The sequence below is a fragment of the Larus michahellis genome, chromosome Z (genome assembly GCF_964199755.1).
Source record: "Larus michahellis chromosome Z, bLarMic1.1, whole genome shotgun sequence".
Taxonomy (NCBI): domain Eukaryota; kingdom Metazoa; phylum Chordata; class Aves; order Charadriiformes; family Laridae; genus Larus; species Larus michahellis.
In genome coordinates this window covers 67,007,605-67,151,783 of record NC_133930.1, presented here as the reverse complement: position 1 = coordinate 67,151,783, position 144,179 = coordinate 67,007,605, and the positions used below count along the sequence as shown (strand labels likewise).

The 144,179-nt window shown below is 37.2% G+C and overlaps 1 protein-coding gene across 8 annotated transcripts; it reads left to right on the top strand.

Moving 5' to 3' along the window:
- Window positions 1–26,922: 26,922 nt before the first annotated feature.
- On the top strand, window positions 26,923–110,071 carry CSNK1G3 (casein kinase 1 gamma 3). Of its 8 annotated transcripts, none has more exons than XM_074570052.1 (15): window positions 26,943–27,120; window positions 48,646–49,061; window positions 52,814–52,854; window positions 59,320–59,389; window positions 73,689–73,837; window positions 75,132–75,366; window positions 84,347–84,432; window positions 84,561–84,645; window positions 89,233–89,381; window positions 90,407–90,502; window positions 91,166–91,255; window positions 99,876–99,982; window positions 100,352–100,375; window positions 104,939–105,031; window positions 106,310–106,442. In XM_074570052.1, the coding sequence occupies exons 2-14, from the start codon at window positions 48,884–48,886 to the stop codon at window positions 104,994–104,996; spliced, it is 1,368 nt and encodes a 455-aa protein (XP_074426153.1). In that variant the 5' UTR covers window positions 26,943–27,120; window positions 48,646–48,883; the 3' UTR covers window positions 104,997–105,031; window positions 106,310–106,442. The 8 variants fall into 8 exon arrangements, with proteins under 8 accessions (XP_074426155.1, XP_074426152.1, XP_074426153.1 ...); XM_074570050.1 differs by having other exon boundaries at window positions 91,166–91,261; XM_074570051.1 differs by lacking the exon at window positions 104,939–105,031 and having other exon boundaries at window positions 26,925–27,120; window positions 91,166–91,261; window positions 106,310–110,071.
- The last annotated feature ends 34,108 nt before the right edge of the window (window positions 110,072–144,179 follow it).

Genomic DNA, 144,179 nt, shown 5'->3' with positions numbered 1-144,179 from the left:
ATAACAGTTCTTCATAATTATTAGCCAGTTTTCCTTGGCATAGCTATTTTTTCAATCCCAGATTCACTTCCCTTTGATATTGTATGTAAATTTTGCTTCCATATATGAAGTTATGCCTCATTTTACAAGGTAACTTCCTCTGCCTTCATTACTTTATTCTCCTAAATAAATATTTTAAGATTTATTTCTGTTGACTTCAAAAGACTTGTACTTGTTGCATTTCTGACTAAATTTACAAATAAGAAGACTGAGTTATTCCTGCTAAAATTACATCTGTTTATCTATATTTTCCGTACATGCTCCTACATGACTTTCATCATTCTACTAGCCAAGCCAAATGAAGGTATTGAATATTTCAACCAGCATGCCTTAGATGTTTGGCCCTTTCCTTCCTGTTTTGGGATTATTTTTAATAATATATACTTATATGAAAAATGCCAGGGGGATGAGCGTTCAAATAAGGTGAGAAGAGGATGAAACTGGTAAGTATTCTATCTCACTTGGAGATTCACCCCAATAAAAGCAATCAGTCCTTTCTCATCAAGTGTGAATTCTATTAGTTTGCTCAAATTGGGACCATTGTATTTCCCACTACAGTTCAGATAAGCAGCTGTAGTATGGCATTACCAATGTTTGAAAACCTGTTGTGATAGCTTCAGAGATTCCCCCTTGTCACCTCTAACAGGCTAGAATAGCATCAGCGTATACATAGCTGAGAAATGGTCATATGCAATTCAAACAGGGATGCATTATCCTCTCCATCTGGCATCTTGTTTCATGGTAGCTTAGTCCTGAAGACCTTTCTGCTTGGAAGCTAGTATTGTTTCCTTCAGCATTTGTGTTGGAGGAGGTTCTGTAAATATCATCACAATTTAAAAAATGACTGGTGCTTTTAACTTCATGTTGTTTCCAGCATTTTCAGCTCAAAATGCACCATATTTGTTCCTGGGTTAATTAATGAATAACCTTAGGGTAGCTATGAATTGACTTAGGATCATTTATTTACTTCTTATTTAACCTGTCTTGCATCTTTTTAACATTTCCAGACTGTTCATGTACAGAGTGGGGTAAATAGCTGTATCCCTTTGTAGTAGGGATTTAAATTGCATGTAAGTGTAACGTGTAACTTGAATTACTCTTCTAGTGATTATTTGGTTACACTTTGGAATACTTGGAAGTATTCTGAGAAGTTTTGTTTACATTAAAACAGAACTTCAATAAGAGCGTACTTAATATAGAGTTTGAATATGAGAAAAGGATATAAAATACTGTCTTTAAGGCAAAATTTAGAATTGGAATCACTGGTCCTCAGTGATGGTATGTTCAGGAAGAGCAGGAACATCATTTAAACAGAGGAAATCTAAATTTAAGAAGATGGGCAGCTGGAGGTGCTTTTTAAAGATTAAATTAGAAGATAACTAACCTTTATTCTTCTGGAAAAGGGAAAACTGAATGGTGAAATATATTTCTTCAGAATAGGTAGGAAAAGATTATTTATTCTCCACTGAGCAGTAGTACACATAACCAAATGGTGTAGATGTCACTGGACAGTTTATTGTACTGCTTAATTCACATAAACTGTATCAGTGAATAGTGCTATCAACGAAAACTAGAATATTGTTAGAAGAATTGGATCTGAAAAGAAAATGGACAGTTAAATATATGAGAAATGAATTAAAAATATCCAGCGGATATTCACAAATTAGGTACAAAAGCTTTGTTCCTGTCTCAAGTCTAGGACTATGTAGAGCTCTATGATGAAAAATTAGAGCATGCTGAAGAATATCAGAATATATTCTGGATCTCCCTTAAGTGTGCCTGTGCTGTGACTCTTCCAGGACTGTTCAAGTAATTTACCAGATTGTTCCTGTTTCTTTCCAGTATCAGGTCAGATTCTGTGTGAAAATGTCTGTGATAGGAATTCCTAAGACTAATGATGGCTAATGGCTAACGGCTTCTAAAATTTAAAAAATGCCATCAGTGGATACATTGCTGATGATCTTGTGTCATGTGGTCTTCTGTTATTTGGCTGCTCACTGTTCGCCTTGTAACTGCTGCCAAATCCTAATTATTTGGAAGGAGGAAAACTTTCAGTCAATGTTTCAAGGGGAAAAAAAAAAAGACTCAGTAAAAGTAAGCATATTTCATGGGCTCTGTTTTTTACTGCTCTGGTATTCTTACAGATGTTTACATTTTTCAAAGTTCTAAAGTACTTGTGTAGAAATAAGACATCTTGAAGGTTACACTGTGACTGAAATTTAAACTGAAATAATTTCAGCAAATGGCATTTCCTCATGATTAATGGTGAAAGGAATCTCTTATATCATCAGCTTCTCCTCATCACTCATTCATTCCCAGGAAACTCCTTGCACCTTGAGAGCACTAATACGTTAAATACAAAGTTAAACTAAGGGCCTAATTCAGAATGCATGTGAGTCAATGAGAAGCTTCCTTTGAAGGGATAGCTTTCATGGGTTTTGGATCTTGTCCCAAGTGACCAGGAACGTAGTCTTACATCTCTGCAAGCAGAAAGGTCATCCACACAGTTCAGGTCATATTTGAACAGCAAACACAGTAGATTTTTGTCATTTAACCAAAGAAAATGGTATACTTTTGGCTTGCATAACCCAGCAGGTCAATGAAAAACTAAGAACCCTGATCTCCTGAATCTTAATTCTTTTATCTATATACTAGGCCTTGCTGCTCTTAAGATAAATCAAGACATTATCTTTCTTTTTCAGAGAGACCATTTGTCAAAATCATCAAAATAATTCTTCAGTCTGTGGTCAGTGACAGTAAAAATGCTAAAATGAGATACTTTTTAGAGCATTTTAAGAAAAAGTCAGTTGGGTCAGGTATTCTAGTTGGGGTTGCAACCAGATCCACTGTTGGTAATGAGATGTACACGTCTAGTTAATTTATTTAAGCTTGATAGATTAAGAACAGGCAGAAGATTTGATGAAAAACAAAAGAAGATCACAGAACCACAGAATCACAGAATGGTTTGGGTTGGAAGGGACCTTAAAGATCATCTAGTTCCAACCCCCCTGCCATGGGCAGGGACACCTCCCACTAGACCAGGTTGCTCAAAGCCTCAGCCAGCCTGGCCTTCAACACTTGCAGGGATGGGGCATCCACAGCTTCCCTGGGCAACCTGTTCCACTGCCTCACCACCCTCGCAGTAAAGAATTTCTTCCGGATATCCAATCTAAATCTACCCTCTCTCAACTTGAGGCCATTACGCCATGTCCTATCGTAACGCTCCCTGACAGAGAGTCCCTCCCCATCCTTCCTGTAGGCCCCCTTCAGGTACTGGAAGGGCGCAATAAGGTCTCCCCGGAGCCTTCTCTTCTCCAGGCTGAACAACCCCAACTGTCTCAGCCTGTCCTCATAGGAGAGATGCTCCAGCCCTCTGATCATCTTAGTGGCCCTCCTCTGGACTTGCTCCAACATGTTCGTGTCCTTCTTGTGCTGAGGACTCCAAAGATGGATGCAGTACTCCAGGTGGAGTCTCACCAGAGCCGTCATAGAAGGACGCCAAATTTGTCAGGCGCGATTTGCCTTTCGTGAAGCCATGTTGGCTGTCACCAATCACATCCTTATTTTCCATGTGTCTTAGCAGAGTTTCTAGGAGGATCTGCTCCATGATCTTGCCAGGCACAGAGGTGAGACTGACTGGCCTGTAGTTGGTGGACTCAGAGATGACTTGGAGTTTGGATCAGCTTGTCTGTGCTAAGGTTACGCACTAAGTATTCTTAAGACATTAGTGAAGAAAAGAAAAAGGAAAAGAATTATGTCAGTGCAATAACTTTCCCAATTCTGATGTCACAAGCAGCAGTGTAAATTTCATTATACGGAGGCAAGCGGAACATTCAGAGTAGGCGTAACAGTTAACAAACTGGTGGGGAAATGTAATTGTCTTAATAAACTACTTATAACAAGAAGCACTAGTGCTGTTCTGCCCTGAGGGAATGACATTAATCAAAGACTGCTGGCACTGGACTGCTTTCCAACTTGGGGATTATATTTCTTCCCCTAAATACCTGAATTCTAAGATGCTATCTGTGCAGACGCACAGCATAATATTCTTGACAAATTCACTAATATACTGGGGCACTCAGGTACATCGAAAAAATCCAAATGAATGTCAGATACATGTTGGTGATTATGACACTAAAGTCAAGTGATGCATGCAAGTCACATTCTAGGATCTGCTTTTAAATATCTGTATATATGTATAATAAGTCCTTACAAAGGATTAAATTAGAAACTATATATATAATAAATACATATAAATATACTATATATAGAGTATACTATATACCACATATACATATGTATAGTATATTATATATTATATATATACTATATATATTTATTATATATAATATAATGAACAGAATATGGAGAATATGTGTATAACATCTATTTAACAAGAAATAACAGGTATGAATGTTCTGTCTCCGAGGACCAGAATACTGAAAGTGTGCTAAAACTGATCCTTAAGGCAGGGATGACTTCATTGTAGTGTTCTGTGTAGATTGTAGGAAGCAGCACACAGAAAAAGACAGTCTAAGTCCCAGGGAGTTTACAGTCTAGCAAACAGTAATCTGTACTTTCATTTTCATGCATTTGCTCACACAAACTATCTCTGCAACTGGTAACTCTGTGCCAGTGTGAGTTGCATCTGGTCTTGGATGGACCAGATGAACAGAGAGTTGAGAGACAGGATATTTAATCCTATTACGGAGTTGGATGGCTCTGTAATAGAAGATTGAATGACTTACGTATGAATTTAATCCCCTTTTCCACATACTTTTGTGATGTTCTATCCAGAACATCATAATGTCTCTGAAAAGTTACTTTTTGAGCTAATTATAATGTATTGTGATGTTCATTAGCTACTAAACAGCATATACTCTGTCATATACAATGTTTACCTTTTTTTTTTTTTTGTAATTGTCAGGCAGGTTGGAAGGTAACTGCTTTATATTTCTAAATCACCAAAATGATGTAAAAAAATTGCAGCTATCATATAAATGAATAGTCTCATTCCTCCTCTCTCACAAAGTTTATGTAAGTTACTATTTGAGTGAAAAGTACTTACGAGACAGTTAAATATAAGATATAGCGTCACAGAATATCCTGAGTTGGAAGGGACCCATGAGGATCATTGAGCCCAACTCCTGACAGGGCAACCAAAAGGTAAACCATCTGCTTCTTGAACACCAGCAGGCTTGGGGCCATGACCACTTCCCTGGGGAGCTTGTTCCAGTGCTTGACCACCCTCTCAGTGAAGAACTTTTTGACCTTCCCCTGATATCAAACCATTCCCTTGTGTCCAATCACCAGACATCAGAGGAAAGAGATCATCCCTCTCTGCTCCCTTAGTACCTGTACCAAAAGGTTGTCTTCAACATGCTTCAGGAATTTCCCAGACCTCTTTCTGTCTGCTGTATGACAGTCTCAGTTAACATCTGTGAAGTTGAGGTTACCCATAAGGACAAGGGCGACAGATCTGGAGATTTCCCTTAATTCCCTTAATTCCTTCTAGAATACATTGGTGTCACCATCCTGTCTGGGTGATCTATAGTAGACTCCCACAACATCTGCTTTATTAGCTTTTCCCCTACTCCTTACCCAGAGGTTCTCAACCATGTCACCCCCAGCTGCAAGCACTGTACAGTCCAACCCCTCCTTTACACACAGCGCTACCCTTCCACCTCACCAGCCTGTCTCTCCTGAACAGCCTGTAACCGTCCATCACAGCATTCTGGTCACAGGACTCCTCCCACCAAGTCTCACTTAGGCCAGTGTTGTTGTAGCCCTGGGACTGAGCCAAAGATTCCAGTTCCCCATTTATTCCTTACACTGTGGGCTGTAGTGAACAAACATTTGAAATGTGCTCCGCTGTCTTTGGTGCATTGTGGAGCAGAGTGAAAGCCCTCACTAGCGCACTGTCACTCAAACCCCATCATGCTGTCCCAGAGATTATCGCTAGCAACCCTGTCCTGCCTTGCACCTCTGCAGAGTCACCTTCCCGAGCAATGGCCACGGCCTGGGCTTCTGCGGGAGAGGACAGCCAGATCCTCTGGCACGTGGAGGGCTGCTACACCTCAATGAGACACTTCAGGTAACAGACTACAGCATGTGCTACTGCATTGAAGCTTCATGCTGTGGACAGAGCTGAGACCTTGGTCCTTGGAATGAAAATCCAGCTTGAGAAGGCAGGTCAGCCCCTTTGCCGACTGACACCTTGCATTGAGCTGCAAAGATGGGGTTGGGCTTGTGGGACCTCCCCCATGCCCCCATTTCACAAAAAAACCATCTTGAGTGCTCCAGTATGGAGAAGTTGTGGGGAGGCCTCCTCCTTCTTTCCCTCTCTACTCCCCTGCAAGCTGTGAGTAGCACAGGAGGGGAGTGTCTCAAGGCAGAGCTGGGAGCGTGGAGCAGAAAGGGGGCAAGTACATGATGTGGAGCAGGGTCTACCCCACCCCTGGTGCACCATTCAAGTGCCTGTGGAGACCTGGATGGGAAGAAACATGGCACGTGGAGCACCAGGTGCTGGAGGCAGCTCTTGGCGCATCCCTGGGGCTGAGCATGAGTGGACAAGAGGCAGTGGCTGAACATGCCTTGCACTCTGGCTGCTGAGGCACCTTGACCAGGCTGGGCTTGGGCAACCAACCAACCTCTCGGCTCTGCTGACAGCACAGCTGCAGGACAAGGATCCCACCTGAGACCAGCACACATGTGACACAAACGCAGATCAAGGAGAAAACTGCACTTTTATTGCATCCAGGGACCGCTGAAAGGCAGCAGCTCCTGAAAGATGCAGGATACCCATGGCGTCTTCATCCTGCAAGAACAGCAGGCAAGCACTTATACAAAATGGACCAGAGAAGCCCTGCCAAGGGGCCGTGCTCAATGTGGCCAATTAAGGCAAAGAATCCCTAGGGACCTGTGCTCATCTGCCCCAGGGCAAAATATTCCTCCCTCACCCCAGCCCCAGGGCACCAGAGGTGTCTTCATGCTGCAAGAGCAGCAGGCTGGAACTTACCCAAAACAGCCCAGGGAGCCCTGGCAAGGGGCTCTGCTCAGTGCTAGAGGGGAAGTAAAAACACAACCCTGGGGAGCAGTGTCAATCTGTCCTGGGGGAAAAGAAATCCCTCCTGACCGCAGACCCAGGGCACCAGTGCTGTCTTGGTGCTGCAAGCGCAGCCCACAGTCACTTACCCAAAATGGCCCAGAGGAGCTCTGGCAAGGGGCCATGCTCAATGCTGCAGGGGAAGGTGAAAAACCCCCGGGGGCCAGTGCAAATCTGCCCCAGGGAGAAAAATTCCTTCGTCACCCCAGAGCTGGCAATCCCTCCCCAGGGCTCGTCTGAGCAGAGTATTTAATCCAAGGATTTGCCATGACTATGAGTCCTTGCAGTCATCTGCTGCAAATTACCGACAAGGATGTTTTGTGGGACTGTGTTGAAGTCCTTACAGAAGTGAAGGCAGATGACATCAGTTGCTCTTCCCTTACCCACCAGTGCAGTCACTCCATCATAGAAGGCCACTAGATTAGTCAAGCATGATTTGCTCTTGGTGAAGCTATGTTGGCTGTCTCTAATCAGCTCCCAATCAATCATCCTTGATGTAGGTTCCAGGAAGATCTGTTCCATCTTCCCCAGGTCAAGCCTGTTTTGCGAATTGTTAATTTGTAAGTGGTCTCCCTATCTTTATCTCGATCCATGAACATTTCTGTCTTACTTTTTCCCCCCTGTCCTGGTGAGGAGGGTGAGAGAGAGAGCAGCTGGGTGGACATCTGTCAGTCAACCAAGTTTAAACCACCACATCACCATGTTACAGAAGAATAAAGATTTTACTCATGACTTGAGAATTAAGAAATGGACGAATAGCTCTTTATTTTTGCAACTTTTTAGCATAATTGAAGCGTAGAAAATTAAAGTACAAGAAACGTATATTGGGCCGTAATTTCAATTTGGTAATTCAGTGTCTGTGAGATAAAACTACAGAAACCCAGTTCTTATTTCTGTTAATGGCATCAGTACAGACTCTGGTGGTTTAAGCTACAGCTGTTTCCATTTCAGCTCCAGATTTAAGGCTGAACCTTCTGGAACACAGCTTGCATCCTATATGGACATGTTGTCAGAAATGGCACATTTAGTGCATCTTACTTTCTGGGTATGTAATTTAAAAAATATTATTCACGTTTTTTTCACTAGTATTCCAAACCCATTGATTTCAGTTGGAATTGTTCAACTACCCACAAGACAGAAAGTTCTGAAAATATGTGCCTGAATTAGGTAATTACTGACATTGTACAGGCTATTGCGCATAAATTTATTAGAAAATATCATAAATATTATTTTTCACTTTTTCGGTATTGCAGGTTTTCCTAATGCCCCCTTGGATTTTTCTTTTTCATATTTTGTATCAAGCTGTCTTACACAATGATATTGCTGGAAGGATCTCTTCCCAGTAATTTTAAAAGAACGTTTCTAAAATTCTGGTCCAACTTTAGTTAAATTTGTAGGAATTGTTTCAGGCCAACTGTGTTCTACTCAGAACAAGATTGTTCTGTAATTATTTTACACATATTTAAAAACCATTCTGGGTTTTTAAAACATCTGTGAATTATGAATCCATTATTAACTTTTCCTGGATGTTTAATGAGAAAATAATAGTTCAGGTTTAATGGAATCGACAATTTTGGAAAAACAAGCATGATTTCAAGGGAAAACTGCTAAAACATTGTCAGTCAGTTCTCAAGAAATAAATTTTCTAAAGCAGTAGAACCATGACTTCTGTTGTTATTCTTTTATTTGTTGCAAGTGCCATAAAGCAAGAAAGTGCTGGCTGTCTTCAGGTCTGCTTGAAACTGGAAATGAAGACAAACTTATACTTAAAAATACACCGTATGGCTTGTGTGTATGATAGTTTTTTTCAATAGGCCTTACATAAATTATTGCATCTGGCACTACATTACAATGGAACAGACAATTTGCATTAAAGAACCTTCACCAAGTGCTGTCACACTAGTAGATGAGTTGTGAAAACAAGAAGCAATTCAAGAACACACAGGAACTGTGCAAAACAGTTTGGGATGTGAAATGAATACCTTCCTGATTTGCACTGCAGACAGAATTTTAGTTAGCCATAAAGTTTGCAATGCAAATGACACAATAAGTAGTATATTATATTTTTTATATTAATTTAAGAAAAACTATTTCTCATAAATGTTTGGAAAAAAAGTTTTTGTTTTTCAGCAAAACAGCATTTTTCTAGAAACTCCCTGTTAGCTCTACAGATTTTATGAAGGGTTGCCAAATGCTATTAGTGACTATTAATGGATTTATTTGATTTTATATGTTATTCTAAGAACATAATAAAACATAATATCCAAAAACTTTTATACTATCACCCATGTTAGGTGTTGCATTATATAACTGATACAGTTGATATAACTGATATATAATTGATTCAGAGGGAACAGAATACCACATAATGAATAACCATTAATATATTATCTTGTATTTGCGTTTTTCTGACATGTTTAAAAAAATCTGGCAAGATGATCCTGCTTGAGGCTGAAAACAGTTCTATGTGGGCCACTGGAGGCTGTGCACGATGTGGGTTGTCAGCATTACAACTTAAACTCGGGGAGAAGATAGTCTTGCCTCATCCATTGAGCTTTTTTATAATTCTACATGGAGTGCTCCAAAGATATAAATCCCTATATGCATAGTATTTTCACCACCATCCCCAAAAGTTTTCCACATCTTCCCTCACCAGTAAGGTAGAATCAAAGGTTTTCACTCCATTGAGGGACATGGAATGAAATCCTCCATGAGATACCTGCTGAGGGATATTAGTCGTTTAGCGTAAATAAGTAGGTTTTAGTTAGAATAAATTACTGAGGATTATAATATAGTTTGATTTATGCTGTGTCCTTAGCTTTACTTAGCATGAATAACTAGATTTGCTGAAACCTGTAGGCTGCAGTAGAGTTATTTTTCTTTGTAATTTTCCTAGCAGCTGGTACAGTGGTGTGCTTAGTCTTTAAGTATGGGAAAGATGTTGATATCACACTGATGTTTTGGTAGTGTTTTTCACAAATCTGGGACTCCAGTTCTCCAGCAAGTGCAGGTGCACAAGGAGTGTAAACCAGAAGATAAGGAGGCTCCAAGCCTTGGCTGAAACTGCAAATCAACAAGATAAGAGCCTGCCTGGCTGGACACAGAAAAATAATCCAAGAAGGTGTTAGAAGATCCCAGACCAAAAATCACCATTGGAATGGTGGTGGACACATGGACAGTGCTTGAAGAGCATGTGAGGGGTGGGTGTATAGATCATAAGGGTATAATTGCCCAGGGATTTCTTTGTTCAGTGTCCCTCTCTTTGGAGGCACCCAGCCTGGGCTGTTCTTGCTGCTGTACCTTTCAATTAAATTAATTATTTTATAAAATCTGATGCCTGAAGCTCTGCTGCGGGAAACCTAGGGTTGAGCCTGAAAAAGGAGGGAGTGCGCACCTGAGAGCAAGTGCGTGTGTGATACGCAGTGAATGGTGTGTGAATGCTCAGGCAGTGGCTTCTCCTTTAACAACACCCAAGGAGGAAAACTGATCTTGTTCCTGACCTTGCCTTTGGAGCTCAACACATTTGTGTTCAATGAAGCCAGTCTACAAGGACACAGAAACCAGAAGCATGACTCTGTTGCCCTTTGACATCTCTCAAAGATTCGTTCTTACATGGGTGCAGATTAGAAGAAGAGTGGAAGTGCAACAGAATATACAGCAATGAAACGACTGTCTTCTTTTTAAAAAGCTAAATCACTTCTGCAATTTTGTGCAGTGTGTAAAAATGAAATGCGGAAAAGGCCAAATTATTTGCTGCATTGCAGAATCAGCTCTTTATCAAGTATTAGCACAGTGGTCCAAAGCTGTCTGCAAATTAGCTTGTACACTGGATGCAAACATATGTTCCTTTTATGCCACTGGAAAGTTCTCCAGCCTGACAGTGCTAACCATATTTAAATTGGTTATCAAAAAGAACCGCAGACAGGACACAATGTGGGCACATTATTTTTTTTTCCTACTCTTGTTAAAAAAAAGATCTTCTTTGATTTTTCATGGGGGTGGAGTATATTTTGGAAAAAATCATAGCTGTCCCTCATGAGCTAGCAGCTATAAAGCCTACTTAGGTAAATGTGCCATGTTTAGTCTTGTGCTTTGAGTCTTCCTGGAGATATGCTCAGTAGTGTTCTCTGTGAAAAACTTTTTGGTTGTCCTTAGGACTTCTGACAATGGATTACCATACTTCTCAGAGGGAAACAAAGGAGCTTATCTTTACTTTTTTGCATTGTTTTTAATATTATATCTGGTATTAGTTATTAGAATTTCATCATCCACTCAGTCTTGAAGTAATCTTTCAGGAAACTGAAACAAAAGAATATAAACACATAGCTCTCTATTTTCAGTGATATTCATGCAGTTGTAAAATGTGCATCTACAGTATCATGTCTCTTAATGTCTGTCAGTTATGTTATTTCCCATGTAATTAATATAAAACTGAAACAGATTTTTAGTGAAAGATTAGTTTTTGCAAATGTGATATCACTTCTGGACTTGTCAACTACATCTGAGGTGCGTATACACACAAGAGATGGTGTGTGTGGATGTTCAGTTGATTAATCCTATTGATAGTTTAGGATTTCATAAGGGGTTTGGATGTAGCTGTGTTCACATTCGGGCTGGAGGATGAGATGGAATATAAACAAATATTTCAACATAATTTTTAAATGGGGTTGTAAGAGTTGTACCTCCTAAGTACCAGAAAAAAACCCAAGCAACTTTCATAACATACCTTATGGCCTGCACTTAGCTTGAAACACATTGTTAAATTTGTTACGGGGGTGAGTGCTTTCCTCCACTCATCAGAATGCTACTTTTCTTCTCTAGAAACTTATTTATAGGAATCGCGATAGTTAACAGTTGTTGAATCCAGTGGCCAATCTTCACCTGATCTTTCATTTCAGTAAACTACAATTACTGTTCTCTAGACTACTAGTAGCACTCAGCTGGGTGAAAAAAAGATATATTTTAGGGATGATTAGGTTTAAATCAACTAATTTAATGCTACTTTGTTATACCATGCCCATTTAAGGCAATATTAGTAATTAAAAAAAACCTAATAAATAAATTCACACTACATGTGAGCCATTCTGAGATCTTTTTGGAACATATTCTCTAACGCATAAAGTCATGCTGAACCATACTCCAAATGGCTTCTTCTAAATAGATTTCTAATGAGAAAAATAAAATCCAGGTGAACTGTTTAGATGAAATGCCAAATCTAAAAACATGGAATGTTTCTCTAGGTATAATACAATTTATCCAAAGTTTGCATTCTCTGCCAATGTATTTCTACAAACTACAGAGATGTTGATTCAGTTACTTTTTTCACAGCATTTGTGTGTGAGGCTTCCTTCTTTTACCATTGTTAGAAAGCAAATAATCATTACTATTGGAACTACATGAGATGGAAGTGTAAAATGTGGCCATTGTAATTACTATTCATGATAAAATGGCCATGAATATTAGCTATTTAAATATTTACAGTGTTAAACAGCATCTAATATAGCATGAGAATTCACACTCAGAGCTACCATAGTTATTTTTTACTGGTACTAATTCCTAGATGCTCCAAAGAAAGATCAAGGCTCCTTTGTACAAAATGTCAACACACATTAAAGGAAAAAAATGTCTCTTGGTCTCTTCTTCACTACCAAGGTAAATCAGTTATCAACTGTCTGTCAGGCATAGCACCCTTCTGATAAGAATCCTCGCTCAAATGTAAGCATAGGATAAGTGTTGGAGACTACTCAATGCAAATGACAGTGTTTAATTTTATGTTACTGTAGAATATTATATTACTGAATATCCGACATGGTGCATATTTTTACCACTTGAATTTACACTTGAAAACCGAAGAACTTTTTCTTGCTGGTGCATTCTAATGCTTTTAAAGTGATCTAGCCTGGATTCTTCTCTTCTTCTCTTGCTTTCATAGCAGTATCAGAGAAATGTTTTAAAGTCTTAAATCCTTTGCTTAAATTGGGCAGTGTCCAAAGACTAAGCAAGATATAATTTATTTTGGAATATTTTGCTTTTTTTTCCTACCTCTTTAGTACACTGCTGACATAAGAGATTTTAGTGTTTCCACTGCCTTCAATCTAAATGCTATTAGGTTTTAAGAGTGATGCGTAAAAATCAATAATATTCACTTACAGTTCCAGATAAGCAAAATTTAGTAGTGCCTGTATTTTTTCTTTTTCATCCTCTTAAAAAAAAATTAGAATTGGGATTATACTGGAATGCAACCAGAGTAACTAAATTGCAAAGGACACTCTTCCCAAGACATAGATTTTTAGCAATATATAGAGTTGTAAGAAAATGACTTCCATATCGTTCCACATCCAGGGTGAATAAATTCACAAGTTAATACCTTCTGCTGTATGTTAATATTTCCAAGCTCCAAACATCTCTCAGCAGAAAATCAAGAAGGCCTCAGTGTCTGAAAATAAGTATTTATCTAAGAATTCAATGTATTTATTTCAAATTCTAGAAGATTCCATCAGTTGCTAATTCAGAAAGCAATTTTTATGATGTTCTGGTGCTTGTCCTTTTCTTGGATAAGATTTTAAGGGTAAAATGTTAAGTGAATGATGTAGCAGTGTAAATTAAGGTAACATCTATTACATTAAATTACTACCTCTAAATTACATTAAAATAACATCTAAAAATAACATCTAAAGTAACCTTAAAATAAATTTAAAAAAGCATTTAAAAACATATTCTAAAGTAATTGAAAACTTTACCAGTATTGCTGAAATTAGTGTTAAATCATAGAAGCAGATCTCTTTCCAGAGGTTCTTTTTTTTTTTTTAATTGACAGTTTTAGATTTATAGCAATCCACTGAAAATACTGAAATGGTACTAAAAATATTTTTTAAAAAAGCAGATTGATTTGTTTTTTCCTAGTATAATCATCCAAAGTATATGATTAAAACTGTCATACTGGTGCTGTGTATTATCAAGAAAAGCATGGATCATTATAGAGTATCAGCAGCATGTACTTTTGCTCTATCTGTTTTAAAATGTGAATGACTCTTACATTAAGGATGGATCTCTTGAATAGAATAATTTACCTTTTACTTGCATGTAACCAGGACTCTAAATAGGAATTTCTGGGACTGGAGGGCACAATTCCCATTGGCACTGGGGGGTGGTGGACTCCACCTGAGGCATTATGCAAGATCATGTGAATGCCTCAGAATCAAAGGCTGAAGCGTATGTTAGTGAGAAGCATGCTTTCACAACGACATATAAACTGGAGAATGCTGACTTATGAGATGATACTAAAACTGAAAAAGCACTAATGTAAAAACGTTTCATTTCACTGGATGCCTGCATATTTAAATCTGGTTTATTTGCAGTGGACTTTCACTGGTGTGTATTCTGGGCATAATTTGACAAGTTTTTGTGATTTCTTAACACTAACAAATTTCTGGCTTAGTTTTATATTATTAAGTGATTTTTTAACATGCTAAAACCTATAACCCTCATCCTGCTGAGCCTGAAAAATGTAAGCAGTTCTACTGAAGTCAACAGGATAATTCATGTGGAAAAAAGCTATTCATATGCTTGAGAGTGTTCACCTTTTAATTTTTTTGCATGAGTTCTTCTCAATTGTGAGAGTGCATATAACTTTACAATTGTCTCACAGACATTCCACATGGTAGAGAAATGTTATGTCCTCCAGATCTCAAAACGTGATATACTAAGAGAGGAAGTTATACCTGATGACTATTTCATATTTTCATTCCATGTCAAAACAAAATAATCACATATATACCTGGAGAAAAAGAATTTTACATTAATAAAAAGAATTAATTTTCAAGTGAAAGGCAGATTAAATTATTAGAGAAGTGAGTGAACATAATTATTTTTTCAGAATTTCCCTGGAGGTTAACCCTACACACACCATTTGTTTTTTTAATGTAATACTGCACAGAAGTAAAAAGAAGTTGACTGGCAGGACTTTGTCTTGTCTTTTCCTTCTGTTCTTGGATTGCTGCATTTACACTTACACATGTGCTTCTACTACTTACTCTTTTGGGACATTTTTGACTGTATGTGCATTTGTAATTAGGCCTTTACAACCGTATCTTTTGGGTGCGTACATCTAAATATAACATTACTCTAATAAATTAATTAAATTTCCATACATTCCAATGCTTGGTGGCATTTAAACTTTCAACAGTTTCTCCATTGACTTTAAAAGGGTTTTAGAATAGGACATTAATTAACTTTTTTCAGGTCAAGCTACTTTAATATTAAACTTACTCAGTTCCATCTTCCTGCTTTTTACTATAGGAGTTCAGCTGCAACAGTTGATAATATACTTTTTCTAAACGTAACTTACACGTCTGCCATTTTCTAATAGAGCTGGGAAGCAACATAACAATATAAATATCATCCCCATAAAGAAAATGAAGCTTTTTCTTGACAGTCCTATTTTTTCAATAGTATAGAATTTATAGATTGACATAGTACTAAAGGCAAGAGTGATTTTTGGCCTATACTCCCAATTACACTGCCATTGGAAAACTTTTTGGAAAAGATTAGACAAGCATTTACTTGATTTAACATAGGTACAGTCTTCAAACAGAGAGTTGGAAATTATGATCTCTAAGGGCCTCAGAGCATTATTTTTTATTTTAACTGTGTCTAGTTGACAGATGCCTACAATATATGTATTGACAATTTAAAAGTGATTCTTTCAAGATTTAATTAGTTTATTATTTCAAGAAATTACGTGAGTATAGGTCACAAGAATAAGCAACAAATGTATCAGAAGTGAAAAAGCAGTGTTAGACAAAGTTTGATAAAATGACGGTATATTTTTCTAAAAAGGCTACAAAGCTGAGGCATGGAAATGATTCCTATGAATAGTAGTATTTTTCAGATGGAGAATAGAAGAATGTTCACTTCTTTTATCCTTTGGCTGAATGTTAAAAATACACTGGGTGAGCAACACTATTTAATTTTGCAATATTGTGTGCGGACACAAAACAATATTTCCCCTGGCTGTAATTGCCAAGCTTTTTTTTTTTTTTGTCACAATAATCTAAATGACTGAGAAAGTATTCTACTAAGAGTTGCTATAAAAAATTCTACAGTGAGCTGCCTAAGAATGCATAACATAATAACAGAACAGCAAGAACAAGAAAAGACTTATAAGTTCTACAAATCCTTATGGTTCCACAATTGAGAATTCACTCTGTGTAAATAGAATTTTTGTAGAGTATACGGAAGTTTACATAATTTGAATAATAATAGCAGAAATAAAGCTATAAGGATAAATGTAAAATATACATTTATCAATATACAATGTATCATATACCATAAGCAGTGCTACAGCCTATGGCTTGATAGGAACGAAAAATAAAATTTATATAGATTCCAAATTATATCTCTACATGGCTCTAGTCCATGAAATTACTGTAATGGAAATAGAAGTAGAAAATTACAGTAGAAATATAACTCAGCACATTTAAATTGATATAGATGAAAAATACAGCATTATTAACAGGTAGTTATAAATGTTACTGAAACAACAACTGGAAGGAAACTTGTGAAATTATTTCTGCAGGGTTTATGTTAGGAATAAACAGCCGTAAAGTAGATCAGATGATAAAACTTGGAGGATGTCACACCACAGCAGAGAACTACACAAATGCATACTGCAAAGATCAGAAAATATTAAAAAAGAAGGATGTTATCTCTGACAACATTTCAAGGCTCAGGGTGGTCCTTTAAACTCATTCCACTCTTTTTCTTTTGACATCTGTTTTCAGCTACAGATATGTCCTGATAGAATCCAAGCCTTTTTTTTTCATTATTTTGATTCTGGTGTATGGAAGGACTGTTCAGGCATGAGTATAGTTTGTTATGTTTAATTCAGGAGTGTACAGTATTTAGTCTAGCTTGTGTGGTTATATTCATACAGATCCTTACACTTTCTCTTTTTTTCCTTCTGGCATTTTTTATTATGATTCTACATCTGATCATGCTGCCAGAGCTTTTACTAACTACACTCAGATAAGCCATGCTTTTCTCACAACAAAAGTATGTTGTGAGACCCCTTAAAGCATTTCCTTCCTGCCCTCTCTCCTCCCAGCAGAAAGTATTTCCTATATTTTCTTTGTCCTAACATTTATTTTCATTATTCCTCAAGTTCAACAACTTGAAAAACCTTAGAGAGCCACATCCTGCTAGATAGCTTCTACGTTCCACTGTCCATGAAGTGGTCATTTATACTCTTGTTTGCAACTTCAGGTATGTAGCGGAACTGGGATTAAATGCCTTTACACAGTGTGGATTCTACTAAAACTACACCACATGATATTCTTTTGCTGCATGGAAAACCAAAGATATGGACTTACGGCTAGTTTGAGTGGAAAAAAATTAATTTCAATGCAGTGTTGTGAAAAAAGTAAATTGCTTACTCTTTGAAAATAGTAAATTTTTTTGAGTTGGATGCACAGAGATGAATTTTCAGTGGTACGTTGGCTTCCTGTACCAAACTTAATATGAAGCAATTTCTAATTTTCTTAAGATAAATGTCTTGTCATTCACTTTTTCATCTTATACTGCCACTTCGCTTTTAACAAACAAAAGATAACTACAAACCCAAGATTGATCTATATTTTAAATGTATCTTAGAAATGTGTACCAATCTGATTTTTCACATTATCTAATGATAAAACTTCATGGGCAACACTGTACCTTGTAAGACGAAATCACATAGCAGTTGAAATGCCAGATGAACTTCAAGACAGACAAATGTAAAGTGACGGACATGGGGAAAAACAATCTTAGCTTCATATATAAAATGGCGGGCTGATCATTACTGTGCAGGAGCTGGACCTCGGTTTATGAAACGTCTGTGCAAAACTTCAGCTTAATGCTTTATAAAAGCCAAAAAAGAGAATCGTATGTTAGCAAATCTTTGAAAAGCAATATGAAATAAAACAGGGAGATCATTATGATTCCCTGATCTCAGAAAAGACATATTGGAACTACAACAGATTCAGAGAAAGTCAACAAGGATGACCAAAAGCATGGAACAGCTTCTTTACAAGGAACAACAGCATAATGTAGGATTTCTCAGTCTGAAAAAAAAAGAGGCAGTTTAGTAAGGGTTATGGCAGAGGTTGCAACATCACTGGCAGCATAAATGCAGCAGGACTTCTAACAAAAGAACCAAGGCCAGGAGAAGCCAAGTTCAAAATGAGTCAAATTCTTCCGACAGCAGCTAAGTTTTCTGTGAATCTTCAGGATGTTTTAGTCAATCCATCACACATTGTCTCTGCTGCTCCTTCTTCCTCAGGGGGAGGACTCCTCACACTCTTCCCCTGCTCCAGTGAGGGATCCCTCTCACAGGAGATAGTCCTCCACAAAATTCTCCAGTGTGGTCCTTCCCACAGGCTGCAGTTCTTCACGAACTGCTCCAGCACGGGTCCCGTCCATGGGGTACAGTCCTTCAGGAACAGACTGCTCCAGTGTGGGTCCCTCATGGGGTTACAAGTCCTGCCCACAAACCCACTACGCTATAGCATGGGCTTCTCTCTCTACGGGGCCATAGGCTCTGCCAGGAGCCTGCTCCAGCGCAGGCTTCCCACAGGGTAACAGCCTCCTTTGGGCATCCACCTACTCTGTTGTGGGGTCCTCCACAGCCTGCAGGTGGACATCTGCTCCACCATGGACCTCCATGGGCTGCAGGGGGACAGCCCGCCTCACCATGGTCTTCACCAGGGGTTGCAGGGGAATCTCTGCTCCAGAGCCTGGAGCACCTCCTCCCCCTCCTTCTTCCTTCTTCAGTGACCTTGCTGTCTGCAGAGTTGTTTCTCTCACATATTCTCACTCCCCTCTCCAGCTGCAATTGCACAGTTTTTATCCCCCTTCTTAAATATGTTCTCACAGAGGTGCTACCACCGTTGCTGATGGGCTCAGTCTTAACAAGAGATGGGTCTATCTTGGAGCCAGCCGGCATTGGCTCAATCGGACAAGGGGACAGCTTCTAGCAGCTTCTCACAGAAGCCACTGCTGTAGCCCCCAGGCTACCAAAACCTGGCCACGCACACAAATACAATAGATAAACAGAAAAAGCAAAGGAATTTCCTGACCTGAAAGTAATGAGCTACTAGGAAAGTACATGGGGGCAGTCTCATACATGATTGCTATGTTCTTACTAATCCCTGGGCATTGATAGTTCCGGTCTTTTGAACAAATTACGAGGTAGCTGTGGAACGCTGGTTGCACTCGTTTTCATGTAAAGGTCAAGGGCCTGTTTCCAAAGATACTGCAGGCTTGCAGTCTTGCTGGTTCCAGTGGAAATCCCTCAGTATATCTTTAAGTCAGTCTGGTGTTATCTTTTTATTAGTGTTTCTTCAGATTGCTATGAATACAAAGCAGATGCAATGTATTTTATCAAAGTAATTTTCCTAGCAGAATGGGGAATTTACAAGTGAATTTTTTTTAAGATGAAAATGAGAAGCATGTGATGATACCTCTGGGCAGTGATACAGCTTTGTCTTCAGAAAGCAAAGGAGAGAAAATTAAGAAATATATAAGCTAGTCTTTTCAGGGATCCAATACCTGCTTCAAGCCAGTTACATTCCAATGCCTCATTTGCTCATATAGGAATATACATCAGGATATATTTTACCTTTGCCATCTTTAGAGACAGAATATAACTAAGGGTAAAATTTGATCCTTAGAACTGGAAATTTGCTTATGTGATTTTGGATTAACAAAAAATTCTCTCTTTAATTTAATTGACTAAAGTAATACCTAAATTCCTCGGACACACACCCCCCATCCCACCCCCCCCCAAAAAAAAATAATTAATAGAATGTTGTATAATTTATGTACAGCAACCTATTTGTAAAAAAACCCTCACATTGTATGTATCTCTGTACCATTCCCACACAGTCCAGTTTTTTCATATAGCCGCTGCTAGAATTTCTAGAACACAAATACAAGGATTTTCACAGAAAAGCAATTCATAGAAATGTCCTTGATCTTGTCATAGTAATCACCATCCCCTGAGCTTAGCATTTTACTGACTATATTATTACTTTTCATTAATAAAGGAGACAAGTTCTGTGGAAATAGCCACGTGTTCAGCACATCATTAGTAAGTTTCAGGAGAAATTATATAATAGCAGTAACACAGAGCACATAAGGAGCCCTTAAAAACAGAGCTTTATTGAATTAATGAAAAGGCAATGATGTTAAGGAACCCAAGCAGTTAGTACCTTATCCTTTATGCTCCATCTGACGGTATAAATGGTTTCTATTTCTGGATGGAGCAGGACATCTTATTTTGCCCTCCAAATCCATATGAATCCAATTTCCAGAAATTTAATACTCATACCTTAAAAAGATACATAGGGCTTCTTTAGGGTTAATGCTCAAATAAAACAAGAATTCAAAGCTTTCTAATTCATAATTAGTGGAAGAAACTCTTTAGAAATCAATAGCATAGATAGAAACATATATAAAGCCAAGAGAATCTCCTTTTGAATGCAAATTAGCAGCAAAGTTATTTTTCTAGGGCCAAGTTCTGCCTTGATTTCTTATCTGTGAAATATAGTTCATTGATCTCAACTTTCAGAGAAAATACAAAATACAGTGATCAATTCAGTGCAATATTTATATCTGGAAAACCAAACAAAAGCAATACAAATCTGAATATGAATTTTACTACTGTAAAACTAGTTATTTCCAACAGGAAAGCAAAATTAGGTGATGATGGATATGATTTGCTTCTCTTTAACATTTAATGAGAAATATGCATTCCCAACCATTTTCATAATAGCCAGAATAATGGGACACAAATCTTCAGTGAATTCTCGAGCTTCTACTATACAAAACCCACATGGTCTAGGTAGCACAGCCACAATTCTGCTATGTAGCTCTGTATCTGATCAATTCCTCAATTTCAGATTTTTTTTTGTGTCAATGGGCAGAATGCTATTGATTGGGTGGACAACTAGAAAGTCAAAAAGGGGAAAATGGAAAGCCTGTAGAATCTGTTCTGCTTGTTTAGTAGAGTGACAGACTCGAGCACCTCCATAATTTTCCAGTAATCAAACAACCAGTTTTATAGAAAGGGCAAAATGGAAATGCAGTCTCACTCTGTAGCTGGAAAATGGCTCCTAGAATGTAAATAAGGAACACAAATGTCATAGGTTTTGGTATGTAAGGGTAAAGGGCAGAAGGAACCTGAATAGTGAAAATCAGAGTATACACAGAATTAATGGCAGATACAGATTCCAAAAGATTCCTAAGGAAAGGTGGCACACAGGAGGCTTTTGTGTTGCAATGGAGGGAGCCCTTGATGTGTGCAAAAAGTATGTCTTACAGAGATTACAGAGTATGTGATCTCCTAATAAGTAATAAGATATTCTTGATAATGTTATGACATTGAAAGAAAAATAATTTGCTTTGGCAAAGAGCTGCAGTGATTCAGCTAGCTAATTAATGAGTGCCCTCATCTGAGTACAGTCCTGCTCCCCCACATGCTTTCCACTGAAATGATTTCCTACTATATTTGGTGACCTTTGACCATGCTCAATACAATAGCACACAAATTAACTTGGTGGTATTATGAAACAATCTGTCTCATCTCTCAGACTGAGACAGTTTCATGAGAAGCAGACAGAATACAGACAGTGGTGGGATTTCCTTTGGAAAACACTGAAGGCCATGATCTAACATGTGAGAAATAGCAACAGCTCTAAGAGATGATGAGAAGAAGGCAGAAGTGTCTACAGAAAAAAAACCCCCAAACTTTATTCTGCATTTTTACCAGCTGCTTCTAATAAACCTTCCCTTTTTCACTTTGTTGTTAACATAGCCCATTCTGGAAATGATTAGGGGGCAGAGTGAGTGAGTCAGTTACCAAGGAACAGCAGTTAGAACAATGGTTGGAAAATTTAAATTTTGCATTGCAGAAGAGTTGCATTGTTAGTACTCTGTGTGTGCTAAGAATTGGTGCTTTGTGACTAATTCACTAGTGATTTTCTAAGGTAGAATTCAAACAATTCATAAACTAGAGAACAGGATTTGGGGGCAGAGTATTGGGGGTAAGAAGGGTAAAAATGTAGTTTCAGGCAAAGGATTATTCATCGTTCTTCTTTGAGGGAAAAGATTAGGAAGAACTACAAATACTGGTGAAGCCAGATTGTGAATCATTTAGCAGCTGGCATAAAAACCAAGTACAATTTGTAGTGTAGTTTCTGATATATTAGCAAATGCGGCATTTTAAAAACCCTGGAACTTGACTAATTGCTGTTATGAAAGGAAGTGGAAACATTGTGGAATAGCTTGAAACATAAATAGTTTATTTGTACTCCCTGGCTGTTACGTTAAGAGAGGAAAATAAACACAAAGGTGCAGTGCCTGAAAAATATTGAAGATGTTTATCTCATAGCGGTATTTCTTTTTTTTTTTTTCTAAAACATATTGGAAACAGAAAATGAGGTAAAGAGAATATAAGGAAGTTTATACTACTGCAAAAAAAGTTACTCTAAAAAAATCCTCTTTATATTAATAAAAGAAAGCTCCATTTGTAAAAGTCTGTATCACCGTTAAATTAAGTTAATTATACTTGGAATCACAGAATGAAAATAAAGAAGTAGCTAACACAAGGATCTAGTGTTATTTTCAACAGTTACTGGGAAGCTTAACTATGAAAATGCTTATGGGGCAGAAAACCTATTCAAATACCTCTTAAAAATTTTACAGAAATCTTTCTATCCATTTTTCTTTGACTATCACTTTCACCTAAATGAAAAAATGTTACTTCTGTTCAACTACTTGGATAAATGACACAGTGATTACCATTGGTTGAAGCAGGTCTATGATTAAATGCTTAAACCAAACAAAATCCTCTCTGTACATGAAACAGCCTCTCATAAACAATCAGATCACATATCACTATCTCAAACTTGAGAATTCTAGCATTTTGCCGAAGTGCCTATGTTTCTGTACCGTATCACATGCTTCTCATGTGTGTGCCTTTTCAGTCCTTTCACTTGATGTGACTCACAATTTTTTCAATTCTTCAGTTTAACGGGCTAGCTCCTCAGTTGTACTAAAATAGATTTTGATGCTGTTGAGGCATGGCACCAATGAAGATCTACATGTCCTCTTTCTGCTTTTTTGGTGCAACTCTGATTCATACCACCTTTTAAAAGCTCACTGTTGTCCGTCAGTTTGGAAGGGATCAGCCTAAGCACAGCACTTTTTCACTTCTCTCCCTCATGTTAAGTGTACTCCCCCCAAGATTATAGAGAGTTCTTCTGAAGAAAAACTGAGGACAGCAAGCTGCTGAGAAGTCAGCTTAACCAACAACTTCTGGATTATGGAGAGAAAGTAGTATAACATTGGTATGGGGGTCAGATGACATAAACAGCTGAAGCTTGGTTTTGCTTTTTTCTTTAAAGTAATGACATTCTGCCAACTGCTTAATGTTGTACGATGTATAGAATGATGTGTTACAGCGTTTCTCAAACTGGGCATGCTTTTTGCCACCATCATTAGCAATGACAGCACTACAACAGCAATTATATGAGTTCCTGCTTCTTTGCTGGGCCACACTTATGCACAGCAGAAGGCAAGCCCCACCTTTATCTCACATGGTGTTAACACGTCTAGGTTCCTTGCTTTGCTCTCTACATTCAGAAGAGGACTATAAAAGCCTCCTTGTGGTCCTGAAATTTTGGAACTAACAAGTGTACCTCAACCCCAAACTGCAATGCATACTGCTAAGTCCAGCCAGGTAAGGCTTTCTCCTTCGCAAACAGTGAGTGCTGCCAAACTATATGAACTTTAGAACAAATGAAAAGTACCCAGCGTTGTTTGTTTTCTCTGTTTGCAGGCACACATGTACAGCAGCCAGGAACAGATTCCACCCACTGCCACTCCGAGTGGGGCTAAAAGTTTACTAAGTGCTGGCTCATGACTCTGTAGTTTACTATGTTTCAGTAATTTATCACACTCTGAGAAGTCTTAGCCTAGAACAAAAAACTTAAGCTAAAGGTTAGTCAGATGATCCATAAGAAAGAATTAATTTACTGCAGCAGCTTATATTATTGCCTGTTTAGCTCTATTTTTAGGTGTTGAGATCTTCTTAGGCACATGGATTAAGTTACAGAATCCTGAATGGCAGAAATTTGAAAGGACTGTGATCAAGATACCACAGGGAGAGCAATCATTCTAAATGAGCTTGACTGCCTCAAGGAGTAAGACTGTGCAAAAAAGAGCAATATTTAGAACTAAATATGAGTTTAAAACACTGGATGGAAGGAAGAATCATATGATTATTTCTTCCAGATGTGTGAAAAGAACAAAGATCTTAACAAAGTGGAAGAGCTGCTGTTAAGGGAAATCTGAACTGTAATACTTAAAAGCCAGAAGTTATGCCTGTGGTGTTTTTTAATGCAATTACTTGTATCTAGTAATTAAGTATTTTAGCGTGTCATGGAGGAATAAGTTCATCAAAAAACCACTATATAAATGGAATTGTGTAGGCTTCTGGAAACAGCTGTTGAAATCTCAGTGCAAAACAATGAATATTGAAATCAAAGTTGAAATTTCAGATGGAATAAAATATCTTGTCAACTTTATGATAAAGTACTTTGTTTGTAAAAATAAAAAGCTTTGGACAGTTAAGAGGCATGGTATCTTGGTATCTCACAAGCTCAGTTGTTTTGCTTTATGTTCAGGAATTTTCAAAGGATTATATGAAGGCAATAATGCTCAGTGTAGGATTAAACAGTGGAAGTACTTCTTCCTTCACTTGGAATAGTGTTCACGCACAAACATTGCAAGGTACATCACATTGTAAAGTTGAAGCCACAGCATTCCTTTCCTGTTTTATATACTTGACAGTCTGTGTTGTTCTTAACGATTAAGAGTAGAAACACATTTTAGATGTAGCAATTATCCACATTCTTCACCATTGCAGCCTAACAGACTGTAATTCTAACCACCCCAAAGAGATGCACTTTTTGTTTAAAATTCTGGGACGTGGAAGACATCTTTTCCTTTTGCACTCTGCAATACTAATTGGAACGAAGTATATGCTCACTCCTCTTTGATAAAACCATCTATTACAGAAAGGAAACTTTTAACGTAAAAGAGCACAAACCTCTCTGTGTTGTTCCAAGACTGCATCCTGTATGATGCTAGAGAAGACCAGGTGAATTGCTGGAAGAAAGATGTTCTGAAGGTGAATCCCCGCTCCCTGTGGTAAACGAAGAGTTACACATTTCTGCAGATGAATGACAATGACGTTAGTGAGGTCTGCCTTTTATATACTGGCATACCACAAAATACATAGCATGAACACAGGACAATTATCAATGGGCTTAAATTACAAGATCACAGTTAGACATGAGCAAAGTCTTTCTTAAGGGGAGTAACAGCACAGATTGCCTGTGGAGGTTTTTTGGCAAAGGTAATTAAATGTCTACTGAGACTAGGAAATGTACAGTTGGGGAAAAGACTGAGCAAAGGACTTTTTAAAGTCTCTTGCAGCTATATTGATTTTAATTTTTTATTCTGAAAGGATATCTAGAAGGTTCTGGAAAGAGGCAAACTTTCCCAAAAAAATTATTTGGGCAAGCAAGATCTGTCAGAAGCTCCAACGCTTTTCCTTTGCATCCACTCTCCTCTGTATAAGGAGACTGTGTAAAACAAGCTGTTAATAAACTTTTAAAGCTATTTTTATGTTCTCAAATGAAAAAAAATACCCTTTTACTTAAAACCTTAGACCCTCAGTGGCCTAAATGCTCCTATCCCCTGATCAGAGAAAAAGAAAAGTGTCTAAGATCTTCTCTTTTGCCGAAGTGTTGGCACAAAGTCTATTATATAGGATTTTTAAGCCTATCTTTTAACTTTTACACGGTATTTCCTGCAGCCATCAAGCGGGAGCGGGGTTCTCATTTCCCTGCTTCCCTCATGGGATACACATGGAATGGCTGAGGCCGGAGTGAAGCTAGCAATGTGTAACCTCACCCACCTGTTAACTACAGTGACAAAAAGGTGGGGTTATTCTTATCAAACCCGGGGACTACAAGACGGGCAACAGCACTTTGGAGGAACTACCAAATGTGAGCAGCCCGACATCGAAGGATATTAGCGTCCTGGGGCCCGGCGCCCAGGAGCGTATTAAGGATAGCTGTATTTCCAGGCAACTGTGATCTGCAACTGACTCAGCCGCGCCCGGGCACAGGGCGAAGCCAGCCGTTCCCATTTCAAGCAGCTACCTTTGCCCCTGCTAGAGAGGGCGGCAAAGCGCATCAGCTCACCGAGGCTTAAGGCGAGAGGCTGAAGCGGCGCGGCTCAGCTCGCCGCCACCTCATTTGAACCGGATCTCTTAAGTTTTGAGGGGAAGCATCTGCGAGGGATCAGTAGTCAGGAGCCTCCCTGACTGGAGGGTCGCTGCCCGAAGCCCACCAAGCGCCATTCCCCGGCCGAACACCCTTCGGGCGCTGCGGCCGCCCGGCCCGGGGCGACCGCTACCCACCCCTCAGCGCTGAGAAGGGACCGAGCGGCAACGGCACCCACCGCCAGCCCCGCCCTCCCCCTCGCGCTGCCGCGCCCAGCCGCTCCCTCATTGGCTACCTGCTCTGCCCACCAGCGAGCCCCACCCCCTCCCGAGGCTTCCCGTCTTCCGAGTGGTCGGCGGGCCCTGTCAATCTCTGTCGCGAAGGGCGCCTTCGGCCCCAACGCTTCCCCCTCTTCTCTCCCCGAGGCCCCGCCCACGCGCCCCCGCCGCATCCGGGCGGTGGCACGGCCCGGCCCGGCCCCCCACCACGGGGCTGCTGCCGGGTGCGGTGGGAAGGGGTGGGCGCTCGGGTGCCACCGCCGCTTTTCCGCCGTCTCGTAACACCTCTCCGGCGGCAGGGGCAGGGAGTCGTGCGCAGAAGTGAAGAGCTTGCCGCCGGCCACATTCAGCCCCTTTGCGGAGCCCGGTAGGTAGCTGTCCCTGGGCCGAGGGGCGTCGGTTGTGGCAGCCGAGGCCTTTCACCGTCTCCTTCCCTCGGTAGCCGCGGGGTGTGGGGGGCCTGCGCGCCCCTCGGCGGGGTGAGCCGGGCGTGCGGGCCGCGGCGAAACCGGGGCTGGCGGTGGGAAGGCCCCTGGCTTTCCTGTAGCTCCTCTCCCGGGTGGCAAAAGCCGCCGCTGCGAGCCCTACGGCTGTTCTCGCCTTCCGAAGAAGCGTTGCTGGCCGGCTTGTCGGGTTCCCTGGCTAATGGCCGGTTTCGGTGGTGCCGGCGGCGGCGGGTCCGGCGAGCGTTGAGCTGTTTTAGCAGGAACAAGTAAGTTCGTTTTCCTGTTGTGAGAAGCAGGTTGCTGGAGTGCGTTTGTACTGGCTTCGTTAGCAGATTATCGGCAAACTGAGCTGCCGGTGCTTTCTTTTTTTTAAGTTATTTACAAATACACTCTGTATGTTCATGTGGTTTTAAGTTTGATTCATTAAAGCCACTATGTGTGATATTTCAGGTGATCTGCTGTGAAACTTTTAAAGAGCTTATTTTGAGGCTTCCCTGGTGATTTTGCTGGCAAACCCTTAATGGGTGTTAAAGTGATGTGCTGTGGGCAAAAGAAGTTGGAATATAATCGAAGATTTTTTTTCGTGCATTTTGTATGTACGATTTTTTGTAAGTACATACACAGTTAGAAATATATACTGTCCAAAATTATCCTTTATTTTGCATGCTTTTAAGCTAATGAAATGAATCCTTGTGTCTTGCTACTGTACTTTTGAATCAAATGAATGTATTTGTTTATAAAATGTAAATGCATTTCAGAAGCTAGACTACCAGTTCTGCTATAGTGGTACATCATGTTTTCTGCAGGATTTTTTTCCTGTGTGATGAAGATAAAGATCTTCAAGGTTAGTTAGGAGATTCAACCTGTTTGTTTGGAAGATTTACAGGCCCTGTCTTAATAACCTCTCAGAAGTTTTTCTTCCCTAAAAAAGAAAAACGTCACTGAACCTGGAAAAAGATTTTTTTTTTTTTTTGTTCCTCATCCAGTTTATTTGTGTACCACTAATGAGATTGAATTTACTTCCTGTGGTAATTTTTCACTTTTTAATAGCCTCATAACTACATTAAATATATTTTAAAGCAGATACATTGTATCAAAACTTAGTGTCCCAGCTGCATCCGCAAAGTGTGTCCCATGAAAATAGGATTATTTATGCTGCATTAGTGACTATGCTAAGTTGTTCTGTGTTTAAAACTATCAGTTACATGTATTTGTAACATCTTTAATTTTGTCTTGAAATTTTGTTCTAATAAAATATTAGGAAGTCTCCTGGTGTTTAAGATTAATTTTTTTTAGTTATGCTTTGAAAAAACAGGAGTCAAATGTGAGGAATAGGGAAGTGGCAGTGGTTACTTTTCTCCAGCATCTTGTAATTACGAAAAACTTTCTAAAGAACAGGGTATTGATCAGTTGTATTAACTATCTCTACCTATCTTTTCTTAGTAAGTCACACCAGCCAAGCAGTTTTTTCTCAGTCTGTTGTTAACAAAACATATAGCTGCTTCTTGTTCGTTAGGTTTTTCTTTTTACTTTTAACTGATTGTTTTGGAATGGCACACACAAACCACAGGAGGAACAATGCTGTAAAGGAGTTTGGGGTGCTGCTTCTTCATGGTTGAAGTTCACTGATTCAACTGGAAACTAATTGCAAGAGTTTTCAGGCAATGCTGCATACCTCACCCACAGTTGTGTGGTCAAAAGAGCTGACACAGTGCTTAGGGGAAGACTGGGACGATGCTTTTCATCAGCGGACAGTGGTTAGATGATCTTAAACTGGTCATGATACCCAGGCTTTATTTAGCAATGAAAGTGGGATGGTATATTCCCAAGTAGCAACTAACGTATCCTGGAAGAGTAGGCAGAAGTGTAATGTTGTTTGCTTTGCCTCTGTGTCTTTAACATTCTTTCAAAAGTGTCTTGAGACTTCTGTATAGTTGTTTTCTCTGATCTATTAAAAGGTAAAAAAGGAGCTCTTATCTAATTGTCATATAATTTCTGGCAATCGTTAATTTGAATTTTTTTTAATTTTTTTTTTTTTGCTATGCATGGATTTTAACGCTTCCTCAGTGCTGCTGCAGAACCAATGCAGTGAAATCAAGCCTGCTGCTGCTGAGCTTGTTTTTCTGAGGGTAGTTCTGAGTGGCCTCGTAGATGTTGTCACTGGGATTACAGGGAATTCTAGGGGCTTGTGGGCTACAGCTGAAATAGTTCAGTGAAGAAAAATGTATGTGTTTAAGCTAAATAGTTGGGTAAATAAAAGCACACTAGTAAGAAAGTAGTTAAAAACTAGACTGATGATCACAGATAAAGACACTGACTGGAACACGTATCCTTCCCTGTGACCTTAGGTAAGTCACTTACAATTTAATGTCTCTTCTTCAGCCTAGGAAGAATGTAGAAGAGACATTACATGCCAATCTGTGCTGTAGAATTGGTTTGGATTTTGGTCACTTAGCTTTCTGAAAGCAGTATTTTCAAAGGAAGTTATGAAACTCTTAGTAGTAAAGTACTATCTGTGTTCTAAAAATATAGATGAATTTATATTAATCAGATTTAGCTCACCCATTATATTTAGTTTTAGTGTTCAATACATGGTATGTTCCTTACTCTCAGGCGCTCTCCTTCCTTCTTCAGCCTCCACCTTAGGTTTCCTGCAGCAGAGCCTCAGGCATCAGATTTTATAAAAATAATTAATTTAATTGAGAGGTCCAGCAACAGGGTCAGCCCGGGCTGGGTGCCTCCAGAGAGGGACCTCGAACAAAGAAATCCCTGGGCAATGACACCCTTGCATTCTCTACACCTGCCCCTCGGGTGCTCTTCACGCATCTTGTAGTCCATTGCTAACTTTTGGTCTGGGGTCTTCTAACACCTTCTTGGACCTTCTGTGCCCAGACAGGCCATTGACTGCTCTTATCTTGTTGATGTGCAGTCTCTGCTGAGGGTTTGTCACCTCCTTATCTCCTGGCTTACTCTTCCTGCACCTGCGCTCCCTGGCAGAGTATGGGGAACAGAAAAGCTCCAGACTTAGGGAAAAGACTACCAAAACATCAGTGTGTTATCCACATTTTCCTCGTACTGAAAGACTAAGCACAGCACTGTACCAGCTGCTAGGAAAATTACTGAGAAAATTAACTCTATTGCGGCCTAAAGGCTTCAGCAAATCTGGCTACTCAGCTAAGTAAAGCTAAGCACACAGCATAAATCATACCCTATTATAGCCCTAAGTAATTTATTCTAATTAAAACTTACTTAAGATAAACAACTAGTATCTCTCAACAGTTTCTAAGAGAAGGTGCAGAGAATATTTGTAAATAGTAAATATGCAATGCTTTCAGAATATTACAAATGTGTTTACCAATGCATTCTCCTAGGATGTTTATTGAACTGCATTATCCTTCATCTTTTGCATAGAGCATTTTTGTTCAAACATATTTCACTGTAGTTACCCTCATCCACTTTTCTGTCTCGTGTTTATTCCTTTATTTGGAGTTTTTGGGTATAGCTACTTGTAAAAGCTCAGCATATGTTTTAGGAAAGCTTTTTAACACAGGATAGATAATATCCACTTTTGGCTGTTAAAGGAAGGTGTTTTATACAAAATAAGTGTACCCTGTAGGTATGGAAAGATGACAAATTTTTTGTGCTATATGTGTGTCTAGTGTCCTATTGCTGCCTTGTGCAGTGGATTTAGGAACGGGAGGAGACATATTAATAGGTCAGAACTGTCTTTGCAAAATGTTTACTCTGATAACTGTAGGTTACAGAAGTCCATGACAGACACACAGGTAAGATTTGCATGCTCCAAGTAGGTTTATTACTTAATCTGACTTTGTGTAGAACATCACTAATGTAATTACAATGGTGTTTTCCTATGCTTTATGATCTTCCCTGTAAGCTTACTAGCCTGTCTAACTTTTAATGTACCAAGACTTTTTAAATAAGTTTCACTTAGCTAAAATCTGTTAGTAATTTAATGTAATTTTCCTAGAAAGGATTTTTTTTTTTCCAGATTATATGGGTGTAATTGCCTGTGTGGGAATTTATACTCTTCACCAGCCACATGTTTAAATTATGTTATTTTTGATCAAGACAGGATGTGGACTATAAGAACCAAGGGTAATGTTCTCTTCGGTAGTACAAGAATACAGACATGTTTTATGACAAGCAGGGCCTAGATTCCAGTCTAAAGTGTGTGGTTTGTCACACTTTCTTGTCGTTTCTGTTTATTCATTGAGGAATTCTTGGGGTGGTGTGCTCTTTATTCAGTAAACCATGTACAGTAACAGAAAGTACATGGAACAGTTTCAAACAGAAGCATAGTTAATGGTGATGTTTGGGTGGCAGTTAGCCTGTGGAGGTCATTGAGAACAAGCATGCTGTCTCTTAAGAGACACGCTAAACCTACTGTGAAACAGCAGTCATTGAGATGATGTTGCAGGCTGTTGGGAGGGTTGCCCTCTCTACTACCAGGTATTTTTTCCTCTGCCCCGTTCCTGTCTGTGCGATTTTGTACCTCCACTCTTGCTCTACATCTGTTTCTTGTATCCTCCACTGAGTTGATTCAAATTCTGTCAGTAGCCAGTTACTGCTGAGTGTGTGAACTTTCTATTGGGTTAGCAAGTCTAATGGCTTGGTAGAGGAGTTTGAGTGCTGAGGCTGGCCGGAAGTAGGCAACAGAAGCCGCAGGTGCTTGTGACCAGATGCAGCAGTAGAGGAGAGCCGTCATGCTGACCTTTATATTGTCTAATTGCATTTTTGAGAACAAAAATTCAGATTTCCGGGGACACCTTATAGTGGCCTTCCAGTACCTGAAGGGGGCCTGTAAGAAAGCTGGGGAGGGGCTGTTTGCAAGGGCATGTAGGGATAGGACAAGGGGCAATGGTTTTAAACTAGAGCAGGGTAGGTTTAGATTAATATTAGGAAGAAGTTCTTTACAATAAGGGTGGTGAGACACTGGGACAGGTCGCCCAGAGAGGTGGTGGAGGCCCCAACCCTGGAGACATTCAAGGCCAGGGGTGATGAGGCTCTGACAAGCCTGATCTAGTTAAAGATGTCCCTGCTTACTGCAGGGGGGTTGGACTAGACGACCTTTAAAGGTCCCTTCCAACCCAACACATTCTATGATTCTGTGGTTTAGATTGGCTGTATTGGAGCCTTAAAACTGTTCTTTTTCATTCAGTTTGTGTTTGGCCTTGAGGTGTTAATTACCTAGTAAACGTTCATCTGTTATGCTTGGAAGGCTGCATGGGCTGGACTGTATTTTTGTAGAAAAATGCTGTTGTGCTTCAGAAGTACAGGCTCCTTGGCGGATTACCTTTGTGATGCTGGAACTTGTGATTTAGTCCAGGGTAGGGCACACCTTTGTAGCCTACAAGAAAGTGCTATTTGAAAATTGTATTCTTATGTATAGAAAAACGTCTTGACTGTCTTTCTGTATTTAGGGCACTAAACATTTTCCAATTTAGCTTGTTATATTTGGACTTAAATGAAGCAGTTTGCTGTATGTAAAGACATGAAGCAGCTGTATGTAAAGATATGAAAGACTCTTCATGTTTCAACAGCTTTTTAATGTAAAGATATAAAGCAATCTTATAAAGGTGTTCAGTGTTGCTTTACAGGAGTTCTAGTTAAAATGAAGTACATAATTAATGTCAGATATTGATACTTATGATGTCAGTTTAAATGTAGATAATGTCCATATAAATACAGATATCTTAAAGTCTGCAGTAATCTTGGGGAGATGAAGTAATATTGTAGGGATTGCAGTACGGGACATGATTGCTCTAAGAGTAATGGTAGACATGTTTTACTGTAACCTCAACCACTAGTATTTTTCACTTGTGCCTTGCAAACACTGGTTTCTGAAAAGAAGTTCAGTATAAAACATTATTCCTTTCTCTTTCTGTGGAAGATTGCCTCAAACAATTGCTACTTATTAGTTTCTTACGGTATTCCAGAAGCAGGTTGCTCAATGTATCAGGTCATGAAAGTTTTTACTTCTGTTTGTCGCTTGCTGCCAGTAGGCTGAGGTATCTCTAAATCTGGAGAGATAACAAATGATGAAACTTGAATTTACAGGTAACAGCAAACAGGCAGTGTTTTACTAACCGACAACAGGAAGGCAGGACTCTTAAGCCTTTGCCAGACTGAGAGATAAATGTCTTTGCCCTCCAGAAATGCTTTTTCAATGTTTGCTTTTAATTTTCTGACTTTGAGCTCTAAGTAAAATCTGTTGATTGTACTTGGAATTTTCTTCTGAAAAAAAAGTCTATTTTTTAAGGAAATAAGGTATTTTTGATCTGCAGTTCTCTCATCTGCTGTCTGTAGAGATGTGGAACTTGTTGGTCAGTTTTAACAACCAAGCTTAGATTTTTTTTTTTATGCCTCTGAAGATACGTTCCTATAAGCTTCATAAAAACTAATTTAGATAGAGCAGGTATTTGTTAACTATCCCCAGTGACGGAAGGACGTTATCTGTTCCATGTGGTAGTAGCTTGCGAGCTGTTCAGCTTGCAGCTTGTAGTACTGGGCAAGCAACAGAACATCTCTCCTTCCCTGAGTAAGAAGTGAAGCTAAGAGTTTTATTGTGGAAGAAACTAGGGGCTTTGCAAAAAAGAGAGCTCAAGATGTAACAGAGAGAGGCCTGGGAATACTGTGGAAATGTTGAAGAGACCCAAGAAGCTGAAGTTACTGCAATGAGGCCGTGTGGGCACTGAACATTAATCTGTAGAGAGCTAAGGTTAGCTAATATTGCTGCTTTTGAGGAACAATTTGCTTAGTCTGGATCTATCGTGGTTTCCCTAAGTAGTAAATTAAGATTTTACTACACAGTGCCTGCATCAAGATACTGACACTTTCCCATTTTAGTGCATGAGAATTTTGTTTCAAATTAAAATTGATGTAGTTAGTTAATTGCCACGAGACTTTGGCAAAACTGATGTCAATAGTGTGCAGGTTATTTTGTTCTCAGAACTCTTCATTTACTCCAGATGATCTCATATTTAGTATTGTTTGGTTTTGTATAAAACTGCGGGAGACTTTTCCACTGAGTTTCATAGGAAGATGTTGGTTTAAGTATGTTTTATATTACATGACTTACGATGAATTTAAGCTCTTAAGTATGGCTAATTTTTTTCTTTAAACTCCTGTCACTACATGTTATGTGTTCAATACGAAGGCACCAAGCATAATTCTAATTGGTGTGGTGTCTGAGGCCTTTTTATCTATAATATCTTATCCCATATTAAACTTATAAAACAAGAAAAAAACTTCATAGAAGCCTTTTTTTTGGTAATATTACGCTGTAGTTTAGTTTTAGTAAAGATGTAGGTAGACATTGCAGTGAAAGCTGTGCATGTGAAAGGGGAGTTGCAAGTGTGTCTGATAGTAAAGTACTTGGAATTCATTGCTGTAGAATTTAGGGAGACTATTGAAATAGCAGAGTCATTTGATCGCCATGTAGTTTGTTATTGTCAGAAAACAGATTGACAGATTCACAGTTGCAAAACTTACTCTGCAGGCATTTTCCTGTACTGTGGGTTATACCTTTCCTTATGTGCAGAGTTGTCAGTCAGGAACATCTATGGTTAACATCTGTTGTAATGTTGTATATTTTTCAGTGGCAAAAACATTGTCAAATTAAGTCTGAAGTCTTTGCTGATAATTTCTGCCTCAAACAGAAATAGAAGTAGTTTGGATTAAACCACTTGGCTGATTTGGAAAGTAAGCGTAGGGAAAGACTTACCAATATGGGGGGAGGGGGAAAAAAAAACAACAAACAAACAGAAAAAAACCCAAGAAAAACTCGCACCAACTAACCAACTTACTGATAAGTTCTGGTACTGTTAAGTTAAAGTGTGTACCAGAGTTTTGATGGGGTGGTTTATCAGTCTATTCATTGTTACTTAGTTAAGTTTTGCTGAGGTCTAAGGATTTTGGAAACACTGTTTTTAGTAGTCCAACAGAGCAGACAGTTTGGAAGAAACTCTACAAAAACTAAGTGCTGCTGGGCACTGGGATTTAATACAAAGTGACTCTCCAGCTTGTGATTTATGCATTTTCTTTGCTTCTACCCAGGAAGAAAGAGGAAACATGTGACTTCTACAGTAAGTGGGTAACTATGGCTGTGACTTGGGCTTTGCTTGAGCTGTGGGACAAACCCGTATTTCCCACTTCTCACACTGGTGCATGTATCCGTACTGGCCACATATGGAAGAGCACACTTTGAGCTGCAGTTCAGTTGTAGTTGGACTAAAGTAGAAGGAAAGGGGTGAAGTTATAGGGGGGGAAAAAACCCCAAGTGATTCAGGAAGAGTTGAGAGGGCAAGTGAATTTCAGTAAGGTCAGAATGAGAAAAGGCAGAGCTACTAAAACATGTTCTCAGTAGTTCTGTATTGTCAAAACCTGTGAAACTTAAGTACGTGCCTCTGGGAGTTAGGCCAAATAAAAAGGAACACTCTTCAATACTACTGGTAATAGACGTCTGTCTTATGGGATCAAATCATGATCAGTCAGGCATAAGCATGTGATGTCTTATTTTCTAGGCTTGTTTTTCAGGAGTGTAGCATAAGTAGTTAATGTCTGATGTGACTGCAGTTGCAAGTTGAAAAATTCCAGAGTTTAAATGATTTAACTTTAATTTGGCTCCCTTCTAAGTTCTTATAGTAGTATATGATGATGTAATTAAAGATAAGGGTAAGGAGGAATTGGTCTCAGTGAATTAACAGACTTTTCATTTTGAAAACTGTTATTCACAATTGCTGCGAAATGCTAAAGCACACTATGTACTTTATCCTATCAAAATTTTAACCTGAAAACAGAATTAGTGTCTTTTTGACTCTTAGAAAATGTGGTTTGTTTTTTTTTTTCACATGGCACTGGAGTGCTTCACCATTGTCCTTAATTTTGCCTGCAGACATAGTTACAGTGTTAGATGAAATGTAATGCTATCCTTGCTTTGTTTTCTAACTTTTATCAATGAATACATACTTTAGATGTATTCAACTTTGCAGTTTCTTTAGCCTAGCTTTAAGGTAATCTATACCTTTCAATTCTGCTATAACAGTTGAGTGCTGATGGTACAATGCTTGATGTAGAAAATTGAAACATCCATTATGTAGTATTAACTAGCTCAGCATTAGCTTTCCATCAGCTGTGGAATATATAGCCTATTTAAGTGCGTGAGGGGGTGGTGTTGGAAAAGTGAAAACCCAAATTACTGGAATGCTGCGTAACCATCAGTTACCTCCTTTCTCTGCTCCTTAGTAAATAAGCTTTAATACTGTCACTATTAGTTTTTTTTATTATTCCTATTAATTATTCTTATTATTCCTAATATCACTCCTTTCTGAATACTGACTTTCAACTGTTATTTTAAAATGATCATAATATGATCCTGCAAGATGAAAGCATACACAAAAATTTTAACTGAGTATATGCATTTATTTGCATGGAATCCAAAGGTGAAGCTGGTGGGATTTTGTAGTGAAAGCCCATAATGAAGTGTGACTTGTGGAATATGGCCAAACTTTTCTTCTAGGTCAGTGAAAAAATATAAATGTTTATGCACTGAACAGAATAGGAGCCTTCAGTTGATGTTCATTTCAAGTTTACAGAGCTGAAGAGATTACTTAGGGATCTTAATTGTTATGTAGCTAGTCCAGTCAGTCATTTGGGGAAAAATTATACTGAGTTAGGATGACCCTGAGTGCTATTGCAGAAGTCTTCTGATGTGACAGTAGTTTGACCAGAACTGGCAGTTGGGTGGTGGAGAAGGCTGCATTATTGTTGGTTAGGTAGTAGTCTTTCAAGTGACAAAATTAAATGTACAGATCAGGTACTAAAGTCTGGATATTGATAGTCTTCAGGTTTCTTCATGTGACTTTAAACCTTGGTACAAGAAAAGTTACAGTAATTTAACTGGAATGGACTTTTTAAACAAGCTTCAATAAAGATAAGGTATATTTTAGGTTAGTTTTTGTACAGAGGAAGATTTAATTAAGTATGTTAATAAATACAGTTGGCTTTCTGTTAGATTTTGTGTATTAAAGAAGGATTATACTTGGCCATACACAGTTTGTTGATGAACTTTCCCTCGGGAAATAGCTATATACATGCAAATTTAAAAAACTCATTCTAGAGTCTTGAGCTGATTATGTTCATTGAAAATAGTGTGTGGCAGTTGATTGTCTAAGAGGGAAATGTAATTTTGGATTTTTTTATATATACAACTTGACAGGAAAACTTGACTTTTTAGAAGGCTTGGTTGTGTAAATTTTTATTCCTGAGAAAACCACTCAGAGTCACCTTGATATTTTCAATTGGGCTGCTTATTTGAGTGAATCTTGTTCATATGTGTTTGTGGACTGAGACTGTGGGTATGTAGACTTACATTCAGTTACATAAAACTTTATGTTGTATGGGGAGAATCTTACAAAGCTGTAAAAGGAAACAGATATTTGTCAAAAATTCGTCACATTTCAGGAATGCTGATAATCTCACTTGCATTCCAAAATTCCTAAATTCTATTCTTGTTTTGCAAAGCAAAGCTGTTCAGTTAATCTAGAATGGGTTTTAGAAGGCAGAAGCAGTAAGAGTAGATGCTGCCTGAACAGTGCAGTTGTCTGAGGTGGTCATAGACAGTGAACAGAAGAATCTGTGGAAAACTTAGACTTTTAAGTAAAAAAGACGAAAGTGGTAAGGTAGAAGGTACTTGAGATACAAACACCATATTGTTTGAAGTGCTGGTAATGCAAACAAAATTTAAGTGCAGTTGTGATATGTTAATCGCCTTAGAATGCTGAAGAGCACAAATAAAAATAAAAATGTTTTGAGGCCATGTATAGTGAGAAACACATGGCACAGCTGAGCTCCTGCATGATCTGTTATAAAGAGATTTCATTTGCCTTTGAAATTACTATGTTTGCTTTCTTAAGTAAATATCTATATTTTCAGGCGCGAAGAGTTTGATCTGCATGTGATCAACAAGTAGTAGTTGCTTTGCTCATTTTCCTTCCTTGCTGCTGAAACTCTAAGAATGATTTCCAACTTATTAATATATTGCATGCTTCTTCATTCTGGAATCAATGTAGCAAATGTGGGCTCTGGCCTTCAGAATTTTGAAAGGCAAGCTGGCTGGGAAAGAATGTGAGCAGTGGTTTTTGATGGCCCAAATGTGGATGCTGCTGAACATCCGATTCAGGTGCATCTTCACTTCTTGTGTGTTCTGTATATTTCTCATCTTATTCATGTAGAGACACCAGTCCTCTTAAGTGAAACTGAAAATGTTCATCCTGGTTTCTTGTATTAGTTCACATCTGCTGTAAAGTCTTACTGTTTTTTGGAGGGGAGAATGGTGTTGCTTCAGAGGATCTGCATATTCCTTTTACACTTCTTCCAAGGTACTTGTTTATCTGGCTAAAGTCAGAAGAGTAAGTACTTAAGAAATGAGAGAACAAAACATTCTTAGGTGAATCAACTAACATGTGAAAGTATGGTGAATCTTGAGGTGTGCTAGAAGTGGGAGAAAGGAAAGAGGAGATAATGCCAAGCTGTATTTTGTATTTCATGTTAAATGATTTAAACTAGAAAATTAGGCTTCATTAGACTTGCAAAAGTTTGAAATTCCCCATGTATATCAAATAGATTATATTGTTGTGAAGAAAATGAGATACTGATGAATGAGTTTTCACTACGTTGAGGTTATGTTTAGAGAACTCCTAAGAAATGTGACATGATACAGTAATGAGGAATTTCAGTATAGGATACTGGTAGCTGGAGAGAGAAACTGTCAGGAGAAATAGGTTTGGAAATGTTTTTTGTTTTTCAAAGCTCATGTCATGAGTATGTAGCCTTTGTGGAAGTTCTAAGTATGGAATATTTCAGCACTCTCATTTTGACTTTAGTTTTGACTGAGATGCTAATGATTTTGCCTTTTTTTCTGCTTCTGAAATTTGGAAAATCATGAGATAATATACTTAAGTCAAAATCGCATTTGTTATGTTTATCTGAGTTATGCAATAAACCTTCTAACATCTGTTTTTATTTTGGAGTTTGTATTTTTATTGTGAAAGTATTTTTCTTTTCAGACTCAAATTAGCAAGAAAAGGAAACAACTATCAAAGTGGTGTGATACCAATATTATAAGCATCTATTTGTATGAAAAATAAAGCAATAGGCAAATTTATTTGTAATATAATTTGTTGGAATAGCCACTCTACTTTTTGGGGTCACATGAAGATCATGTGAAGGTTTGAATTTCTCTCATTGGACTGAATTGAAAACAATTAAATATTTAATGATTAAAAAGTGGATTTATTTTTTAAGTAAACTATGAATCTTACTAAATAGTATATAAATTTAGAGATATTTTACAATTCAAATTCTATTCCAAGAGTTTTTCGAGGCTAGAAACTACTGTCATAAACTTTCAAGGGCTTTTTGATTGTGAACCTTTTTGCTGTGTATTTGAAATTTTGTGAGTGTACTCTGAGTGTACTCTGTTTACTGTACAAAACTCCATGTTTATATACGTGGAGACATGTATATAAAAATGAATGAAAATGGTACATTCATCTTAGAGGTATGCTAGGAAGAATAGCTTAAGCTTTCCATGAGGCATACAAACAATACCAGAAATAGTTGATTAGGTATTTGAATTGTGTATTGATTACCTCACAACAAAGCTGTCATTCTGAGCTTGATTTCAGATTTGTAGTATATATTGCAGTTTTTCTACTGTTAAATAGTTCTAAAGGAGTTTTGCTGAATAAAATTCCATGTTACTCTATCCGTGGTCCAGATGTGTTTGTATCACTCAAACAAATATTGGAAAGTGAATGTGGCTGTTCTCCATCTGAAATAAGGGCTACTTAGGTGAATTATTCCATAAAAACTGTGTGTAATGTTAGAGGAAGGCTCTTGGAAGTCTGTGGCAGAGGCGCTAGAAACTTTCTGCACTCTTCTCGAAGTTGTGAGGAGAAGCTTTGCTGCTAGAATAATGTCAGTGCCAAAAAACACAAGACCTTGGGAGTAGAAGTATGTGAATGAAGAAGCTTGAGTGGTGAGAAGAGCTGAAGGTGTATGAAAATGGTAGGAGCCTGGGTGAACTTTTAAATGCTTTGTGCTTAAACTGAAGGTGTTTTTTTTGTCTTTCATTTTCTTTCATGGAATCCTGTGTTTTCCTCCCTAGCTCTTGTAGTACTGTATGCTTTTTCTAAAACTAGAGAAAAATGTTAGTATGCTGATACTAGCAGTGATATAGGATCTTGTAATTAAACTCTGAAAGGCAATGTGTAGGGTACTTAAGGGAGCAGTTATGATTGCATGTTTCATTAAACTTTGTCACTTCTGACAGTGGAATGTTTTATTTAGCAGCGTTAATGTTCTCTTAATGAGTTTATTTAAGAGTAAGTCTGGAACATGGGAAAGGAAAGAAGTGGCTAGTAAGTTTTTATTTTAAAGGGGACTTGCTATGACATACACCTTGGAATATGTAAATTTGCATGAATTACAGTGCTGCTGCAGGCTTAGCCATTTGAGAGATTTATCAATAAAGAAGGTGCTTAAATTAGTTAGTTTTTTTTACTCGGCCTTATATAAGGTCCTAGAAAGTCTTTGTTGCTGCAGAGTAGGGTTCTTGTTATATGGCATAGTCTTTGGTAGTATTAATTGGAACATTTTCGACTGAGATTTAGAGAGATGTGTAGATATATATCTCTGTAATCTAGGGATATCTAAAATGTTTTTTAGGTGTCACTTCTTATATGCCAATCCCTGGTTTAGAATTTGAATTTTAGCAGCCTGACACTTTCTGGCAATAATTTGACGGACCCTGTGCAAGACATTAGAAATACTTGTGTGATAATAAAACTCAATGGTGCTTTAAAATTGCCAGCCCAACTGGGGCTTTGAGATTTTTTGTACCAGTAGATGTGAAGGAAATTGTTTTTGAGTGGGTATGTATGATCTCTGGTAGTGGTGTAAAGTAAACAGCTGGCAGTTCTTTCCAGGGCACTTGAAAGAGGAAAACTGTTATATGAATATGATTAGAAGATTTGATCAGATTTTTGTGGCCTTGTGTAATTATCCTTTTTTTCTTATAGCTGGTGTTGCACTGCTCTATTAGGTTTTGAAAACTGAATCAAGGAGGAAAAGATAAGAGGATTTAAAGGAAAATGTCTCCAGTGTAGTTTAGGTAAAGATTGTTTTGGTTCACAGATTTTCTGTAGCAGCATATGGTTGCTTAATATATAATGTGTTCTTTTGGGTGATTTGTGAACTTGGAACAGTAGCAGCAATGTTGAGTATACTGAGTGTACGATGGAACAGAAGACAGAATAGAGCCTGAATGTTTTTCTAACTCACCCATTTATTCACCATGTATATAATATTAATGTTTTTCTTCAGAGCCCTAAACAGTTTTCTTTAGAAGTTTAGGCAAATATTCTTTTAAGTATAAATCATTCGGAGATCATAATCTATTTGTTAGAGGAAGAAAAATACTGAAGTTTTCCCCACAATGAATTCATTTGTAAGTGAGACTTGCTTAATTTCAATCTCTATATGTCTAGTTCTGTATGCATTCTTAGAGAGTATTCAGTGTTCTGTGTTCTTTAGGATGATACAACTGCACAACTCAAATTTAAATAAGAAATAGTTTGATTATAGTGGTAAATTAAAAGGATCGTTTTTGTTCACACACCTGTATAGTTCCATTAAAACTCATTCGGTTGCTCTCTGTGTAGAATTTCATGCAGCAGAGAGAGTGCAAAGCAAGTATTTCAAACAAGCTGGATTTTCTGAGTTGGAATCTCCTTATCCATTAAGTAAGAAAGTGTTGTGTGCAAATCATCCATGTGTAAAACATTCTGTAGAGTAAAAATGTCCCTTCAAGGAAATAGATGTCTGTCTGTCCTCTTCAAATATCACAAAATTGCTCATCTAAACTTTATAGACAGTAGAGGTCTTTAAGGAATGTTCTCTTTGGTTCCTGCCTTGGCTTTGTTAAGTATTTAATTCAGAAAGAACATTACTGAAGTTGTGAGGTCAAGTCCACAAAAGTTTGCAAGTGATAATGCATGTAGGTGAATTATAGCACATTCATTAATGGAGCAGAGAACGGAGCAAACCCTCCTGAGCTCGGAGAAACTACTGTAGTTCCAGAGTTAGCAGTTTAGCCAGACCAATGCATTAGTGAATGTAAACTAATAAGTTTTGCCTTTGACTTCTTACCTCAAATGTGATAAAGCCAGTACTGGCAGAAATAGTCAGTTCTCTGTGGACCCAACAAATGCAGTTTTCCTCCCATGCTTCTTCATTGCAAATTGGGGTTTTGTTTTGGGGTGGTGTTACGATAGTCTTGTGACTAAGTTTGTATTTATTTGGTTAATTTGGCTGTGTTCAGTATTTGTCATGTGTTGACACGGACCAGTAGTGTGGCTGTCTTTTGCCATCAGTTTTAATTTATGTTTCTAAAACTGAGCCTGAGCTGCTTTTTCCTCTTCTGCAGATGTTAGGTGTATGACTGCTGTCAGTCAAATGAAAAGTGTATCCAGCTGTTATCTTCACTATTCTTGCTTGTCTTCACCATCCTCTCTTTGCTATTCAGGCAGTCTCTCTACAGCGCCTGGGAATGTCTATTAAATCCCATCAATTAAATAAAACCTCTATTAGTTGATGTTAGTTATGCATCACAGTTACTCTGACTGCTTCCTTACAGGTCTTCCAGTCTCGTTTCATCTTTTAGCCTCAATCTATATGGATTGTATATCTTATTTCTAATTAAGATCTAGTTACCTTTGCTGCTATAGCTTCCTTTGCTTTCTCTTCCTCTTCATACTTCAACATAAGTAATCATTTCACTCTTATGACATTGCTTGGTTAACTTGTCTTTGGTGGTGTGTTTGCCATTATACTGATATTTAATCATATATTTTTTGAGTAAGAACGCTTGTTTAAATCCTGACAGTATTCCCCGGTGCCTGGATGAAGCTTATGGGTCAAGGGTGCTCACTTACTTAGGCAGAGATGAAAAATGAAAATTAAATAGAAAATCAAGATGTGAAATGAAGGTGAGGAGAGCACTTTTTTTCAGGCAGTTTGCATGTGAGGAACATATAGCCCATGGAACTATCACACAGCAAGACAAGGATTATGCAAATAAACTAGAATGATTACACTACATGTGATATTTTTTCACTTAAGGTGATGCATACTGTTGACTCTGACTTCAGACCCCTACAAATTATGTTGAGTCTTTGAAACGAATCTGTTGGATCTTCCTTAACAGTCTGGGAAAACTAATAGAATTCCTGTAACTTGTAATTTACTTTCATGCTGTATCAGAAGTTTTTGCATGCCCAAGTAATTACAAATCATACATCTATCTATCCATCTATCTATATCTTTGCCTTTTAGTGCTTTTCCTCTAGAATGTGAGCATTATGGTAAAGAAAAGATACTGCCATCACCAGTATAGCTGTGTCATAGTGAAGTGCAGTATAAATAAAAAAAAAAACCAACAAACTACCATGAATGCCTTTTGTATTTCTAAGGTAAATACTTTCTAAAATGTTGTACAGGAATTTCAATATGAAGAAAGTCTAAGTGCTCTCCTTATTTCAAATTAGCTGTGGATTATTTTCTTAAGAAATGTTGTAAGAGAACCCTTGTGTCCTGGAGAGACTGTGTCAGGAATGCTTGTGTGTCTTCCTTCTGACATATAGCGTGTGAAAAATGTACAGGGCTTCTAATGTCTGTTTAGTATGAATCTGATAAAAGGTGCTAATTTCAGTATATATAAAAAGGCATACCCAAAATATAACTGGAATATTTCTTGGCTCAACAGCAGAAGAGGGAAGGGCATAAGTTACCATATAGATTCGTCCATGTAATAGATGCGTTTTTGGAAACTGAAATTTAAGTTGTTAATAATGTATTCGATTTCATGTATTGTTGCCTTAAACTTCAGTAAAACACTCAATAAAATGTTACTTAAAAATTATGAGGAAATATTTTTTCTTGAAGGAATTAATAATCAGTTTATTTACTATTTACTCTAAAGTATTTTATTGGGTTTTATTAGTTTTTTCCTGCTTTGTGGTTTGCCCCCAAAATGCTAGTACCATTTACAAAGCTAATCTACTTGATAAATAGTGACGCTTGTACTCAAGCTTATCTTTATCCCTTGAGTCCATTGTAACTTAGCTTTTCTTTTACTGCATTCTGAGTTTTTAAAATGACATATGGCTAACAGCTTGCGGTGGGTCTGTGTGCAGGCACAAAAGTTTTGGAAGTAGTGGTTTCTTAAATGAAAAAGCCTGTGGTAGGCTATTTCTTCTGGAAGCACTTTTTACTGTAAAAAAAAAAAAGCAGTTACTCACCTACAGTGTTTGGAATTTCACGAACTTGAAAGACTTGAGCGTTGCTTTTGTAAATGCACTGGGTGTCTGTGCCCTGGTGCTGCCGGGGCGGGCTGCAGGGGCCTCTGAGGAGAGGCCAGGGCTGCCCTGTGCCAGACACACTGCAGGGCACAGCTGAAGATAATGGCACCTCCAGGAAAATGTATTTAAGAAATAGTAAAAGAAGCTGCACAGCAGCTGTGAGAGAGGAGAGAGAGAATATGTGAGAGAAACAGCCCTGCAGCCACCAAGGTCAGTGAAGAAGAAGGTGGAGGCGGTGCTCCAGGCGCTGGAGCAGAGATTCCCCTGCAGCCCATGGAGGAGACCATGGTGATGCAGGTGGATATGTCCTGAAGGATGCTGCAGCCTGTGGAGGGGAGCCCAGGGCAGAGCAGGTTTTCTGGCAGGACCTGTGCCCCATGGGGGACCCATGCTGGAGCAGGTTGTTTCCAAAGGACTGTGCCCTGTGGTGAGGACCCGATGCTGGAGTGGGGCAGCAGCGTGAGGAGGCAGGAGCAGCAGAGAAGAGCAGTTATGGACTGACCACAGTCCTATTTCCCTGTCCCCCTGCGTCATTTGTGAAGGAGGTGGAGGAGTGGTGAGTGAAGTTGAGCCTGGGAGGAAAAGGAGTTTTTAGCTTTATCTCTGTTTCTCACCGTGTTAGTCTGTTTTAATTGGCGATAAATTAATCTTGCTCAGGTCAAGTCTGTTTTGCCTGCGAGCGTAATTGGTGAGTGATCTCCCTGTCTTGATCTTGACCCATGAGCTTTTTCATCTTATTTTCTTCCCACTGTCCTTTTGAGAAGGGGGAGTGAGGGAGCGGCTGGGTGGGTATTTCACAGAAGATTAAAAGAAAAGCAAAAAGATTTATCATAAATTAGCTCAGTTTTTGCAACTAATTAAAACTTAAATTTCCGTAGCTGGTTTCAGAGTGAATACTGCAATTGAAAAACACAGGCAATAGTTTCTTGGACAGGATTCTATTCCAAATTGGCTGTTTCAATTAATAAATTAACTTATAAACTGCTTAAAAGAGCATTCAATTTGGTATTTGTTTAGGTGTGCAGTGTTATATATAAGGACATTTTCAGTGTCTGAGGCTGTGTGTAATCACTAAAAAGTTCTCTTGAAGACTGTAGTATTAGTATAAACTAACTTCAGAACGTCTGTTGCCATTACTGCCTAATAAACTAGTATCTAAAATATTAGACTGTTAGATTGTAGCAAAAGATATTTGTGTGTGCAGGCAGGGTATTTTTAAAATGAAGATTCTAAAGGTATTGCAAGTTTTCATCTCTAGTAACCTAGTACTGTTCAGAGGTAGGCTTGGTTATTATTTGGACTTCCTAAATTTAAGATCTTCCTATGATTATGGATGGATTAAAAAAAGTGTATTGTGCAAATTAACTTCTCACTGGCAAAGCTTCAGTGTCTTGTTAACTACTAGGCTTCATCTGGACAAGCATCCACCCAGAGCTGCTAATATGCTTTGCATAAATACTAAATAATCTGTCCTTGAGCTCCCAACTTGGTTTCTCTGGTACTGTTTTATTTATACATGAACTGAAACAGTGTAAGATTGGAAGCTTTTCTGGTGATGATGGACCTTCTTTGGCTCACAACTGATTTCTTAGAGATCACCATTGTCTTAGTGCTGCTACTGAATTTCTGGTGCCCTTTGTCTTCATGTTGCCTGCTTGTTATTCCATATTCCTGATGCATCACAACTTGCTTCTCATCACCCTCAGAACCCAGCCTGTTACAGCTGAGTTTTCTGCTCGGTTAGCTGTGCTCAGGTGATAGTTAAGTACAAAGGCAAAATGGAGAAATCTGAAATAAATGACAAAACTTGAACTGTTTGGTCCTTCTAAAATGAAGTTGTGAATACAATTTTAAACTCATTTGACATGTGGTTAGATATTGCATTTGTGTCAACAGGTAAGCTATGGAAAACTTCTAAGCTAAGAATCCTATTAACTCTGAAATCGGATTTGGATTTCTTCAGGTTTGCCTGCATACCCAGTCCCTTCTGTAGTCCTAGTGCTCTGTTGTGGAGGCCATTCGTATCACTGGTATGAACTATTAGTGCCTTTCACTGTGCTAAGGTATGTCTTTCAGCATGTGGTAGTATGAAATTTTTAGTATGTGGAAAATAGTGCCAGGAAATTTGGCCTGCTACTAAGATTACCAAAGCATTGTGTTAGTAACTGCCTATGCTTTTTTACTCTTTGCTGATGGCAGTAATATGCTGTGCTTAGGTGCATTGCTTCTGTTCGCCGTGAAGCCTGTGTATTAGCAATGAAATTTCTAGGATTGTTTATCTTATTATTTCTCACTGGAGAACCAGTACAATATGGAACATAAGTCTTTTTTCTTTGGTACTTAAAATATTTGTGCATTCTGCTGCATCAAGTGTGCTGACCTTCTTTCTACGTATTAAATGGTGCCCTTGAAGTCCTACCTCAACACACTCCATTTCGAGTTTTCTTCTTTCTTCCCTAGCTTTTGTAGCTCAGTGGGTGAGGCAAAATTACTTGTTGCTTCCCCTTGACTCTGAGATCCGTGGTTTGGAAAGTGACTTTAGGGTGTCTAGTGGTGGTGCTTGAACCTGCAAGATTATGTTGTAGCCAAGTATGCTTATATTTTTCTCTCAAATGTCTCTGCTATACCATACCTCACCACTGCATTCATTACTCACTGCTGAAGTCCTTTTCTCTTGAATTAAGGAAGTTTACTTGGACTGGAACCTGCATTTGTGTTTTTTGATTGTTCTCAGAACAAGTCTTTTATTTCCCCCTTTCATAGTAAGGTGATCGTGTTTCTTTGCTAAACAAATTTCCGTGTGCTTCATTGTTCAGGTGATAGGTTAGTCAGCTGTTGATTAGTGATTTTTGGATATTGTCTAGTTATGACCGTCCTATGAATATCCATTATTCGGCAGATGTAATTACTTGAGTTGTTGTTCATATTCTTTGGTATCTTTTCTCTACTAGCTCTTTGATTTTTTTAAAATGTTGTAATAAGCTATGATGTAAGCAATAATTTTACTTTGTGAGAAATGGGTTTAAGAAATGAAAGTGTCTTCAGTTCAAAGTGTTTAAAATAAGCTCCTGATGACTATCTTTAGAATAGTCTGTAGCACATGAAATTGTTATTTTTTCAGAGGATGTTTTCTTGTGTGGCAGTATATTCCCAAGATTGAAGCAAATGTAGCAAAATAATTTTGAACAGATATTTAACTCATCCTGAAATATTGGCTACGTAGTAGCTAACTATCTTCTAAATTTTGGGTTTGTAAACCACTGTTGTCAAATAGAAAACAATATCCCCTGTTCTTGTGGGCAAGATGAAAATGAAAGCTTTCTTTATTGCAGTAGTAAGCTAACATTATGTTTTTGCTGAAGTCTGTGTTGTCATTAGTGTCTAGGCAATGATGCTAAATGGTGGACATGGGGAGTAAGGAAGCAAATTTATGACATAATTAAATGGGGCAGGGGAGAACAAGTAAATATATTTTCAGACTCTAGGAGTTACTGAGAGAACCAAAGTGTCCTTGCCATGAGTTTATAAACTGTCCATCTCAGAAATTACAACTCAGAAAAGATAGTGGAATCATTTTAAATTTTAATATCTTTCTGTAACTTCAATAACTGTTCAGCTTGAGTATTTCCTTAAACAACAGATACTACTGGGGTGAAAAAACACAGAAATAAAGGCTTTCTTTTGCATAGGTGGCATAAGATGCAATGAGAGTCTAAATGTCAATTTTAAGTATGTCTGTTTTATAGGGTGGTTTTGTGTTGGTCTTTTTTCTGAAAATATTTGTTGCATTAAGACTTGATATCTTTTAACTCACTTCAGTCACACCAGTATCTCTTGCTATTATGTGCTAGAGTCAGAGGCTTTAACCTTACAGAGGTGCTTTTCATAGATGATCTGTAAAGTAAATATAATTAGTTATAGCTTAATTGTATGACTAGTTGAAGGGAGAGGTAATTTTGTACAAGAATCTTACTGTATCGAATAACTTTGTTTTTTCTTTAACAGAATTCCTGTAAATACTAGTAAATGTTGCTGGTTTTGTGCATTCTGGAGATAATTTCTACTGTGGATACTACCAAGGCTTTGCAAATGGGATGAACACGCTGCTGTTGACTGCTTACTGACAGTAACCAGCTGGACACTTCACTGGTGATGCTTTCATTCTCACATTTTGACATTGGAGTTTGCTTATACTGATTTTTAAAAAGAGGAAGAAATCAAAGTGGAGTACCGTAAACTTGACATGGATAATAAAAAGAAAGACAAGGACAAGCCAGATGAAAGAATGTCACGGCCTAGTGGCAGGTCAGGCCGTAATCCACGTGGAACTGGTACTTCAAATTCTGGAGTGTTAATGGTTGGACCTAACTTCAGAGTTGGCAAAAAAATCGGATGCGGTAACTTTGGAGAACTACGGTTAGGTAAGATCCTTGTTTCTTTTTTTCAGTTTACATTATTTAAGACCATTGTATGCAGTCTAGGCATTAAAATGTTTACATGAACACATCATACAGTTCTCCAAACTACTTTCAGGCTTCAGATAGTTTAAACTTGCCTTGTGCATCTCCTGTGGCTTGACCCTGGCCAGTGCAAGCTCTATCACATATTAAGAATCTCTGTAGCAGGAGACTTTTGTGACTAAAAATGTTCTGTAATTGTGTGCAGTGCTATCCTAAATTCAGTCAGTCATCTCTTCCAAGATACTGGAAATTATTTCATGGTCATTGTGTTTTCCTACCTTTAATGGCTTCCTGAAGCCAATATTATTCAGTTGGATTTAGGGCTAAGTGCATGTGAAACACGTCCTCCTCCTGTAGGTCTAATTTATAGTACTGTGGTCTTGGAGATCTCTTGGAGACAATGTGGCAGGCTGTACAGTGGTTTTTTTGTGGGTTTTTTTTTTATAGCAGCAAACTCTTGGATTCCTTGGCTTTATTTGCATCATGAGCAGTGTTGCGAGGCTAAACAGTGAGCTGCTGTTAGAGAGTGAGAATCAATCTGTAGAGAGAACCTGGGAGATGGGTAATTCCATCACTTAGTTCCCTGCTGAACAGATGGATGAAAATCAGTGAGAAAGGGATAGATGGAGAAGGACTTGTGGAATTTTAAAGAATTTGTGTAGCAAAACTGTAAATACTACCATTTGTTAAAATAGACACTAAATGATGGGTGTGTCCTTTTGGAAGACTATGTATTTAGTTTGAGGGACTTAATTTTCCATGATGACAGCATGATTAGCCAGGGTTTTCAAGATCTGGGAATTCTGTGTGTGTTAACAACTATAACTTGACACTTGACAGCAAGAATTTATTCCAGTATTCCGGGAAGGCTTGAGTTAATGCACTGTGTCAAGGTTTGAAGGGAGGTGGGTTCAAAAGTAGGGTATTTGATAGTAGGGTGGGCTATGTAGGTGTTATGTTTCCGTTGATCTTCTGCCTCTGCTAGAACTACTACTCATTGTCCTTCAGACAATTTTTTAAATATAGTGCTTGCTATAAAATTTATCATGTTTATTTATGCATGTTTGTAACATGCAAGAAATATAACACGTTTAATATAGTGCTTCTGCGGGCCTTATATCTAGTCTGAGTCAGAATGTAAATAGTTAAACAGGATTGGTGTATTTTGATCTTTATAGTGTTATATCTGTGCCTCTGCAGTTTGCAACTCAAGCTGAGACTCTGTCTTCACCTTGTCCTCAACTTTTCTAAACTGGCTTTGAATGATAATTTTTCTTTTAAATCTCTCCATGAACTTATTCAAAGCAGTGTAATTAATGTTACATTTACTATTGAAGGCAACAGTAAACTAATAAATTTTTTTCCTGTCTGTTATCTTGGAGGGGTCACAATGTATAGAGTCGATTATCTATTTCAGATCAGTACCAGATTAGCTCATTTGTTAGCAGCAGATACAGAGTGAAATCATTTACTTCATTCTAAATACAGTATTAAAGTAGTTAAGACCTAAAGTCTGATAGTACTGAAATAAAATAGGACAAGCGAGTAAAATAAAAGGAAGAAGATAATAGTGTAGTGTACTGTCTTGTCATCTACCAGGACAAGTGCAGGCTTTCTGTTTAATGTCTACTTTTTTGCATACATAGTAGATATTTTAAATCCTTATTTATTGTTATTTGTGGGGTAAGATGTCTTAAATGTAAGTCACTGAAAGCAGGAGTTGAGACTGGTGTTACAGATTGTGATTTAAATTTGTTATTTTTACATTACTACATTGGCAAGTAACTTAAAGTAGGCATCCCTCCTACAAAAATGCACACAAGCACTTAATTTGTTTTATGCACTTCGGCAAACTGGAGTGTATTTTGAGCATGTGTCTTAGAGTTGAATCTTAAAGACTTAAAGGAGGAATAAACTTGTTAAAAAGCAGTGAAGTTATGCTTCAGGAGATAAAAATTCAATTATAAATCAGTAGCCATTGTAGTTCTTCCACCTGAGGTGAAAGAAGTGGCCAGACTTGTGTATTGGCTTGTGGATCAAATGGTAAATTGGCTGAATGTAGCAAATAAATGTCTGATGTGCAACCGTTAACTTGCAGAAGACTAAATTGTTTTGAATTTTGAGCTGTTAATCTTAAGGCTCTTCCGAGTTAAGATAAACTGATGGGGTACTGAAAGAAAGTTTGTTGCTGCTGCTGTGTGTGATTTTGCATTGTGCAAAACCTGTTGTTCCGTGCTTAGAGACAGATCAACAGTGATGTCAAATCTGCTGTCTTCCATATTTTAGAGACAATTGTGTTGAATTGCCACATGGGAAGTTCTGATATTTCTTCAGAATGTCCCTTCTGATGTTTCCTTGGAATGATAAACCTGTCGTTACTGGACAAGTTCCATCTGCCTACTGGAACCCGATATCCAGTCACTTAACTGTAACTAGATTTGTTGGCTACCCCAGTAGCTGATTTATATATCTAATACACTGAATGAGCAGGGTCCCTGCAAGAGTTTCTTTTAATGTCTTCTAGATTGTAACAGAATGCAAAAATACAGAAGCAATTTCAAACAAAGTACACTTTTTGTCAAAAACATAACTCAAATGATTATAAGATAAGAAATAAGTATTAAGATACCTGGATTTCCACTTCAGTCCCTGGATAGGTCTTGGAATTATCCATTATTTTGGTGGTCAGATCAGAGCATGCTGCCCATACTGATTCTGTGTTTATTATTGTACAGCCGTCAAGTAACTTGCTTTTTGTAGTTGATCCCTTATAAGGCACATTATTTTAATACATTTTTTTTTAGCTTTGTAAGAGTACTCTATTTTTAAAAATAAGTAAGGATTAGAGCTGAGATCATAGTCTTTGACTTTAAATATAACTGTCTTTGCAGAGAACCTTGATCCATGTCTTTTCCGTGTTTGATTTCTTTAACAAAACTGAGCTAAACATGTGAAATTCAGACCTGAGCAATATTACAGAGAAAAAAAAGTAGGTTGTCATTAGAAATAATACACACATAACTCATTTGAAGACTGTAGAGGAACAAAAAGTATCAGAAGTGAGAAGTTTTTCCTTTATCTGTTATTTTTTAATTTTACACCTGTAAAGCTTGTTTAATATTTTAGTCATGGCGTGCAATTTGAAGTAATGCTTGTTGAAATATGCTTATCCAGTTACAGAGCCACTTTTAAAGCATTAGATGCATTTTCCAAATGGTATAAGTGTTTAACTCAGTAATATTCTTGCCTTGTTTGTCCTAACTTTAAGCATAGTAAATTACAGAACTGAGGGAAAAAAATAGTCCTAGTTAATTCTAGCTTTAATTAGTGCCTGGTGTTCCAAAACCATATAACAATTTTAAAATAAATTTTAGGTAGTTTTCATCAATAAATATGAAAATATAGAATATCACATTCCACTTACAGTAATTTACCAATTTTCAAGCAAAATAAAAGAATAAAAATTTGCAAACTTGATAAAACAGATGAAACACTCTCAATGAAACTGCCACTTCTAACACTATTCAAGAATAAAGTTGTCTTTGAAGTATGGTATCAGGCTAATAAAGCCATGGGTTTTTTTAAGTCACTACCAGAACACCTAGCACCTTAGATCAAAAATGTTTCAAAGACTTTCTTGAGGTGTAAATGGCATTTTACTTGAACAGGAAAGCCAATGTCTTACATTCTTGTTTTTTTTTTCTTTTTTCAAGGAAAAAATTTATACACAAATGAATATATGGCAATTAAGCTGGTAAGTTAACCTATTTATTTATTTATTTTTACGGATTTGGGATGAGACATTTCCTTTCATATGTAATGGTTTGATTTCCTTAATTGAAATCCTTAATGGTCTTGTATATTTTTCAACTGACTGGATGAAAGCAGTTAGTGATAGATGTAATTACATGCTTTGGCCATATTGAGTAAAACCAGTGTTAATTGTCAGTGTTCTCAGAGCTAAATCTATCTTTGTTTGTAAAATTTATGATAATTGACTGCTACTGCCAGGATATGCTCAGCAGTCTTCCTAGTAGATTCCTTTTTTTTGTGCAACAAGTAGAGGAACACCAAATTTATTGTGAATCTGACACTGACAATCTGGTTTGGTAGACCTGTATTCAATGGTGTGTAAAATATTTCCTTCACTTAGAAACATGGTAAATTTGTGTAGTTTGTTAATATGTCATTGTTCTGCTCTTTCTGAATCTTTCATCAGAACTACTCAATTTACTTCATGTTTTGCTTCTGGATACTTTTAACTTATTGGTAAATGACTGTTTTCTTAACCAAAGTATTTCAAGATGAAAATCAGTTGTTTATGTTTTGTTGTTGAAGGGATTTTAGAACTACCATTAACTTCTTTTTGCTGCAGTTGGACGGAAGTTTTTTCATAGCATAGTATGGTGAATTTCTAGTTCCATAATGTAAAAGGTCAACTATGGAAACAGAAATACATGGCTTTAGATGGGGAGTGTAAAAAGCAAATATAGGTAATAAACTCCTGTAAAATATTTTCATGACTGTCCTTGCTTAGAAAAATATTTACTTCAGGAGTAGCTGCAGATTTAAAAACAGACAGGTTATGGTTTGGAACAGCAACATCGGATGAAGTTTTTGGGGTTGTTGTGTGCACGTTACACCAGATTTAAGTTCATTTTGTTTTAAAATATCTTGAATTTATTCTGGATGTCTGGTCAAACTTGAAAATGGTCTGAATTCCTCTAGTAAAAGGCTCTTTATTGGAAAGTGCATTCAGAAATAGTTTGCAAGATAGTGACTTTTTTTTTTCTAAGGACTAATTACTTGATGATGTAGAGCAAGAGAACTTTTTAATCTGATCAGTGGGTTTTGGTAAAGCAGTTTTTATTATATATGTAGCTATTAATAGATTCAGCTACTATTCCAGCCCATTTTAACTTCATAGATGCTGCTCGGTGACAGCTTCTACTTTGTTTCCAAATTACTCAGTCTTATGGTTCTTCATTTATAGCTGCGCAAGAAGCTCGAAGTATCATCATTGAATAACTTACTTTGAAGTCACTAAAGAACCAGTGTAGTGAAGTATGTCTGTAATTTACTACTAGTGCTTAAAGAACTCCGAATATGTAGTTAACTTCTCGAGTTGTCCTTTTCCATTAGTGGTATGAAAAGCTATAGTGTCTTTGCAATAAACAACAGATGAAAGGACTAGTGAAAATCAACACCGTAGCTTGCATTATCACTGTAAGGTAAAAATACATTGATTAGCAAGTAGAACTAGTCGGTTCTTTTACTATGGTTCTCTTTTTTTTTTATTTTAAATCTTTCAGCTCTTTTGAATTTATTTTCAGATTGGAAGGGATTTGGGTCACAAGGTTCAGCCTGTTAAAAGCAGCTGCATCAAATTGCATGGTTTAGTTGAATTTTGCTTTTTTACTGTTTTTCTTCTATACAAGTCAGTGCCTGGACTTTATTCTAACAGTTAGGTTGTGCTTGTTCCTGGTATGCCATCCTTTCCCTTTAAACTGTCACCCTAACAGTTTTTCCCTATCTCTGGCACTAATTCCCGTTGTGTTTTGAGAGCAGTCATTGGGTCTATGCTCAGTCTTTGTTTTGTTGTCCTAAGTGAGGAACTCTTAATTTCCTAGCTGTTTTGCACCTGTTGTAGTTCAAGTTTAGCCCTCCTGAGTGGGTTTACCTGAATTATGTATGTATTGTAGTTTGAGCAGTAACCCATGCCAGGTGCAGTTGTGGTAGTATCTCTTCTGCAGTATCCTAAAACTGTATTTGTATTCCTTATGGTAGCATTTCATTGTTGACATACAGTTTTGTTGTGAGCAGCAAGACATCTCCTATGCCAGATATTTTATGTATAAATGGTAACCGTATACTTTAGTGCAGGAGGATTGTGTGGGTTTCTCTCGAGAACATGAGTTACAGTGGCTGCACTTATACAGCAGCTTGCAGGAATGCTTCTGATGTTAAAAGTAAATGGATTTTATAACTATGGTTTTGACTTAAACTTTTTGTTATGGAGAATTAGTATTTCCCTCATGGACAAAATTATACAAGTATGTTCCTGTTTATGATGCTTATGGCTACTTCAGGACTGCCTTGTGTAAGGAAATAGTTTAAACAATTTTTCTGTGAGAGGTCTGAGGGTCATACAATGTATGCATTTTAATGTATAAGGTTTACATGTAAATTCATATTTATTCTAGTAAAATGTCTACAGTTCTAGGATATTACTCTTAACCTGGGCTCATTCATTATGGCCTGTTCTGGTTGGGCAGATACTCAAGTCTGAAAGGTAGAACGGACTTTTTAAAGAACTAGAATGAAACTCTAAGAACTGGGCGTTATCAATCAGTTGTGCACCATTTAGTGGTGTTTGTATGTTTCTGCTGGTCTATTAGTATACAAATCGGTATGTTGTGATCAGGTAGTTCTTCAGCATTAACAATGTGTTATACATGAACTGTACGTTTCCTGCTCACCTCTTGATTTGTTGTTAGACTTACTTCTCTTATTACATGACCCTCTGCTTCCCTTAAATCTCCTATTCCTTTTTCAGCTCTTCCCTCTCTGTCGTTCTTCTTCCCTTTCCCTTGACAAATTTCTCCATTGTCCAAACTTACCTTCTCTGCAGGATGCTTAACCACTACCCAAATACCAACTAAAGGTATTTCGCCTTGAGCCACTTCTGGAAATAAGTCAGGTTTTGACTTTTTGTGAAACATAGCAAGTTATGAGGTAGTCCCTGCTGTTTTTAAACTGTAATATTGAATTCATTGATTCATTAGTCATTCAACTGTTAAGATTTTAATACTTAAAATTGTAAGTGGAGGGTGTGTGTGTAAAGAAGTTGTGGTTGGTTTTAAGGCTGAAGTGTTTTTTCTCCTTTTTTTTAAAGAATTATTGCAGTCTAGAATGATACTGTTTCAGAACCTCACTAGAAGGCTGTAGAAAATGCAAATTGAGTGCAACTCTGTTTAATAGACTGGTCTTTTCTTGTAACGAGCCCTACCTCTTAAGAATTTTTTTCCTGAAAATAGCTTTTATTTGCTATTGCTTAGGGTAGTATGGAGCAGAAACAGATGATATACTGAGTAGGAGTTTTCACTAGATTACTAAAAACATGAAAAGTAGGTAAAACTGAATGTTTATATTGTGCTTTGGGTTATCATCAGAGTTCTTGAAAATTTCTACCCTTATAATTAGAGCAAGTAAGCTGTTGTCTTAAACCCCTTTAGAAGGGAAGTGGCATATCTTGAAAATTGTATAGTAGTTTACTCCATGTATTTGGCACAAAAATAATTGAAAAATTGTGGAGAGAGGAAATACTCTTTTGCAGGGAAAAAACAAGGTATCTATGATTTAATATAGAAGCTTTGAAATAATTAGGCTTGAATGTGAAAGCAGTATAGTGAAGGCTGTTTATAGAACACTGCAGAAATCCTGGAAAAGTTCTTTCAGGATACTTTAGTGAAGACGTGAGCTTTTTAAAGTAAACAAGATACACTAATTTCCTCTGGTAAGAGGAGAAGTTGGCTTCAAAGCCCTCTGGGATTAACATGATGTTTGAGCAGTTATGGGTTCCAAAACTTATTTTTAGATGTTGAAATGTACCAAAGTACCAATGAAAATAGAAAGAACCTTGATTTGCCACTTCTTTTTTTATTCTTGAGTATGCTTTTTAGACTTATTCATAAAAATGTAGTTATAGTGATGTGTTTTCTTCTTATGGTGGAAGATTACATTTAACATACCTTTGTCTTGATCTATCCTTATCTGTCTTTTCTCATTAATTGGTATATCACTGCGTACTGCAAAGTGGGATGTGTAGGAACAAAATAAATTCTTTGTGAAGAGCTTATTGTGCTTCCTCCCTCACCATTTTTGTTGAACAAAAGATTATTTCCTTTGTGTGTTTGAAGTTATGGAACAGTCAGGAAGATATCTAAGACTCTTCACAAAAATAAGGCAATTCCAGAAGACTGTCAGCCAATAAACGGACTACAAGTACAAATTACCACATTTTTTTCACTGTTACTAGAGGGAGTAAAAGTAGTTAATTGTCTGCTAGACAGAGTTTAACTTCAGTCTTTCGCTCCTGTGCAGTTGTAAAGTAGACTTGTTTGACTGTTTGAGAGCATTTGGCTTCTGGAGGCTTATCATAACTGTCTCCTGCTGATGACAGGAACAGGCAGTATTCATTTGAAAAAGGGTAGATGCATATGTCAAAAATTAGAAGCTGTTTTTTTTCCCCAAGGAGAATTTTTTTGGCCTATTTATGTAAACTTAATGCATACAAGCTATTTTTCATCCTTATTATGGGAGCATCTTATAACGTTGAGTGGTAATTAAGTTGTTAATATACTATCAATTAAGGCAAAACTGTATAACTGAACAGAATCAAATTACCTGTAAGCCACTGTCTTGTCTTAGTATATTCATTAGACATGCAGAGTTTGATGGAATCAAATATTTCCTTTTGGCAGGCAGAATGACAAGCTTTAATTAGAGACCACGTAGAGAGTGCTATGTTTTATAACTATCAGGCTTGTGTAATACTACGGCAGGCAAACTAGTAGCTAAATTTGTGTGGCTTTGTAAAAGGTTAAAATGTTTCAGTAACATGCTTTGTAGTGGGACTGACTTACACCGCTGAAAGATGTGTGCTGAAGGTTGATAGTTGCACTGATTTTCTTAGGCCCACATTTACAGTAAAGTGTTTTGTTAAGGGATACCTGTCTTGAATACTTTACAATAAATTTCACATGTTCTCAAACTCTAAATAGGACCTTTTGGTGGCCCAGTTAGTCTTGCTCAGTAATTCAGTTTGTGAAGGATCAACACCTTTTCGATTTAGGGAGTTCTTGGTCACTTCTTTGCAAAGAGTTCCAGTGTTCAGCCAGGATGAATGCTCTGGAGCATAAAAAGCATATATTAAATTCTATATGTTTTTTTTGTAGAAACTGGTACATTGTCCCCTTCTTACTTTTGGTCCTCAGTCTTTGGCATCTGGCCCAAATCAAATGCATAAATACACCCTGACAGGGTGTCGTGGTCGAACTGACCACTGAAATGAATAACAGGGACTTTGGCTATAGCAGTAGCAGCAATTTGAAACACCTGGGTGCTGGGGGCAGACGTGTTGAGGAAAAGAACAAAGTTTCTCATGACTGCACATTGGCTCATGGTTTCTATGGCCTAGGTGTGCCACTGGAAAACAGCACAGGTTAATAAACTGTTAGCTTATGGAGAAGATAGTGCAAGGAAAGAGATGAGCACCTTGCCCAAACTTTTCCTGAAGACTGACATCCAGCACTGTCAGTTATTGCTGATAAGGGTATTAACAATCTTAGTAACTGCGTGCTGCAATTCTAGTAGGAGCAGTTTGTGTAGGAATACTGCACAGTTAACAGCCAAATTGTCACTGATGCATTGGAAGATGTTACATGTTGCAAGAAATTGAGCATATCTTCTAACAGATGCTGTAGGAAATTAGTTTAAGAATCTTGTGATAAAGTGCCTTTGCTTTGCAAAGGGAAATACTCAAGAAGTCAGGGCTTTCATTTAGGCTGCTTGTGTGTTCCTGTGCTTGATCTCGTGTCACTTTATTCTATGAGACCTTGCCACATTAGGGTGTAGAACACAGAACTAAGATTTCATGAATTTATGTAAATTATGTTGGGAAAAGAAACATTTGAACTACAAACTTATCCTGCTGCTGCTTGGTTTTGAATTCATGGTTTAGAATGATGCTATTCAATTTCTGCTCAGTTATTACTATTTGGTGGAAGGATTTGGTATCTTTTTGTCAAGATCCTAGGATAAAACTTTTTTTGATAAAGATGCATCTATCATGTATAACAGATGTGTGCACAGTCTTTCTGATCTGTCAAGCCGCATATCAATGCCACCTTTTGAGAGCTGCAAGACACATCACCCACATGCTTTGGAGAGACAAATTAATTTTTGGCTATTCCATTGTGGGTCTGTGATTGGGTTTGCCCGTTCAACCCCAGTCCCATGGAGCAAAACGTCCCTGTATGCTTTAGTCTCACCTGACAGGTTGAGGTTTCTTAATTACCAATCATTTCAGAAGAAACATTCAAACTTTCCATGTGGCTTGGAAGCAGTAGTTAGTTTGGCTGGTAGTAGGTTAGTGTATTAGTTTTTAGGCTTTGGCAGAGAGGCTTTATTTTAAATGTTGTTTTTGTTTTTAAATCAGGAGCCAATGAAGTCGAGAGCACCACAGCTACATTTGGAATACAGATTCTACAAGCAGCTAGGATCTGGAGGTAAAAGCAGTGTCATGCATTTTACTGTGATGTAATCCAGGATCAATTTTTCACAGAAGTTTTCTGATTTAGGGGTATGAATCTATTTAATGAAGTGTCCCTAGTCACTTAAAGCAGAAAAAAGCCCTTTAAGTCAGTGGATTAATGTATAAATTTTTCTAGTATTGTAAGACTTCTTTGTTCTGCTCTTAAAGTGTGTCAATGAAATCCTAAAACTATTTAATAAGTCTTAAATATCACAGAATTTGTGTGCATACAGGTATACTTTAAACTAAGTCGTCTTAGAGTATTCCCAGTGTGTTCTGTTTGAATAAACGCTATAAATGACCAAACTGCTGATCTGCTACTCACGTATTTTTATTTAAAATTACTGTGATATTTAAATAGCTTCAGTTTCAGTTATACTTCACAGTACATATTGCTGCTTACCAGTTTTAAGCCTCTTAAATACTTTCTTAAAAAGTTTAACTTTAAATGCAGTCTAAAATTTGAATTTCTCATTTCACTCACCTTGGTGCTTTTCCACCCAGAAATCCTCTTATGAGGGCCCTCTTATAAGAGGGTGCCTTTTGCTTTTATATGTGAGCAATACCTAAAACTTCACACATATTTTTGTGCCTTTCACAAAACTGTATATAGTCAGTTAATGAGATGTGAAGAAACTTAAACTAAAAAAGTTAGTACAAATCTTCCTTAAATCAGTTATACCCTCAGAAAAAATCTTAGGATATCTTTTCATTGAAAATGTTCCTTTAATTTCTAGAATTGTTTTTCTTTTGTTGTGTTGTTAGTTATTACTTCCATTTTTTACTAATGTAGAAGTTTATTGCATAAAATGGACTACTAGTAGTTTTCTACATGCACATTTGTTATTTTTTTTCTATCAAAGGCAGCTTGGATTTTGTGAAGGTGACTTTTAAAGTTATGCTTAAACTACAAGAAAATACTACTTAAGCCGAGAAGTCACCTCTGAAAGTCAGGTGATACAAAATGAACATGCCCATATCACCTTCATTTTGTTGCATTGAGTGTACGTGTTGTGATGAATTTTAATAGTTTTAAAATACTACTTTCACTTTCAAAAATTCAGGATCATATTGTGCATCAAAAATTCATTGATGCACAGACTGGATAGTGTTTCTCTAGTTAGGCAGCTTTCAATATTTTGTGCTGCTCTTTAAAGACTCTCTTCAGGTAAACACACTTTCCAATACTTTCAATTCATATATAACTTCTTTAAATGCTCTGGTACGAATGGTCTGCAAGCAGGAGTCCTTAGAGATAACTCTTTGCAAGACATGAGGTTGTCTGTTCCTGTTCAGAGATGGAAAAGCAAGTTGTAGAATGTCTAGTCAAAGTGTTGAGCCTTAATGTGCTTGCTAATTGGAAAAAGTCATCAGGGATAGCTTTTTTTCCTAAGTAGCTGTAAATTGTCTGCAAACTCTAGACTAGCATTGTGAAATAGCTGATAAGTGGAAAGCAGAGATATTGATTGCTTAACTACTGAGACATGGCAACCATCGTGTCTCAGGGATAGTTAGGGATAGTACCCAGTTATGAAAACCAAGGTGTAACTATCTAAACTGGCAAAGGAGCTGTGTAGCGGAGGTAAGAATACAGCTATAATTACTAGTTCAGAGGTAGGAACTGCTATGGGAATATTTCTTGTGAAAAATGTCATAGCAAATATAACTTTGTTTACCTTTTTGTTTACTGGATAAAGTTGGGGGACTGTGTTTAATGTAGGAATGTAAGCAAATCAAAGTTAGTCTGTTTTACTTCTGATATCATTCTGTCTTTGTAACCTTTTTTGTTGGTTACAACAACTTTGGTCGCTTTCTCTGTTGCGTTATTAAAGTACTGTAAGGGAGAATGATCTCTCTGATTCTCTGCATGAAGGTGAAGAGACCTTTGGGATGGAAACAAGAAGATAAAGCTGATGAGTTCTTGCCATCTTCAGTATTTATGAAGAACCTTGTTATAGACTTGCTGTTTTCCAAGTGACTTGCTTTTATTCCAAAATAAAAGCCTCTGCCAGCAGGTGTAGAACCTTGTAAGCTCTTTTTTGAGTCATCTGACTTGTCAGGCACTCTACTTGAGACCCATTTCAATGGGTTTTGTGGGAAAGACTCATCATGAAGAAAGTAATATTCATGCTCCCATCTTCTTAGAAACTAAAAAAGTATGGCTGATTCCTTGTCTTTCTGCAGCACACTCCCTCTTCCGATCTTTGCAGGCGTTGGGCCCTCAAGCCCAGGAAGTTATGCAGCCTGATTATTTTAGAAAAAAGTTGTGGAATGACATATTTCCTGTCCTTATGTAATGTGACGCAGTTGGTTTTACTTTACTGATTTTTTTTTTGTGACACATGTGTTTACTGTCAATTGTAAATTTAAGAAATTTTGTCACATGAACACTTGGAAAACAGTGATAGAAAGTGATGGACCAAGTGATAAATTCAGGAAGCAGCTAATCCTTCCTACATAGAACAGGAGATAGTAAAAATCTTATGCCAGACCTATCCGTATAGATACTGTGGCTTTATGGGCAGTGGTTGTACTTTTGTCAGAGTAAATTGAAGGAAGTGTATCTTTGTGTAAGTGGCAGAAGCATCCGTCGTAGGATTTATAGAAGTAGCTGTTATTGCTGGAAGAAATTTGAAGTATACTAATTTTGAGTAGATAGGAGGTTTTTCTGATAAGTAATTACGTACTGTATTAGCAGTTCCAGTTGTCTGGAGCCTTCTGGCTTCTAAAATTCCATGTTTGCAGGCTTGCTTAATCATGATGAGGAAGTCTTTTCCTTAGCTGTTTTTGCTTATTCAGACAAAACTTCTTGCAATTTGGCTGATAGCTTTATACCTGGGTGTGGACTGCTTATTTTGCATCTAATTGTATTAAATAGCCTTTCCACTTATTCTCCCTATGTATAAATACATACATGTGTATTAATAGCAAATGACTACTGAAAAATAGTTTCAGAAGCAACTGATGAAAAGTGAACCAGTCTCCATCTGGACATTGAGCCATTGACCACTACCCCCTGGATGTGACCATTGAACCAATTCCTTGCCCACTGAACAGTCTACCCATCAAATCCATCTTTCTCCAATTTGGAGAGAAGAGTGTTGTGGGGACTGTGTCAAAGGCCTCACAAAAGTCCAGACAGATGCATCTGTAGCTCTTCCCTTGTCCACTGAGGTAGTTACTCTGTCACAGAAGGCCATGAGGTTGGTCAAGCAGGACTTGTCCTTGGTGCAACCATGCTGGCTATCTCGAATCACCTCCCCGTTCTCCATGTGCCTTAGCATAGCCTCTAGGAGGATCTGTTCCATGGCCTTCCCAGGCACAGGGGTGAGGCTGACAGGTTGGTGATTCCCAGGGTCCTCCTTTCTACCCTTTTTAAAAATGGGTGTAATGTTTCGCTTTTTCCCGTTACTGTGGACTTCACCTGACTGCCATGACTTTTCAAATATTGTGGAGAGTGGCCTGGCAACTACATCAGCTAATTCCTTCAGGATTGTGGTGTGCATCTCGTCAGGTCCTGTAGACTTATGTACGTTCAGGTTCCTCAGGTGGTCATGAACCTGATGTTCTCTTACAGTGGGAAGGACTTTGCTCCCCCAGTCCCTGCTTTGTGGTTCATCCACTCAAGAGGTGTGAGGAGAGATGTTGCCAGCGAAGACTGAGGCAAAAATGTTGTTGACTACCTTAGCCTTCTCCTCATCTCTTGTTACCAGTTTGCCAATCTTGCTCATCGGGTGGAGGAACCCTTTCTTTGACCTTTCTTTTCTGGCTGACGTACCTGTAGAAGCCCTTCTTACTATTCTTTGCATCTGTTGCCATGTTCGGCTCCATCTGTGTCTTGGCCTTCGTGTTTCCGTCCCTATGTAACTGGGCAGCATCCCTGTACTCTTCCCAGGATAACTGTCCCTGCTTCCACTGCCTGTGCAAAATCTTTATTTAATAAAAAATACTTTTGACTTGCATGAAAAAGCATTAACATTTCAAAAATATATTCCTTTGAAGAGAATCTGCTCACAAAGAGGGCTTATGATCTGTAACTTTACTATCAAATATGCTTTTTACTGAACGTGTGTGTGAATGTGTGGTAGCACATAGGTGTTTGTTAGGAAAAATATGAAGAATCTTTCTTAAACAGGAAACATTTTATGTACTTTTGGGCTCTTTTTGAAACATTTTTAATCATTTAGTGGAATGGATTTAAAACTTATTAAAAATAGTACTTAATTTAGTTTAAAGATGTGACTTATTTTGGTCACATCATTATTTAGCTTTCATTTAAGTTTTACGTACCAACAGATTTTTATGAAAATTGCTGTCTCTCTTCTGCCAAAATTTTGTTCTTCAGTACCTGTGAGCATGCTCTCCTCATGAAGTTTAAGATGATTTAGTCAGTATGCAGAAATTTCTGGTCAACTGAATGAGCAACCTACAGATGGAATTTAAAGTATCTTTAATTCTAATAAAATTGTAGTTAAGAGTGTTTTTCTTAATATCCAAGTATGAATCATAAGAAAAATGGATACATTTTCATAAGTGCAGTACTACAAATAAAAGTATATCTGAATTCTTACCTGAAATTACACTAAGACTTCTGGAATGAATAAAAAACAATTTTTAATTGATTTTTATATTCATCTTCTATGCTACCGGTCTTTCTTCTCATGGTAATAAGATGAGCTGTAGATGGATTTCATGTGTTATGTCCATAATTTAACTGCACCTAAATTCAGTGTGCTTTCCTACTAGGAGGGCGGTGAATCAGTGACTGATGGCTTAATTTGAGTATTGAGCAGTAAAGCTGAGAATTTTTTTAATATGGGATTTTTTCTTTATTTCTTTGACAGGTAGTTTTTTACAGTACGTTCAGTTTGCTTTTGCAATAAGGAGTCTGGACATATTAAAGAAGTTATGTTATGTATTGAAAAGTGTAAAAAAAGGCCAACGATGAAGTTCAATACTTCACTGTTTGGTGCTTTTTCTGTAGGTAAAGACAAAAACATTTATGGTAATGAAAATGTGGTTCTTTGTGTAATTTTAGTTCAGACCAGCTTGAGTGTGTGAGAGATTTGAATGTTCAATGACACCTTTTTAATTTTTTATACAACTCTTCAGGATATAGAATGCCCGAGGCAGATATCGGCACTGAAAGGGAGGCTACCTTTTGTATTTAAGATAGTGATAGGTGATTTTTACTTCTTTTTTTTTTTTTCAGACACAAGCTCTAATAAGGCAGGTTCACTTTGAACCACTAAAAATACTACTTTTATATGAGAGAAGACAATGGGGTTTCATATTGCTATTGAGATGATCTCTAGCTAATCCCCTGTGCCATAGCCACCCTGCCTTCTGCTTCAGGCTGTAAAAGAAAACACAGTACAGCGTGGTTTCATCACATCTGCATCACATCATCAGCATCTGTACTTGCTATAACTCCTCCCAAGACAAGATTATCATTGCATTATTATAATCTCTTAATTCTCTTCCCAATTTATATTTAAAGTTGGGTTTTTTTGCCTAGAATAAGTGCAGAGATCTAGTAAGAATGGCAGCTGCAAAAATAGGTGCACATATTAATGTTTCTGAGAAACAGTAATTACGGGCTATAAGAATCCTGGTGGTATACAAAAACTTGAGTTAATCTTGGAATATGACATCACACACAAATTTCAGAGATTAATCAGTGGTTTTTTGTATAAAATGTAATATATAAAGTATAGTAATAGTAAAATATAATAGTAATTGTGAAGGAGGCTTGATGGTACGGTTTACAGAACATTGTGAATGTTAGATAAATGGATATTTGATTAGACAAGGCTCACAATAAAAATGCATGTCTAAGTCTGTTTTAGTAATGCAAATAAGTAGTTATATTCTATCTATTTTAATGGAACAATCTTACTGTTCTATTACTATTTCTTATCTTTGCAAACATGCTTATATTTGTAAATATACTCTTAAGTGTTGTGTAAAAGTACTCTTAGTGTTGTGGTGCATGCCTCCAACATGGCATTTTAGCAGTGCTGAAGTCATATTGCTTATATAGTTTCTCATTCCATGTTTAGAGTTTTACAGTGCGTGGATGATCATGGTTTCAGTAGCCATGAAGTGCTATGATTCTGGAGATTGTTTGACCTTCTGTGTCTGCAGCTTTGGTTTTGTGTGTGCATGGTTTTGTGTATGCTACTTTGGTTGAAGTCAAAACCCCCATGTGACACTGACCTCAACTTTTGTAATCACTTACTTTCAGGGGTTTCAGGGCAGATTCTGTAGTCTTGGAAGGGAATACTTGTGTTTGTGGCATGCTGTTGGATTGCATCCTTGATAAAGTACCAGTACAAACATGCCATGGAAGATGGCTGTTACTGCAAATCTTCAGTCTACTCAGTTTAGGGTATTTTGGTCATGTCCAGTGAATTGCCACGTATGAAAACTAAAACTACACGTAAAAGGCAGTGAGGTATAGGAAGCTTAACGTGAAACAGCTTGTTCTGCAAGTGCCGTCTTGTGTATTTTACTGGCATTTATGGACCTGATTTAACAGATAACCTAAGCAATAAGATATAATGCACATCACAACAGTGGTTTTTGACTGGCTTGGAGGAAACTCTAAAAGGAAACCAGTATTACAAGACAGTAAAAGCACTGAAAAGCCGCTTACTTGCTTAAAAAAAATTAGGTTGTATGTTATAGAGATATTTGGCCAAGATATGGCTCAAAATTAAGTCAGTGGTAGATTAGGAACACAAGGTTAAGTACAAGTGGTATTGCCATTGATCTGTGTGCTAGATATTTCTTTGACAGTCAGTGTCTGCTGCTTGTTTATTTTTTTTTTTTGCTGAATGAGAACACATGCAATAATTGAGGCTTCCTAGGTACTATCCGTGTTAAAGCAAGTAGCTGGAATTTTGACTTTAAGTTACAGATCTGTGTTCATGCTAGTCATTATGCGTATTGCATTAGATAATTGCAGTAAACAGTATGTAGCCTTAGGCTTAAATCAGGTTTGATGCTGAAGTTCTTGAAAAAGATAGCAGCCAAGGTGGATGATGGTCGTGAGCTAGTGCAGTGGGTTGACCCTGGTTGGAGGCCGGTGCCCACCAAAGCTGCTTTATCACTCCCCTGCTCAGCCGGATGAGGGAGAAAAAAATATAACAAAAGGCTTGAGAGTCAAGATACGGGCAGGGAAATCACTCAGCAGTTATTGTCATAGGCAAAACAGACTTGACTTGGGGAAACATTAAATTAACTTATTGCCAATCAAATCAGAGTAGGGTAATGAGAAAATAAAAACTAAATTTTAAAACACACACACTACAAAACCAAGTCCCTCAGCACCACATCTACATATCTTTTAAATATGTCCAGGGATGGTCCAACCACTTCCCTGGGCAGCTTGTTCCAGTGCTTGAGAACCCTTTTGGTGAAGACATTTTTCCTAATATCCAATCTAAACCTCCTCTGGCACAACTTGAGGCTGTTTCTTCTTGTCCTATTGCCTGTTACGTGGGAGAAGAGATGACCCCCTCCTCTCTACAATCTGCTTTCAGGTAGTTGTAGAGATTGATAAGGTCTCCTCTGAACGTCCTTTTCTCCAGATTAAACAAACCCAGTTCCCTCAGCCGCTTCTCATAACACTTGTGCTCTAGACCCCTCACCAGCTTCATTGTTCTTCTCTGGACACGCTCCAGCACCTCAATGTCTGTCTTGTAGTGAGGGGCACAAAACTGAACACAGTACTTGAGGTGACACCTCACCGGTACAGGGGAACAATCACTTCCATAGTCCTGTTGGCCATGTTATTTCTGTTACAGGCCAGGATGCTATTGGCCTTCTTGACCACCTTGGCACACTGCTGGCTCATGTCCAGCTGGCTGTTGACCAACGCTCCCATGGTCCTTTTCCACCAAGCAGCTTTACAGCCACTCTTCCCCAAGCCTGTAGTGTTCCATAGAGTTGCTGTGACCCAAGTGCAGGACCCAGCACTTGGCCTTGTTGAACTTCTTACTGTTGGCCTTGGCCCATTGATCCAGCATGTCCAGATGCCTCTGTAGAGCCTTTCTACCCTCCAGCAGATCAACACTCCCACCCAACCTGGTGTCATCTGCAAACTTACTGAAGGTGCACTTGATCCCCTCACCCAGATCATTGAGAAAGACATCAAACAGAATATGCCCCAATACTGAGCCTTGGGGAACACCACTTGTGACTGACCACCAACTGTATTTAGCTCCATTCTTAACAACCTGCTCCAGCGTGGGTCCCCCGTGGTGTCAGAAGTCCTGCCAGCAAACCTGCTCCAGCGTGGGCTCCTCTCTCCATGGGGCCACAGGTCCTGTCAGGAGCTTGCTCCAGTGCAGGCTTCCCATGGGGGCACAGACTCCTTTGGGCATATCCGCCTGTTCCAGTGTGGGCTGCAGGTCGATATGTGCTCCACTGTGGACCTCCATAGGCTGCAGGGGAACAGAGTGCCTCACCATGGTTTTCACCACGGGCTGCAGGGGAATCTCTGCTCCTGTACCTGGAGCACCTCCTCTTCCTTCTTCACTGACCTTCATGTCTGCGGTGTCGTTTCTCTTGCATATTCTCGCTCCTCTCTCCCAGATGCTGTTGCACAGCAGTCTTTCCTCTTCTTAAATATGTTCTCACAAAGGTGCTACCACTGTCACTGATAGGCTTGACATTGGCCAGCAGTGGGTCCCTCTTGGAACTGGCTGCCATTGGCTCTATTGGAGAAGGGGACAGCTTGTAGCAGCTTCTCACAGAAGCCACCCCCCGCCCCCTCGCCTCGACTACCAAAACCTTGCTACGCAAACCCAGTACAACTAGAAATAACTTGTACTTGATTTTCTTTATTTTAAAGATGTTTGACAGATACAGTTGTAATCTACCAATAATATGTTCTTTATTCTAATATTTTTATTCTGTCATTGATATAGGGGAAGTCAGACCTTTTAGAACTTGTCAGCTTTGAAAACTTTATGGACATCATGTACGTAAACATGCTGGATTAAAGCATTTGAGTGATAAACTAGTCTTGACAGATGATGGAGGTGGTTCTGTTAATAGTGACTTACTAATAGTAAAATACTGGAGGGATTGCAACTTATACAGTTATGGAAAAATGAGTAACTGGAGGATATGTGCCCCTTAACATTTTGATGATGATTTTGATGATGCACAATTTCTATTACAGCTTGATAACTTATGTGGAGTACTAAATGGATTTTTATTGATCTGATAAACACAAGGTGGTAGTCTTCCAGTAAGCTTTTCAAGAAATTCTTCTTGAAAATAAGCTCGTACAAGGAGTAGAAGAATTGTCAGCTCTGCTGTTTTCTTGTATGCTTGTGCTAGTGGTAGTAGCATTATCTTCAATGTGTGGTTTCTTTTTAGGAATCATTTTAAGCAGCTTGTCTGTTTTCCAAGAGGTAGTTTAGTGAAAACTAGACACTATAATCCATAAATCCATTTACCTGGATACACGACAACTGTAATAAGCCAAAAGTGAGCAAACAAATGAGTACCCTACTGTCATCATCTCCGCATTCCCACTCTCCTGCCAGGGTCTCTCCTGTGCACACCATATGTGACACAACCATCTGACTGAGTGAGGGCTGCAAAGCCAAGCCATACATTTAGTATCAGCAAAGCCGAGTTTCTTGTTTTTAGATAAAAAATAAATATAAGTTCTCATCTCTTTTCCAGCACATCAGTGGATCATCTTGCATGCTTTTTGGGTCTGTGCACTCTATTTTTGTAGAGCAGTGGGTACAGCTCAATGTTTTAGGTGGCTAATAAAAATTAACTTTTCTAGAAAAAGAAACTGGAATCCAAGCAGTATTCAAGTAGTCAATTTCCAAGTCAAGGCTGTCTTGATTTTTGCTATGAGTAAAATGGGATTGAAAGTCATGTTGGTTTAAAATGGATTTACAATTTTATGACAGAGCAGTCACATAAAGTATTGTAGATGGCTTTAGTAAATCGAGTCCATTCAAATAAAAGTGTTGGACTTGTGAGCATGTATAAATATCTAGGGATAAGCAAATGTGACATATCTGAAAATGAGGATACTGTATTCAGGGTTGTAAACCTAGAAAGAAATCAGATATTTTAGTGTTAAAGTAACTTATTGGGAGTATACGATAGTATTTTTTTGGCCTCAGTTAAGTTTCTTCATTGGCGGAAGAATAGTAAGTTACTTGTAACTTTATAGTGACGTTAATGTGACAAGCATTGACTTCTGCACATAAGGGTGGGGGTGTACTCCTTTTTAAAAGGGTTTTTGAGAATGGGTCAGAAGATCTGTCAAACTAATAGAAAGGTTTGAATAGTAATCAAGTGTATTATTTAGCAAGATACCTAAGAACACTGACTGACTTAATTTCATGGAAAGATGACTGGGATGTGTCTTACAAGTTCCCAGCATTTCCTTGTATTCTTACACCAAAGGGCTTCAATGGTTGAAGCAAGACTAATTCGAAATGGAAATGAAATACGCACTGTTATTGGTAATAAGTGTTGCAATATCCTGTCAACAAAGGGTGGAACTGAAAATTTCTTTGTTTTTCTAACCTACCCTATTTTTCTTAAAGATTTGTATAAAAGGGCTTACATTTATATCTATTGGGGGAAAAAACACAGATACTCCTTAGTAACACGTTAGTTTCTGACTTTTCATATGGAGATCTAGAGATATGAAGAAATAACACAAATAACAGAATGATGTTAGGTTACTATTTTTAAGCAAAAGCAATAAGACTATTTTGATTAAAAAACAAAACAAACCTCCAAACCTCTAGTACCTTGAACTGTTAATACGAAGTGATTTTTATACGTGTAGGGAATTTTAAATGTAGTACTACCTGTCTGCCTTACAGAAGTGAGCAGCAGCAACATGTTAAGCACAATTTTGGAGTATTCTGGAGTTTTTGTCTAATCAGATGATCTAGTGTTGTAGGTAGAACTACTGTTCTTGCCATGTTAAATAAAATGAAATTGATCACAGCTGAAACACCACCTCCCTGTCCTGGATGTACACCTTACAGCAGTTGCTGTTGTGCTTTCATCATATGAAGTGGCAGAATAAAATTTTAAAGGGTTTTTTTGATGTCTCCTATAAACACACTTCTGAAATTGGCAACTCTGCCTACAAATCTGACAAAGTCACAAATTCCTTTCTACGGATGTTTCCTCTTTTACTAGTATTTGGTCATGCAAACAAGTTCTATAAATCTAGACAAAGCCCAGAAGTCTTCTGGTTTCTGTATTTTTGAAGTGTGTTAATATTTTAAAATATTTTAAAGAGACACAGAGCAGATGCAGTGGTAATAGAGGAGACTAACATCTCTTGAGAATTTTGGAGTTTATTCTTATATTTGCATGTTTAAAGACTTTGAGATTCTCAGAATATGTCTCAGGCCATTGTAAGTGGTGGTCTTTCTTCCAAATTCCCAGTGCTTTTCTTTCGCTTCATATGGTCAGGTGTTAGTTGTTTTTTCTTTTTGGATTTATGTTTCTGTACATCAGTTGGATAACTTAATTTAACATATTTAAAAAAATAAATGGAAGCTATAGTCTTCAGAAAATTGAACAGTTAATCTTGATTTTTAGGGGTTATGTTTTCCCTATTCTCACTTGCAGGAAGAGAGATTAGTGAAAATGCACTTTAAAAATGCTGCGTTCATTTAGTTTTGGTTTTGCTAAAACATTTAAGTGTTTTTTACCCAAAGCTGTACTGGACACAATTGCCAGTCTGTGCTCTGAGTATAAGTAGCACTGTAGTAAGGTATGAAAAATTTGAGACTTGATGTACCTCAAAAAACACCCAGAGTTAGGGATGTTTTCATTTTTAAACTTATATTTGATCCACAGAGAAGGAAGATGAAATCCAGTGTTTCATTAGGGTATTCTGAAAATAGATCTTACAGTTCTGTATAGTACAGTATTGTAACAATGGATGCCATTGAAAAAGTTGCCATGAAAGGAAAAATATATTTTCAGAATATGGAATATTTAGAGTAAATGAGACACAGAGGATACATACTGAAGAGCAAAAAAAAATCTGGAATAACTAGCTTCCTTAAGTTAAAAAAACTTATTCTATTGAATGAGGAAGAGATCCTGTACGTATGAAGAAATGCAAGATGAATAGAGACAATGATATCAAGTCACTTTTAATTATATAGTCACACAATGGATATGTACAAAAAGGCAAAAGTAAAATTGGATTAGAAGGATTTAAATGTTTATTTTCGAAGTTATGGATTGTCTGGTTTCTTAAAGCAGGTGTTTAAGTAAAGCTATAAAGTTCAGAAGTGCAGAATATTTTCATATTAATTTTTAGAATATATGTGCTGTTCATTGTATTGATAAAGTATATGAAGATACATGAACATGAGGATAGAATGTGGCATTGTTGCTAGTGTAATTGTAAATGCAGTGCTTGAGAATATTAAAAAACACTTCCAGTATTTTGATGTCTGCATTTATTTTGTCAAATACTCTTGCAGGAAGCACTTCCTAATGAAGTGGGTGATCTTATGGTCACTGCTAACTTGAACAGGAAGTTGGTTATGTCTCTACTAAAGGTTTAGGTACCCTTAACTGATATATTAAACATATTTAACTGATTCTCCTCCTGTGTCTGGAGAAACCTTATTATATGGACCTGCTTATTATGCTTCTGTTCAGGGGAAAGAATAGAAGTAATTTTTTTTTTTCAGGTAACATGTAGTTTTGCCAGCCTAAGCCGTGCGCATCAGGAGGTCTGTGTTCAATGATTCTGGTGACAGACTAGATAGAAAGGGAATCTCTCCATGCAATGCATGTGACTTTTAGCCATAGTTTGAAGACTCAACAAAACTCAATTTTTTGGCACAATAGTACAGTCTTCGTTTTTTATGAGCAGCAAATTAACACGTTCCTCAAGTGTTGAGAATGTAACACATGTTTTACAGAAGGAAAAATGTTTGACTTAAGAGTAACAGGTCACATTTCAGACTGCATGTAAGATTTGAAAACAAATGTAGCTTTAACACTTAATATGCCTTTTACCTGCCTAGGTAAATGTATTTTCTATCTGTTTAGAGAGTATTTAAGTGATTGTTACCTAAACATACAGTTGTCTATTTTTGTTCCCGTATATTGTGTATGGAAATGATGTATGTTTTGTTCTGAACTTAATTTTTATTTTAATAATTTTGTAATTAAAAAACAAATACAAAACCCACAAATAAAATGTAGAAATTTGTGTTAGTATAAAATTTTAAATATGAAATTGTGTTTTATTCAAAGATCTTTCTTTTAAATCACTTTAATGGTTTGACAGTAAAAACTGAATTCATTGGATTTTTTTCTGGACATCAATGTTTGAAAGAATTTAAGAATTCAGGAGTGGTGTCTGGTGTGATACTTCTGAAGTGAAATCAAAGTGAATCTTTATCATACGTTCCCCTTGAGAATTCTAAAAATTCCCTCTGTCATCTGTTCTTAGGATTACATTTAAAAAATCCTGGTGCTTCATATAGTTTGAAATAATAAATCTCAATTTACCGTACGTTTTACTAGAAATATAGATTTAAAAAAAAAAAACAACTTCCACTCTGTGGTGTTTAGATTTTTAATGGACTAACTCACACTTAAGAAAAATGTTTTCTTTTATGCGCTATCTAAACAGAAACCAAAAATAATGGCGGGAGAGAAGACAGGAGAAGCCTTTCAGTGTAAATTTAAGTAGAAAATGCTTGTATTTGGGGGAAAAAACAGAATACTAACAAGTGATGACTATAACAACTTGACACCTTTGGTGTTTTTATTTTGATGATGCATCTAAAACTTAGCTTAATGTCTCGTTAAATTTGAGGATTCATTAATCTCTTTGGGATTTTTAAATGATTTCTATGGATAATAAGGTGGTTTTATTTCTGAATGTAGGTTTGTTGTAGCCTTAATTTTAAAAGTTCAATTTAAATGCCTATTTTATTTGAAAAGTAGCTTATTTAAACCTCTCTTCATACCTTTTTAAAAACCTGTTTCAATTTACTGTTACAAAACCAAACAGATATGTTCTGGCTTTTATTTTTTATAAAAAACTTTAAATCTTTCACAAGTCAAACATGTACTATTCTTAAAATATTTAATGAAAATCATACTACCTTCATTACTCCTGTTGTGTCTTTTACCTGTAGTTTTTATGAAGTTTTATTGTTGGTTTTATGTGAAAAATGTATTTTTAACTTCATTAATTGTAATTACTTTGTGTCTTTGTTTTACAGATGGAATACCTCAGGTTTACTATTTTGGCCCATGTGGCAAATATAATGCTATGGTGCTAGAACTACTTGGACCTAGTCTGGAAGATTTATTTGACTTGTGTGGTAGGACATTTTCTCTTAAAACCGTTCTTATGATAGCCATACAGTTGGTAAGTAGAATAGATGTTAATTTGAGTGTTCATTAGAATAACTAAGTCTTCAATGGATTAAATCTTTATTTCACTTAAGAGAGTTGTGCTTCCCATGTTTTAAACTGGTGTTGGTAGCTTCTTAAAGAGCCTGTGATACAGTTTTACCAGGAAGACTGTTTTATGTTACTTTCATTTACTTTGTTCTAGTTTTTCAAGTATCATTGCATTATTGTAGTTTCATTGTGTCTTCTGAGTTCTCATAATCACAACCTGAAATCATGAATTTTAGTTTGACATACTCAATTAAAAAGAAAATCTTCATGAAATAAAAATAATTTTAATCCACGAAAGCAGTTGGATTAGGGACTCCTAAATAGGATAAATATTTTTCCTAGGCATTCTTGGAAAGAAAGGAAGCAAAGAAAAAAAAATCCCCTAAAAACCCTTCCAAAAATACTAAAATAGCACAAAATTATTCAATGAAGGATTTTTTCCTTTTTTTGGAATATTTCCTGATTTGTTTTTCACCCAAGGGTAGTTAGAAGTAGAAAAAGAAAGAAGTCTTTGCATGTTTACCTTAATACAATGTGTTTTAAATAAGTACTTATGAAATATTAATGCTACTGAACGTCTACTTCCCTAAATAGTTAGTGATATTTTTACCCATGGAGGGTAAAAGTAACTGTTTAAAACACAGCTGTAATTGGATAACAGGCCTGCAACTGTATAGACATATTCAACTTATTTACAGCCAAAATGACAAAGTTCATTTTTTAAAATGCTCAAATCATCACAGATCTAAAGATCATGTTTATTTAATACTTGGTGTTCCTTTTGGAATATATCAATTTTGATAGAAAGTGATCCAGCTAGAATGGAGGTTATAGGCATATTAGTGAACTTTCAGTGCTCCTCTGTTCTATACTTTGAAGGAATAGATCTACATGGAACTTTGCTACTCACTGCTGGATGACAAAATTTCTGGTTATAGCTTTAATGTGCACAAAACATACTTGGTGCCAGCTGTACTTAAAGAAGATAACTTCTGTTATATTCTGATTCGTGTCTAATGTCCAGTGTGAAAGTTTCCAATATATGATAAGATGTATCTGCTTGGGGGATGTGTAAAATTTTCATTGACTTTAACTGGGAGATAACTTGTTAAGAGCAATAGCGCTCTGGTTTTAAAGCGATAGAAGGGGTGATTTCCTCTAAATGTAAAGTCAATGTAAATATTTAGCTTCTACCACAATTTAATGTGGCAACCTGAAGCTTAAACTAAACTTCTTGTCGTTTTTTCCTTTTGTTAAAGATTTCTCGTATGGAATATGTCCATTCAAAGAACTTGATATACAGAGATGTAAAACCTGAGAACTTCTTAATAGGACGACCTGGAAACAAAACCCAGCAAATTATTCATATTATAGACTTTGGTTTGGCAAAGGAGTATATAGATCCAGAAAATAAGAAGCACATACCATATCGAGAACACAAGAGCCTTACAGGAACAGCTAGATACATGAGTATAAATACACATTTAGGAAAAGGTACGTGTGCTTTTTAAGTGCAGAAACAAAAATTCAACAGCTGTCATTTGTCTGTTATCATCTTGTTTTCAAGTTGAAATTCTTCCCAGTCTGTAGTCTTTAAGAACTGCAAGTTTTGTGTACTGTGCAAAATTATAGTTTGTCCTTATGAAAATACTATTTATGGGAACAAGGTTCTCTGGGTCTCTAATCATCATGATCATGGCTCAGCAAGTAATTATGTTGTTTTTTTTAGATATCTGTAAAAGAAAGATGTGTATCTTTCTGTATCATAACATCTTCACATTAGAAATATATCATGGTGGGGTGGGTGGGAAGTAGATTTGCTTATTGAAGATATCAAAGTGAATAGATTGCAACTACATAATTTTTCAATGCTACCTAGCCAGTTTTTTGGTCCCTTTGAAATGCACCATGTAGTGGAATAAAAGTAGCTTATATTCGATACTGATTTCTTGATTTACTTTTTTTATGCTTATACAGTTAATGAGGGTTTGTCAGAGTAGTTAAAGGTTATGCTAGTGTTGTAAATATGATAACCTAAAGAAATAACAGGATATATAGAGAGATAAGTTGTTATTGAATGAATTAATTTAGCTGGAAAAAGGTACGTAAACACTCCAAATGGTCTTTGATTATTCCAGTTATACAGAGGTTTTCTAGTGAAAACAGGTTTGACAGCTTTGAATTTGTGTAAACCAGTTACATATCTTTGCATGGTAATCACTAATTAGGTTGCTCTTTGGTTTTAAAATGTTGAGCAATACTTATATTTCAAAGGTACTCCTTGTTAATATGGCAGATGATAAACCATTCACATTTTCCAGATAGTAATAAGGTGTTTTATCAATAAAATCAGACTATAGTAGCTTGTGGGTAGCACCTGTAGCTGATGTTAAAGCATGGTAAAATGTAGAATTATAGAATCACTTAGGTTGGAAAAGACCCTTAAGATGGAGTCCAGCTGTTAACCTAACACTGCCCACTCCACCACTAAACCATGTCCCTCAGCGCCACATCTACACACCTTTTAAATACCTCCAGGGATGGTGAGTCAACCACTTCCCTGGGCAGCCTGTTCCAATGCTTGACAACCCTTTTGGTGAAGACATTTTTCCTAATAACCGATCTAAACCTCCCCTGGTGCAACTTAAGGCCATTTGCTCTTGTCCTATTGCCTGTTACTTGGGAGAAGAGACTGACCCCCATCTCCGGTAGTTGTAGAGAGCAATGAAGTCTCCCCTCAGCCTCCTTTTCTCCAGACTAAACAACCCCAGTTCCCTCAGCCACTCCTCTTAGGACTTGTGCTCTAGACCCTTCACCAGCTGCCTTGCTCTTCTTTAGAAACAGTCCACTTCAAATGTAGTTCAATTTAATATATTTTTTTATAGTACCATAATAGATTTTCTTTATAATTAGGCATGTGTGTTCAGACATTACTTTGTCTATAGACAAATTTTCTTTTACTTCATTAGTATGAGGCTTTTCTGCCTATTTCTGCTTTTCTCTTGGTCCCTGCCTTAGTCTCAAAACAAATTGGGGTGAAAGACTTGTCTAACTTTCTTGACTACTCAGCTGACTTCAGATATGTCTTTTCTATCAAAGTGTAGAAACATTGTATATACAATTACTGTTTAGTATGTTCCATGGTAAATGCAGATCTGTGTTACAAAACATCGTTCGACAGCACTTCAGGACAGCAAACTTGGGAAATTTGCAGCATTTCCAGGCAACATGGAAAAAATGTATACCTTTTTCAAATTAATCAACACCTGCAAGTCTTCAAAACAGATAGGAGGAAGACTTAAGCAGGTGCATTTAACTGATGATGAGAGGAAGATGTTTTTCTGTGTTGACGTGTCAAAGGAGTATTGATTTCACATGTCCAAATATTACTTTATACTATAAAATTATTTTTGAATTGTATTTCACCTGTCTTGTGTCTGTGCATCATCTGGCTTCTTTGTTTCTTCACAAGCAAAGCTGAAGCATTTAATTTCATGATGTGCAAACCAATTTTGCCATTCATTCCAGATTTTGTCATGAGTTGATTTTGCTTTCTCCACACAGATTCCTGAAACAACCTCAAATTTCTCCATTTAGTAGGGAGAAAAATGCAGGTATATCTGTGACTCTCATATATCCATATGTAAGATTAAGAGCACATACAAGGTCCCCAGATTATTAGAAGTGTATGGTCAGAAATCCCTGAATCGTACAATTGCTGAAAGATGATCCCGGTCATTTGATAAAAGTTTTATATTTGGGTACTGTACACCTAAATTTCAATAACATTTTGCATGTTTACATACTGCGTTTTTTTTAGGGAAATGGAAAAAGTGTTGTTTAATATGTATCTGTTTTGCCTTTGTATCTGATACCTGATTTTGGAGGCAGCCTTTTGAGTTGCTTTTAAAATCTTACTGGCAGTCCCACATCCTGAAAACATCTTCACAGGGTTGCTACCTTCTTTGTATACTTGCTTTTAGGGGGAGGTTCTGAAAATAAGACTAAATAATTGTTGCTTCCCTTTTTAAAGGTGGGAGATTAGACTCTTGTGCCTGTTTTTTCAGTTTTTTGGAAGTGCTTCTGGAGAAAGTATAGGATTCATCAAAGTAAAAGATATTTAAGATTAGTTTCTACTAAGTATATGAAGCATTGGTGTAGTTCTTTGTACTTATACATCAGGAATGCACAAATTTCAACAATATTTTTTGTCAAAGAAACACGTTTAATATCTAGAATATAACCTAGTCTTGTGAAACGCAGTTGAGACTCTTGGCTCTGTGACCATCCTGGAATACAGCTTAGTAAGTGGGTTTATCTGTAATGGAGCAGCTAGGAAACAGTTACCCAGTTTGCTTTTCTTTTTTTAAGACTAAAGATTTTGTATATAAAGAAGTTCATCAACCTACAGAGTTTAACTGTCATGTTGTAGTTGAACACATGAGATGAAACAGGTGAGAAATGTCTTCCTTTTACTGGCAAGTTGAATCTTGATAGTTTGAGGGATTTTTTTTTTTCATCATTGTCTCAGACTTCCTTTTCTGATAATATAAAAGAATGCTGGGAGCATCTTTCCTTCAAATGAGCGATTTACAAACAAGGTTGATGTGGACAAAAGTGCTGAGGAGTAGAAGGGCCTAAGTTTTTAACTTCAATTTAAGTACTTGAATAGCCCTGGTTTCCATATCTAGATTCCAAGTCATTCTGTCCTCCTCCGGAATTTTTTCAATACCTGAAGTATTTCAGTGTCTTCATATGCTTTTCTACTTAGCTCTTCACTGATGAGCAAGATTTTTTTTTTAAGCAAAAATAATCTTTATAAAATAATATGAATAATGATTCCTTTGAAAGATATGCTGATGTGCACTTCTGCATAGTTATTGTCTGCAAAGCAATCTCCAGAGTTAAAATTGTAAATTACCGTATTTGTAGTTCATATCTTTAAAGATTGTTAATTAGTATTCATTCTAAATAGCTTATTCTCTTTAAGTAGAATACAATGATAAAAAGTTTAAGAATTTAAAAGCTGTGCCACAGAAGGTGGTGCTTACTTGTAGAAGGAAAGAATGATATTTGGTAGTAGTTGTCCTGGAAAGGAAAACCAAATGGTAGTAAAGAAAATTATGAACAACTACAGGTTTCAGCATTAGGTATTAAAGCTAACAAACCTTTCAGTTTATTGAAATCTAAACTGCATTAGAAACCTGTAAAGTTTGAGGTTGATTCAGAAAGTGTTCTGTTATCCCTGCCATAGGGCTGCAATTTCAGGGTGTAAGGGGAAGGCCGAACTCAGTATCACAGAATCATAGAATCGCAGAACGGTGGGGGCTGGAAGGGACCTCTGGAGATCATCTAGTCCAACACCCCTGCCAGAGCAGGGTCACCTAGAGCAGGTTGCACAGCAACGCGTCCAGGTGGGTTTTGAATGTCTCCAGAGCAGGAGACGAGGCTGACAGTGTCAGCTATCTGATGTTCATCTTCCACCGTCAGTGACCAATAGCCTCCAAAGGTTGATTTTCTTCGGTATTGGCTACTTAAGAGCTGACAGCTCTCTTTGCTCTCAAGTGTCTATCCATATGTTTTCATGTGGACAGAGAAAAGCGGTGGGGTGTGTGTCACCTTATTTCAACTGATATTTCAGAACATCAGGATACTGCCATCATTATGTTTCGTTGATATCAGCTTCAGGTGGTACAACCAATTTTAAAATCAAATTAGTTCTTTTTTTCCTGCTTACATAAGAGACTCTCCCCATATCATTTAAGAAAATAAAACAAATGTAAAACTGGTAATTACCTGAAGAACACAATTGAATTTTCAGGGGGATTACATGTCTGATATTAACACAGGAACATAGTAAATGACACTTTTTCCTTCAAGGGAGATTTTTTCGTCTCCTTGGGTAGAATCTTGATCTCTGGTTGGACAGGTTTATTTTTGTCTAATGGTAACTTGTTAAACACGTATGAAAGTTCTGACAGATTTAACTTGTGTATCATGGGTAGTCCTGTACCTGTCAGCCTTATGCAAAGCCATAAGGAAGTGTGGATAGGTATATACTGGCTCCTCTGGCAAAGGCAGCTGTGACAAAGCTAATACTCTTTTCAGTAGCTTGTCTCCCTGTACTATATTAAGTCTTATTACAAGAGATTCTCAAATATGTAGACAATTCTTAAATGTAGATGGAAAAGGTTTAGAATGCCTTTCTGAGATCTTTACTGTGATGTTGCTGAACCACGCAGAAGAGCATCAGCCTTATGTAATAACTGCTTCAGTTGGAACTCAGAGCAGTGGTTGTTCTTGACCTTATTATTTTGCAGGCATTTCTTGGATGACAGAGAGCTGTTTGTCATCTTTTAGGTCTAACAAACACTGAACAGTAGGAATTGGGCTCTTACTTTCACAGCCTCTCCTTTGTGCGGAGTTGTGTTTTTTTTTTCCTGTACGTTCTGTGATTCCCCTCTAAAAATGTAATCGTCTCTGGGGAATGACCAATATCCTTGGTTTTATTGGTCTTTTCTTGGTAATGCTTAATTATTGAAGAGGCAGAGGTTAGTTATCTTACAGTGAATACCTGAGACTCTTGGGAAACCATTCTGGTCTTTAATGCTAATTGAAAAGCTAAATGAAGTAAATTTCTTTAAACAGTACTGATCTTCAAACAAAACCAAAAAAAACTCCACCCTTACCTTTACAGTAGATCTACTCTGTTATTGGAGCTGTTATACATTCTGATTTAAAATCAGTTTTCTAGGGCTAGACTTTTTTGTGATCTAAACCAGCAAAAAATAATTCCACATTGGATCGATTTTGATGCATTCCTTACTATAAGAACAATAAATGTTTGGACCTAGAATTGTATTAGCTTAAATCCTGAAGTCTTTCTAAAAACTCAAAGAAAAAACTGTTTTCTGTAGTTACAGGCTGTGCTTTGTGGTTATGGCCCTCCAGGAGTCCTAGCAACTTCCATTTGTCACTGAGCCAGTGGTGCAGGATGAAGTTGTTTTCCAGACCCCTAGGAAGTTTATTAGTCTCCTTCTTGTACCCCCTGAATTATCACTGGACCCTTGGCAGGGTTGTAGCTGCCCTAGATAAATACCTTTTTCTGTTTAACTAACCTTATAAATCATAAATTATATTAAAAAATGCTTCTAATACAAACTGAACTAAATAAATCTTTCCCCCCTGCCACAGGTATAACTGAAAATAGGAAATTTTTTTTCTGTAAAGTCCACATTATTAACACAACAGTGTCACATACAGTGTATGCTTATGATAAAATTGGCATGCGACTTCCTTTCTATGAACCATTAACTTCAGGATTCATAATTTTGTTTGGGAAGGGATGGTCTCATTTCCCTGAAATTACATTATCGTATGAAATTGTATCACTTTTAGTAAGACTATGGACTCTGGGTGATTAAATTTCTAATTGATTTTTGCTGAACTTTATAGACTGATAGTTCAGGATATGTAGATTGTCACTTTTCATCTACTTTGTGATTACAGTAACAAGTCTGTGTATCAAACCATGTAATCATCCTGTAGGTAATATTGCATTTTCTGATCCAAATAGTTATTATGTTTCTACTGTTTCAGCATTCCTTATAGCAAGCGGTAAAACTTTGTCTGGAGGGAGGGTGCACTGTTTATAATGGACACTTACTGAAGACGGAATGTTGTTTGGCCTGTGTTACGGTTACTTTACTGCGTATGCTAAAAAAAGATAATTTCTGGAGATAGTGCTGAATGAGGTTTTAGTTCTTATTAAAATCAGCCTGTTTGAATAGAGACAATTTATCTGTGACTTGTGAACTAAATAACAGGTGTTAGTTTCTTACTAAATTAGCTAGCTTCAGGTGACCTTCTTGGGAGAGAGGAGACCGTGTGCCCTAAAGCTTTATTGTGTGTTTGTCATTTTATGATTGTATTACCTTTTAGACAACAGATCCTCTCAATCTCATTAAATTGTGATGCACTAGGATCAACATACATCAGCATCCTCCAGCTGATGCTTGGAATCCTTTTGTGTTCATGCTAGTCCACTGCTAGTGGTTTTTTTTTTTTTTTTTCCAGTTTTCAGAGATCCTTCTTCCAACAATAGGAATATAATCTTTGGGCTTCCTCTCAGGTAAGCCTCTCAGGCTTATCGTGAAATACTCCATCCATAGGAAAGGATGGTTTACTACTATTTTTTAATTACTCCAAAGTGATCAGTGAAGAACTCAAATGGATTCTAAATAGTAGTCCCATTCCCCAAAAATTAAAACAAACAAAAATCTTTTCCCATAGGAGGTTCTTGAGGGCATTGTGATTTCAAATTATGTATCCTAGAAGTAGTTCCCACAGAACTATCCTACATAAATATCTCCAATGGTCAAAAGCTCATTTAAAAAAAAAAAAAATCCTCTTAATTAGAAATAATATCAGGGTAAAGATTGAAAATTGCTCCTTTCATAGAGAGGAATATTAGTGAAGGAGCAATTGCCTCAATAAGGTGTTTGTTTATTTTTGAGTTGTTGGGTTTTTTGGTTTTTGTTTTGTTTTTTGTTTGTTTGTTTTTTAAGGGGGGAGAGGTTAACTTTTCATCAGCGTAACCTGTAGAATTTAATGCAAAAGAGAGGAATTATTGCCCCTGAGCAAAGACCAAATAGAACTTTCCAGTACATTTTTGTGGGCCATACCTTAGTGTTGCCCATAGATGAGCATGCACTTGTAACAATTTTGTATGCTTTACCACCATCTTACCACTGATCTGGTTTACATGAAGCACACACCACATTGCACAAAAGGTTTGTTGTGAGCACAGTGCTCATGAGGTGCTTGTTATCTCCATGTCCACCCTGTCCCATGAAGAGTACAGGATTTCTGCATGCAACTGGGATGAACGTTTCCTTCATGTACTGAAACCTGTCAGGCACAGAATTCTACAGCTTATTCCTGCTTTCTTCTTAACCTGTGCGGTTGCATCAGGATAGCGTATGGTCAGCAAATGGGATGTTACAGGGTTGGCAGACAAATTCAGATAAGACCAGATTGTCTGAAGGGCACCCACGGAGAAAGGAAGCAGCAGTGGACAACAAGAATGATGGAGCGGACACAAACAAGAAGAGTGTTGGTGAGGGAACTGGAAAGATGGAAACAAATGAAGGGGAAATGACTGTGAAAGAACCTCATGTGGTTGGCAGATGTGTGAAGAAGTAAGGGGCTAGATGTAGCCCATGCTCTGTATTACCATACTTTTTTGGTATTTTCTTGTTCACTTGGTATTGTGTGTATACTCAGTGTTCAAATGAGAAGAATGGGGGGAAAAAAAACAGTGACAAATAAATTTTTCTTTTTATATGAAGATTAGGAATTGTTTTTCAGATGAAATGTATTTGTGGCAATATTTTGTGCTGGTCAGGTTGAAGCCAGGTTGGCTTTGTTAACTTTCCTGTGTTCAAAATCCAACAAACATTTTTTTTGTTTACTTTTCTGTTCCATTTCTCTTTCTGTCAAAGCATAGTGATTTTGTCTTTGTGAAAATACTGAGTAGGAACAATGTTAATGCTTCGGTTTTCTCCCTTATGTCAGAGAGGAAATCAAAGTTATAGGTAAATACAATCTGTTACTACAAAAGGTAATGCACTGTGTAACAGTTGTTTCAACAGCAGTAGAGAATGAAGTCAGGTGAAAATGTAAAAATCAGTTTTCTTCTGATCATTTAAATACTTTTACTATTCTGTATTATATTTTTTCATAAGAATAATGGATTTTATTTAAAAATAATATGGAATGTACTTGGGAAACTTTTGAACATTGAATGCACTGCATTTTGCTTGTTACTTTCTTTTTTCTATAAACTTCTATGAACTTTTTGAAGGACCACCACTACACTACTATGTGTGAAAAATGGAAGACATGGCAGACATTGTCTTCTGTAACTTAGCTTTTAAGTCAGACTTGAGAGCAGGCTGTATGTACATGCCTCTTCATACTGCTTTCTGATCAAATAATAAGACCTTCTGAGCCTTTGGCTCAGTCCACCTTCATTCCACCTTTGGCTTACTCAGAAATTCTATAACATGTCCCTGAGAAATATACCATCTTTTCCATGACTTTATAAGGGAAAAATGAGTTCAATTAATTCAATTAAATTGTTTCAAGTTCAAAACTAATGGATCAAAAAATATCAGAATTAAAATGCAATTATATACTTAAAAGGTCAAAATATGTTTTAAAATAAGAACAATTTCTTATAGCGAGATAATTTGTTTAAAGTACTGTTGAGATTAATATACCTGCAGTCTGCATCTGCTTTTTTTTGTTCTGTGTTCTTGATGGAGTATATAGTATACAAGAAGCCCCCCACATCCTGAGTTTGATTTCAAGTACTGTATAACTCCCAGTTATTTTACATAAAAGCTAACTTGAAATGTAATGTAAAATTATGCAGATTGAATGTTCTAATAATATTTGAATCTTGTTTCAGAGCAAAGTAGAAGAGATGATTTGGAAGCTTTAGGTCATATGTTTATGTATTTTCTCAGAGGAAGCCTTCCATGGCAAGGCTTAAAGGTAGTGGTTTTTGATATCTTCCTCTACCCTATTTTCAGATTATCAGCTTTTCTTGCCACAGTATTTTTCTTTTTGAAGTGTCCTCAAGCTATATAACTTTAGAAGTTTGTTTTGTTCTTATATCATAGGCTGATACATTAAAAGAACGTTACCAGAAAATTGGAGACACAAAAAGAGCAACCCCTATAGAAGTATTGTGTGAAAACTTCCCAGGTAATGTCTACTGTTAATAAAAACGATGTATATTGATTTAGAAAATGAAACTGGCATGGATAATTGTTTAACATCTGGTTTTAAAAATAAAATAATGCTTCCAAATATGTGTATTATGTACTATGGTGATAGATACAAGAATTATCCTTTGAAGCAGCACTAAGCTAATGCTGTTCTTCAGAAATTGATTCTTCTAAAGGAAATATTTAAAAAAAAAAATTGATACATATTCTTATGGTGATCAATAGTCTACACTTGTATCTTCACACATAAAATTTTGCATATCTTTTCAGCTCAATCTGATATATCCCCTTTTAAAACAAGCAGCATTAGGAACAGCCTGAAATAATATGTGAAGTAACTTGGAAGTAGTTTCTGGTGTCACTTTTAGTTATCCTTAAGTGCATGGAGAATCAATGAGGCATTGGAAAATAAGATATTTTTTAAAATTTGCTGAGAATAGCTTATGGCAAACTGATTTGATTTCCTCTTATGAAAGGAAGTACTGTCCACAGTAGGCATTGTGGACAGGAGACAGATGTTTTGTGTCATGAAATCTTAGTACTTTTGCTTTTGATGCTCTTTTAAAATACCCTCTCAAGTAATCTTAAAAGCATAATCAAGAAGAATCTACTATGGGAAGAAAAGTGTAAAATAATTTGAAGTAATTAAGTACATTGTTGCCAAATTTGAAACATGAAACAGTATTCCACAGATATCTGTGCTGGATCTGTTCAGTTTAGTGATGGATCTGTTTAGTGCCTTGTATAACTGAGAATGTTTATTAAACTTGCAAATGACAAGTTTGAAATTTGTAGGCTCAACAGTGGGGTTAGAATGAAAAGGTCCTGACAGATTACAAATACAGTCTTAAAAAATATAAGGTACAGTTCAATAAATCACATTCAAGGTAGTACATGAAGATGGGATCAAATCCAAATTAAGAATTATTGGGTATGGAAAGGTTCCTTAGGTAATGAGTCAAACTCAGTCAGTCACAAAGTAAATGCCAAGTGAGCAGTGTCATGCTGCTATATTTTTAAAACCAAACAAAACCACTGTATGCTAAATTGGACTATATAAACAAGATACAGCCTGAAGGACACATAAATTGCCATTTCCACTCTACTTGATTCTGTAAAGCCTCAGCTGAAGCAGTAGGTTCAATTTGGGGGACTGTACTTCAAGAAAATATGTCCTGTTTAAGGGTATATTGTAAAGAAGTGGTAGTGTTTATGTGCTGTATTTGCTAGACCTATCAGCAGAGACTGAAGGTTGGTTTAGTCAGATTTTGAGGGAGAGAAGTTCTGTACCCTTCGGCATCTACAAACATGGAAGTTTGCTACAGCCACAGCAGCCAGGACAAAGTAGTGGATGTAATCCAAAAAAATTAAGTTTAGACATGAACTCATGTGTTTCAAATATAGTGAAAAGCATGAAAGGATTGCCATTTCCAGGGAGACTGTGGAGTTTCTTTCATTGGAGTTGTGTGAAAACAAACCAGACAGACAAGGCGGTAACTGATTTGCTATAGGATAGGATGATTTACTAGATGGCATTTTGAAGTTCTTTCCAACCCGGTGGTTAAAATGAGTACGCTATCAATTTTTGTTATGTTTTTTCATTTAACTTTCTTCTATGTATTAAAAAAAAATCAAATTAAATTAACTTGTGTTGCAGAACTTAAAGCAAATGTCTGAACGTATGTCTGGTGAATTGACAAAAGTTTAAATGTCGGGGGGAAGAAAGCCGGTTCAGGAATATAAATCTTCTGCACCCACTAACGAATGCATGTCTTGCATGTTGATTTTCATGTAGTTGATAGAATCCTTTAAAAAATAAATATCTAATTTAAGGTATATATGGTTCAATTCCTGGGAATAATTGTGCATTAATAGCTCCATATATGTCTAGTGGAGTCTTTCCACCAAATTAATCAAGTACATGCTTGTTTACATCTGAAAATGGAACAGGGAAAAGATATTTGACCTTGGAGAACACAAAAGATAAACATCTTTGATAGTACATATGTACACTTTCATAATAAATACATTCTTATATGTGGAATTTTTTGTATGTCAAATATTCAAGGATGTCTACCTTTCCCTGTCCTTCTTGTCACTTAAGACCTAGAATAGAATGAGAAGTACATCCACCATCATTTCAATTCTTTTCAGTCAGCCTGGAGACTGAGCTAGCTGATTGATGTTCCTTAAGGCAAGAGAACTCTTGTAGTATGAGTGAAAGATACTTTGGTCTGTGTCACATGTGAAATGCTTATCTTTGTCATACCCTGTTCTGTGCGATTGTACTGTCTTTGAGTGTGCAACACTACTGCTGTTTGAAGCCTTGTATAAAATATAAGCGAGGATTTAAACTTTGGAGTTTCTCCCACAAATGCATTATAAGGGAGGTATTTGATTTTTTTAAATTTTTTTTTTAATCAGCCAATTGTAACAGATTCAACTTCATTAAATGGCTCAGTTCCAGCCTGCATAACTCTGAAGACAGGCCTTGCATGCTTTGGGTTCCAATTTTCACAGGGAAGGTATGGTTAAAGAGGTCCCTACAGTATGTCAACATTTCTCTCCAGCGTCTTCAAATACTGATCTCCTTGGCTAGTATTACTGAAGAGTCTTGCTGGTCTGCTGAGCTGGACCTTAGGTGCCAAGGAATTCCTCCGATCTACTGCTCCATCTGCTTGTGCCTAAAATATAGCACTTAATACTCTGTTTTTGTCATAACTGAGTCATTTGGCATGTCTCAGCACCGTTGTCCTATGGTGCGTTCTTGACAACACCAACACGATGTTGCCTCACAACTTTTTGTAATCAAGCTGGTCTCAAACCTTCACTTCTCCCTCTTTGTACCCCGCTGTCTCTGAAAGAGTTTAACTTAGCATATAGCTCAGTCTTAGTGCTGGCTCTGCACTTCTCAGCCATCTTCTGTCAGAAGATAGGCTTCTTAGAGTACCTTGTTCGTACCACAAGATGTCAGCTTCTCCAGACTTACTGGAAGGTGATGTGCAGGTCAGGGTGAGTGTGTAGTCATATTGTTGTTCTGCATCTGGCATACATACCCCTTCATAGGATTAGTGAGTGCTGGTGGCATCTGCTTTTAACCTTATTCATTCTCTGACTTTCTGGTCATATAGAGATGCCTTCTGTTGTTCTTTAGGACCCTGTGAACAGTCGTTTTGGCTTGAGAGTGAGGAGTCACTTCTGTCAGAATGGCTTTCCAGTGGGTGGTATCCCCCCTCTTTCTTGAGCTACAAAAGTTACTAAACAAGTTAGTTTTTAAGAATTCTGTCCATGTGGAAGGAAGTGGAAGGACCTGTAGGACTTGGTCTTTTGTGAAAGCTTATTAACACTTACCCTTCTCACCATCTGTTGTTTTCTCAGACTGTTCTATTTCCACATGCCCCTCATTTCACTGATTCCAGAAGTAGTTATTGCAAATTTAGTCACATGTCTGAGCAGTTTCTTAATGGGATTTGAAGCTTGTGGTTCAGATGTTCATGGATTCTCCCTTTCAGTCCTTGGATTCTTGTAGTCTTCTGTCCATAAGGATGCTTGTTCCTTACACTGTTGTCTCAGAAGGCTTTCATGTCTTACATCTGTTATCAAGAGTGGGACGTATGTATGCCTTACTCACCTGCCAAGAGGTTTGTGCTGGAACTCTTGTCTTTGCTAGAAGGTTCTGGCTGCTAGTGCACAGTCTGTACTTCATACCCTTTATGACTAGGAAAGCTCTTTCCTTTTATCTTTACAGGTCCACACCCTTTCAGAAATCTCCCTGGTTTTATCTCCACTACTGGGAGAATTTTATAATTTCCATGTAACACCTACCAAATGAATCTCCATTTGTGTGCTGATATGGTATTTAAACAGCGATATCAAACTGACAGTGGTCAGAAGTCATTCTACAAGAGCTCAGGTAACCTTAGTACTTCTCTGCAGTGTTTCTGTTCAGGATATTTGCCACTTCTGCTCAACACCTTCACATAACGCGATGCCTGAAGCATTCTGCACTGCTGCAGCCTTCCATAGTCATGCTACAGTTATAGCTCAACAGAGTCTATACAGAGTGGTTTTTGTCACAACAACTGGAGTTGCCCACTTTGGAACATACATGTGTATCCTCTCTTAAAGAAAGAAAGGTTACATTCCAGTAACAGGTGTTCTTTGAGACATAGTCCACCCTGTACATTCATATACCCCCCTCTTTACCTTTCCTTAGACTTGTCTTTGTACAAATAATTGCAAAAACTTTGAAAAATAGAGGCTTTTCTCTCCCCACTTTTTTGGCACACTGTGCATCAGGATTGGAAGGTTGAATGGAAGATCTCGACAGGTAATGCAAAGGGAAAATTAGTGGGAGGTCACTTGGTAGCATATGTTTAGAATATTTCTTGAAGAATATTATTACTATTAAGTAACTTCGTGGTAATTCACAGATTCATGGTGAGCAACTGTTCAGGTTTTATGGTGAGAGGTGGAAGTTGCTTTAAAGTGTAGTAGTAAGTATTGGTTTTCTGAGTGCTGTTAAAACAGGTATGACAATTTTGTATCTTTCTTATTTATACAGAGGAAATGGCTACGTATCTACGTTATGTAAGAAGGCTAGATTTTTTTGAAAAGCCAGACTATGACTATTTAAGAAAGCTCTTCACAGACTTACTTGATCGGAAAGGCTATATGTTTGATTATGAATATGATTGGATTGGCAAACAGTTGGTGAGTACAATTAAGCTATTAGCAATATACTGTGGTTTTTCATGTGATCAGTTTTGAGACTGTTAGTCTTGCGTTTCAGAATACATGTGCATCTCATGGCTGCTGTTGTGAACAGCTGCTATTACAAACCCATTTTCAGATGCATTTTCAAAAATTATCTTTTGGCTTGAGATGTTTCATATTGAGTTTCTTTCCAGACACATACTCTTAATATCAAAGTAAATCTCTGTTCAATCCAAAACGAGGTTGTAGGAATTTAGACTGGTTTTTGTGTTGAAGGAGGAGCTTAGAACTTTGCAGGTGATTATCATTATTACATGTATTTTCTTGCTTTGGAGACTTTCTCCCACTATTTTTAAAACATAAAGCAATCACTTCTCTGTGTCTGAGGTATACTCCAGATATTTTCTAGTTCATTAAGAAGAAACTGTCTATGCTTTATATGCAGTTCTAATGAAATATGATGTAGAATATCAATTTCCATCACAGTACATCTAAAGTTGCAGAAAATAATGTGTTTATATTCTTTAAAGAAAAAGATCGATTTTTTAGCACCTCAAATTTTTCCTTGCTCCTTTTTAATAAGTAGGAAGGGGTTGTGAGTTTAAGTTGGACAATTTCAGATTATACATTTTACCCTGAAGTTCCTTTGTGACTGTCTGAAAGAACTGTAGCATTTATTGCTAAATCTTTTTTCAGTATTTAGCATTAAAAATTTACTTGAAGCCTTTCTTTGGACTTTCATCGGAATGTCTGAACTGCTAACTGCAGAAAATAACAGCCCAAATTATTTCAGAAAGTTAATGTCTGATAGTACTGAGAATTGCTATTTCATGAAATTGTGTAAGTTTTGGTTTACCTTTCTTTTTGGTATTAGTAAATACCTAATGAAGCTTTTCCTTTAATTTGAGTTATGGGAAACCGTCAGATTTAGAGCTTAATTTCTATTACAAACCAGTAACTTTTGGTAAGACTTAGAAATTTATGGTTTTTTACCAGTTGCTACATATTATTTATATTTGTAGCCTACTCCAGTGGGTTCAGTACATTCAGACCCTGCACTGTCTTCAAATAGAGAAGCATATCAGCACAGAGATAAAACGCAACAATCCAAAAATCAGGTAAACTGCTCATGTAGGATTATCAGCATTACTTTGTGTTTTGTTGTTATTAGAACTCCAAAATAAAATTGACTACAGGTTTTCTTTTATTTTTCTTTGATTTAGGTAGGTCCTTGTTAATGTATTTCTACATCTGTAGACCTTAAAATGTCCTAAAAGCTTGCTTGTTTGGTACTATGATATAATGTAGCTTTAAATCAGTATTGAATTTTCTCTCTGCTGATACTTCTTTAAATTATTATTTTAGTTCTCTATTTTTAATCACTGTCTCTTCCATATATACTATATCATCTATTGGGGTTCAAACAAGTATGTATAATATTTTAACTTTTTTTTTAAAACAGGATAATAACCTAGTTGGTAAAAATGTTAGCAATTTAGATCTGTTTCCATTTACCTAAGCTAAGTTACAGGGGTTGTGTTGGTGAATTTTGTTTCTTACTAGGAATTCTGAGTTTTAGCGACTTTACTTTTCTATGAAAATGTACGTGTAGGCATATGTAAATATGCAGATAATGTTGATGTACAATCTATATAGGAATTGAGTATGTAGTGCTGCTGCACTTTTAAAAATAATATATAATAATTTATGCATGAATTGTTTATTTTTGGAATTCTTATTTCTTCTTTTGCATGTATTCTTAATGCACTCAAAAATGATAGTCAGCAGACCATAGGGCAGCTTGGGACTCACAGCAAGCCAATCCACAGCATTTGAGGGCTCACCTAGCAACTGACAGACATGGTGGCTCGGTACAGGTATTTTCTGCTTCTTTGCATGACTTAATCAGTCATTTTGCTTTAAATAATACTAATGTCCTGTAGTGTGTGACATGATTACTGTTTTCATATTAAGCTTGCTGTCCAGTAATGCTCAGAATGTTCCTGTTATTTCCTACTTCACAATTGCTAAACTGAAATTAAAACAAGTGCAGAAAACTATGTATCTTTTTTTTTATGTGGAATTTTTGCTACATCTTTCTTAGTGAAAGCCTAAAATAATGCAACTGTCTATCTTTTTGAGGGAATATACAGTTACATCAGTGCAAGCAACTGAAGCTTCAACATTTGATGTTATTGAGTTGTATTAGCAACAAAACCACTATTGACTGAATTGAGTATGGTTCAAGTCATGTTTTTTATTCCTTAAGCAAACTTCAAATGAAATTGTTAAGTAGTTATTTTTGCTTAAACTTTACTACTTTTGTTCACACAATAATTGACTAGAAGAATGTTTCCCATGCCAGTACTTCAGTTATCAGTGAAAAAATGAGTAGAAACCAACATTTTTTCCTTTATTAGTTTATTTCATCTTCAAAGAGCTTTTTTCTTGCTTTGCTCTTAGTTTTACTTTTTGGTGTCTTGCTCTTTGACTATATTTAAAGGCAAGAAGTCTAAACTCAATATAGGAGGACTCAAAATGTCATATAGACTTTGCAGCTGAAGCTTTGAGCTTTCAGACCAAGATGAAAATAATTTAGCTTTGTAAAGTATTATCTGAGGGAAAATAAATATTTTTTTTGTCTGCTCAATTTTTGATTCTGACAATCTAACTTACATATATTTCCTCTGACGTTTTGTTTTGGGGGAAAAAAAAAGTCAATGCCTGAAGAAATAAGTGTAGAGTAAAGAAAACAGTTCTATAGCCTCACCAGTGTGATAATTCCGTATCTTCTTTAAATACTTTAAAACTCAGTTCAAACTTAGCATTCTCTAAATTTTGCTGCTTTAGAAACTATTGTCATGTGTCATGTAAGAAAAGCTAGTAGATGATAATTATCACTGTGCATCAAGAAAAGCTTCTATGCTTCCCCTTAACAAATACTTTGAAAACTTACTTGTATATTTAACTGGAATTGCAATAATTCTCACAATAGCATCAGTTTTGAAGCTAGTCATATATCTTTTGAGAACAGCATAGTAATGTGTAATCAAAATTGGATTTGAAATTGTATCTTCCAAAATTATTACATTTCTTAGTATTTTTTATTTTTATTTTTTATGTTAGGAAAAATACATATTTAACTTGTTGAATTCCAGTTAGTAGAACTTTCAAATTGTATATCATATATCATTCTTTTGACAGTTGTCACAATTAAGAAACCTTTTATTCTTTCTCAGGTAAAATCATAAGAGATTTTATTCCATTGTAATATATGTTAAATTTGTTCTTCCTTTTCTTTTCTCAAAGGATATGGGCATTCTGAGTTCAGATCACTTAGATCAGTTGAGACTAAACAGTTGCCATGTAAAAAGAGCAATATGCAAAATTGCACCTGTTTGGTCTGTGTCTTTGAAGATCAAGTGTTGTACAGAAGGGTATTTTAAAGACAGCTTAATTGGGTTGCTTTTTAATATGGAGTGGTCATGCTTCCTCATTAAAGGCACTTATAAAACTACATAATATCTTCAGTTCTGTTTTGAAGTTTGAGCCCTTGGCTGTTGTCAGATAACCCTTTGTACTGATACTAACTGAATCATGCTATTAAGTTGAACAATTAACTGGTTTAGCTGGATTCCTAACTCACCCCAAGAAGATGAGTTCTAAAAGTGACACACATAATTGTTCAGAGGCAAGTTGAGTCTAAGGTATGAAACTAAAGTGTATTTGTTTTTTCTGTGACATTAATGAGTCATTTCTCACCTTTGAGTCCAGTTTTATGCCGAATTATCCTTTTTTCTGCAAGATATGAAAACCTGGCAGATAGTTTTATTTTAGTGTCCACGGAATGTTTTTTAGATCACTAGTATTAGTCATCTCTAATACTACTGCTGATGTCATCTCTGAGATCCTTTTGTAGAAGCGTATTAAAATGTGTTATTAGTGATTCTTCACTGCTACATATTAAGTTCAAGTGGACAGAATGTTGGTATTTGTGTATATGTCTGTTAATACCTATTTTTGTACACTTTGTAATGATGTTCAAATGAGAAAAATTCAGATAATAGAAGGTTTGTTCATTAATAGTAATCATGCTGGGTTTTGTATTAAGTTATCCTAGACTCTCTAGGCCTATGTTAGAGATATACTAATGTGCTTAATCATGTCTAATTTTACTTTGTAGTGTCAGTTCATGTTTAAAGTTCAAATACTATTAGCAAATTGGGTTGTAAAGGGAAAACATCCAGAAATAGTTCGCATCCCTTCTTCCACATTTCTCTATTTAGGATAAGATTAAAAGGCCCTAGTATAGCAGTCTGTCTTTCTAGTTTGTGTAGCCTTATTAATGAGAGCAACTTGTGCCTCCCAGCAATTCATTCAACAACTTCCTGTGTCTTTATTTTTATGTTTGCCTCAGTTCCCAAAAATGTCAGTTGTACAACACTGAATTGTTTCCGTCTCTGTATGAACTGCAAACTGCTTATGCACTCATAAAGCCTGTACTAATCTGTTCATTACTTTTTTCACCACTTTCTAGCTGGTCTCCTTCCTCTTATCCTTTTTTTTTTTTTCTGCTTTTCCATTTGGCAATTCTTTAGAAGGAGGTTATATTTAAAGATAATGTTAAAGAGTTCCCAGTGAAGTGTCATAGGTCTTGGAAGGTGCTTAGGAACTGCTTGAAAGGTTAGGTGCTTGATGTAAGTAGTTTTGAGTTGCAAGACACCTCTCCTTCGGCAGGTCAAGATATCAACATGTTAGATTAAACAAATAAATTTCCCTGAGCTTTTGTGAATTGAAAAGGTAGTGTGAATTTTTTTGATTCTTTTGTCTTAACTGGAAGCTTTTTGAAAGTAAAATATAGCATTCTGTAGTATCACTAATTAATTGTTTAGGCATGAAGGCTGGCTTTATTTTTTGATGAGTGGAGAATTCAGTTACTGAGATAGGTAATGAAATTAAGGATTTTCTATGTCTTTTTCAAATTTTTGCAATTCCTTATTGTGATTATAAGCATGAAAATCAGCAAAACTTCTTTTGAGAGATTTTCTGGCATAGCAAATAAAAGATTAGTTTACGCATACATTACATTTTCGAACATAGCAAGTAGAAGATTAGTTTACACACTGACCCAAAACAAAGCATGGGGCTAGCCTGAAGATTTACTGTTACCATTTGGGGAATTGGTGTTCAGGCTTAACTTTGTCTTGTTATAACTGGCATTTATCGAGCTTAATCTGTTCCACAATTACTATGTCTCATTATTAGGTAGGTGGTCTACTATTTTAAGTTTGTTTGCCTTGTGGCATAGAGGGTAGCAAGAAATAGGTGACGTGACATATATGATTCTTTATATATGTCTCTTCAAATTAAACTTTTAAAGAACTGATTAAATTTGAAGGAACTAAATTTCACCCAGGATAAGATCTGTTACCAAAATGCTTAAAGTTGTTATAGACTTTCAGTTTAGTCGTTAATCTCTGACTTGTTCATACGTGAGTAATTTAATTGCAACACTTCTAATTTGAAACTTAGTTTAAAATATTAGTTTTCAGAAACCCGATTCTGTGAATATTCATGGAAAAATGTTCATGTACTTTTTGTTAACAAAATTTTTAGGCTCAAAACCATAACTTCACTATCACATTTTTTCGCTACCATCGTACAGAAATCTATTAAGAGATGAATGGTGCCTCCCATCTTTCATCAGGCTACTGAGGAAATCCAAGTCCAACTCAAGTCATAAATGGGGAAATGAAATTAAATTTCTCTTCAAGCACTGTTAGTTTAGTGTATTGGTTCTTTTCTCTCCTTTCCTAAAGTTTTAGCTTTTTATATAGATACACTATGATGAATCTTTTTTGTGCCTTATTTGTGGTACATGCTGGCTACAGAATTTGGTGTATGACACCTTCAGTTCATAAACTGTCTTCCTGGTGACTTAGTCTTGTTCAATTTTGTTATATTCCCGTATCTTTCTACCTGTGTTTTGCTTATTTTTGATATGTTTGGGGTGTAGTCTGAGAGAGGGAAGTGAATTTACCCCGCATTGTCAGTCTTTTACAAAATGCACTTTTGATCATATTGAAAAATGTTTTACTGATGTCACAGGGAATTAACTTCTAGTGTTGTAGGTTATTTTAGCAAGGTACAGAACTTATGATTCTAAGATCATATGGTTGTAGCTTCACTGCTACTGGAACTGAAGCACTCCTGCCTCTCTCTTGCACTCCTTTAAATGAATCTTTGTTAGTTTTTTTTTAAAGGTAAGTATTTTGCTCTGTTGCAGCTGTATTCTTGTTTCTTCATCTTACTGAGACCATTTCTAGACCGGTTTTCATCAGTAGTAGACTAGAGTAAAAGTCAGGGCATTTTGTGATTCTGTGAGAGGCATGACTGATGCTGTTTTTCAGTCTACCAATAACCTTTGGTTCACTTATACTTTCAGAGTTCACAGCTCTTTCAAGAACGGTGAACTTTGTTTTCCTCCCATCTAAACTAAGCCATGCAACAGGCAGTTATAGTTGATTGTGTTTGGTTCTGTATTTGGTGGAACGTGCCTGGTGTATGTATATGGGAAAGACTGAGGTCTCCTTTTCCTTGATTTCTCTTTCTTTGATAGAGATCAGCCACAGCAAGGCAGTACAGTCTTCTGCAATCTTGTGTCAAGGTTTCTAGAAGTTTGTGTCAAAGTTCTTTAGAGAAAACAGTCTTCAATTAATAAAAAAAACCACATTAGGACAAATGCCGTCTTGAAAAGAAAGACTTCTCCCTCTAAGGGAAAGCATTGTCAAGAAATACTATTCAGTTTTGAAGTCAGTTTGAAGAATTTCAAGAAAAGAATCACCAAACAGGTGGTTATAGTTTAGAATCATAGAATCTTCATGGCTGGAAAGGACCTTTGAGATCATCGAGTCCAACCATACACACACCAAAAAAAAAAAAACCAAACCAAAACCCACAAACAAACAGCCTACAATCTCTGCCACTAGAGCATGCCCTGAAGTGCCAAATCTAGACGTTTCTTAAATAACTCTAGGGATGGTGACTCAAACACCTCCCTGGGCAGGCTGTTCCAGTGCCTGACCACTCTTTCAGTAAAGTACTTCTTCCTAATATCTAACCTAAACCTCCCCTGCCGCAACTTCAGACCATTTCCTCTGGTCCTGTCATTATTCACCTGGGAGAAGAGGCCAACACCCACCTCTCTCCAACCTCCTTTCAGGTAGTTGTAGAGAGCAATGAGGTCTCCCCTCAGCCTCCTCTTCCCCAAGCTAAACATGCCCGGCTCCCTCAGCCTCTCCTCATATGACCTGGTCTCCAGACCCCTCACCAGCCTGGTAGCTCTCCTCTGGACCCTCTCCAGCACTTCAATGTCCCTCTTGTAGAGACGGGCCCAGAACTGAACACAGTACTCGAGGTGAGGCCTCACCAGTGCCGAGTACGGAAGCACCATCACTTCCCTTCTGTGCTTCCTCTTTTTTAAGCATATCAATGTGTTGGGAAACCCTGAAATAAGCTTTGTTCTTTGTTAGCCTATGCCAGTGCATTGACCAAGGCAGAAAATCGTTATTGCTTCTTTAAAACTGAAGTCAGTTTAGATGAGTATGACTTTAACTGTGATTTTTAAACAAAACAAAAACAAAATCGGTCATAAACCAGGAGGGGGTTTTGTTACTATGAGTTGTGCAAATCTTGCAGGTGTTCTTTTAATAATTGCCAAAAGGGGTTCCAAGAAGACCAGAAGAGAGTTGTTGACAAAGGCTGATAAGAACTATCCATGAATCTTGAACCAGAGTAGGAAACCCTTTTTTGCTGATCTGCCTTGCCTCTCCGAAATAGACTTCCTTTAACAGTGGTAGAAGACAGACCATAAAAATGTGCTTAGATACAGTTTTGTTCCTGCCTTAATGTTTTCACTTTCTCCTAACTTTTTTTATCCGTCAGAAGGGATAGATTTTTTTAACCTATTGTTGAAGAAAAATATTCAGAACTACATTATTAATGTAGGAAGCATTTTTAGACATCTACTTTCATGTTTTCCAGTTCAAATGAAGAATCTCTACATGCTTGAGTTTGATCCTTTTTTTTTTTTTTTGAATCTGCTGTCCAAGAAGATAGAGGTGAATGATGGAATAGGCACTCCTAGGAAAGAAGTGTGAAAGAGAATGCCATGTGAGAGCTCCATAGTTGCTAGAGTTGAGCAATGTGTTTGGTATTTGAGTATGTCATAAATGTTTTCATATCCTTTTTGTAGGAGAAGAGAAGAAAATAGGAGTTGTTGCGAATACTTGTGAAACTGTCACCTGTTCTTTACAACAGTCAGGAATGCTAAGGTGTATGGGTTTGCTTCCCATCCAGAAAGGGGCATATGGCTGTCTTGTTGTTTCTTGATGTATCCTACCCTTACTTGAGTAAATTGAAGACAAAGGCTTCTCTTTCTGATCAACTGTTGTTACTAAACCTTGAGCACAGGTCTGAGGATCTTTTTAGGAAGTTCATTTTAAGACTAGATCACGAAGCAGAAATCCTAAATTATTAGGGCTGCAGGCAAGGTTGACTACAATCTTAACTGGGTGGCATTGCTTTATATGGAGTAGTGCAGGCTGTAGTTGTGATTATGTAGTTATGATTTGGATCCTCTGGATCCAAAACTCATTTGTTGGACAGGCCGAGTAAATTTTTTTACTCTTACACTTTCAGGAACCATCCTGACCTATTTAGCAAGTACTTCCCATGCAAACACCGTATGTTTTTGCTCTGCATATCACTGTTAACAACTGTAAATTTCACAAGAAGCAATGAAATTATTTGCGCAGTAAGATACCTGGTGAGATGGTTGGGATCATACTATTTCCCCTTACCAGTACATATGGACAAGGATGACAATAAATATTAACATACTTGTAAAAAACAAAAAAAGAAAATCTACTAACCCGGGGTTTATAGTTTAAGATCCCTGACCCACCATCTTGTGCTTTAACAAGCACAATTCCTACGTATTTCTGTCACTGAATGTTTAGTGCTTTTGCCATCCCCAATGATATGAAACCAAGCTTAACCACCTGGTTGAAATATCACTGACTTACCTGTCATCACAGAAATCAAGTCCAATCTCCCAGAAGTCCTCCAGTTATAGTGACCAAAATTTAAGTAATCGGATTCTTGCAATCTTGGACATCTTGCTGTTTGTGTTGTTATTGAGCCGCAGGGTTTTTTTGGCAGTGGTTCCTATTTTAGTGAAACTTGAAAAAGGAGAAAACTCAGCCTGATGTAGACATATGGCATGGAAAATGGCTTAAGGTTCAGCAAACTTCCGAAGCTCTGTCCTTAGTCACAGTAGGAACCACAAAGCAAACCTCCATAGGGAAGGCTACTAGCTCTGGTTATAAATAGATGAGACATAACTTCTACGTTAAGAGTAGAGCTTGGAAGGGTGAAGGGAATTAGTAACGTTATGATGATGACTCTCTTTCCCTCTGCTGTCTTCTATTTTAATTTCCAACCTTCAGGCAACAGCTTGTAAGAATCTTGAACTATGGACTACTACTGGTCCACTCTCCTGTAACTGATGATATTTTACAGATGTTTTCTGTAGGCTTTTATATTATTTGGCCAGAATGATATTTTTGTGCAACGTTGCTTGGTCAAGCATTTGCTGCTACTTTGTAATCAGTAAACCTCTTCATACTTTAACGGGTCAGTTATCTGGTCAGGGCAGCTGACAATGCTATGCACTTGTCCATATCCAGTTAACCATCTTCCTGGCAGATTCTGTGAGATGAATAAGGGAGAAGCCTCTGGAATAGCTCCATTTGTCATGCCGGAAAGCTGACAAACTGAGAGAGTATTGAGTTCCATTTGGTTTAAAGACAAAACAAACATTCCCAGAGAAAGAGAGCTGTCCTGGTGTCTTAAGAATTTACGAATAAATTTAAGAGTAAATTAATGGGAATGAAGTTGAATCCATTTTTTTTTTCTTTTTTGGCGGCAGTAAGTGTTCCTGTGCTCTAAGAGTGTAAACCGAGCACCACCTACACTCTTAGGTCTAGGCAATGTCTTAGTTTTCCCCTCTTCTGGTGAGTACACTTTGAGATAGCACTGAATTGGGCTACACAAAGAGGGAAGCTAAGGAGCTTAAATACACTGAAGAATCAGAAACAGGACTGAATTGATACTAGGGAAGGGGTTAGTGCCTTCCCTTAAGGCTCTGAAGAGACATGATATTATCAAACCCAATGAACAGAATTGCTTTGCTTAGTCTGCTCACTTTCAGTCTGTCATGTGGATGTCAGTTCCATTAGTAGATACAAAAGAAAAATGGTAGGAGCGCAGGGATGCAGGAATAAAACCTGGAAAAGATACTGTTATTGGAATGAAAAGAATTACAGAATTAACAAAAATTACTGATTTTTGAAGATGTATTGTAACTTCAGGAATTGACAAATGTTTGTCTGGCACTAGCATAATTTCAGGTATTTCTGGTGATTTCAGGTAGTAAGCTCAACAAATGGAGAACTGAACACAGATGACCCAACTGCAGGCCGTTCAAATGCACCTATCACAGCTCCTGCAGAAGTAGAAGTAATGGATGAAACTAAGTATGTCCATCTTTTTATATTCTTTGGATCTTGTGTGCTCAGCTGCTTCAAAAATTTTCTTGTATAGCTATTAAAAAAATATTGTCTAAACTGAATAGCCACTGGTGAGGGGCAAAATATACTGCTATACTTAATTTTGGCTTTAAATATTTAAACAAAGACTTTCTGTATCTTCTGCTTTTTAGCCTAAGCCCTGTAACACATCTATCTATAATAGAGAAGTGCATGCATTTTGGATATTTTGGCTAATTTCGAAATTTTTATTTTAAGATAGCGTTCTGACTATCAAAAGTTATGTGTGAAAGATGTAAAATTCTTACTCTATGTGGTATTCTGATTCTTCTTTTACCTTACTCTCTTTCTGTATAGCTGCCAGAAAGTGTTGAACATGTGGTGAGTTCTACAGCACGGGCAGGCAGAAATAGCCCCAGGGGCTTTGTTCCTCTTATTTGGTTTAAAACTGATTTCAGAGAACTTGAAAATAACAAGGCCATTTGGAAATCACAAAACATGTTTTAATATTGTGAAACGATTAACTCTTTATACAAACAGCCACCTTCAGGAGCTATTTTGCCTGCTTCAAATCTTGCTTGCTTTTAAGTTGTGTAGTCTGCAGTGTACTTTATTTAATCCTTTTTAGTGGGTAGTAGAATATTTTTTTCTTACTTGCTATCCTGTTTTAGAAGAGAAAACTTTCTTTTCAGATGTTGTAGCATTCAGCTAGTATTTTAACATCTAGAAAATAACTCACATGAACAAGTAATAAATACTAGCAAATGTTTGAGCTTTGCCTGTTATATCTGTAAGCAAAGTATTTACCAGAATATTAGTCTTTGACAACCTGCTAACTAGTTACTAAAACTTAACTTCAGGGTTCCTTAAAGTTACAGTGTAATAAACCGGGAAAATATTAAGGTCTGTTAATATGGGTTGGACAATTAATGTATATAGATTTGAGTAGTAAAGTCAGACTTGCAAAGTAATACAGAAAAATATTCTTGATAGCTAAAGGCAGTATAACTTTCAATATGTTGTCTTTTATAATTGTTCTTGGAATAGGATTTTACAAGGGTATGGATCTAGTTTATCATAAAATCATAAAATTAGTAGCATAAAAATCTAGTAAACATTCCTTAACAGCAGTAAGTCTTGTAAGGCCTATTTTCCTAATTTTTAGGTAAGAGGAAATGTCTCAAAGTAGAAATTGTTATTGAAGTGATTGTTCTGCAGGTTTTGATTTTGGTATGTAAGATTTATGTGCATGGAGGTGTGCACACTTGTGCACTTCCTGTGAGCACTGCAAAGACCAGTTCTTTATCTGTCATCTTTGCAGAGTACAGTATTATTATTGTTATTTTTCTGTCAAGAATTCAGTTTTCTTAAATATATATAAAACAAAAAAAAAAAGATGCTAAAGAGCAAAGATGTTGATAGGCTGCATATAGAGAAATTCCCTATCCCCTCCTTTTGGGTAAGTGCAGTGATAACCTTCCTTATGCCTAGTTTATGTACACACAGGAAAGGATTAAATTTCTGTAAAGTTTTGAGTAGTGCTTAGCACAACTAAAGCTATGTTTAGTGATCTACAGAAAGTGAGAGACTTCTCAGAAGCCCAGTTGCTGCAGCAGCTTTGAAAATGTAGAAATGAATTTCCTTTGATATGAATAATTGATGGACAAATACGCTATCCTTGACCTTTTTGGCCTAGTCTTTACTGGTTTTATTACAGACAAAATTTCTAGTCTCAATATTCTACTCTTTAGATTAATCATCTTTTTTAATATGAAACACAAATTAGTTTTCCAGTGGTGTTTATTTAAACCAGAGTTTCCTCATTTTCTTGTATTTTGGCAGTAATTAAACCAACACGCATGCACACCCCCTTGTCCGCACTGCCTCCCTAGCATTGCTGTCAATGTTTAGGTATACATCTCTTATCAGTAATAATACTTTAAAAGGTTTAGGTCATTTTACATTTTAAAATGATAGTTACAAGCCTATTGTCAAAAGGTATTGAGAGATGTTTAAACATCCATTTATAGATTTTTACATTGCTGAAGAGTATAAGGAAATGCAAGTACCTTTATCTTTCATGTCTGTGGTATAGACTTTTTTGGTTTTTAGGAGACATTATTAAAATACTCTCACTTCGTACCTATTTCATAATCTTTTCTCCATCTGAAGATACGAACAAAGTTAAGCTCTTCCTGATACTTTCTGTTTATAATGTTTTCTCATACTCTGAGACAAACTTGAGTATTTTTTAGAAACACTTCATTCTTTCTTCTAGATTTTTTCATAATTTTAGAAGCTTAGCATGACTATATAATGGTTTACAAAACTGAAGAAAAGGTGTGATTTTAACTATGAACACAAATATTGTTTAGTGAATATTAGATCATCTGTTCCCATTTCCATGGGATGCTGTTAATCAGAAAGGATAAGGATTTTTTTCAGTAAGCATTTTGTTGTTTTGGGACATCATCCAACACTTCCATTGTTTGATATGTGTTTATATACTCACATGCAGTATATATTCTAAATCTTACGCCTTGTCATCTTCATGCTCCTTGAGTGTTGCTGTGCAACAAGCATGACTTGGCAGTGGGTGTTGGGGTTTGGGGTTTTTTGGTGTGGGTTTTTTTTTCTTTTTGCCGGCTTTTTTTTGGTTGTGGGGTTTTTCTTTGTTTGAGGTTTTTTTTAGTGGGTTTTGTTTCTTTGTTCTTTTTTTTTTTTTTTTTAGAAAAGTACCTTTAAGCCCTGTTTCATTTGTTACTTACTGGAGTTGTAAAGCAGGGAGAAAACTAACCTTTTTGGTTGACTAATCACTGTTTTGCCCTGGCACTTGTAGATCTGATCTTCTACAGATGATCTTCTGGTTATCACCGAGCAATTATCTTTTCTTTCCTTAACTCTTTGCTAGCTATCAGGACAGTTGCTTCTATGAAGAAGCATGTGTGATTTGTGTAACCAAAAGGTTCTGCCATGAGAGGACGGAGAAGGGCAAACAGGATGATATGATCTGTCCTTTTTGAATCTTGCGTTCGTTTTTCCACTTTAAACACCCGTTAGTAATCTTGCAGTAAAGTGCTGCCACATGCTAGATGGCAAATATAAAAACACAGCTATCTAAACACTGATACCGAACTGAACATGCTTTAGCATGTTGTGCCAAGGGACTGCTCAAACGGTAGAGGGAAGGGTATTCAATAGAAAAAAAGGTATGATAATGTTTTAAATAGGACAAGAAATATTTGTAACCATAGTACTGAGATTGCTACAGGAAAAGTTGTTCCTCGAGTTTCATAAACTGGTATTATACTGCCTGCTATAAAAATGTTTTATACCCTACAGAGAAAGCAGTTAGCAGTTATTAAATGCTTTCTTTAAAAAGAAAAAAAGTTGCTCTTCTAGAATTGAAAATTTTCAAAGATTATCTGTTCTTATGTGTTTTGCATGCATATTGAATAATATGATAAATTTGTGGTTTAATACTCACTAAAAATGCCCCTATCTGTAGCTTTAAAAATATGGCTTCAAGCAATGAAATATATATAAAAGTGAGAATGACACCCTCTAGTGACGGTATTCTTAAGAACATGTCTGTATTTCTAAATTATACTCTTCAAGAGGTTATGCACTGTGGATGTCTAATTTCAGGGTTACGTTTCTTTCATAAAATTTATTATCAAGCAGTGTAGTCTGACCTGTCTTATTCCCATGTAAATGTGCATATATTTTAAAATGACATTTATTTGGCCTCGGAAGGCTTCTAAGCTGATAAATATACGTTTCAGTAAGTTTCCAAGCCAGTCTTGTGGTTTGCAATGCTCTATGGAGTTTGCATTCCTTTAACACTTTTTAGATATATATTAGTAAGGGATTTATTCTCCCACATCAAGTAACATTCTCCAGCATTTAGTGAAACTCCCTGAACTAGAATACAGTTGAATAGTTCATATAATTAAAAAAACCCAAGCTGATAATAGAAATTATACTCTTTGTAATAGTATTATGCAAACTCCAGAATACCAGGAGATCAAAAAAGCAGTGCTTTGTGTTGGTTATAGATGGAACCCTTGAATTCCCTGTTGTATGATGCCCTTCTGCTCTGGTTGACAGAGAGGTAGCAAACTAAATAGGCTATGGAGAAGGAAAAAAGGACAGTACGAGATTTGCAGAAAGGATGGGTTAAAATTTTCTGTGAAGGAAAGCATGAAAACCTAGTGTCCTTGAATTACACAGAGGATTCAAGCAGTCCTAAACATTTTAGAAGTGTGATCTGCTGTTCCTTGAGACATCTTCCATATAAGCAAAACATAGTTAGAGAGGTTAAAATTCTAGATTGTTTTTCTAGAATATAAATTGTCTGCCACACTTTAATCTTCCTACAGTTACTTATGTAACCAGTGTTCTATATATACTAAAATTATGAATCGAGACAAATCTTCTCTGAATGTTTTCTTTGAGGACTCCCAACCTGAAACAGGTACAAAAGTGATTTACAATCACAGTCCAGGGTAGGATTTCCTCACTTATAGGATCATAGGATAATTCATGTCGAAAGGGAGGGGCCACTGTCAAATGCTTTGTTGTGATATGGTGTGTGTTTGTACATACATATATAAAATACTTTGGAAAAATTGGGGTGAAAGAAGGATTATAGTAAATTGGCCCCCATAAATCTGCATGTGAATTCAAAGCTTAAGTGATAATGGATGCTAGTGATTGTAGACAGATGCCAAGAAAAAAAGTTTAGCAGTTATGGGGGAATTTCTGTTGCAGTTGGTGGCTACTAGCCTTTAAAAACAATTATACCTCTTTTAGAAGTACTTTAAAGTTACTAAATACAGTATGATATTTCTGCTAGCTGTAAAAATATCTGTGTAGTTTCCCCTATTGAGTTCTAATTTTGGGCTTCCTCCATCAATAACCAATGTTTTTTTCTACTGAAAGTTATGTAACTCTCAGAGCAGCTCTGGTCTGCCTCTGCCCACTGCTACTTTTTCAGTGACTGAGCGACAGGGTGCCCTTGGATATTTTGAGAAGGTAACTTCTGTCTCCCCTTACTTTGGATGTTGTTCTTGCACCTTGTAGAACCTTATTTTTAGATCATTATTCTCCCTGGTTTTCAAATGCTTTCCCCATTTCCCATATTCCAAACTAGATCAGCAGGATTCCTGTTGAATTTTAGTGACATAAAATACTTGGTGAACTTAAGGACTTACTGATAGGCTATTGATGCAGTACATTCATGTTTTCACTTCTGTTTTACTTCATAGTTTAAGAAAGGTTCTTGAGTATGTAGCACTGCAAGTGCTAAACTCAATAACCAAACTGCAGAACTCCATGGGGCAAGCTCTGTTAAGGTAGACAGCTTGCATGGTCACTTTTAATTGCAAATTGTGAATACTTTACTGAGTGGAAGCTTTAATTTTAAAGGTGGCGGTCTGAAGCTGGGAGTTGCTTAAAATAAGGCTAACACTACATGCAAATAAAAACACTTTCTTTGTGTGCTTGTTACTTTCCTCTTTAGTTTGTTTTCAAAAATACTTCCTGGACTTCTGCAGTCCTCCTATGTATTATCTGTCTCTAACTCCCTCCAGTTCTTCTTCCTTCTGTAGTGTATTTTCAGTTACTTTAAGATTGTCTCTATTTTCTAAATGAAATTTGCAGTATTTGTCAATTTTAGTTTCCTTCATGTAGTATGCAATAAAGCAGAAGAAAGAATATGAGTGTACTTCAATATACTTAAAGCTGTAATTTTTCACTGTAGTAATATCGTAACAGCACTGAATCAGAACGTTAATTATATTGTTCACAAACATTTTCTTTTAAAACATTTTGGGGAAGATTTTTCCAAGCTCTAGTTGACAAAAGAATCCCAAATTGTTTTCCTGTATTAGCAACAGCAGAGTCTTAAGTGCATAGTACAGGTGACACAATCAAGTGTCACAAAAGGTTCAAGCTTGTGTTTGGCATATTACCAGTTAATATGGAGAATACTTAGGTAACAGAACATTCCTTATTCTTATAAATACTTTTTAAAGTTGGCCTATAATGCCCATGCTTTTGATACCCTCACACAGTAGTCTAAACTTAATAGTTATTTTTATTATAGCTTTTTTCATTTGGTGAAATGTGCCAAAAATATCTTTACTTCAGTTTCTTTTACTAATATATTGATCACCTGCAATAGAGCTTAATGTGTTCCTTGTGGTGCTGGCTATACCTGAACTACATACTTCAAGTGAAACAAATGTAGTGAACAGAGTTTAGTTTCCTGACTTCATTTTATATCATATGTAATTCATGTCACATCTGCAGGTGCTGCTGTCTTTTCAAACGGAGGACAAGGAAAAGCATTCAGCGCCACAAATGACTAGACCCAAACAGAACACAGGAAATTGCTTATTTGTTCACCTTCTGTCTTGTGGACTTAAAAAACCCCACCACCTCCGTAATGACCACACATTTTCCAAGGATACCCTTAAAAATAATGTCAAGCCTGTGTGCTTTGATTTGATTCTCCTGCAACCATCTTTTGTTTCTTTGATTCATTTATTTTAAAAGCTTTAAGGTTTTGTCAAATATGAGTGCTTCTTGGACCAATGTAATGGTACAAATGAACAATATCTTCAGCAAAACTAAACTTGGAAAGTATTTCTTCTGTCGTAGGAAGTACTAGAAGTGTCTTAGCTGAAGACAGCTGTCATAAACCTGTTATTTGAGTTTGTAGCAGCATATCAAAAGCAGTTTTCTTCCAAAATGCAGAAGAAAAATAGGAATGCACAACCTTTCAGAAAAATAATAAAATCTCTTTTCTTTTCTGACACTGCATTGATTTTTTTTTTCTTTTCTCCCAGTATTACTGGTGATACTGTAGTCAAATTGCATCAGCATTAAACTCTGTCTGTGATATTGTTGTACAGTCACTATCTAGAGATATGGAAGAAGCTGATGTAACTGTTGACAGTTGTCTAAATGCTGGTGAGATTAATGAACAGAGAGTATATCCAGTAGGCTCTGGGCTTGAAAACCAGGGGTTTTTTATACCTACAATGGAATTGCAGTGCAGTAGAAATGACAACAGTGTTTGTACAAAGGATACAGAAGTTTGTATAGTTTAAGTTGTGCTTCCAGTAATGTTAATAAGATTGAAATACCTTCAAAAGAGGATCTACAGCGGAATTATAAAAGAAGGAATAAATGTGAATCTGGTTACAGTGGAATAAATATTAAAGCCTGTATGTTTACTAAGGTAATTGATGATTGACAACATCTTTAACTTGAAAATATGGGTAATGTTAGAGATCTGTTTGTAAATTATATTACTCTTTGATTTAGAAAACAAATGCGATGGAAGTGAGTTAGACTTCTCCTTTGTGTGTACTAGCCCGTAGCACACAAAATTTCCCCCAATTTTTTTTTTTCCCTGGAAATTTCTTGTCTTTCAGTGTAATAACACTATTATAGTGGGATGGCAAGGGTGTCAGGTACTTCCGCAGAGTCCAATGAAGTGCCTGCAATGTGAACAAACTGGCAGTTCTGTATATAAGGCAGCCCATTTTATATTTTTGTCTTCAGAAAATATATGCTTCTTTTAAAGCCATAGTGACAGAGGTATGCTTTTGTCATGTTTAGCTGCCAGTTACTGAAGAAGGGGTGTGAAAGATGGAAGTGAGTAGACAGATTTGTTGACCAAAACTCAGATTATCTCAATTTTTTTATAATTCTTCTAGAGCTAATTAGCATTTTTTCTATCCACACTTGCCTTTTGGCATACATATTTATTTTTAATCTGTTTTGTTGTAGCATTTAAAATGTGTATTAAAATAAATGCACACCTTTGAATTAATTATTGCATTTACAAGGACTTTAATTGTATTTTGTAATTTATTTTTCCTTAACGGCCAAAAGTGTATTTCGTTGTTTGGATTATGTGCTTATATGTATACTTTGATCTTTGTCATTATTACCGTTCATGATTTTAAGTTTTTGTTTTAAAAAACCTAAACTTGGCCTACAAAAACATACTGTATAACAGGTCATAAGTTTCGACTCCACCAGTTTGTGGTTTTGATTATCTCAAACTCATGAAGTTACTTCATTGTTTTTATTTGAGCTGAAAAGGTTACTTGACCATTTTCATATGAGAACGCATCCTTCTTCATAGTACTTGACCAAATTTGTTGCTTTGTAAGACTTGTAAGTCCATGTGGTATATGTATTTCTCACACACCTGATTAGTTCTATTCTCAGAGGCTTTTGACCTGTACAGTGTTTGTATGATCTGAACTTCGTACACATAAGTGTGTATATTATGGACTTAAAATATTTGAATATATAAAAGCTGTTTATTTGCTGAAATGACCAGTATCTAGGCACTTGCTTTTCAGCAATATTTTTTGAAGTGCTTGATTTTAATGCTGAAGAAGGTTTTATTCCAGCAAAGCGGTCAGTACTAATGCAGGTATGTTCAGGTTATGCCAATATGATTTGCATTTATATCCTTTTATTTTCCTGCTAAAGTAATGAAGTCATCATTGGGTGGATGTCTAAAAATGAAATACATCCCTGTTTAAATGTAAGACAAAAAATAAAGATAGTTTTATAAAACTTGCCTCTCTCTCTCCCTTTCCTACGATCTTGGATGAAATAATGGAAGCTGTTATCTTAAGAATTGCTGAACAGTTTTAATCTTTTTGGACAGCAAGGAATGTTAAAGCATGTTACTCAAACTGCTACATCAATATTGCAGTTGTTTGCTTAGTTAGCAGGTGGTGGTGTTATATGCTTTAATACACCTAATGATAACAATGGAGTGAAGAGACTTAAATGCATGTGTTTCTAACTAGGAAATCTGCTCAGGGTCTCCATGGGTAAGTCTATGCTTTCTGCCACCTAGAATAAAAGCCAATATGGATACTGTGACATATGCAATAAATGTGTCTTTAATTTTGCAGGTCGGTATCTAGAAAAGGAAGACTTACAGTTAGTTTTTCAGTCACAACCTTTTGTTCAGTAGAGGTGACTGTTCCTAGCTGTAGAACATTTAATATGATATAAAAAGGGGCATATTTACTTAAGAACAGTGTTAATAGGCGAAATTGGTTGCTAGACTTCTAGCTAAGATTCCTAGCACTTTGCTTCATAAGCAGATATTTTAATTTGCTTGTGCTCTTACATATCTATAGAAATACTGCAAGTAAATTTTTTTTTCAAGTTCATGTTTTCATTCAAACTAAATCTTTCCTCAGAACTTCTTTTTGAGACTTGGAATTCTAACACCTGAGTGCTTGAAACTACACCTCTGTTAATTTTTCAGTAATTTTCTAGGAGCTCTTAGTAGCTTTTTTGAAGGATATTTCAAACATGAAGATTGCAGAATCAGTTATGTCAGGATTAAGTCACTGTACAGCTTCATTCATTGTCTTATCAAATTAAATACTATATTTTCTGAGAATATCTTCCTCTTTGTCAGGATGAGTGATAGTAACTGAGGTAGTATATAAGTATGCATTCAGTTCTCAGATGCTCAATTTTTATTTTTCTTGTAAGACAGGCTGTTCCATATCTTATTACCATGTCTCTTTGGACCTTACTCAAAATACAGATTTACTTAATATCTGTGGAGCTTCCTGTGGTGACATATACTATAATATGGGGTATTTAAGATGCTTACATATGTCTTCAGACAGCTTGCCTCTGAAATATTATCCTGTTGTCATTAAAGGCTACCGAATCTAAAAGTACTGTTTGTTTAAAAAAAGGAAAAAAAAAAAACCCCCAAAACTTACTCTTAATCCACCAACTTCATTGACTATGTTGTGGTTTAACCCCAGCTGGCAACGCTTGCTCACTCCCCCATGGTGTGATGGGGGAGAGAATCAGAAGAGTAAAAGTAAGAAAACTTGTGGGTTGAGATAAAGACAGTTTAATGGGTAGAACAAAAGCTGCCCCTGCAAGCAAAGCCAAGCAAGCAATTCATTCACTGCTTCCCATGGGCAGGCAGGTGTTCAGCCATCTCCAGGAAAGCCAGGCTCCATCACCTCTAACTGTTACTTAGGAAGACAAATGCCATCACTCCAAAAGTCCCCCCTTCCTCCTTGTTCCCCCACTTTATATACTGAGCCGTGATGTCACATGGTATGGGTTATGCTTTTGGTCATGGGATCAGCTGTCCCAGCTGAGTCCCCTCCCAACTTCTTGTGCACCCCCCGTCTCCTTGCTGGTGGAGTGGTATGAGAAGCAGAAAAGGCCTCGACTCTGTGTAAGCGCTGCTCAGCAGTAACAAAACCATCCTGTGTTATCAATAGTGTTCTCAGCACAAATCCAAAACATAACCCCGTATTGCCTACTAAGAAGAAAACTAACTCTATCCCAGCCAAAATCAGCACAGACTAATTTGACATGAGCTATTTTTCAGACTATGCTTCTGTATTCTTGTGTACTGAGAAGCACTCGAGTGTGCTCTTGAGGACTTGTGGGTGATGTGATTGTTGGAGGGTATCTCAAGATGGTGGTTTTGCAGTTGAGGTATGGGGGAGCCGAAATGGAAGCAAGCCCAACCCCATCATTGCAGCTCAATGCAAGGTGGCAGTTGGCAAAGGGGCTGGCCTGCCTTTTCAAACCAGGTTTTCTTCTCAAGGACCAAGGTCTCAGCTGTGTCCACAGCATGAAGCTTCAATGTTGTATGTGCTGTGGTCTGTTGCCAGATTTGGGGTCAGGAAGGAATTTTTGTCCCCAGGACGGATTGGCACTGGCCCCCGGGGGTTTTTCACCTTCCCCTGCAGCATTGAGCATGGCCCCTTGCCAGAGCTCCTCTGGGCCATTTTGGGTAAGTGACTGTGGGCTGCGCTTGCAGCACCAAGACAGCACTGGTGCCCTGGGTCTGCGGTCAGGAGGGATTTCTTTTCCCCCAGGACAGATTGACACTGCGCCCCAGGGTTGTGTTTTTACTTCCCCTCTAGCACTGAGCAGAGCCCCTTGCCAGGGCTCCCTGGGCTGTTTTGGGTAAGTTCCAGCCTGCTGCTCTTGCAGCATGAAGACACCTCTGGTGCCCTGGGGCTGGGGTGAGGGAGGAATATTTTGCCCTGGGGCAGATGAGCACAGGTCCCTAGGGATTCTCTGCCTTAATTGGCCACATTGAGCATGGCCCCTTGGCAGGGCTTCTCTGGTCCATTTTGTATAAGTGCTTGCCTGCTGTTCTTGCAGGATGAAGACGCCATGGGTATCCTGCATCTTTCAGGAGCTGCTGCCTTTCAGCGGTCCCTGGATGCAATAAAAGTGCAGTTTTCTCCTTGATCTGCGTTTGTGTCACGTGTGCTGGTCTTGGGCAGGATCCTTGTCCTGCAGCTGTGCTGTCAGCAGTGGCATGTGCACTCACACCACGGGCCTGGCAGAGCCAGGAGGGTTTAACGGTTGCCCAAGCCCAGCCTGGTCAAGGTGCCTCAGCAGCTGGAGTGCAAGGCATGTTCAGCCGCTGCCACCTGGCCACTCACGCTCAGCTCCAGGGATGTGCTAAGAACTGCCTCCAGCACCTGGTGCTCCACGTGCCATGTTTCTTCCCATCCAGGTCTCTACAGGCACTTGCATTGGAGGTGCACTGGGGGTGAGGGCAAAGCTCTGCTCCACATCATGTACTTGCCCCCTTGCTGCTCCACACTCCCAGCTCTGCCCTGAGACACTCCCCTCCTGTGCCGCTTGCAGGGAAGTAGGGAGGGAAACGAGGAGGAGTTCCCATGGCTTCTCCATTCTGGAACACTCAAGAAGGCGTTTGTGCACTGAGGATAAGTGGAAGATCCCAGAAACATGAGACTGAACCGTCTTTGCAGCTCAGTGCAAGGTGGCAGTTGACAAAGGGGCTGGCCTGCCTCCTCAGGCTCGATTTTCTTGGTAAGGACCAAGGTCTCAGCTGTGTCCACAGCATGAAGCTTCAGTGTAGTGGCACGTGCTGTGGTCTGTTACCTGAAGTGTCTTATTGAAGCGTAGTAGTCCTCCATGTGCCAGAGGCGCTGTCTGTCCTCTCCTGCAGAAGCCCAGGCCATGGCCATTGCTCAGGAAGGTGACTCTGCAGAGATGCAGAGGGGGCACCTTATTGTGGCCTTTCAATACTCAAAGGGGGCTTATAAAAGGGACAGAGAGAGACTTCTCACCAGAGTGTATAGTGACAGGACAAGGGGCAAACGTTTTAAACTGAAGAGGGGTAGGTTTAGATTGGCTATAGGGAAGATGTTTTTTATGATGAGGGTCATGAGACACTGGAAGAGGTTGCCCAGAGAAGCTGTTGATGCCCCATCTTTAGAAGTGTTCAAAGTCAGATTGGACGGGGCTTTGAGCAACCTGGTCCAGTGAAAGATGTCCCTGCCCGTGGCAGGGGCATTGGACTGGATGATCTTTAAAGGTCTCTTACAACCCAAACCATTCTATGGTTCTGTGAAAGCTAGGGCTCAAACTTCTATTTCACAGCTGATGATAGTTCAGCATCTGTGCTACTGGGACTCTTCCTTCGCAGCTTGCCATAGCATTTAGCTAGGGCTTCCAGAAAAAGAAATGGAAAATTCCAGTCTGAATCCAGGGGTGCTTATATTTATGATAAATTAATTTTAGACATCATGTTTTCAGGTATCTTGTAGTTATTCTTTTAGAAGCTGTATATGTCTTTCACATTTATTTTCTGGATGCTTTTATCTTTTGTGTCTGTTGTTGCTTTAGTTGACCTATTAAGAATATATACTGTAAGTTTTGAAACAATGGCAATAGCTATTGACAAAGACTATTTTGATATAAAGTATGATAGGTGACATTTCAGATTTTGTAAAAGCCATATTATTTTACCAAGCAATTACTGACTGCCTTTTAGAAAAACAGATGCCAATTTTGAGGAAACTGTCAACACACCAGGTAGTTCCTCCTAGCAGATGCATTAACACAGGGTGAAATTCTCTGTACAGATGGGCAATGCAAAGCTTTTTCTTTAGTGTCACAGAGGCCGGATTCATACCGTGACTCATTTTGACAACGAGGCACTCAATCTGTGGAGAGATTTTATCAGTGCTTACAAATCTGATGTGTTGCAGGGACAATACAGAGTAACTGATCTCGGTCTGTTTTGTGGATAGGGGTAAGAACTAACAAGCTAGAACTTCCCAAAAGATAAATGCAACAATTGATACTAAGTCTTGCTCTAAATGTCTGGTTTGCTCAGATGACCATTGTATATACAACACTTTTAAAAAATATGCTTTAAATCAAATATTTCTGAGTAGTATTAACACATTTTACTTGGTAGCTATGGCTAATTAAATCAAAATCAGTGGAGGCCAACAGTAGATTTACCTGACTTGACTAAAACAATTCAAAGGAAACATAATACCAAAAATTCAAATTCAGCATTGATATTTGGACATTTTTTACTGGTTTTGTGCATAACTTCAGAAATCTGCTATTAAAATGCGTGGTTACTTTACTTAAGTGTCAGAATTGTTTATGCCCATATTTAAGAAAAACAGATTTTTTTAGAGAAAATCTGTGCAGTAATTTCTGCTTTCTTTTGCTGTTACTCTGATTTGCCTCATTGATCTGCTTGGTCAGTCCCAAGGTTAGCAATTTCTTAGATGAAATTAATTTGATCAGTGTGGAAGTGACCCATTTCATCTGTGAGCTGTTAAAGAGCAGTAGTGAATAACTGATTGAATAATAAGTATGATGGACCTTTTTAGATTTGTTTGTCCTGTTATTAGAGAAACTTGGATTAACGGTTTTATTCCAGAGATTGCTAGAGTGCTCGACTCTTTCTTCTAACAGATATGTGCTTCTCACTTCTTATGAACAATATTTACAAAATCCAATAAATAAATTTAAACTACGTGGATTAGTCTGAAGGCTGTTCCTCAGTCAAGATGGCATTTTGGAGGTGAGTTGAGTCTCTGTGAGGAAGCCGTATTCTTGAATTAGTACTTAACCACATGTGCTCTGTGTTGCATCACACATCCTACATGCGCTGCACAAAATTACAGTTGAAAGTACAGTCTTAACTTTAGCCTGATGAGAATGTTTAATGATGCATTAAGATCATGTTAGTAAATTTTTATTCATCATAAACATACAAAATTTATATTGGAAAGTGTTACCAAATTAAGAAGCACATCTTGTCTGCATAGCAAATGAATTGGTAGACACATTGTGTGTCAGTTCTGAGATCTGAATTATATTTTGTAATTCCAGTACCTTAGAGAGTCATGACTTTATAATAAGGACTGTAATACAAGAAGGCAATTCATTTCTCTCCTACGTTGCTGTCATACTTCAGAGATGAATGCATCAAACATTTTTTGGTTTGTGATTGAAGCCAGATTTTAAAATTCATGTATACATAGCACAAATGGCTATTGGTGCTTCAAAGGCAAAAGCCCTGCACTAAACTTGAGTGTGATTGTTGTATAAAACTTGTTAAGCATACTGTGTGTAAAGGAATACAAGGGGGAAAATTAAAAGCCGACTGGACTTTGAGATATTTAAAAGAAAAAATCCAATCCTTACATACGTAGTTTTCAAAAACAACATATTTTCTAGTGTTTGTTTGAATGATCCAGAAAATTAAGCCTATTAATAGGTAATTTTGTGTTCTGGTGAAGATAATTTTATTCAGGCTTTTGGGCTGCAAACATTTCCTTTATATTATGCCTGTCATAAATGAACTTGGATGAGTTACTCGCAAACTAAGAAAGCATGAGCCATACAACTCTAACCGTTGGTGTGGACGTTGTTCTGAGAGTTATATGTGACTGCTGTGCTCTTAATACAGAAAGCATATTAGAAATACTTCACAATGATACTTAATTTCATATCGGAATTGCTATCTAGCAGGTTATCCATGCAAATGATAACATATAGAACTCAGTGGTCTGCATTCTTCCAGAGTCAAATAATTTCGAAGGGACGTATTCTAGAGAAGAGTTATTACACTAATGCCTATGTTGAATTTCGTCCGTGAAGCAGAATTTAACCCTGACAAGAAGCACTTCGGTAGCAGCCAAACTGTTTTGTTATGTGGCTGTATCTCTGGTCCTGTCTAGGACAATGAATCCTGAAGCAGCCATAAATGGAAAGTCCAGTGACTACAAGTTGAGTATGTCTAATACGGCCAGCAAGAAGAAATGAGTTCTGTCAGTGAGACAACGTCACTTACTACAGAAGATCAGCACAGTATACCAAAGCAGGAAGGGAAACCTTTAAGGTATATATAAATACATATATATGAATCTCTCTCTCTCTCTCTCAAGATGTAGATCACCATGTTCCAGTATTTAAAGGATCGCTACAAAGAAGATGGAGACTCTCCCTTTTTACAAGAAGTCACATGGAAAAGATGAGGGGTAATAGGTACAAGTTACATCTGGGCAGATTCCAGCTGGACACAAGAGGCAAATTTTCACAATGAGAACAATCATCCATAGGAATAATCTCCCCAGGGAACTGGTGGATTCCCAAACATTGGACACTTCTAAGATTCAGCTGGACAGGGTACTTGGCCATCTCGTCTAGACCGCACTTTTGCCAGAAAGGTTGGACCAGATGATCCTTGAGGTCACATCCTACCTGGTGTTCTATGATTAGGATTCTGTGATTCTATGACTTAGTAATAGAGCTGATGGCTCACAATTTGATTATGGGCTGCAAGTACTAAGCATTCTGTAGTTTGAGCTATATGCCCTACATTTTGACCTGTCATAATTACAGATTGCACATGGGTGCAATAGTGGGCAATGGTGTTCTGCAACTAATTGCAATTTGTGTATCTCCTGTCAAAATAGTAGTAATGACCCCAGCCCCATCGCCGTATAATGTCTTTTTTTGGTCAGTGTACTACAGTGTATTAAATTGACATTGCTGGATTTCATTAGATACAGCTGACATGCTTTGGTTGGATTGCTTAGTGTTGAGGTTGTTTCTACCAGGTTCCATATTTTCACAAATATAATATTTGCCTCAGCTGATCTCTGTCCTTGTACGAGTGTAACACCTTGACAGTTAGCATTTGTATAACCACCCTCGCCAGACACTCATGTTTCCCTCTCTTTCCCAAGTTAACTGCATAGCAGGTAGATTTCCAGTCCCTTGACAGAGTTGATTCCCTATGGGAAGGGAGGAGTACGGAGGTAAGGATTGTTGTGAGACAGGAGGTGGGTTGTCTAGGATCACTTGGAGCTACAGAAGGAGAGAAGGAGACCAGGACCAGAACAATTTGTACTACTTGTGCAGCCACAAAACTATCATTGCTGCTGAATTAGTTTTTCCACGGCATTTTGTTTCTTCTCTTCAACGCGTCCCCCCACAAACGTCCCCCCCAAATTCCTGCTATGGTTGCTAAAACACTTTCAGTTGTGCTGCAATGCTGCCACATAGAGTGGACATTTGAAAGTTCTTATTATATGTGCTTTGTAACTGAAAGCATTAGTTATTTCCAAATAAAAAATGCTTTATCAGGAACCGTAACCAGGAATGGAACGAGTGCTTCAGAAACTGCTTCATTTTGCAGTTAAAATGCATTGCTCAAAAAAAAAAAAAACCAAACCCAAGCAACACACACACATACAAAACCCCAACCCAACTACTGATCTTCTGTTCAATGTGTTAAACTGCTGTAAATGTCATCTCCCTATGAATGTTCAAGTGTCTTATGTCTACAAAAAAGACTGCTAATTTGTTTTTTAAGAACTATCTTATAAATATTTGCATGTTTTACAACTTTTTTACAAGCTTTACATTCTACAATAGAGCATTTTCTTTGAGCAAGGAAGCATACTTCAGAGTGCAAGTAATAATATCTGCATATTTCTAGATGCATGTATCTGCTTAAAGGAAAAGCAACTGATGCTTTAAAATAGAAAAATGCACTTTAAATTTCAATAGCCATCTTTTCATGATAGCAATATCTATTGTTCTGAGCCTTCCAATAACTTTGGAAGTCTAATGTACAAATGTGTAATGCAGAAATTAGCACAGTAGCTGTAGTTAGTGTGTACTGATGACCATCTACGAAGTGTCCAGATAAAACTGAATTAGGAATCGACCACATCTTTCATCATGGAACTAGACCTGTGCGGTTATTCTTACTGACCTGGTTTAATAAGAACATGAAGCTTAACGCCCTATATATCTCTTTGGGATTCTTTCTTTGAATGCATTCTCCAGAAAGGCAAAATTATTTTGCCAATGGAATAAGAACGCATGAATAAAACTGAGTCACAGGCAGGCCTGATGATTGTTTTGGTTTCTTTTTTGGTTTCTTTTTTTCAGCTGTATTGCTCAATAACTTTTGAATCTGTGTATTTGGTATTTTTATCCTGTAGGCAGGGCAGTACTCATGATAAACTACGTCCCTGACTTAAAAGAGAGAAAAGCGGCTTGGGGGAAAAAGCAATTTTGGCAAACACTCTATTATGGGTGATTATAACAAGGAATTTAAAATGCATGCCACAATTGAAAAACATGAAAAATTGCATTTCCTTTTATGTGAAGCTGGTATGACCTTCATTGTCTGAAATAGGAGGAAATATTATTTCTACAGTAACTATACTACACTTTTAGCCCGATGGTTGTTAAGCAGAAAGCTTAGCATGAATAAATATAGATATAAATTGTCAGGTCACATTTCAGTGAGAGTTCATGTTAAGCAGTAATATAAATGTAAGAGCTTACAATGAAATGAAATTCATAATGTAAAGGTCAAACCTGCCTATAAGAGTCTTTTAAGAAAAGCGTTTGGACTGAAAAGATTCCAATTTTGTTTTAATAGATGGTAACACACTACAACAAAAGTAGGGCATTTCTGCTGGATAACGTGATGTAAATTAAGGCCAGATTCAGCAGAAAAACTGCATCTGCTTCCATGTAGATGATCTTACCATACCGCAAAAACTGTCTTTCTTTTTAAACATGAATGCTGCTCTTAGATCAAAACAAAATAAAACAAAAGCATAGATAAATAGCCAGCTGTTACAATTTTTAGCTTTAAAATACTTGTGCACTGAACTTTATGGTTGCTGAAGTGTTTCAGTGAGTTAAATTCAAGCATTCCTTATTAGCATAAGTGAAATGTTAGTTTATGGTCATCACTGATGTGAGGTACAAACACTGGCCAGCAAGCACGCTAACGTAAGAGCAGTGTAGCAGTAAGCCATCACAACCTGTGAAAGAAGGTGCAGAGCTAAAGGCACAGAATCAGTTTGCGTGGAAACTCAGCAGATCACTTCTGGTCAGTGTTTCATGTGGAGACAGAAGGTTGCCTGACTCAACAGCTGTGAAGCTTTTAATGAAGTAAATTTATATTAAGGTGGCTTATCAGAAACTGCAAGCGACCTCAGCATAGACAGGTGATTGCAAGGACATTTCTAATGAATTTTTGTGACTTTTTTCAGAGGTAGTTTTTCCAAATATGCTTAATTCAAATTAGGAGTGAAAACAAGGAAAGTTTTGAAAGTCACACTACATGAACAGCCACGTTGCAGCAGACTGAAAGTATATTTAGCAGAGTAGTCTCTCACCATCAGTGATCACTATCAGATACCTAAGAAAGAATATGAGAAAAAGAAAACTTATAATAATACTTCCCCTAGTAGTCACCTCTTTCAGCATTCCACAGTTCAGAACTTCCTCAGTCACAAGCAGTATTTATCCGTTTAATAACCTCAGTGAATTTTATTTTTGTTTCCATTAAGTTGCCTGATTACTTTTTGAACTCGAACTTCTACATGTATCCAGAGCATCCTTGACACCAGCTTTCATGTTCTACACCAGGTTAACTGTCTTGTACCTCTTTTAGACACTAGAGGCTTGGAAAATTTTGTTATTAACATTCCTAGATTAGTTCAACACAGCTTATCCAAAACCTAGTCTTTTTTTTTTTTTTTCTTTTTAAGTTTTGAAAATGTGCATTAGCCCTACTGTATGAAAGAACTGGTGTTTCTGTACAATACCTGTAGAACTTCAGAGGCTGATACTCAGAATGCAAGACTGTAAAATGCTACCACGTGGCTGGGATAGTTTTGTTCCCTGCGAAACATCCAAATCTACTTACCTCAGGTTCTGTTCCTGCACACTAACAGTGAAAGCCCTAAGGCACACTAGTGTGCTGATGCTGCTCGGATTTCAGAAACTTGCCTTAGACTGGCCCAGAACAACTTCAGCAGTGACTGTTCACAGTGCTAGAGCCTGATTTCACAGATCTCCCTTCTACTGCTGTGGCATGGCAGTAGTAAGGAAATTCAGAAACAGCTGCAACAGAAATTGAATTGGCCGGTTCTGATTGTAGTCTTGGTTGCACTGGCACAGTAACTATCCCTAATATAGAGTGCTGCATCCTTTTTCGTGTTTAATTTTGTTCTAGGGTTTTTTTGTTGTTGTTAATGCATTGCAGTCTTTCATGATGTTGAGGAAAATAATCTGGAATGAGCAATTGCTATCATTTTCCTATTTGGAATGCTGGTTTTGACATCTTGCATATTTTATCTGTACTTAGTTTCTCATTTTTCACATCTGCTTATACTATGCAAACCAGTTAGATTTGTCCTCAACTGGTCGTGTTTTGGAACTTTCAATAAAGAGCAAAGGTCTCGATTTCGGAGCAACAAATAAATGAGAAGATGTAGTCTGTTCAGTTGTCTTCTAAATATACACATTTCTGTTTAGAAGTACTTGAGGCAGAAATTAAAAATGTCAGTGTGACACCAGCTGTGATCTTGGAACACATGAAAGGAGCAATACTAATGCTGGAGCATATGCACCACACATTTGAGGGTAGTTTGGTTTTGTTTGTAATGTTCATCTCCTATATAGCCACAGGCCTCCTAAACTGAAGTTTTACTCTGACCACTTTCTTTTTTTTCAATGTGAGTTTCTGTCTTAAATCTTGAAAAAGCTCTTTAAGCATATTTTTTTCTACCTGACACGTATATCCCCTCATTCCTTTTAAACAACAGTGTGTATTTACACTGTAATTAGAGAAAGTGCTATTAACTACCCCTATGTGTCTGTAACTAATTCTAACTTTATTTTGTTCATTTTGTCTGTCTTCTTGATGCTATTTTCCCTCAGGCTTCCACTTCTATTTCAGTACTCATTTTAGCCTGCGCATTCATTGACACAAAGGCTTGTCTTTACTTGCAATGTGAAGTACAATGCTACAGCACTAATATTTACAGAGGAAATACTGTCTTCTGACACTATGTGTACAAACGCTCGGTAATAACAGACAGAATACAAGTTTCTTGCCCACTGCCTTAACATCATAACTTACAGTTTATGAACTGTTTACTGCAACATTAGGCACATGAAAGCAAAAGTCTGGAATCATAATAGCTGGCTGCATTAAACTCAGTCTTCTATCATATCAACAATTGGCTACTTTGAGTTTCTGGTAGTAAAACTCTAGAGAACACCTAGTAATGCTGTAACTTCATGAAGGTTGTATTGGCTGCTTGCGTATTACATATTTGACATTCACTATGTATGATCCTTCCATGGATAATGCTCATAACAGTCTGGCTGGTGATGGGTAAATGTTGCAGGTGTATGCAAAATAATTGGTTTAGATCACCCTTTCTTCAAGAGGAAGACACACCTCATTGCAAGCTGCCCATTCAGAAATAATGCATGGAGGAAAGAGTCACTGATCTCACTTAGGTAATCTGACTGTTTCACAGGCAAACTGAGTGAACAAAGCAGCTCTTTCCCCATGTAACTTTTCTGGTAGAAAAACGTCTGCTTTCTTTCCCATATTTCTGTATTTCTCATTAGGGAAAAGCTGAAAAAAATGCTTTTAAACATGCTTCAGCCCAAAAATCTTTATTTAAGGAGAGCCTTATCACCTGTTCCATACAAATTGAGGGGTTTTTTTTGCATAGGTAAACTGGACTACTATATTTTGTATATCCTGTTCTACCTAGCTTACGGGAATATTGTGAATTGCCTGTAAATTTTTTTGGAGATGTTCAGGTGATGAGCATTGTGGGTCCTTGTCTCTCTGAGACACCTGGAACTTGTGGAGTATATATAACGCCTTAAATTATGTGCCCAATACAACTGCAGATTGTCTGCCTTTTTTTTCTGGGTTGTGTGTGGAGCAAGCTTATTTCAGAAAGTGACAAGAGACTCCTCATTGGACAGGAGGATGTTTTGGGTGACTTGGAATGTATGGACATAGTCTATGGTCGGAGATGCACTGAAGGAATCAATAACCTTTTCTGGTCTGTCTAGACCTTGAAGCGAGGTTTGTCTGGTTTAACTCATTGTGGGGTATTTGCTGCTTTTCGTTACACCCCTGACTCCGGTAGATGGCAATGGGTTGAGTTCCAGGTGCCCAGCGGAGCTGAGGGAGCTTTGGCAACGCTATCTGTACGCTGGGAGAGCTGCTGGGACGTTGGAACCCACGGGACAAATGCGGAGTTGAGCAAAAGAATCTTTCACCCCTGCCGTCTCTTCCTGTTGCATGGGGGCTGAGTGGGAAGAGGGTACGTGCGGGAAAGCCCGAGAGGGACACCGTCGGGCTTTGCAACTGCAACTCTTGCCACTTGATGGCACCATTGACTACGTGTTTGAGTCGAGCTCTGCCGGCCCAAGGCTCGTTCAGCCTCGTTAAACATCACTCGTGTAAAAGATTGATAGCAATGCAAATGTATTTATAACCACTAGAGATAGTCACCTTCCACCCCAATTAGCCTTTGAATTGATTTAGTGAGAAAAACATCTATTATGGAATAAAAGTCTTAGAGATTAGTGTTGCATTATTTCACTACATTTGAAATAGCGGTAGGTAAAAGGGCCTTACAGGCATCAATAAGCTTTAATATAATAAAGTGCTTTTAGGCTACATCAGAAGCAAATTACAAGTCGAAGGTTTGTTTGCTGAGTAAAATATAACTACAAATATGTTGGGTTATGCTGGGTCTCTGTGGCGTTTACAAAATCTAGCTCATAAAATTTTTCATCTCATGCTTTTATTTTTATAAGGGATTAGTTCATGAGCAGTTGCTTACAAGAAAATAATTGATTAAAAAGTGTTTACAAGCTAACAGAAATCAATTATGTTTTGATATTGTCTGATGTTTTTCTATTTTTCCTTCTTCTCAAACGCAGTTTGCTGAAAATAATCTGGAGTGAGAGGGGTGGTAATGGTTCTCACTGTGGAGTGCAAGTCCTAGGTACACCCTCATGACTGAGTAGTACTGCTAGGAAAGGATCCAGGAAAGAAGAGAGTTCTCTACTTGACATGGAGCAAAAAGAAATTGTTATAAAGGGCTGGTATGGTTTAACGCTTCTAATTTAAAGCCTAATTTAGGTCACCTTGAGTTCTCATTACAGGTGAGAAGTGCTATTCCTTTGAAAGGCAAAGTTTCCCCAATATTTTTTAATACTGCGCTGGTTTTGCTGCTTTGCAGCTATGATGTAAATTAACTTTCTTCCTAAGGAGTACAATGTGAACAAGCAGCTTTTGAAAACAGAACTGGAGCTGGGTGCTTCCCGATTAAGACCCTCCCCCGCTCCCCCCGCTTTCTAGTGTAGAATCTGTGCAACTCTTTGCTTTCTATTTATGTATTCATTTGTGTTTATATAAAGGATGAAGCTTAATGAAGTCTATGCAGTCACAGCAGGATAAACCACTGTGAGATCAGATGTAGCCCTGTGCTGTGTGTGAGAGCACGACCTTTGAGCTGTGAGTGTTCTTATTCTCTTCATTGTTCCTCAATCCATCTTTGTTTAGTATGTAGCTTATATGTTTAACACCATTTAAACATAAAAGGTAATTTCAAAATATATTTCTATCCCTTTTACTTTAAGGGAAAAAATATAAGTGATTGTGGTTTTTATGACAACAGAAAAATATTTCACGCAATTTGCCATGCTGGTTTTGAGGGCGGAAAGCACAAAGATCACCTTCCACTCCCCACAGCAGCTATTGTAACTATTTCAAAGCCTAGTCTGAAATTTACCTGAATTTGTAAAGAACACCCGTTTCCGCATGGCAAAATATTTTTATTGATGCCAAACAAAAAAATGCCCTCCTTGGTATGAAGTTGTAACCTCAGGTTAGATATTTGTATTTTTAGTTTGTTTTCCAATATTTAATCAATGAGTGTAGGGACAAAGAAAAATGATAAAATAAGAAGGAAACAATTTAGCAATGTTTCCCAAGTATTTATTGGAAAGCGCAACAGGGTTGAAAGGTTTGCTAAATCTAGATTGCCCTATAAAATTTGGGGAAAAAAGGTAAAATTAATAACTCTACTTTTACTTTCTTTCGTGTAGCCCCATTTTGGATAGCTACAGTGCATTGCAGCACTGATACCAGATAATACAATGATATCCCACTTAGTCATTGTGAAGCACGCTTGACAATCAATCAAAAACCAGTTGGAAGCAAAATCTCCTGAAGGCAGCCTAGATCTGGTGGGATTTGTCTTTATGTGTGTGTGCGTAAGTGTGAGATAGGCAAGCTTTAAACCTAAATGGCATACATGCAAACTACACTGGGATTTAAAACATATACTGTGCATTCTGCAATATGTTTGCTTCTGCATATCTCCAATTTCAAAGAAATAACCAGTTCGATAAAAATAGTATCCAGGGAGCTAAAATTAGCATTGATTTTTAATTTACACAGAAGTTATTACAAATATATATCAGTGTCAATTAAAGCGGTTTCATTGCTTACAACATATAGGAAATCAAATTCCATAATTACATTTGCCATGCGGATGGTAGCACTACTTCTAAGGTTCAAAGGTCACTGACAATTAGCATAAGATTTAAAATTAAATTACACTAAATATTGTTCACTTTCATTGCTTGAAAATTTGACAGGAGAATATGAATGTTAAATATAAATAATATATTCTGGCAGAAAACCTTTTTCCCTAAGGTCTGCATTTTTAGATGTTTAATTTTGTATTCAGTTCATAGAAAATGTTTTGTGCTGTACCTAGGTAACCAGATAGAGCTTATTTACCATATAGACAAGGCTTTATGCAATGTTTGTAGTAGCCTGGGAACACAACAGTGCAGATAAGATTAATAAAAAGGCAAAGGTAATAATCTGGCGCTGGTTAAACATTTCACAGGATAGCAACAAAAAAAGTCAGTTCAATCTATAACGGTAGGGTTGTATTTATGTTTGTTAGATTTTGTTTATCCAATTTTTGCCTACAGAATTTTTTCTTCTCAAATTGTATTATATTTTTAGTGATTAAAATATGTGTGCAGGTCTAACCAATGTTTTTCCAAGACGGAAATATTAAATTGTGGAAGGCCTTTCTGCAAAGACATAACTTTAAATTAGGTATTCTGATAATAGAGAGTAGATTCAAAGAAGAGACACTATTTCAATTTTCTCTGTAGATACAATTTGAACAGTTATAAAATGGTTTCCACAGCGATTTAATGATACGAAGGCAGGAGCACGTCAATGCGAACCTACCCTGATTGAGTTTTGTCTTGTGTCTTAATTGACAATCTCAGATCTTCTAAGTAGATCTGCACAGCCAACTGAATATGGGATCTATGCCCTTTATATAGCTGTGGAAAAGAAGTGGAATAGACTTGGGCCCATTGCGGGAAGGCATTGCTGATGCTTCTTTAAAGGAGAGCAAGCCGTCAGCCATTCTCAGAGATGTGATGGCTCAGTCTCTTATTGTCTGTGAAACTGTCACTTGATGCTAATGGTCTCTTTAATTGTTGTCTGGTTTCTGAGACTGGAAGATGTCATAGTCTGTGGTGTGTCCCACGTGTTGGTGAAAGTTATTTATGTCTAGTGAAAACAGGGATATGGCTGGAAGTTAGTTGGCTTAAGATCAGCATGACTAAAAAGGCAGTTTTCAGAAGATCGAAATCTACAGCAGTTCAGTTGAAGATGTTTTCAGACTGTACATGAAATCACAAAAAGTATCTCCCATGTACAAACCTTTGAGAGAGGGAAAAGTGTCACAAAATATGAAAACCATAAAGTCCTCAAAAAGTTTTCCCATTCTTAACAGATGAGAATGGTATGACAGATGTGCAGTATTTTACATATGCAAGATGTTAGAACATCTTTGTTTAAACTTAAAAATGCATAGGAATTTTCCATGTTACAGAACGAAATCAAACAACCCTTGAACTAAGGAAAAAAGGCAACATACCATTGTCTGGCTTAGTGTACTACAAATTTCTAGGGTTATACATAAGGAAAGTATTAGTGAATTCTGCAAGGATGAATCTACACTTTGCAAACAGTGCTAGCGAGCAAGGGTCTGTGTGACATGAAGAGAACACAGATCCAAAAATATCATGCTTTTAGTCCAAATTAATTTAGTAATAAGAAACCAAACTATTTTGCAGCTTTTGTTTAAAGGTAAAATGTGCATCATTTAGGGAGTAAAGTGTTTGTTTTTTCCTATATAGCAAAAAAGAATTATTTGTAGAAAGTGTTCAAGGGTGAGCAGTGAACTAATGATAATAGTATCCGAAATGGGAACTTTATTGTTTAAATCCTTGTGCATCAGAGTATGTCTTGTAATTGGCTATTTGAAATCACTGTGGAGTGTTTCTGGATAAAATTTGTGGTAAAATATGTGTTAATCCTAGTGGAAATTTCTACTGGGAAATTAAATGAGTTTGAAGCAAAAGTGAAGCAAGCTCTCAAGAAACACCATAAGGTTGCAGGCTGATGATGATATTACATATGAAGATCAGCCTGAGGTAACGTCAAGGACTGTAGTCCAAAAATGGCAAAGATTTGTTAGAAAAACAAAGGCTATGTTCACTCTAGATGATTATTCTAAACTGACAAAAATAGCATTGTAAACTTGTATGTATACTGATTGTTAGACAGTACGTCAATTGTCATGGCAGATAAGGGGACACAATGCTAATTACTTGAAACGAATTGCTAAAGCATATGACTTTTAATTTGGGTCAAGTGTGTATGCACCCTGTTGCTTCAAAGACCAATAATGCTTGCAAAGTTGTACAGTAGTCACTTTATAAAAACAAAGGTCATTGAAGATTTTCCTATTTCTTTCCTCTTTGACAAGATGTAGGACAAAATAGATGTTGAGTTTCCAGCCTCAGAGGGAGAACAGGGTTACATGTGATGAAAACATGTCAGGAGAAGGAACTTAAGCAATAGAGAGGTGCTTTAAAGATTCATAAAACAAAGAACATCGAATCAGAGACTGATTTATTTTTTTTTAAATGATGATTACCATATACATTTTTAGCAGAGAAAGAAGTAAAGTTATTTTGCTCCTAAAAGCTTTGGCTGACATGTAACACACTTAGAATATTCAGGTTTAGATGGTATTGGTAAATCAGTGCTGTACCTCTTAATAAACATGCAGTTCTCTCTTGCTGTGTCTCCCCTCTTTCCTTTAGTATCTATTTTTTCTTTTATTGTCCTAAAAGGTTTTTACTTATAAGCTCTGTCACGGGCTTTTTTCAATGACTGGAGACAGTAGCTAGTCTGAAATTGGAGAATGTCTTAAAGCCACATGAACACCTGATTTTTCTCATCTGAAAATGTAAAAACATGCCTCTAAGTGAGAGCAGTGAATGTTTATCCTGTGCAGACAGTGCTAGGAAATTTGATGAAATTTGTGATTATAGTTGGTCTTTGCAAAGCCAAAAATAGCATATAACATTTTTGCAAATTTTGATTTTTATAGCAAAAATAGCATATATCTTCTTGGTTTTCATCAGGGGAAAGTTTTTTAGAAGAAAAGAAGAATAAAACTGTATTTAACAATAGGTTTGGTTTTACTAACTGCCACTTATAAAAGTGGTTTGAATTTCTAGAAATTGTTTCACGATTTGCACTTGAATCAGCATGGAAGAATAATACTGAGCATTTAAGACCTCCCATTATAACCATATTTATTTTTGAACTAGAAAAAATTAGTCTGCCTCTAATGCACACTTTAAAGTAAACAAATTAAATCCCTGTAATATTTATTACCTTTTATTTAAGTGCATGTACTGATTCTTTAGATATTTGCCATCTTTTTTGTAGCTTTATTGTTTTACAATTGAGCCTGAAGAAAAGACTTCTAAACTATGAGAATTAAAGAATAGCAAAAAAAAAAAAGACTGAGAAATGAGGTGGCTTGCTTTTTTTTTTTCATATATTTGTTTAGATGCAGTCAGGATAGGGCTGTAACACATTCCAGAGACCTGTTGACTACTAGTCAAATCCTGATGTTAAACTTTTTCAGTTTATGTGGCCCTTTACAGTCCAAACTCATGAAGACTGGCTTGCCACCTTTCAAAGATCTGTTAGAAGTACCTACTGGAAAAAAAGGTGAAGAAACTGAATACAACTGTTCCACATTGTGTTTTCAAATCTGATTTAAGTTAAGAGAAGTTACTATCTGATGTACTTCAGTGTCATTAGTGCTTTGAAACTGATTTATAATTGACAGGGGTTCACATGACATTATCAGGACTGTCACATTTGTTGGCATTCTCAGAAGACACAATGTTTAAGATCAATATAGTGATTAAACAAGGTTAAAATGAATGATGAGGATTTAGAGGATAAATTAGATGTCAAACTGAATGGGAGGAAGATGCCTCCCAACCTGAGATATTTTGAGAGGAATATCACTGAGAAGCAGGAGACTTTGCAGGCAAATTCCCATATCAGAACCACTTCTGATTATTCTTGTGTCCTACGGGTAAGAAAAAGACTTCTGGAGTAACAAGAATTCTGGCCTTAAAAACAATAGAAATAACAGAAATTCCACAGACTTAAGTCAAACAAGGATAGCTGATCCCCAGTTGTGCGTGTTTTTGGCTTCTAACCCTTGTGTTTTGATTTTTCATATGCTTTTAGGTCATGTATAATCTGAAACGTATCAGACCTCGGTATAAAATAGGTATCAGGAGATGCATCTGTTCACCTCTACAGACACAAGAGTCGACCTTGGGAGTTATAGCTTCTTTGTATTGCTTAAGGTCACAGATAAACATCATGCAATATAAATAGAGCACAATATGGCAATTGTGTGATGTTGCATGATTAGGTAGCCATGCAGATAAACATAAGCAGTACCTTTCCCAAGTGTTATCTGCTGTTACAAGCAACACCATCCCCGTTTTATAGATAGGAAACTAAAGCTGTGAGAGATTAAATCTCTGTGTAATTCTCTGATGTAGGCAACACTTTGAGTATACGCTGCTGGAATCTAAAGCTTCAGCCAGCATTTCTGCCTCCACATAGGTTACAGGAGGATAATTTGTGGTTTAGTGGCACTTCTATCACACATTAACAGTTAAAATGGCATGCTGTAAATACACAGTAAAAATGCTTCTTTGGAAGAAAATAGTGGGATTTAAAAAAAAAAATTATTTATTTATTTATTTATTTTTAAGACTGTTTTATGAGAGCTGTGCTACATTGGATCACTGGTTAATTTACTTATTAATTAATGAGAGTGTCACTCTCGTTATTTCTTACTGCTTACAAGCTGGTTAGCCATTGCCATCTTTATACCTTGAATAAAGCATAGTTAGCAATGAGTTAATCTTTTTTTTTAGTTTTGTTTTGTTTTTAACTGGCTCTTCCAATTTGTGGAAACGTAGAATTTGTTTCCATGGTAACTTTTAGGATTCAAGACTTGTGGGAAAAAGCCTGGTAAGTGTATGATTTATATTATAGTTGCTGAGTTTTATCGCGTTTAAAATGTGGTTAAGTTGGAGCAATTTAGAATAGTGAGATTTGGAAGGTCTGAGTGAAATATTTTGCTACAATCTTTGTTATTCTGAGGTACATATAATTCCAATGCAGATTTGACTCATACCAGTTGGGGTTTTTTTAATGAAATGAACTTATGCAATAGTTGCATTTGTGGACTGAAATGGTATTTGCATGCTGCTATTTCAGAAGAAACACTTTATTTTGGGAAAACTGAACTTTTTATGGGCAAATATTAACTTGAAGGCCTAATTAAATTCCTTGTATTTCTTGTTGGTGCATTTATATATAAGGTGGTTATTTCTTTATTGCTACTTCAACTGCGAAAATTACCAGAAAAAAAAACTAAAAAACTTTCACCTCAAGGTGAAAGCCGTCAAAAGGAAGCTCTTGAAATCTGAGAATAGTTCTGCGGCTTTGACCTACAGTCTTGTGATTTCAGTATTATCACATCCAAATGTAAACATGTTTTTGATCGAGCTTCACACCATGGTCTGTATCTAACGTAAGTATGGCTATCATCTTCTTAAACTTGATTTTCTCTTCTTGTAGGCATTGTTAATACAAAAAAAACCACTAGTGGTCTTCAAGGCCATGTATGTACAGCTGGTCTTCAAGTCAAGCTTCAGTTCATCCTAGGAAACATCTTGCATCTCTAATGTTTTCATGTAAAAAAAATTAAAAATTATGAGCAATATTGACAGCTGACAGGGGCCTAGGGTCCAAAAAGTTAAGGAATCCATGGTACGTGTTGACTGTTGGTTATTTCTAACGCTCTTCAGTGTAAGAAATTATCTCTGACCTTGCAACTTGATTGGACCCAAAGGCAGCATCTGAATTGTCATTGTAAAAGAAATGTTTTATTTTCTCTAGCTTGCTTTTCTTTGGTTAGGCTAATTTTTATCAGTTTTCTTTAGCTTTCATAAGAAAAAACTTTGCATTTAAATGCATGTGTTCATGGTATGGAAAACATTAGTTGTTCATAAAACTGAAGGCCTTTCTTATGAAGAGTAAGAATTCATAACACAGTAAGATCTTGGAAGATAAGTCATTCTGCTGAGAAGGATTTGGCACTGCCTGAAGCTGATGAGTCAATATAATTCAATTTTACTTGTCAGTTTGTTTGGATCCTCTCCACAGAATCTCTTTACTTTCCCCTTTTTTTTTTGTGAATGTGAGTATGCATTTGAAACTACAGAATAGATAGCAAATCAGCCCATTTGCTACTGAAATGTTCAAGATTAGGATGACTACTTAGATGGGATCAAGTATGTGCTTGAAAATGTGATAATTTTTTTCTCAGCTTTGCCAGTTTATAGAGAGATTAAATTGAGATACATTTGTCGTATCTGTCTTTTGATCATTTTTGTTGCTGTTGTCCTGTTTCCTTTCCAGCTTAAATACATGATCTACGTCTGTTAACAGTCCTTCAAACTTTCTTCTCCAAAATATGTTCTTTGAACATATCAAATGTGTCAAGAACACATGAACATGTAGTACGATGCATGTATTTTGATACCTGAAAGTGTGAACTATGCAGACTAGTGTATTTCTTTGTTGGTTTTAGTGCACATAATGAAGTTGGACTATGTTTTTTGTGTATGTATGGAGTTACGATGGTGCTGCTGCTCATAAATTTTTGAAACAGAATGCCTGATTTTGAATTAAAAGACAGGAAAAGATAAATTAATAACTTCACCCCTTCAAGCAATATAGCAAAAGTAGAGTAGGTTTAGAGTAGGTTCCAGCCTAGGTACTTTAAGCACTCTAGCAACCAAGAACAGATGAGCAAAAAAGCTAATACCCATACTTCTCCATCATTTCATTATGTACATGAATGAATGTTAAAAGATGTAGAAGGTAGAACAAAGCCCTCAGTTTGTCAGTTCCTTCCATCCCATCCAAAAATTGGTCAGTTTCAAACAAATTTGAAAGAAATGAAGGCTTTTGACATGATTCCCCATAACATCTTTCTCTCTAAATTAGAGAGATATGGATATGATGGGTGGACTATGGGATGAGGAATTGGGTGGATGGTTGCATCCAGAGGGTAGTGATCAATGGCTTAATATCCAGATGGAGACTGGTGACAAGTGGTGTCCCTCAGGGATCCATACTGGGACCAGTACCATTTAATATCTTCATCAATGACATAGTGGGATCAAGTACACCCTCCGCAAGTTTGCAGATGGTACCAAGCTGAGTGGTACGATTGAAACGCCATCCAGAAGGACCTGGACAAGCTTGAGAAGTGGGCCCATGGGAACCTCATGAGGTTCAACAAGGCCAAGTGCAGGATCCCACCTAATATCAACAGAGACTGGAGGATCAAGGGATTGAGAGTAGCCCTGCCAAGGAGGACTGGGGGTACTGGTGGACAAAAAGGTGGGCATGAGCTGACAATGTGCACTTGCAGCCCAGAAAGCCAACTGTATCCTGGGCTGCAACAAAAGAAGGGTGGCCAGCAGGATGAGGGAGGTGATTCTGCCCCTCTACTCCACTCTTGGTGAGACCCTACCTGGACTACTGCGTCCAGCTCTGGAGTCCTCAGCACAAGAAAGAAATGGATCTGTTGGAGTGGGTTCAGTGGACGGCCAAAAAGTGGTCAGAGAGCTGGAAGACCTCTCATGTGAGGACAGGCTGAGAGAACTGGGGTTATTTAACCCGGAGAAGAGAAAGCTCTGGGGAGACCCTATTGCTGCCTTTCAGTACTTAAAGGAGGCCTACAGGAAAGATGGGGACAAACTTTTTAACAGGACCTGTTGCAATAGGACAAGGGGTAATGCTTTTAAACTAAAAGAGGGTAGATTTACATGGGACATGAGGAAGAAATGTTTTTACAATGTGGGTGGCGAAACACTGGAAGACATTGCCCAGAGAGGTTGTAAATGGCCCGTCCCTGGAAACATTGAAGGTCAGCTTGAGCGGGGCTCTGAGCAGCCTGATCTAGTTCAAAGTGTCCCTGCTCATTGCAGGGGGTTTGGACTAGATGACCTTTAAAAGTCCCTTCTGACCAAACTGTTCGATGATTCTGTTCTATGATTCTATGAAATTTGTATTCTCAAAGATAATTACATTCTTCCAAGATTCATGAAAATCAATGAAAAGAGAGTAGTGGCATGACCAGCAGGCAGAGCTCAACCATTAGCCATTCATTTGGCACCAGTCTCAGCAAACACATGTTCCTCACTACTGGAGATAAAATATAGGGACTGGAAGGAAGATCAGGGCTGTTGGTAGAGAAAGATCAGAGAAAACTGTAGGAAACAAAGTCTCAAGAGTTTTGGTCTTTACAGAGTTACTTCAGCTTAAGGTTAACCAATGGCCATTTAAAAATACTCTTTAAGCAAAAAAAACCCCAATGGTCACATTCAAGTAGTATATCCATCTTTCCCCTCTTACCACATCCTTTCCATTTGATCTAAGGTTTGGAGATTTAAAGTTGTACAGTTACCAAGAAAAATTTTCTTTGTAGTTTACCATTTGCATCTATATTTAAGGTATTTGCACCTATATCTTCAGTAAGGAGCCATGTCTAGTTCAGTTTGTATTTCAATCTGGTAGAAAAAAAAAATGTGGTCTAATCTGAAGGCTCTATTCTCTATTATATTCTAAAGTCTTCCAACATCCTACCTCATATACCCTGTGCATATCTAAAAAAAAGTCTCTCCAGATAATTCTCACATTGTTAGAGACAGAAGCTTAAGTAAAGGCTGTATCCTGGTTGGACAGAGTAAATAGTAGAGTCATTATTTAGGAATTTGCGGGCAGATATAGCCCCCGTCCAGGAGAGAAACCAAACTATATCCATATACCTTACTGGCTGAGCACACAGTCATGTTTTTAACCTGTTTTTGAATGTTTAGATAATGGGAAGTTCTTGTATATTTTATAATATAGTCACAGGTAATGAAGAGAAATTAAAGAATAGATTAGGTAGGGAAGTGAAATTTTACATGCTGTAAGATGAAATTAAATGTAGTAAATCTTTTTTTTCTGTACAAATCAGAAACATTGATGATGTTCTTTCAAGTTCTGATTAAATTCTTTAGACTTAAGAAACAATTATTATTGTAAATATGGGCTTTGCTGTGCTCTGCTATTCGAGTAGCCTTTCATGGTTTGTTCCTCTTATGTATCATAAACACGGATGTTAATCATAAAGGAATGGCAATAAAGGTAATGCACCATAATAATGTAGATAGGAGTGTGTCAACGCTTCTGTGTCTCTCAACCAGGTCTCTGAATTTTCAGGTCTCTCTTGCACCAGTGTTATTTCTTTTCTACCCCTCATCTTTTTTCTCTCACCTCACTATAACATTAACTTCTAAGGTTCTGCTTTGCATTTTACAGTTCAAGGAGATGGATAAAACACATAGAAGCAATGACTGGTTAACAATTGTAACAATAACATAACTGACAAACTTGGTTCCTTTGTGTCATTTCCTTAATCCAGAAGCAAAAATACATACGCAATTAGGAAAAAGGAGGCCCTGACAGTGATGGCTATCGCAGCTATGGTTAGTTATAGAGGCTTCCAACTTAGTTTCACATCAGTGAGTAGTATTATTTTATGGTTATGGACAATACTGTTGGATAATGATTTTTACGGTGGAGAGTCATATATTAATTTATTGAACACTTAAGAGAAAATCAGAGGCAAACACCAGCTCTGCAGGGTTTTTTTGTGCTGATGTTACATTTTTATTGATGGATTACATTTCTGGGAAAAAGAAGGTTTCAAGATAAGTAGTGCATTCTTTCAAATTGAAAAATATGAAATGTAGTAAGAGTTCCTGGGGACCTGACTGTGAATAATCAGTACTAGGAGCTTTGCCTGTATGTAAGACCCAGATTTGCTTCCCTGTAAGAGTCTATTGGTCCTTAGGGCCTGAAAGAAGCAAATGTTGACAGCAGTGCTTAAATCAGTGTGGTGTTTTTTACTGCAGGCATTTTTTTGCTTTGCAGAGGCGTAATGGTCATGCTGCTGTATGTTGGTTGTGTTTTTTCTTATCATACATTAGATTTTCCACATGAATAGGACTTCAAGCACTCAATTGACACAGCATTCCTCCAAGAAATTATGTAAGCAAGTTGGAATCTTCTTTGAACAATTGCAAAATAAACCCACTTTCTCAGAAAAAACCTAGCTACCAGTAAACACCTTCGTGCTATCATTGCACAAACAGTAATGGATCATGCTGTTAAAGTTCATGTCATGTTGGTAGCAGATGGCACAAAATAAATAAGCCGCTGTTTTGATTTCTGAATGTTTTGATTTTTTTGTCCAGATGAGCAATAGGTGTAGTTTATGGTTGGGTCCCGAAGTATCTTGGACTGTGAGTCCAAGCAGAGAAGGCTGCACTGGTTCTGCTGAAGCGAGTGTTCTGGATGCTTGTTTTCCTATCAGAATCCACAAAACAACTGTGCCCCTGGCTTAGTTGTGATACTTGGTTCTCTGACCACTAGGCAATATATTTTGGTGTGTGCTGATAAAGTGTTCAGTGTCATCTGTCACAATGAGACCAATTTTGCTTAGTCTGCTATTTCAATCTGTTCTCCCCCTTCTTGCTTCTCACATCAATCAAGAAAAAAAAAAATGAAAATTACCTTTTATTCTTGTTCTTTCTAAAATAACAACCAAATATATACTTTAAAATGTCTTCGGATCATCCTGTTCCATTTTTTTCTCTTTCTTCTGCTTTATTCCAAAATCAACACACAGGAAAATTTAATTGTACTTTTATTTGACTGCAGGATAAAAAATAACTTTGCAAAAGTCAATTCCAATTGGTGCTGATGTGTTTGCTTTTTGAAATATCGAACAGCTGAATGTTTGATTGCTCAGGATCAGATTGGAAGTAATTTCCTTGATTTTATTTGATCTCCAAAGACAGCAGGAGTTTACCTTTTTGAATGCCACTTGACTGCAGGTTAAAAGAAAAAAAAAGGAAAGAAGCTTGTGTGAATATCAGGGCAAATTGTACCCTCAATGACCTACACTGGTATTGCAATGCTAAGCACAACTTGTTCTGTCTGAAATAAATAGAAATATTTAATTCAAACACGTGCATGAAAATTGCCATTTGTAGGATTTAAGTCACGACCATTTAACTGTTATTACCGGAATTGATTGTCCAAGTCTTTGTAACTTGGTACCATGGAAACAGTTTGGATATTAGTGTGCTACAATAAAATTGCCATTGCTGTGGCTACACTGACGGATGCCTTGATCGTAAAATGATCTTCACATGAGAACAGGGGCTTATACTTGTCTAATCCCTGACATTTTCACATCCTGTTGAAATCAACTGGCGAAACACTTGGGCATGAACAGGAAGGACTGCTGCTCCCAAACACTTAATCTCTCTGCACTAAGGTCAGTGGAAGACTTTTTAGGAATAATTTTCTGACAAGTTTAGAACTTTAGTAATGGTTGAATAGGGTGTAGGTAGTGATCAGGATGCTAAACAGGGCAAAACTTTTTTTCCTAATATGAATGACCAAGACTTTTGAAATCCACTGACTCCCACTGACTTCAGCTGACCTTTGATCAGGCCTTCACTGTAGCAGAAAACTCAATTTCACTGTTTTCCTAATCTGCTGACACAGGATGCATTGTCCTTCTCACCGAAGATCTAACACTCTCTGCTAGCACAGGTTCAGCTCAGTTTTACCTGACTAGGATGGCGAAACGTCAGATAAATGTGATGAATAGAGAAAATGAGAGAATTAGTATCTATCAGGAGTATGAGGGAAGGAATACCATTAAACTGTAACTTAGTAGGACTTCTAGAGGAGACAGTTACTGTCTGGGACGCTGACCTATCACTTGTTCTTGACTGTTATAGGAGATCTAGTATTTCCTGTGTTAGCATTTGATATAGGAAATTGTGTACAATAACCGTTGAAGGTGGAACAGGATAAGAATTTAAGCAACCATTTAATATATGTGTTTAACAATTACAGGCTGATTGGATCAGTTTAGCTTAGGTTAAGTGAAAGCAAAATGGCCACGGAGCATGAAGTACGAGAGAGGAGCTGGAGCTTTCCACAGGCAAGAGTTAGAAGAAACAGCTTCAGTTTGAAACTGACAGTAAGATGTGTTTTTTGGGTCTTATTTGGTTTAGAAGATGACAGGCTTGCATCTGATTACCTTATACGGATATTGGACATGTCTTAAGAAAAGAGAGCTTTTAAAAAAGTGTTACTTCAAAAAAGCCTGCTTAAGCAGCCTGAGAATGAAGGGAGATGATTCCTCCAAATAAAAATATGGGTAGGTTCTGCTGATAAGAGCTTTGGTTGAAGGAGAAGGACTGGTAGAAATGCTGTGATAAGTATGTGTGTATATTGCATATTTGTGACTCTGAGGTTATGATGTACAATTCAGTGTGGTGTTATGCAAATATATGTGAGATAATTGAAATCCTGAAAGCTGGATAGCTGCATCAATACTATTTAATCAGCACTATTGAAACAGTTAATCCTGCTTCTCAGGAAGAATAAAACTATACTTCTGCAAACTGATCTACCATCTGTGCCTAGCAGTGTTCTCTGCCTTGTAGATACAGTAGGTTGGTGTGTAAGTATACTCGTGCATGGTATACACCAGCCTGAAAAATTACATGTCCTTGATAATGAGAAAAAGACCTTGCCATTAGACTGAAGGTCAAGAACTTAAATTGTATTTTTTTAATGGAAACTACTGTAAGACTAGCAAAGCATTGAGTGGAGTCCTCAAGGTGCTGAGAATAGAGAGATGACAAAGACACTTGTAGAATCCCTTTTTGTAGACCCCTAGCTCTGAAGAGATGAAGGAGGAGAGACCATGCCTTTCTTTTTTTTTTTTTTTTAATTGCTGAACTGGAGAAAGGTTCTCCCATTGCATCACACACAGATCTTGTTTTCTGTTAACAGATGCTCCTAAGGTTATACTATGTTTCCGAAAATTGAGTTGTTTCCTGTTTTTTGATCATTTAATTCTAATGCAAGCACTTTCCAATTTTTATTTGCCTGAAATAATCTCCTTTTAATTTAAGCTCTATAATTTATGGGCTTGTTAACCAGATTTACTTTTCTGAAAATTTCCAATTTGACACAAATCATAATCACCATTTGAAGTAATGTCGATATTGCATATGAAATGACATTTTTAGATGTCCCCAATGCATTGGAAGCTTTATCGTTAAATGCCTTACTAGCAGAATGTCTTGTTAGCTGGTGTATAGTTGCTTGTAATGCTTTTAGGCTTCCCGTTGATTTATAGCTCGTAGCATTAATAACACGCAGAAAAAAGAATGCAAAAAATTTTAAGTTATTTCAGAAGTAGCTGGTGAAGTGATGAGAAGCTGATAACAAATAGGCATTGCTTCCTAATTGAAGAAAAGTTTCTTTAAAAAGCTGTTATTTCACCATTATCTAGAAAATAGCATTATTGTCCACTGGGCACCAACACAGCAAAGTGCTTAACAGGAGTAACAGCAAGTCGAGGCATTGACTGTAAATAAAAGGAAATATTTAAAACTTTTAAAGTAAAGAAAAACGTCATTCTTCACAACACACAGTGAGATTGTACGTGCTGTTACAATCTCTTTGATATGTTATTCTGAAGCCAACCTTAAGTGACCTGCTCTGTTCAAATATTAAGGTGCTGTCTATTCAGAAAGGCTGAAATCTGTCTTGATTACAGGCTTAGCTGTTCTACTCTGTCCAAGTACATCAATGCAAAGATAAAACTTCATGCTTTCCCCTTTGCTGGGATGGCATAATGCAAATCTCCTATGCTTAGATCACAGGAATGGGGACAGGAAGTCTTCAGTATCTAAAAACTTCTTATGTGGTTTGGTACTCATTAATGTTCTTTCCAACCAGTGAACAGAGCAACCACACAACTTTTACTGACTGAGGCCTTTTGTCCAATTGAAGGAGTAGGAACACAGATTAATGCAAGGGAAGGCAGTTTTTTTGGAAGATGTAGGTGTGTAGGGAGTGTAGGCGTCCCCTAACAGGGAGTCCTGCAACTTCCATATTGAGAAACTGAGATGAGTGCCTACTCTTCTGGTTAGCCTGAGCTTCAGAAGGCTGCACTTGGGCTCAATTATTTCCTCTGTCCCTTCCAAAAAACTAAAGAAATTTTTATGCAGTCAGATACGATTTGCTAACATGAGGCTTTTTCGCCTTTTAGGTCTGTTTGATCAAAACTAATAAAAAGTATTCAATGGAAAGCTGACTCAGACCTTTCAAAGTCAGGGAGTGCTCCTTATCCTCCTATCACCAGTTATAAACATTTAGCAGAGAGGAGGGGAGATTATTTCTGAAGCAAGTGGGAACAACTAGTCAAGATGATTTCCAGAGGTCTTCTTGGTTTAGTTTGACAACAGCAAGGTCAGACACAGTTGCCAAGTGGCTCTGCATGTACTGTGGTTGAAAATAAATGACAAATTATGGAAATTAGTAATACAAAACCTGATGTCCCCAGTGTGTAAATATATTTTTCAAGATAAGACAGGATATGAATACACAATGTAAAACTAGCACAAGCTGAATAGAAACATCCAAAAGTTTAGTCTAGAAAGAGGAGCAGCAGTAAAGTTTAGCAAGGAATGGAAAATCAAGCATTGTTTGGTATCATACTGTACAGCAAAATGATATATATCCTGTTCACATTTGTGAATGTAAATTGTATTCAGTGCTGAAGCATATGATAAGGATTTTTCTCTTAAATTGTTGTCCTTAATTTTCTCAGTATTTTGAACACAGAAAAGTGTGATTTAAATCTTGACAGTAATTTTTTTCAAATTACAGGCTTTTCTTCTATGATACTGGTTTACTCTAAGAACTTTTTTCAAGTTACCAAAGCCTAGTTGTTATTTTTTTATTTCTTTTGACCCATATTTTAGTTGTCAAAATGCAGGTTCACAGTCCTACTTACATTTCAACACAGTAATTGCTAAATCATTTAGGAAGAAATAAAAAAGTCACATAAGCTGTTGTTATTATGCGTGTGTATTTTTAATATTTGATTTTCAACATAACCTTAGATTAAAATGCAGGTTAAATTTCCCTTGCTGATTTATAAGTATAATGTAAACTCTAGGCTCAGCTAATGATATTGCAATATAAAACTGTTCTGTTGCAAAGTAAAGACCTTGCTTAGCACTGCAAAGCTCTGGGTTCATTTCAATGTGATCATCCAGGCACTATGGAGGGATTAAGCTTTTATTGTATTTTTTTTCATGAATACATGAATGAATAATAAGTTCAACAAACAAGAGTTCCCTACTGGCTATGTCAAACAAATCATTTTGTAAGATGTTCTGAATTTCAATCAATCATCCTCAACACTCCTTGTCCTGCTGAGGTCTATGCATTAACAAAGTCAGCATTTTGGAATTACTGTAAATGGTCTTGAGCCTTGAGCAGAATGTCCAAGATCAGGAAGTTGAAAAGGAGTGCGAGAGATGAAGCAGCCTTTGTGTATTCTTATATATTTTGGTTCTACCTATCTTTCCACACTTGACCAAAATTTCTTTTGTTGTAATTGCATGTCCAGAACACGTGCTTATTTTGTGTGCCTTCATTTTCAATGAGTTATTTCCCTTGAAAAGAACTAAAAAAGTAAAGCTAAAGCCACAAAAACTTGTAAATGCATACACACACACAAAAAAGCTTCCGATTCAAAAAAAGCAGGATGGAAATATACAAAGACGAGCACTGTATGTAGAACATTACAGTTTTATTCCATCTCTGTGGAATTCTATGTGTCTCTAAAGTAATGGTAAAGTACTAGTTCATTAAAAGTGTGACGAGAAGAATAAACACATTGATAAGGTGACCAGAACTTTGCAATATTTGCATGTAGGATGGCATCAGAGTCAAAGTAACATATCTTTTACAATAAGTAGTAGAAGTAGATACACAGTATAGGATATCACAGTATGTTTTATGCTCTTTTCCTAGGGATAGGTGTCTTGTGGATGCAGCGATTAAGAGTTTAAAAAAAAAAAAAAGGAAGATTTCCCAAAGGAGAGATGGGGGGCGGGGGGGGGGGGGGGAAATATACATTCTGATGGAATCTGTCGTCTAGTATGAGGTATTTAATTCTGGGCCTTGATCCACCTTTGTCCCTACTCTTTTTCTGAGAATGGCAAAGTTTGTGACCTTCCATTCCCTGTACTCCCCCCTGCCCTTCCCATCTCAGGCTATCACTGACATCTTTTTCTTGGTGTTTATTTTTGTATATGAACAAAACCAAATTATGCACCATAGTTTTGCTTAAAATATATATCTACAAATTTTTATAGCTATTCTTCAACAAAAACATACTATTTAACTGTAACTGTAGAAGTTGAAAATGATGATTAGATGTATTCTGCAAAAAATAAGCCTTGTTATATTTTTGACATACTTTTCTTAATAGATAACTTGTTAGCACAAAACTGCCCAAGGTTGTAGTTTCTATCTCATCTCATCTCATCTCCACCCCCAGCCCTCCAAGATCCCTCCAGGATATACTGCTAGCTGCTTGCCCTTTAATTTTGCCAGAGACAAGTAGTTATGCCAAAAAATATAGTTATTTGACAGGTTGCCGCTGTTTATAGGATTTTCCCTCCCCTCAGCTGGTGCATATTGCTCTTATGCCTTCTCTTTTATCACCGAGAAGATGGTACATCCTCACAGCACAGTTGTTTTAAGGGGCATTATAAAATGTTAGTTTTTCAAGATGTCTGTTTTTTTCAACTGGACATTTTTATACAATCGTAGAAGCATAGAATAATTTAGCATGGAAAAGATCCTTAAGAGCATGAAGTTCAACCATTAACTTAAGACTGCCAAGTCCACCACTAAATCATGTCCCTAAGCGCCATGTCTACATGTCTTTTAAATGACTCCAGGGATGGTGACTCAACCACTTCCTCGGGCAGCCTATTCTAGTGCTTGATGGCCACTTCAGTGAAGAAATTTTTCCTAATATCCCAATCTAAACCTCCCCTGTCACAACTTGAGGCTGTTTCCTTGTTACTTGGAAGAAGAGACCAACCCCAACGTCGGTAGAACCTCCTTTCAGGTAGTTGCAGAGAGCAATATGGTCTCCCCTCAGCCTCTTCTTCTCCACACTACACAACCCCGGTTCCCTCAGCTGCTCCTCATAACACTTGTGCTCTAGACCCTTCATAAGCTTTGTTGCTCTTCTCTGGAACCGCTCCAGCACCTCAATGTCTTTCTTGTAGTGAGGGTCCCAAAACTGAACAGAGTACTCAAGGTGTGGCCTCACTGGTGCCGAGTACAGGGGGATGATCACTTCCTTAGTCCTGCTGACCACACTATTCCTGATACAGGCCAGGATACTGTTGGCCTGCTTGGCCACCTGGGCACACTGCTGGCTCATATTCAGCTGACAATTGACCAACACCCCCAGGTCCTTTTCCACCAGGCAGCTCTCCAGCTGCTCCTCCCCAAGCCTGTAGCATTGCATGGAGTTGTTGTAACCCAAGTGCAAGACCTGGCACTTTGCTTTGTTGAGCCTCATACTATTGCTCTCGGACCATAGATACAGCCTGTCTAGATCCATCTGTAGAGCCTTCCTGCCCTCCAGCAGATCCTGACCAACTTGGTGCCATCTGCAAACTTACTAAATGTACACTCTATCCCCTGGTCCAGGTCTTTGATAAAGACGTTAAACAGAATTGGCCCCAATACTGAGCCCTAGGCACTTGTGGTTGGCTGCTGACTGGATTTAGCTCCATTCACCACAATTCTTTGGGCCCGGCCTTCCAGCCAGCTTTTTACCCAGTGAAGAGTATGACTGTCCAAGCCATAGGCAGCTACTTTCTCCATGAGAATGCTGTGTCAAAGGCTTTACTAAAGTCCATGTAAACAACATCTACAGCCTTTCCCTCATCCACTGAGCAGGTTACCTTACCACAGAAGATCAGGTTAGTCAAGCAGGACCTGCTTTTCATAAGCCCATGCTGACTGGGCCTGATCACCTGGTTGTCCTGCACGTGCCACGTGATGGCACTCAATATGATCTGCTCTATAACTTTCCCAGGCACCGAGGTCAGACTGTCAGGCTTGTTATTCCCCGGATCCTACCCGTGGCCCTTCTTGTAGATGGGTGTCACATTTGGTAACCTCCAGTCAACTGGGACCTCGCTGGTTAGCGAGGACTGCTGATAAATGATGGCAAGTGGCTTGGTGAGCACTTCCACCAGCTCACTCAGTACCTTTTAAGTGGAAGAGGTCAGTTAAATTGGATGGTGAAATTGTCAACTTGATTTATAGGCTATCTAACTGTTGTGCATGAGTGCCAAGAGCAGAAGGTCATTTGAAAATTTTTTTGGCTTTATAAATACTAACATAAAGTTCACTGCCTACACTCTTGTTTATATTTAAGTACTAAACTGTCCAGTGAATGGGAGGATGGCCTTAAGATCCAGTCCTAAAGTTATGGTTATTATGTGTAAAAGATGCTGATTTTTTAAGCTGCTTTGTTTCATCTTAGGCACTTTGAAAAACATGCAGGTTTTTGCATGAAAATGGTCTAGTATCTAAAACATTTAAATCCAAGATTTTGGATGTAATTTTGAACCTGCACTGAAGTATTTGGAAAGTGGTCTCTACAGATGACATGGTCATATTTTCTGAATAATGATGAGTGTGTCTGTTCTGATATGAGTTCTTATTTTTTCTTGCTTATGTTGTGGAGTTGAGGTTTTGGTAGCTATCTGCCTGAGAGCAATATGGAATTGTCAGTGTAAAACAAACAGACCATTTATTGGTACGTTAACTAATTTTGTCCTGTCAAAATTGTCAAATCCCCTCCAAAGTGATTGTGGCCACCTCTTTGCTTTGGCACTCTATTCCATTTACAGCCACAGTTCATGTAAATGAGCTTAGATGGGCCTTTTTTCCCCCCTACAGTTTAAGACCAAAAGGGCTGCTTTGGCTAAATTAGTGATCTGACCAATTTTATAGGTTTGCTTTTTTTCATGTTCTCAAGAAGTTTGTCACTTGCCTCTTTTCCCTTTAATTATAGAAGCCAACTTGTATCCTCAAATTCTTGAACAATTTTGGGAGAAGTTTGCAAGCTTTATTTTTTTTTTCTTTTTTGGTAATATATTGGCCAAACTGGGTAAAGTATATCCAGTGCAGCCTCATTAATGCCAGAACACAGTAATGGTATTCGCATTTCCTTCAAAGGCTGTTCTTCCCTTTGGTAATTTCTTAGTTTTGTTCACAGAAAAACTTTTCTCTGTTCATGCATAGTGCAGAAAGAACATTTCTTTCCACTGAGGGACTAAGATGATTTTACGCTAGTAGGTAATAAACTTGGGTTTTACAAAAATCTGCACACATGCCTTTTGGGTGCACTGTGATTAACCTTATTAGAAACAGCTTCTCATTTTAACATATCTTGTAGTACTCCATAGTACTGGAGAAAGAGATATTGGATTTACAGCTTACCTTTTTTGAGTTAATTTATTTTTCTTCTATGCAAGCTGTCTACAACGAACCACAACTTAACACTAGTCATTCCTTTTTAAATCACTAGCTAGTCACATAAATCCCTGAAGATGTGGGCCCTTCTCGCTATAAAAACTTCATTTACCCCAGAACATTTGTTCAGAGAGTTTTCCACATGCTTTGAGACTAGAACATCTTCTTAGTGCATGGAAAGCTGATTAATACTCCTTGTGGTTTTTTCTGTCTAATGATGTCTCAGTACCTTAGATAAGAGGCAACTGCATTGTGCTGTGCAAAGAGAGCTGCTGTATTAAAGAGCTCACAGCCTTGTGGATATGATATTGAACGGAGTGAGAGAATTATTTTTATATGGAGGAGGAAGGAGCTGAGAAAAAAAGGTGATTAAATGACTCACAGAAAGACATATCTAATAAAATTTTTTTAGCTGGAGAAAATCCTTCCTGAATATGGTGAACTTAAAGGCCAGAATGTGCTTCAACAGTTTTCCCTTAGAAAAAGTAACCAAATATTTGTTGGCTACAGGCTTCCCTTTTAACCATTTGGTAAAACAGCTGCTTCTGGATAACGTCCTTGTAGATTCATACAGGTGCTTTATGTTCTGCAGGGTGCCCAGAGTATACTACATTAATTTACCAGCATGAGGAGTTAGATAGATATGCCTTTGTGCACTGATCATTTTCCAACCCATCTTCAGGTTCAATGAATTACATATTTGTTTGTTTTGGTGGTTTGAGGAAACCTTCTATTTCTTTTTCATGTCTGAAATGGTTCATATTAAAGCTTTCATAATACCCTTCAGTTTCTGTGTTAAATTGATGTTTAAATTGGAATGAAAGTAGGAACCTTGGCAGTTTAGATAATTCACTTCATCTGGTGGCCAGCTATGTTAACAATCACATCATATGCCAGCACTTACACTAGATGAAAGGAGTCCCTGGGGCACTAGAACTGCATTTTAGAAGCAGAGTGAAAATACAGTTA

Excerpts from the sequence above, each read along its gene's own strand:
- CSNK1G3 (XM_074570049.1), top strand. The coding sequence starts at position 48,884 with ATGGATAATAAAAAGAAAGACAAGGACAAGCCAGATGAAAGAATGTCA. Across the intron at positions 90,503-91,165 it reads CGCAACAATCCAAAAATCAG|TCAGCAGACCATAGGGCAGC; the intron begins GTAAACTGCTCA and ends CAAAAATGATAG. Across the intron at positions 91,262-106,309 it reads GACATGGTGGCTCGGTACAG|GTGCTGCTGTCTTTTCAAAC; the intron begins GTATTTTCTGCT and ends TCACATCTGCAG.